This window comes from Mesocricetus auratus, unplaced genomic scaffold (assembly GCF_017639785.1).
Source record: "Mesocricetus auratus isolate SY011 unplaced genomic scaffold, BCM_Maur_2.0 Super-Scaffold_4256, whole genome shotgun sequence".
Lineage (NCBI taxonomy): Eukaryota > Metazoa > Chordata > Mammalia > Rodentia > Cricetidae > Mesocricetus > Mesocricetus auratus.
In genome coordinates this window covers 67,961,351-68,083,246 of record NW_024429182.1, presented here as the reverse complement: position 1 = coordinate 68,083,246, position 121,896 = coordinate 67,961,351, and the positions used below count along the sequence as shown (strand labels likewise).

Below are 121,896 nucleotides of genomic sequence, written 5' to 3'. Positions count from 1 at the left end.
TATCTCACAGAGTATTTCTTTGAACATCTCCTGTTCTACAAACTGGGCTCTGTAAGAAAAGATTTGGGTTCACAGGCCAGGGTATCAATTCAGGAAGGAAAGTCATGGCTGGAAAACACCAAGGTAAATGATATTCAGACTTCAAAGAGGCACAAGTAAGACACAGAGAAGAAGGGTCCTTAACACGAGCAGAGGACAGCTGGGGACAAGGAAAGCATCGTTGGTGTGAAGACATTTAAATGTCCCCCAAGGTCATCAGAGACAGGGAGACTATAGGCAGGTAAGAGTGCTGGTGGTCAAGTCCAGGAAGGTCTCAGAGAAGACCTGCTGGCTCCACTAAGTGTTAGTAGATTCTTATTACCGTCAGAGAAAGAATTCAGAGATGAGGAAAGAGAGGACGGTTTTATTACAGAGCAAAAGTACACACAGCAGGGAGTGAGGGCTTCTCAAGCCTTATGCATGGGACTTCTTATTTTAAACTAGGGCCACTTGACAAGGAGCATTTCATTTCTTTGTCATATCAGGGTGCAAAGACTAAGCATGATGCCCACAATTGAAGTTTTTTGTTTTGTTTTTTGTTTTTTGCTTTTTTTAACACAAGCCCAACTTGATGTTTATGTATCCCACATCAAGCTGTTACCTGAATCTGGAGGTTCTGCTACCAGCCACGTCTATCAAAAAAATCAAGAGACAGAAAAAAGAAATGGGTTTTGTTTAGTTTTCAACAGAACTGGGGAAGTGTGGGGTGGGGAGATGTTCCTGTCTCCCCACTTTTCCTATAGCAATGTTACAGTCTACAAAAAAGAAGAAACAAAAGCCAGGAAACAAGTATATATACACATGTGTAGACTTAGCTGTGAAATAACTTAACAGAACTGTGAGCCATCTTTTCCAACAGATGGCTGTTCTAGTAGGCTTCAGGCTACTCTAACCCCCAAAACAGGACTGCCTGGAGAGGCTGGAATTCTTTAGGGTCCATGTTACACTGTGACAGACACCATATGGCTAATGAGATGTGTTTCCATCTTTTACACTTCTTGCTTTTCTCTTGAGTTCTTCCCATTGGCCCCTTCCTGCTCCCTGGTCACAGGATCAGAGATGAGAACACAGGGATGGGCAGTGGAGATGAGGCTGGAAAGGAGTGTCAGGCTGAGATGAAGATAGCTTCACAGTCTTCAGTTAGAGGTGTGGTCCTGCCTTGCAGACCTGGGCAGCCTCAGTTAATGATTTATGGGCCTGAAGGCACTACTAAGTCATGAATGGTATTCTTAAGTCACAGAGGAACAACTACCAAAAGCTGCAAAACCATGGACTGGAGCCGTAAATGATTGGATTTCTCCTCACTGATCAGGAAGTGACATCTTACACCTGCACATGGTATGACTATCCTACCAACCATGGACCAAAGATCAGCAGAAGTGTGGTGTGTCCTATATGCTTTGCCACCTTTTCCGTATAATCAAAACCAACAGGCATTTTAAAGAACAGTTTGCCAAAACAATGAATAAGCATGAAATAACCCCTTTCTTTAAAGAAAAGGAAGAAAAATGAAAAAAAATAAAGAAAAGTAAAAAGAGGGAAACAACATAAGCAAATTAGCTAAAAAGAGTTCTAGTCACTTCTAGGTGATCTTAAGAGTAAATGCATTTAGGCACAGCCGTATTAGCAACACGGACGTAACAGTTAAGTTCTGAAAATTAAGTCTGCTGAAGATTGTAAAACCCTAGATTCATGTATCATAATCCTTGTTTTAGATTTTCCCAATGTCACACATCATACATGCTAGAAAAGGCCTCTGGGAGAAGAACCTGTCAGTTCCAGAACAGAATTTCCTTCCATTTTACCTGTAGCAGCAAATCTGAAATAGTGGGATTGAACACAAGCAATCTACAGCTGCACTGTAGTGGACAACAGGTCTACCCTCACTCCGTAAACTACCTCAGACAGCCCGAGTACTACACATATTCATCTCAGATGAACAACAACTAGTGTAAACTGGTACACTACATGAAAGAGTCCAGATATCCAACTTTCCAAAATAGTTAGGAAAAAAATCATAGCAATTCTTTTCATACTCCTGAAACTATATTTCAAACTATATCTGTATAAATAAAAAATTCACTTCAAACATATGTAATATACAATACAAACTAATGAACTGCATTAGAAGTCCTTATACATCCCAAACTCTTGAGCAATACAAGTATACATTTCTGTAAGAGTGAAAAATATAGCAAGCAAAATAACTTATGACTGTTTCAGGGTAGCTGTTGGTGCAGACCTGAATCTACAGTAACAAGTACAATGAAAATGAGCACTGAGGTCACCATGTAAGACAAAGATCCTTCAAAGGACATTAAAGACTTGATGTTCATAACCTTTTTGTATTTTGGCTCTGTAATAAATATGTAATAAATATCTGCAATAATTGTGTATGTCGATAGCTTATCTTTCTCCATTGGAAAGTCTTTCTCTGGAGTCATAGTGTCTTAGAGGTATCCCTGGAGGTGGGGAGTTAGGATTTTGCAGCAAGTCTACTAACAAAGCCATTTTAGCATCTAAGTGCTCCTGGAGTTGATAGATCCTCTCATCAATGTGGTCCATAAGCTTCTTTTCCATCAGTTCCATGTTTTTAGAAAGAATCTTTTCCAAGTAGGAGCAAATAGGTTGCTCTTCCATCCTAAAAATAAAAATTTTAAGTATATCAATTTTCTTGTTTATGATGACAAAAACAACAAACTGAGTCAGCCAAAGAGCAGCCAAGATACACCCACTGGCATTGGTCTCTACAATTCTACCCTCCCCATGGCACATTTTCCGCTCTACAACAGTGGCCACAGTCCTGGATGCACTCCACAACTCTCCTACTAATGCTCTGTCTAGTTAGGCAACTGAGAACAATATAAACAAAGACAATTAGGAACAATCTGAGACTGTGCTCTGTTGCTTGAGTATTTTTCTAGCATCAAGAAACCTTGGGTTTAGCCAGGTGGTGGTGGCACAGGTCTTTAATCCCAGCACTGGGGAGGTAGAGGCATGCGGATTTATGTGAGTTTGAGGCCAGCCTGGTCTACAGAGCAAGTGCCAGGACAGCCTCCAAAGCTATATAAAGAAACCCTGTCTCAAAAAACCAAAAAAAAAAAAAAAAAAGCCTTGGGTTAAATCCCTAGCACTGCATAAAACCAGATGAGGTAAGGGAGATAATTCAGTCACTAAAAAAACTGCCTTACAAGCATGAAGCTAGATTCTCAGAATGAAAATTAAAATTAAAATACTGAAAGCTGGGGCTGGGGAGATAGCTCAGTCTGGAAAGACTGCCATCAAGTATGAAGACCTGAGTTCACATCCCCAGCATACTTCATAAGAAACCTGGTGCTTGTACCTATAATCCTCCCATTGGGGAAGGAGAAAGATGATGCCTGATTGCCCAGCTAACCTTGCCAAATCAGGGAGCCCCAGACAGAGTAAGAAACCCTACCTCAAAAACAAAGTTAGGATATGACCCAAAACTGACCTCTCCCCCCTCCATACTTATACACATTTGGATGTATACGCTCACACAAGAACACATACTACATAAGCTCACAAACACATAGCAGGCATGGTAGTGTGAACTTAAAATCTCAGCACTGGGCATGCAATGACAAAAAATAAAAGGATCTTGGTAGCTCACTACCCAGCCAGCCTAGTTTGCAATAAGAGATCAGATGCTATCTCAAAAGACAATGTGGGTGGCTTCTGAGAACATGCAAGCACACTACAAGGTATGACGCACACCTGTAATTTCAGCACTTGGAAAATGGAGCCAAGAGGCTCAAAAGCTCATGGTCAATTGCAGAGCCAATCAAAGATTTACCTGGGTCTGATGGCTGGAATGAGAATGACCCCCACAGGCTCATATATTTGAATGTTTGGCCCCCAGATGATGGAACTTTCGGAGAAGGATTAGAAGGTGTGGCCTTATTGGAAGAGGTGTGCCACTGGGGGAGTGTGGGCTTTGAGGTTTCAAAAGTCCACGCCATTCCCAGTTAGTTTGCTCTCTGCCTATTGTTTGGATCAGATGTAAACTCTCAGCTACTGCTTCACTGATATGCCTGCCTGCCTGCTACGATATTCCCCACTGGGACAGTCATGGTCTCTAACCCTTGGAACCATGAGTTCCCAAATTAAATGCTTTCTTTTATAAGTTGACTTGGCCCTGGTGTTTTGACATGGCAAAAAAAGTAACTAAGGCACAGGGCTACATGAGACTCTGTCTCAAAAAACTAACAAGCCTTCAGGAAAGGACTGTTACATTCAGTGAATACCAGAAGAGGGAACCTCACAGTGGGGCCTACAAACAAAGTATTCTCTCCTTCAGGGACTCAATGAGGTCCAAAGTATTTCTGTACCAATAGAATGATGGTACCTGACTCTTTCATCCTTAAGCTCATGTGAAAACAATGGCATTTTCCAAATGTACATGAGCTGTTCTAATAACTCAGAGAATTGGTGGTAGTGAATTCTTCTCTTCCTAGAATGTTCTAAGGCAGTAGATTTAATGTATCAATATGTGCATTTCACACATTAACTCCTTTTGCTTTCAGTGTTCTTACTAGTTACATGCTATAAGGTAACACATAGAAGATTGTAGCCAAAAGCTAATATAGATCTTCACATATTAAAACATAATTTTCACTGAAGTTTTAAAAAAATTGCTTATTTTTCATACTTATGTTAACATATGATGGTTTTATTATTTCCTAACTATGAAATAACATCAAAACCAGCACAGTAAAATTTATGCAAAATATATGTAGAGCCCTGTGCCATTTTATCATGTGCACAATATTCAACCCAATACTACCAGTCAAGACAGAGAACGTTAAACTACTAAGACATCCATCCTGTCATCCCTTTATTACATTCCCTTTCCTAACTCCTACTAGTGTGATCTCTACGATCTGTTCTGTGGGCCCATGAGTCTGTTGCTCCTCACCATAATTCACCTATAATTGCAGTGTGGATATACCAGGTCTTAAATAACCTGTTACAAAATATTTTGGTGTTTACATTTTAGAACTATTACAAATAAAGCCTCACCTGGGCAGCAGTGTTGCACATCTTTAATCTCAGCACTCAGGAGGCAGAGGCAGGCTGATCTCTGTAAGTTCGAGGTCAGCCAGGTTTACAGAGCGAGTTCCAAGACAACAGCTAGGGCTGTTACAGAGAAACCCTGTCATGAAAAACCAAAGCATCTATGAACAATTATGTACCGGTATTTATAGGGCCATACAATTTCATTTTTCTAGGATAAAAGCCTAGGAATATGACAAAAGTCAGGTCATATGGTAATGTGCATCCAGTAGTTAAACTGGCAAAATATATTTGGGTGACGGCACCATTTTATGATCCCAGCAGTAACCCAAGATATCTAGTTCTGCATGTGTTTGTGAGCATTTTTAAGTTTTAGTCATTCCAAGAGACAGTTATTCTGTGGCTTTACTATGCATTCCCCTGGCAACATTGAGGCTGTGCCAGCCACCCTGCTTTGCTCATCTGCTTCCTATGTAGTCTCCCTAGTGTAAGATTTTCGTCTTCTGTGTTTCAAATGCTGAATTTTGTGATTTCTTTGTATGTTAGAGCAAGTCATTTGTTGAATTTTCTTCCAGTTTATATTTAAATCATCTTAACGGGGTCTTCCAAAGTTTGACATTTTGCAGGGGTCTACACATCATTTTTTGTTAGTTGGCTTCCTATCACTGTGACCATATCTGAGAATAAACTTCAGGTTTACTTGGCTCCTGGTTTCAGTTTTCAGTCTACAGCTTGCTTTCTCCATTGCTGTGGACCCAAGATGGAGTGGAATGTATGGGAGATAATTGTATGCCAGAGTAAAGCGGATCACATCATGGCAGCCAGACAACAGACAAGACAAACCAGGGAGATGCTTGGGATGAGACATTCTCAAAATCTGTCATGCCCCAGTGACCTATTTCCTCCAACTAAGACTCACTCTAACATCTCCAAACAATACTAATAAAATACAACTCCGCATGTGGAGTGCCTTCATGATCCAATCATCACTCAATGACCAGATCCAGGAAGTGGAAATCAAGCCTTCGATATGGGGGATGGAGGGATACACCGCATCCAAACCTTAACACCCTCCCATTACAAATTCAGTATTATTAGTGGCTATAGGGTCTTTCCATTATTAACTTTGTGTTGTGTTCTGTAGCTTACGGTCTTTGAAAAGCTAATCCATTTCCTCTAAGTTATTAAATTTGTGAGCATGGGGTTACTTCCACTTCCCCTTACTACCAAGGCTCTGTAGTGATATTCTCTATTGCATCTTACACTGGCACTTTGTATCTTTTTCTCCCTTACTTTCTAGTCTTGTTAGAAGCCCACCAACTTTCATGAAATTTTCAAAGAATCGCCTTTTTATTTCATTATTTTCTTATTGTTTTCCTGTTCTTATGAACCTCCTCCTTTGACTTTCTGAATGCTGGAACTACAGGTTTATGCCACCATATTGTTAAATTTTCCAATTTTCTGTTATTTTATGTATATGAGTGTTTTCCTTGTATGTATACATATGTGCCATGTGCATGCCTAGTGCCACAGAGGTTAGGGGAGGGCACTGGAACTACTGGGGCTAGAGTTACAGGTGGTTGTAAGGCATGTGCGTGCTGGGAATTAAACCAACAAATGTTCTTAACTGCTGAGCCATCTCTCCAGCTCTTATTTCACTTTTTAGGTAGTGGTTTTGAGTCACTCTCCTCACAGCCACCTTCACTTAGACAGCATATGAAGCTACGGACCCTTGGCATACTTCTTTAGATACAGCCCACAAACTTGCATCTCTGCATTTTTACTCTGCTTTATATATTTTAAAAAATATTTCTGTTGAGACTTCTTTGTGTGTGATGTATATGTTGTGGATGCATATGTATACGTATACATGAGCTTATAGAGCAGAAGGCTGACATCTGGTGTCTTCGTCTGTCATTCTATTTGTTGAGACAGAGTCTCTTACAGAACCCAGAGCTCACTAATTTAGACTAGCTGGCTAGCAAGACCCAGGAGTCCTCTTATCTGAGCCTCCCAGCACCCAGACTATAGGATTTCAGGTATACACCACCACACTCGGGTTTTTTTGTTTTGTTTTGGTTTTCAATACAGGGTTTCTCTGTATAACAGTCTTGGCTGTCCTGGAACTCTCTTTGTAGACCATGCTGGCCTCGAACTCACTGAGATCCACCTGCCTCTGCCTCCCAAGTTCTGGGATTAAAGGCTTGTTTTAGTTTATTAAACATGGGTACTGACATTTGAAACTCAGGTCCTCATGCTTGCACAGCAAGCACTTTACCTACTGAACCACTTCTCAAACTCCTAGACTTCTTCAGTCAGACACACTATGATGTTTAATCATCAAGTTTTTGGAAATTTTCCTCCTGTCTTTCCATTACTGTTAAATGATTTCTTATCTTTCTTTATGGTCAGAGAAAATACTTTCTATGATTTCAGTCCTCTAAAATTTGGTGAGGCTTCTTTATGACTTGAGATATAATCTATTTGGGTGACGATTCCACAGACATGAAAACAAACTGTATTCTGATATTGTCAGTAGAACTTAGTTTAAATGCTGATGCAATCATGTTGGTGGTTGGTGATGTTTTCTTTCAAATTATTTCAAGTACCACCTTCAGATGTAAACTTTAAACTAAGAAGACTGACCAAGAGAAGAAAATGGTTAATCTGAACTATGACTAGACTTCTGTATTTCAGACTAGAACACTATTTTGACAAACTATATCTGTGAAAAGAATTAGGAATATACTACTGGGCAACATCCTAATCAAACAGATGCTGCACAGATAACAGATTGAGACCAGAGGAGCTTCTATATTATAAATAATTCCCATCCCTCTATAGTTTTCGACTTTAAATGTAGCCTGGAACAAACACAAGCTACAAAGGGAAACTGTTACAATGACATGCATAACACACCTAATCAAAAATTGTAAATTTTCACAATTTCTCCAAATTCATGCACATAGATTTCTATTGCAACCCTTAGTTAATGGCTGTACTCTTCTACAAATGCCTGAAACTGTGCAACACCAAATCTAGACATTCCTTCTAATGTAATCCACTCTATTCTATTCCTAGTTAAGTGTGTCAGTGATGAATTATAAATACTGGAAAGAGCTTGCCAGGCAGTGCACCGAGGTAAATCAGTTTCCCTTCATTGAACTCTTCCTACCTATCAAATCTCAACTATATTTGCTTTAAAATAAAATACTTACGAAACACCGACAATGCTCTCTCTGGGCTTGGAGATGTTTTCTTGCCACCTGGCATTATGTCCCACTCGGAGATGGTTGACCTGACTACATAAATTCTGGAGAAAAGGCAGCAACTCAGAGTTGGGTGCATTTGAGTTGCCACTTGCTTTCTTTGGTAAGAAAGAAGACACTGCATTTTTAAGATCATTTTCAAGAAGGGAATGCTTTTGTGGCACAAGGTGACACTCATCGTGGTTTGTGGTATTTCCTTCTCCAGGTGGTTGTGTGCTTTTATCAATAAGAGCCTTTAAATTTTCAGTGATGGCTGAAGGTGTCAATCCAGTTCTAAAAGGAAAAGGTGTGGAGGACGCTTTGTCTATAACTCCTGAAGAAGGTGAAGACTGCAGTGCAACCAGATGCTTGTGTCCTGTGGTTCCCAACACTGACTGAAGCTGCTCTCCAATGGGAAGACAATTCTAAGCAAGGAAAAGAAGCAAATATTAAAGAGTGAAGGCTGAGCTCTTGAGTGGTTGATGGAGGCCAGGAACTATGCGCTCTTTCTTGATCCCCAATGCATCCCCATGAAGAAAGCTATTGCTGCTCAATGTTAAGGAGAGGAAAACAAGGTGAAAAGTTTCTGCCCATGGAAACCAGACAGTTTGTGGCAGGGGTGGGACATAGACTTCTTTTGATCATTTCACTGTAGCTTTTCCTAAAGAACACATCAAAATATACACTACCATGATAGTAAAATACACTAACATACTGTATTATTTTCACTACTAAAGGCTTCCTTATGGCAGTAACATATAAGATTAGTCACAATAGTTGATAATTTTCTTTTAGATTTGTTTTTTATTTTCATGTATATGTGTGTATGCCTGAGTGTATGTCTATGCACCAGCTACATGGAGGTACCCACAGGGGTAAGAAGAGGGTGTTGGCTTCTGGAACTGGAGTTACAAGCAGTTGTGAGTCACCTGATGTTGATGCTGGAGACAGGACCCAGGGCATCTACAAGAGCAGCAAGTACTCTTGACTATTGAACAATCTCTCTAGCCCCCATCAATTATCTTCTCAAAATTCAACCTAAAACGCCTGCCCAATTTTCAATATATAATAAGCTATTCATTTTACCCGGTCATATCTTTTGCAAGGAGTTTTCATGGTAGACAGTTATACTATAGAAGTAGATGTTCTATAGATACATTTGTGACATGTTTTATGCCTAAAATAACCTACCCTTAGCTGTGATTGCTTTAATAATTCTAAGATAATAGTTATATTCTAGGGTCACACCTGAGCTCATAAGAAGATCCTCGCTTATCTTAAAGAGACGGTTGACCACTTCCCTATTATGCCTTTCAGTTTTTCCAATAAAGATAAGTAAAATCATCTCTAGTCTAACAAATACTGTTAGGGCAAATGATTAGTTTGCTCCAAAATCTATATGCCAATCATGGTTTTTTGGTTAAATACTCTAATTATTACTAGGTCAAGCCAGAACTGCAAGGCATTTATCTAATAAACTTTTACCAGAAATCTCCTTTGTGTTAGTTTCATTTCAAGCATAGGAAATATATCAATGAACAAACCAAATTAAAATCCCTGACCTCACATGGAGCCTAAATGATATATATGTAGGGGGTGTCCTAAGGGAGGGAATGAGGGAATGCACTATAGGATGGAGATGATGATAAATACTTTAAGAGAAAAAAATCAGGGAGGAAAGGAGGATAATGACCAAGGAAGTAGAGGTACATGTGTGTGTGTGTGTGTGTGTGTGTGTGTGTGTGTGTGTGTGTGTGTGTGTGTGTGGTGGGGGTATCTATAATAGACAGTCTCCATCTAACTTCTTTCACTGAACTTCATTTTTAAAAAGGCTCTTTGTAGAGAAATGTTACCCTACTGTCAATTTATTCTGCTCTACTGAATGTCAGTTTTGAATAAACCTTAATATATTTCTGGAACAAGAAAAATCATATAATTTTCACAATTATCAAATTTGACATCTTTCCTTTAGCTTAAAGGAGTTTTATTCAGTCATAATGGAAATGCCATTTCTCTGTTCTAGCTCCAAAATGTATATTAGGGAATTGAAAAATATATACTAACAGTAATGGCATTTATACTATAGTCCATGTCAAAATTATGGGTTGCCATTAGTTTAATTAAAAAAAAGAAAGAATTAGTAGGTAACAAGCAAGGGCCTGGAGTCAATCTTCTGAAGACATTACAAAAAATTTTGCATTCCATCAAACATACTTTAAGAAAAATCAGACCAGCCAGACACAGTAGTGCACACCTTTAATCCCAGCAGTTGGGAGGCAGAGGCAGAAGGACCTCTGTGAGTTTGAGGTCAGTGTGGTCTACAGAGCAAGTTCCAGAACAGCCTGGACTACACAGAGAGACTCTGCCTAAAACAAATTAAAAAGAAAAAGAAAAATCAAACTGCCATAACTCCTAGAAAGGGACAAACCTCACAAGTTGAGAAATATTTCCATTATCCTCAATATTCCTTTATATATATATATATATATATATACCCACCTTCCAATTTCCTCTTTATATTTAAATTTCTTAGAAAAAACTGTTAGCATTCAATACCTCCCAAATCCAGCTACTACTAATCCTCCATAATGTGTTTTATATCCTATTGTTATTTAAACTCAACCATGAAGCACTCGAAGCATGATAAGCTACATACACATAGTACAGTAAACAAAACAGACAACTCTCTGATTGTACTTTTTTTTTTTTTTCCCGAGACAGGGTTTCTTCTCTGTGGCTTTGGAGGCTGTCCTGGAACTAGCTCTTGTAGACCAGGCTGGCCTCGAACTCACAGAGATCCACCTGCCTCTGCCTCCCAAGTGCTGGGATTAAAGGCGTGCGCCACCAACGCCCGGCTCTGATTGTACTTTTAAACCAGACACTCAGCATTCTCAACTTTCGTAAGAAAAATAGTAACTAAAAATATATATAACAAAGTGGTCAGAAGGATGCAAATGAAACCTTGATAATGATTAGGAGGGATGTGCTACTATGAATTGTGTGACAGAGAATATCTAATTAAGAATATAATGATTAAGATAAAATTAGAGTAAGAAATAAATACTATCACAGGAGGAGAATTCTAGCCAAAGAAACAACTGACTACATAGGCCCTGAGGTAGCAACATGTTTGTATATGTAAGGAATAGGAACATCAGAATGTCTGGAAAAGGGATCCAAGCATCTGTAGCCAAGATGAGGAGGGAAGGAAGGCTAAGATAATATAAACATCTAGAGGCAAACTAAATGCAAAGACATGAAACAGGAAGTGTAGCTTTCCTTTGAGTTCGTTCTGCTTGGATGTTAAGGGTGGGTTGTGGGTGAGCAGGAACCTAAGGCACCCAAGTGAGATCATGCTGGACAGGAAACAAACCAGAGACTGTCACTTCTTTTAAAATGCTTTCGTGGTTTTGAAACCCTCAATTTTCCTGGCTCTATTTCCTCTGCCCATACCCCAGGACTGCCCTGACTCCAGCAATGAAATCATGCAATATTTACAAAATTTTGCAGTATTACCTTAAATTTCCACATCAATACTGTGATCTCTACAATGGTATCACTTAAATTTTGTAGAAGAGAATTTCATTACTTAAAAAACTATGGCTGACCCTGCTGAAGGAAACAGAACTACTGAGAGACAGAATAACAGCTTAGCTTCGGCTAACCTGACATTAAAACCTCTCTGTGATCACACCAGTGCCTCCTTCCTCTCCCCATATTTTTCTAGATGTAGCTTCTCTCCAAGAGTCTTTCTTTCTAGTTTCAGCCTCTCTGTTCACAGGGTCCCTACTGTGGGTACATTACCCAAACCTCCCTTGTAGTCAGCCACCTCCTCCTCTCTTGATCCTGTCTGCAAATGCTAAAATATCCTTCCAGACAATCCCTGTTCACAGCTAAATTTGATATTCCCCAAATTAGACTCCTTCTACCAAGTGTCCTCATCCCATTAGCTCCATTTATATTTCTGGTAATGCCATCCTCAAAGCCTCAATTTCTCATGTGACTTTATTTTCTCCTTTAATAGTGGTATTAACTGTCTAATCCCAATGACTCTGTGCTTCATGGTTTATCAATCTCCCAACCCAGTATCGTGTTACGACACTTAACCTAGACTCCATCTCCTCTTATCTGGATGAGGAAAATCATATATTTCTGGTTTCTCTGTTGTAGTCTTACTTTCCTTTCACTTACCTTCCACATTAACAGTAGAATAAAATCTCTTTAAAAATACCAGAAACGCCGGGCGGTGGTGGTGCACGCCTTTAATCCCAGCACTCGGGAGGCAGAGGCAGGCAGATCTCTGTGAGTTCGAGGTCGGGCTGGACCAACAGACTCCAAAGCAATACAGAGAAACCCTGTCTCATAAAAACAAAAAAAAAACAAAAAAAACAAAAACAAAAAAAAAAAAAACAAAACCAGAAACATTTACAAACTTAAATGAACTCTCTATGTGCTAGATCTCCATAGTCGAGAACAAATCTTTAAATCTCTCCTGTCTACTCACTGCCTTCTCGGCTGGATCCTACTCTTCTAACACTGATGAGCTTATCCGTTACTAGCACCTCTCTAAAACAGCCAAGCTCTAGATGGAGCTGACTAACCCCACCTTCCTCAGCCCAGATGAAATGCCACTTATATCAGTATACCTCTCTTTTTTGTTGTTGTTTGGGGTTTTCGAGAGAGGGTTTCTCTGTGGCTTTGGAGGCTGTTGTGGAACTAGTTCTTGTAGACCAGGCTGCCTCTGCCTCCCGAGTGCTGGGATTAAAGGTGTGCACCACCACCGCCCAGCTCAGTATACCTCTCTTAATTTCATCACACCCCAGGTACAATGCTTAAAGATTGGCTACACACTATCTGATCACCTTTATACTCTGAAAAGGGAGCAAGCCAGAGTCTTGTTCTCTGTCTAATGAACACATAAAATGAATTCAGGGAAAACTGAAGCTATGCAATTAGAACATTTGTAGAATGGTAAGTCTACAAAATGTGACTTTTTTAAAACTTAAAAATAATAGAAACCAAGAGAAAAAAATCAATATACTATATTATCATATTAAAGGTCAGTATTAAAAATGTGGTGTTTTTTGGAGAGGAGCACAGTGCATGCGTGTGTGTGTGTGTGTGTGTGTGTGTGTGTGTGTATGTATTTGGGAGTAGGGGAGATCTGAAGTCAGAGGATTACCTCAAGTTCTCACCTTCCAACTCTCTGGAACAATGTCTAAACCCATTGGTATATACTAGACTAACTGGCCTGAGAACATCAAGGGATTCTCAGGCCTTCACCTCCCATCTTTCTGTAGGAATACAAGAATTACAGACATGTTTACTAATGCTTCCTGTTTTTACATGGACTCTAGGAATCCAAACTCAGGTTCTCAGGCTTGCACAGCAAGCCTTTTACCGACTGAACCATCTCCCCAAACCAGCATTTTAAAATTTAACAAAATACATCTCTACTTGCCTGCTGCTGAAACCTAATCATATTCATTAGCTGCTGAGCGCCAGGAGATAACTTTGACCCCATGGACTCCATTATGGTTTGGATACTGTCGAGGTCTATCCTTGATCCTAGAGCAGAAGAGCTTGGTGAAGGATTTGCTGACCTTGGTCTCACGTGCACCACAACTTTACTGATGAGCACACACTGCTTTTCACCGAAGGACAGCAACTATCATGAAACAAAAACATTCCAGGGAATGACAGTGGTATTAAAAACAACCATAAGGTAACTTCTTAACATGACCAAAGCAAGATAGGGCATTAAGACTCTAAAATCAACTTCAAGTGCATTTAAAGTTTTCTTTACAGTAGTCAAAATTAGAAAATAAATTCCAATGTATCATAAGGCAAACATCAACTATTTAAATAAAGAAATCCTTCCCAAGCCATAAACTATACATAAAGAACATGAAATCTTTGTTTACTTGGTCTAAGGAATTAAAAATAAGCCACAGCTGGCTGTGGGTCTAGCTCAGTGGTAGAGCACTTGACTAGCGTGCTCAAGGCCCCAGGTCTGAATCCTCTGTATCACGGAGGAAAAGAAACCTAGGAGCCCTCCATCCTAGGACCCCCAGTTGGCATTAATATTATTTAATATAAAATTGTTCAGATGCCCATACAGCATTTATCTAAACCCTAAGCATTATCTAGTCTTCTGTAGTTTAGAAATGAAGGGATGTGATGCCAGAACTGCTTAATAGGTAAGAGCTTAATAGGTAAGGCAGTTTACATAAAAATTCGAGTTCGGGGTGAGTTTCTAACAGGGTGAAGGACTTTCAGTGGTGTAAGTCAAGCTTTGGAACCCAGCTCTCCTGGCTTTTATCACCACAGATTTTCCGTTTTGTTTATGGTGTCTTCCCATTCACTTTGGGGTACTGAGAGAACAGTCACCAGGGTCTCATTCATGCTGGGTCAGTGCTCGCCACTAAGTTGTATTGCCATAACTCTGACAGTTCAGGCTGTGCATGTTCCTGAACCAACAGACATTTCATGTGTGGCATAAAGGGAAGGGCTTTAAATCAGACACACCTGAGTTTAAATTTTGAATTCTGCTATTTCATTATCTGTGCTATCATGGGCAAATGCTAAGACTGGTGAGACAACTTTTCATAGAGGTTTGTGTGCCAAAATAGCCACTATGTATCACTAAGTGCTCAGAATTCTGGATTAGGAACATTTACACAAGCTTTCACACATGACAGAGGGATTCCCTAACTGAAAACTCTGTTCAGACTAACACATGCTCCACAGAACAGCCACAAAATTATTCACTTTGAGAGATACACAGACTCCTGTCACAAAGACACGGGTCAATAAAAACAAAACAAAACCAAAATCAAACAAACAAAAAACACAGGCTCTATAAATTCTGTGCGTGGTACCAAATATATGTCAGTCCTCAACAGTTAAGTAAATGCTCATTAAATTTATATTCCACCTCATTATTACCTCCCTTCTTTTATCTATGTATTTTTATATTTTAGTTTCTTCAGACAGAATCTCAGTGGATAGTACTGGAAAGTCTGGAACTCACTGCAGACCATCCAGTACTAGCTGAGTGTGTGTCACCATACTGGGCCCTAGTGTCTGCTTTATGTTGTATAATCCCAAGAGCCTTTCTCATCATTGACTACAGCATATTTTTTTCTGTTTGTTTTTTCAGACAGGGTCTCTCTATGCAGCCATACCTGTCCTAGATCTTGCTGTGTAGATCAGGCTGGCCTTAAACTTATAGAGATCCAACTGCCTCTGCCTCTGTCTCCCAAATGCTGGGATTAAAGATCTGTACCACTGGTGACCAGAGACTACTATATAAAATTTATATAAACAGTAAACCTGATTATCATCTGTCTTGTCTCACTAAAATATAAACAACATGGAGGCTGGCACTTCAATTTTCAATTGATATTCCTAAATGTCTAGTTCAGTATCTTTTATCAACAAGTATAAACATCCACTAGATAATTAAATCACTTGATTTAAATGCCTGCACAAGCTATTAGTTTATTTCACTTAAACTGACACAGGAATAACCAGTTCTGAGCTCTTCAATGAAAATCATCTTTTGTTTTTTCTTATCTTAAAACTTAGTCTTGCAGGGCAGTGGTGGCGCACACCTTTAATCCCAGTACTCAGGAGGCAGAGGCAGTCGGATCTCTGTGAGTTTGAGGCCGGGCTGGACCGACAGCCTCCAAAACAATACAGAGAAACCCTGTCTTGTAAAACCAAAAAAACAAAAACAAAAACAAAACAAACAAAACTAAGTCTTACTGTCTTTTGTGATAGTAAGCATATAAATTCACAGATAAAAAGAATCCAAGAATTTGGTTTCTAGGGCCCATTAATTTTCCTCATGAAATAGGTAGGTCCAGATAATTAACAAAGTTAGCAATGGCCAAAGCACTCGATGTCAACAGAGCTGAATTAGTATTTATTTCTTGAGTTTTCCAACTCAGTATCTATCCCTAAACTCTGACAATATCATTAATGATTATCTCAAGAATATTTTTCTGGCTAAAGACTACAGTCCAAATTCCTTAAAATTTCTGGCTCTTGTTTGAACTTTTCCTTCATTCTTTTCATACAGGGCCAGTTTTGTTCCTGCCTTTTGTGGTATTACAGTTTTATACAAAGATTTTTAAAATGTTCTTAGCTGAGCTTCACAAAACTTCAAAATATAGTACTATATTAACAAAACATTTTCTGTAACTAATAAATTACTCCATTTAAATAATAACCCTTTACAAGCTAACTAAGCATTTCTGAACTAAACTTAGGGACCAAATTGGACTAATCATACTGCCAAACCAAGAGAAAATATGTATAGAGCAGAAACAATTTGATTAATTTTAAATCTTAAAACTTAGTGGTAGGGGGAGGGCACGGGAGGAGGGGAGGAGAAGGGAGAGGGACCTGGAACTGACTTGTCAACCAACCATGTTTCTAATCTAAATTTAAACTTAAAAATAAAAAAATTTAATAATAAAAAAACAAAACAAAACAAAAAAAAACTTAGTGGTGACTTACCTTTATTTTACAAGCATGTGCAGGAGATTCCAATTTTAGGAATTTTTTGTACAACAGAATCTTTTCATGTTCACTAAAATAAAAGAATTCATTTTTAACAGCCAATGACTGTAAGCATTAATACTTAAGAACAAATGTTTCCTGGGGTTCCCTTTTCCTGGCCAAGGCACAGGGAGTAAGAGGTTCCTGACTGTGCAGTACTGCTTGGGGGCATTGTATCTCCCAGCTATGTAAGAAAACTAAAAAAGTGGCACAAGACATATTTAAAAGTCTGTAAACACGACTATTATTTCCAACATGCATAGGATATAAAGAGTTTGGATTATAGTAAGGATAGATTTGGGCAGAACCTTGTAAAGAGTCTATGAAAAAAATCACAAACTGTCCATCTTAAAATAGGTTAATGAGCACACACTGATGTGACAGCCATATATCATTTATAAAGAGTTTCATCACTGATATATCCATGGAGCATATATCATTGATATGTCATTTATAAGGAGCTTCCTAGAAGGGAATATATTCACAGGTTCAGAATGCCTAATTGTTGTAAAACAGATCCCACTGAGTTAAATGAGAGACACGAGAATATTTTTTTGTTTATTTGTTTTTTCAGACAGGGTTTCTTCTGTGTAACAGCCCTGGCTCTCCTGGAACTTGCTTTGTAGACCAGGCTGGCCTCAAACTCTTAAAGACATGTACCACCACACCAAGCTGAGAAACAAGAATACTTACCAGGACTTTAGTCTAATAAAACTCTTCCAGTGACCTACCAATTCACTTCCAGTTAGTTAGCCCTAAATTTCCATATTTATAAGACCACTCATCTGCCCTGTCTTTTGAATTTTGAAGGCCTGGTGGTCTAACCTATACCTATTGGTATGTCTTTTAACTTCTCTCCCCTAAAAAGACAAATTCAGATGAATGATTTCACACGGACAAGTCACAAACCTGTCATCCAGGACAGTGCAGACATTCTTGCCCCGACTGGTTCCACAGTACTCCTCTCCCAAGTACACTTCCATGTTTCTTGCTGAACTCAGAATGCCAACTGAAAGGATCTCTTCGCCCCCATTAGGCCCACACTTCAGGTAAAGGAAGCAGGGGTTTTCATCGCGGGGACTCAGGTTGTTCTTCAGGCTCACTAGATCCGAGCTGAGAAGGAAATTGATAAAACATCATACAGAGAACTTTTCTGAATAGAGCCATAGCCCATCTCTTCAAACTCACTTCCACTTGTCCTGAGGGCGGAGAACCTTCCCCAACACCCACAGACGCGCCAAGCTGAATTCATAAGGCACGGAGGCTTTCCCAGACCGTGGCCATTCTACTCAAATCTCTAATTCATTCGCAGTCAATTAGAAGCGTTTACAGTGCGTAAAGAAAAAACAACGATGCGTCTTTTTTTAAATTGCCGTGGTTCTTTACAGTTGGACTTGTTCTGCTCCTGTACCCCTGGATAGAAGGTAGGCTGGTTTCGGTGGTGGGGGCGAGGATTCTAACAGAGCCTGTGGGGGTGTCCCTGCTGACCCTAGGATCCTGAACCCGAGTTTCCAGGCCTCTCCGGCCCAGCGCTCAGCACTTGCCCGCAGCCTCGCCCACCTCCCGGCACCGCTCCCTCAGCCCATCCCGGCTGGCCCCGCGGCCTCGCTCGCCTCCCGTGCTCCTCCCGGCTCCTCAGCAGCGTGGCTGTCACCCGGTCCCGGCCCGGCGCACCCCGGAGCTAGCGGCGCCAGCAGCTGCTCGAAGTTCAAGTCTTGGGCACCTGGCCCAATTCGGGTAAGGAGGCTTTGGGTCAACGACTCGCACGCCGCGTCCCAGGACGAGGTGAGCGTCGGGCTGTAGTCCAGTCCAGGATCTTCAATCGCGGTCTCCATTCTGCCTCCTCCGGCCCAAGCAGCGCCGGAACCTCTTTCGCGGAGCTTGCGTTTCCTTCAGTGCCTAGCGGAGGTGAAGGTTCAGTACAACTTCCGGTTTTTTTTTTCTTTCTTCAAATCCCGGGAAACCAATCATACGTGCGCGTGCGCATATCGTATGATTTCTGTAAATTTGTTCAAAATCTTCGCGGGAGGAGATTGAGGACGTCTTGTGACTTCTCTCCCGTCGCTGGGGCCGTGCGCATGCGCGATACTCTGCACGCGAAAACGAAGAGGTTTATTTGAACGTTGGCTATGGTGACCCAGCCAGCGGACCAGCGTTGGTTTGCGGGCGGACGGAGCGGTTGGAGACCCTGAGGGCAGTCCCAGAGCAGATAGGTGCAAGTCTCCTTGGTTTAAGCCACTTTAAGACCAGTTCCCAATCTGAGGACCTCGGGAGAGGATGCCGGGGCCCTTCCTACGGCAGCCTGTGGAGAATATGCCGTGCGACCCGCACTGGGGGCAATGCGACCAAGGTTGCTTGTGCTATTCCACTCCGCACGTCAGCCCAGTGGGCTGTGGAGTGGAGCGTGGAGCTCGGTGTTAAAGCACCTCAGAATTCTGTTGAGTGGCGGAAGGCATTAAACACCTGAACCAATGGTGGTACTACGATCAGGCTCCTGGGCCTCAGGAGTCAGCTAGGATCCTGTTTGCCCGTCCTAAGTGGCAGAATTCTGAAGGTTAAGAAACGTCCAGGGGACTCAAAGCCTAGGCTGTACCTTCACTCTTGGCCCCTGACAAGAAATGGCAATGGGCCTCGTTCTCTGCGGAAGTAGATTCTACCGCCAAGTTTTCTGTGGTGACAAGTGGGACTTGAAACTTGATAGATACCCACAGGAAAGAAAACTAGGTATTGTCTGCCCCCAGTTACCTTCCTGAAGTGGTTTGTGTAGATAATTCTAACATCTTTTGAGGTGAGGGAGGAAATTCATTTATAGCAATGTGGAATACCCGAATTTCAAAGTTGCGTTTGAGGCCATATAATCCCCGGACAATAGTTTTGCTCACTCATAACCTAGTTTTGTCTCAGAACTTAAGATTTCATCACTCAGGGAAAAAAGTTTTGCTTTAATTTTCACTTTAGTCTGTATGTGTACCCCTGCCCAAAAGTATTTTTGTTTTCTGGCAAGAAAAAGATGGTTGAATGTCATTTTCTATAGCTACTCACCAGAGTGTTTGTGTAAATTGCGTCCATCAAGTTTGAAAGAGAAACCAAAGACTCAATATAAACAAAATCCAGAAACAATAGCCTTTAAGGCCCGGTTTCTGAATATTTTTTAACTCTAAGTTGGCATCATTCCTGCTCTGTATGTTACAGGGTTGAAAGTCTTTATTCCAGCCGCCTGGTACCTAGGTGTGGCCCCGAGTGTCCAGAACACAGGTTTTTAAGGGCAGAGACCTGAAAGGTGCGGCATCTCACTCAGCAACTGCAGGGAACTTCGAAGAGTAAGCAGTTTTAGCAGAAGCTGAGATAAGCATTTAGCTAGCCAAGAGGGTTCCGTACAAACAGGTAGCTAAGGTGAATGGTTAGCTAGAGGAGGTTCTGCACAAACACTTTTAACAAAGGCTAAGATAAATTAGCTAGGACATCCTGATCTTTGGTCCCCAGAATAGAGTTGGGTAGTTTCCCATGGGATTCCCCATCAAGATCAGATTTATATCTGGAATACAAGATGGAGGAACCTCTGTATTGTCTTACCCCGTCACACTGTATTTCCCACTTCCTCTAGTCATGAATTAGGTTGCTATCTGTAGACATTCCAAAGGGAAGTACACTCTAGAAACCCTACCTTGCAGTTTTATGCACAAGATTAATAATACCATGTGGATTTTTACATCCTTAAACAAGGCTGATGAAACAGAAACTAAAGACAGGTGTCATAAAGACTGCCTGCCAATAAATCACCATTTCTTCATTTCCTCTAAAGCTCTTATCATTCTTCATCTCTGCTTGTCATGTGTTAAGGCACAAGCTTCATCTAAACCGTTCTGGGAGTTTCTTTACCAAGGTCATGAGCCTGTTCTCATCAACAACATATGCTATACTTTGCCTTCTCTCTTCTGCCCTCTGCCCCTTCTAAGGACTACTGGCTGAAACAGTATCACTTTTACTCCTTAGCATTACAAAGCAAGCCTGATGAACTCTGGTCCTGCCTGCCCCTCCCTAGAATACTATTTCTTTCCAAGACTTTTGAAAACAAAACAAAACCTTTATCATTCATAACCAAGCTTGAATCTCTGTTATAGAATGGAATTGATTCTTCTGCTACATTGCAATTTTTTGAAGTACTATGTAATTCCCTTGAAGTCCCAGGCTTAACAACCAGTTTCCATATCTGCTTCCCCTACCAGCTGCATGCTTGCTGGCATAAGGAGTTGTTTTGTGCTTGTAAGGTTAAGAACCTCTACTGTGTGGAACTGATAAGTTGGTGAGAGGTAGCAGCTTTATCACAGAAGCATAGCAAAGCAAAAAGTGCTGAACAGTTGGGGTTCTTTTTGACACCTGTGTGGTTATGGTTCAAAGCTGACCTCAGTCTTACTATGTAAGGAATTGCTACCAATTTTGTTTTTGTTTTTCCTTTTGAAATCAAGAATGTAGTGCTGGAGGTAGTGACACAGTTCTTTAGTCCCACCACTCAGGAGGCAGAGGCAGGCAGATATCTGAGTTCAAGGCCTGCCTGGTCTACATAGTGAGTTCCAGTATAGAGAACTACATAGTGAGACCCCGTTTAAAAAAAAAAAGTTAGAAACCTTCCACCAATAACAAATATTAAGTTAAACAAATCAGGGTTTTGATTACCTATTTTAAATAGCTATACTTTACTGATACATAAGAACTCATTATGCCTTGTATGAGGATATTTCAAATCTGTTCAGTGGGACATGGTGGTCCAGGCCTCTTGCCCCTAGCTAATTAGAGACTAAATTTGACAACGGCAAGACTTTGTCTCGGAAAAAAAAACTGCCTTCAGAATACAAATTGACACATATTTGAAAGGTACATTTTAGAAGAATTAGTTTTCTTGATCCCCTTCATTTGGTAATGCAACCATTTAGACTATCTTCATTTTTAAGTAGTGAGATCTTAGTGAATAAATATACCTTCTTTTACCCAGGAGTATATGTCTCAGCAAGGTGGTTATAGGAAATGAATTTCCCTCTTGCTTACTACCACATAGAACCCTTTCCTCCCCCCTTCCCTCTCTGGTCACAAATTCACTTGGTTACCTATAGGAATTGTGTATGATGGGATGTAAACGGAGCAAAAAGGAAAGATGGAGAAACAGCTCAAATAATTTCTGAATTCAATATTTCTTACACAGCACACAATATTTTTCTTGTTTGGTAGTTCTTGGCGGGTCTTTTTCCTTTTTTTTTTTTTTTTTTTTTTAGGAGGGATAGGGAGTTTGAGACAGGGTCTCATGTAGCACAGACTGTCCTCGAACTCTTGCTCCTCCTGCATCTTCCTTTCAAGTGCTGGGATTATAGGCTTGTGTCCCAACTCCCAGCTCGTTACCACTTTTTTTTTTAATCTATTGATTATCCCTATGTTCTCCGCCTGCATGTGTTGGCAATAAGGTGTAAGAATGTGCGGTTCCTGTCCTTATTTCTTCTCACTTGCTGCCTCCTGGCGGCACCAGGACTCAATAACGAATACTCAACCCCTGCACCCATCAAGTCCAGGAACAGCAGAAAATATGCTGTCCTCCCTTCGCTTCCTGCTGCTTGATTTCCCGCTCTTTACCTTCAAAACCTTCCTTAAGTTTCAAGTCTCTCTTCTTAGATTTTCTTGGACAGAGAAAATTCATCGTAACCAAACCAAAATGCAAAGCCCTGATGGCTTGAAAGTGGGGCAGGGAGGATGATTCTATCGGGAATAAACCCAATTCAGGGGCCCTTTAAGTGTCCAGAAAGTATGAAAAGGGGCGCCGATGTCTCCCCGGCCTAGGGTACTGGCATCACATACATGGTCCAGAAGCCACCCTGAGTAGCAGCCTGGACCAAGGTGTGGTCTCTGGACCGGTATCATACCTCCCTTGTTCCTCTTCATTGTCGCCAGGGGTCGCAGCGCGGTGTTGGTGCACTGCGCATGCGCAGCGGGTGCAATGGTGTCTTACTGCAGGCCACAGCAGAGGCATGAAGACCGCGGCGGGGTCTGGGGAGGTCGCCGTTGACGGGAGGCCGAAGCTGGGACTGTGCGTCCTCTGCGGCTTGCCGGCGGCAGGAAAGTCGACCTTCGCGCGTGCGTTGGCCCTCCGGCTGCGGCAGGAGCGGGGCTGGGCCGTGGGCGTCCTCTCCTACGACGATGTGCTGCCCTCTGCGCTCCCTGATGGCGCTGACACACAGCCTCGGGTCAGCACCGGGCGGGAGCGGGCGGGTGTGCAGACCGGGCACAGGCAGTGTAGCTGTGGGTTGTTGCAGCAAGTCGCCCTGGATCCTGTGTTAGAGGGAAGACTGACCGGAGCTGGTTAGCTCCGCTCTAGGAGACATAGACCTGTCTCCGAATAGTAAGATACAGGACTAAGTGCCGTGCTTTGTAGACGTTTTTAATGCAAGTTTGGTACGTACACATATTGCATTTTCTCTGCAATGGAGCTTTAAGAAAAAGCCTAGCTATGCTTCCTGGGTTGGTCCCAAACTCCAGGGCTCAAGGATCATTCTGACCCCGCCTCTTACTGTACTGGGACTTGTATTGCTACCTTCAAGTCCTATAGCAGAGTGAAATACTGAGTTTATTTTACAAGGTGAACGACCTAGTCAGATCCCTCCTTGGGTAGTTTCTCCCTAGACAAAGGAAGTAATCACCCCACCCCAAATTCTCTAGCCGGTTAAAATCAGATATTGTGGAACCATTTTGGAATTCCCCATGAGCATAAAAAATAAAAGTTATAAATAGCAAAATTGCTAGTTCCCTCCAGGGAAAATTTACCAAATGAAGGGTCTGGTCTGCCATTAATATTGGAAAAGGTGGTCTTTCTTGGTTGTCAGCTAGATGGAGTAATAAGCTTGGATTACGTGTGCTAAGTATATACGTCTTAATCCCTGCATTTACACTTGCATCCCAGTGAGGTGCACCCCTCCCTGATAGAAGCGCACAGAAGCAGACTACATGATGGAGTGGGTGGAGTCATGTCTCCAGTTGTATACTATCTTTTGAAAGCTTCTGAAAGCTTAAATTGTTACATTTAGCAGTCAGTCACGAATTAAAAGCAAATAGGATGATTCCATTCTGTAAGTATATACAAAGATAAATATATACAAAGGTACGTGTGTTTGGTATGTGAAAAAAAATCTGGATTTCTCCATCAGAATTTGTCTGCTGCTTCAGTTTTGGTTGTGAGAGGGGTGAAACAGTATTCTAACTGGGAGTTACTTGTATGGTAGTATTCTCACCACTTTGGATAAAGTTAAAAGTTACTGACACAGACTATTTTTCCTTCTCACTTGAGCACTGTGATTAGGAAGTGGCACAGGTTTTCTTCTCAGTGAGTTTATCTGGTTTGCTTTTATGTGGACAAGGCAGGGGGACTCATCTTCAGTCCTTTTGTATTTCCTCCAGCCTTGACTTCAGAATTACAGTGCTCCCCACCACCCCTCACAAAACAAGATTACTTGTATTCTCGAGCTCCTTAGTTTCTTCCTCCTGTTTCTGTCATCCTTCCCAGTCTCACAGTCCAGTTGTTCTTAGTCTGAGGTCTTTGCATCTTGACCAAAAGACCTTCAACTGACTTATCTTGCTGTCGGTATCCCTTTTCATTTCAAGGACAAACCAACATTGCTATATCTTAGATTATTTTACTTCAGCAGGATATTGATTTTGGCTCCTTTGTCCTCCTATATGGTAAAGGGTTTTCATTCTCCTGTATTAACTCATTCATTCGTTCACTTAAAATACGTTTCTGGAACACTCGCCAACCTCTCAGCTGGAGGCTGGGTGATCTAGCCGGGAGAGATATGCAGGTGCACATAGATATCTGATATAAGCCCTGCTAGAGCAGAGACAATGTAGAGAATGGGGCTAGATTGCCTTCTATACTGCTCTGGCAGCATTGGGGATATTCCAGGCAGAGGGTGCAGGAGCTATGAAGACAAGAAGGCATGAGAAATAAGGTGATTGTTGAGAACGTCAAATGTTTCAGTATTGTGAAATTTTTAATGGGGACGGGATGGCAATAAAACAAGATGAGCAGTCTGCTGGCCAAAGCCTGAAATAAAATTTCAATTCTTTGTTGTTTTTTGTAGCCATCCCAATGGAAAATGTTTCGACAAGAACTGTTGAAGTACCTGGAATGCTTTCTCGTGGCAGTCATTGGTGGAGGTCAGATGTCTGCCCCACCCAACAGCACTGAAGCCGTGTGGGAAAATTTCATAATTTGCTTAAAAAAACAGGATTTGATCTTTTCTGCAGCGCTTGAGGCCCAGCCTTGCCACCTCCTAGCAAAAACTGCTGTTTCTAGACCTTTGTTTTTGGTGTTAGATGACAACTTTTATTACCAAAGTATGAGATATGAAGTCTACCAACTGGCTCGGAAATGTAATTAAAACATTTTTTCTTACACACGGAAACATAGATTCACATGTATCAAACCACAGTACCTTTAGTGAGCATTTAATTGAGTTAGGTTTATATGGATTTAATTTGTAAAGTGGGTGTTCCATATTGCAAATGGAGCTTTTCCTGCTTCATCTGGGACTAGTATATATTTATTTCACATTTCTGGAGAGATAGACCGGTAATTTGGTAATGTTTAAACCTGTTTTCAGATTCCCTGGGCTTTTGCCAGCTCTTTTTAGATTGTCCCCTGGAAACATGTTTGCTGAGGAATGGCCAGAGACCCCAGCCACTGCCTAATAAGACCATCCACCTCATGGAGAAAAAGATAGAAAAGCCAAACCCTGAGAAAAACTCCTGGGAACACAACAGCCTCATGATTCAGAGTGCAGCATGTCCTGTGGAGGCCAGGTATCCTGCTCTGTGCCATCTTAGTGCTCTCCTGTGGGCACCCTGTAAAACATGCTCAACTGTATGGGACTGGTCATTCTCCCACAGGCCTTGGGGATTTGTGTGGAGGAACAAAACTTATAACAGCTGAGATATAAATCCAAGTTTCTTTACAAATGTCTGCTTTTAACCATTCAAATTGTATTGTCTGAAGCTAGGTAACTAAGCAGGTAAAGGGCTTGCTGCACTGAACCTGAGCTCAGATTCCCAGCACTCATGTAAAGTTGGGCATAGCTGCTCAGTCTGTGATCCCAGCACTGGGTAGGGGGTGATGCTTGCTGACCAGCAGTCTAGTAAGAGACCCTGTCTTTTGGTACTATTGATAAAGTTGCCTAAATAGGTTGTGAAGTGTCTTCGTATAGATCTATGAGCTAGAGGTGCAACTCAGTGATCAAGCACCTGTGTGGCTTGTGCAAAGCCATAGCTTGAAACCTAGCACTCCCCAAAGGTTTTAAGTTGTAATAAAACTAATGATGGATTTTAGTTTGTCCTAGAACTCTGTAGTTACCCTGCCCATGTGTATGTGGAGTTCGTGGACTCTGGTTGTCTTGTTTTCCACTGGCAGTATGTCTGGAGAATTCTGGAGCAGTAGATTTCTCTTAGAAATTTTATGAATGATGGAAATGTTCTCTGCTCTATCTAGTATGGAGTGGGGAGCCATGAGTGTTGTTGAATACTTAGATGTATCTGATGCAACCGAATACCTGAGTTGTTAGTTAATTTAATATAGTCTCATAGGCTACAAAGTGTGCTGTTGAACAGTGTGGATCTCAAGATACATTGTGCATGTTTCTTTTCTTTAAGTGAAGTTTTATTAGAAAGGGAAGGGAGGGGGAGGGAAAGAAGAGAAAGAGGGGGAGGGGGGGAGAAAGAGACAGGAAAAGTTCTGTCTGTCCCTTCAGAGGAGCAGCAGGGAAAGAAAGTTGTGCATGTTTCTTTGGTTTAATTTTTTGTTTGTTTTTCAAGACAGGGTTTCTTTGTGTAGACTTGGCTGTCCTGGAACTTATTCTCACTCTGTAGACCAGGCTGGCTTTGAACTCACAGAGATCTGCCTGCCCCCCACCCCTACCCCCCCACCCCATGCTGGGATTAAAGGCGTGCACCACAACTGCCCAGATGCTCTTACCATCTTCCTGTCTCCCCTTCTATGATGTTTCCTGAACCGTGAGTACAGGAATTGTGTTGTAGATGTATCCACTGAGGCCAGGCATCCTGTGATTTCTTGTTGTATGCATTTTGACCACTTGGAATGCTTTCAATTGGCTACAAAGAAATTTCTTCGGGGGGGGGGTGAAAGCTGCACCTACATGTGGGTATTTAGAATGCTACTAGGAAATTATGCTGATTTACTAAAATGGTGGTAGTAGGTTCTCTTTTAAGATCCTTGGTCTCACTAGCCCCAAGTTTCCAGGCATGACTTCCTGTTGAGTGGACCCTAAGTCCAATGGACACCTGTTGGTTAATGCCAAGAAATGATTGCCACTCTTGCACCTTTAAGGATGTTGTACCATGCTGGTTTTAAGCTAAATTCATTCCTTGAATATCTTTAAATAATTTCTCAGTACAGTTTCTATATAAATTTCACATTCCCAAAACAGTTGTTTATAAAATTCATGAAACAAGCCACTGGTGAGGTTTGTAGTTTTTCAAAAACAGGGTCTCAGTATGTAGCCTGGGCTGGGCCTGAACTTATGATCCTGCTTCAGACGCCCAAGTCCTGAGATTGTAGATAGGTGTGTGCATATCATCAATGAAGTGCTATCGTTTCCGGAGCTCTTACGTATCTTTGCATAAGTGACCCACTGAGGTACTGTTAGAATGGTATCAGTTATCTTCACTGCCTTGACCCCAGTGAGATATGGGCCAGCAGAGTGGGGTTTCTGCAGTCACTTTCAGCCCTTATTGTAATCTGCAGTTTTGCCCCAGGTCATATGAATGTGGTCAGGTTACTTATACATATGCAGTAGCCACAGGGCAACTACCTGGTTCACCCATCTAACTGGAGTGAAAAAATAGTTGTCTGGCTACCCAGTCTCTCAGCGCAATCACTTTATTGTCTTCACTTAGCCACTTACCACTGTCCAGTATTACGTTTGTTCTCAATGGTTTACCTGTCTCATTCCTTCCGTTTTCAAGATTAGAGTAGTTGGGCACTTTGTTATACCCCCAGATTAGCAGTTTCCCATGTGTAGCTTTACAATGTTTACATGTGAGATGCTCAATATATATTTACTGGATGAATGAATTCTACCTGAGTTCTCTAGGGACCCTTGGCTAGTGAGGAAATTTATTAATCCTTATCTAGTAAATAAGCAGAAGCCTGAAGTAAACATCATCTTTCTTTAGGAACTAAAATAGAGTTTTAAATACAGTCTAGGATATAACAAGGGAAGAGATTGCTTTTTGGTAAGAGAGTCTTAGAAAATCAGCCTTTTGTGAGGTAGGAATGGCTTGTAATTTGTTTTGAGCTTCACTTAACATTTTACAAGTGGAAGATGGTTTCCAAATAACTTAGTTTATATTTCCTTCCAATAAGGACCGTGGATGGCAGTTTTGCTCTGCATTCATTCTAGTATTATTAATGCAGGTTCTTAAGCAAATACTTTATAGAAAGATTGATTATACTTTATCTCACTTTCTTTGTAGCCTGGAGGTGACTAATTTATTGCTTACTGCTTTGGAAAATCCCATAAAATGTGTTGAGGACAATACAGAACAAAAGGTAAATACTCCACTTAGACTTGGTGCAAATGAGGAGTTACTTTTTTGCAGGGAGATGTATGTGAGCTGATAGCAAGAGAAAAGTGAAAGACGGTCTGTTAGAATGGCATTACAATAGCCTTTGGCTTCTGACATCCAGTAAGGTCTGTGCTGGTTGCTCAAAGCCATGGTAAATGTTCAGAAATGCTAGAACCTTATATTGGTGACTTACAGTGGACAGCGATGGAAGTGTTTACATCACCAAAGCACAGAAACACTACATACAGGTTGGAGGAAGTTTTTTTTTGTTCTAGAAAGCCAGTTATTGCACAGTTACCAGCATACCCACTTTACAACCAGACATGATTCATTTGGATCTTCTGTGAGAGAAAATGAACAGAAAAACCACTGCGGCTTTTATTTTGGTCCCTTCAAATGAGTCTATACCTTGGTCATTTATTTTATAAACTATTCCCAGTAATGATGTCTATATTTCCAGGAAACAGACAGAATTATTTGTTCTACTAACATCCTCCATAAAGCTGATGAGACACTGCGAAGAACCATCTCTCACACAATGAAGGAAGCCAAAGGTATGCCGACTGCTTCTCTATTGTTTAGCTACTGGAGTGCTCTCTCTTGCTGTCATTTTCCTTGATACCAGAGTTTATATCAGCATTTCAGTTTAACATCTGCTGTTTGGTTACATAGCTACTGTCCCCTGGAATTGGGTATTTATCCATTTCATTTTTTTTTGAGTGCCTCTTTTTTTATTCCACTAGACTTTTTCTTAAATACCAGGGAATCAATAGGAAGCAGCACAAATTTTAGTGGAGACAGATAAAAGGGTAATTAATTATATGAATATATGTTAGTCCCCTGAAGTAGAGTGGCACATTTATTTTTAAGAGTAATTAGGGTGACCTGGGTGATGGTGGTGCAAGCCTTTAATCCGAGCACTTGGGAGGCAGAGGTAGGCGGATCTCTGTGAGTTCGAGACCAGCCTGGTCTACAAGAGCTAGTTCCAGGACAGGCTCCAAAACCACAGAGAAACCCTGCCTCGAAAAATCAAGAAAAAAAAATAGTAGTTAGGGTAATGGAGAGGCTTAAAGGTTAAGGGTACTCTGGGGTCAGGGGTCAGACAGGTGTGGAGTTTGAACAAGGTCACTGTATTATAAATATGAATTTAAAAATAATAATGTTTCAGATATGTGGCAATTATAGCTTTTTCAATATGTCTTGAATAATTAACTCCTTGCTATGTTTAAAATTTGTTTTAAAAAGAAAACAGCAGCTGACATTTATTTAAAACTTTGATGACTCTTTACAATTATGTAAGGTTGGTATAATTTTATAAATGAGAATCAGTTAATTCTGATTTCAGTCTGTTGTTACACTCCCCTGCCTTTATTGTTACCTTCATAACAGCTGGGAACACTGAGAAGGACAGTGTGTAATCATACCATATTTTTCAAATTCTCTTTTTCCATGAGCATACACAGATTATATATCATAAACGGTGTGTGATAGAGCATATAAACTCAGGCACATGTGGAAATAAGTTTCACAAACACATCCTCATATTTAATGGAATGTTTTATTTTCTAACTTTAGAATATCTGTTGCCACTCACTAGTGAATTACAATCCAAAACTTCTAACAGAGGACCATGTTTTTTCTCAGCCATTTGTCCAAATTACTCAATATTCTCAGCCCTTGGGAAATGGAGACTTTTCTGGAGGGGAGAGGAGTCGGTACTGGTTTCTAAATGTGTGCTTGAAAAAAACTAAAAATTCCTTTTCTCTGCTATCAAGAAAATGAGATGATGACAGCCCACATATGGGTTAAAACACTTGCAAATATTTCATGAAAAACTTGAATATATGAATATAAATATATAGAGAACTCTTTACCACTCAGTAACACACAGGTAACCCAATTTTAAAATGAACAAATATCTAAATAGACATCTTTTTCCCCAAGGGAGATAAAGAGATGACCAATATTCAAATAAAGGTGTATTTAAAATTTAGTGAACAGCAAAATACAGATGAAAACCATGGGAGATACCATTTCACAGCCATTAGAATGGCCAGAATGAAAAGCTTCAAGACTTGTTGAGGATATGGACAAATCAAAACCCTCACATCCTACTGGTAGAAATATAAATGATGCAGCTGATTTGGAAACTGCCAGGCAGTTCTTCTCATGCCATTACCATGTGGCCAAGCTATTCTGTTCCATGGTATAGGTTTGAGAGAAATGAAAACATAATGTTGACACAAAGCCTGTTTATACCAGAACTATTCATAACAGCCAAAAGAGAGAAATGGCTCAACTGCCCATCATCTGATAAATGGATAAATACAATGAGGTCACCCATATAATGGAATGTTGTGTAGCTGTGAATAGGACTAGAATACTGACCAGGATAGAATATGGGGACCCTGAAAACATCCACACTGAAAGAGGTCATATGAACATCCAGAGCCACAAATCACAACAGAAGGATTAGAGCTGAATAGGAAGTAGGGTTGAGAAGGGCAACTATCCGAGGGTACAGTTTTTGCTTGTAAGTTGTGAATTTTTTTTAATTAACTGTGATGATGATTGCACATTTGTGAGTATTCTAAAAACCATTATTTTTTTTTTGTTTTGTTTTTGAGGCTGGGTAGCTCTGACTGTTTGGGAACTTTTTGTAGACCAGCCTGAACTCACAAATCTACCTGCATCTGCCTCCTCGGTGCTGGGATTAAGAGTGTGCCACTATGCAAGCTAAACCATTACATTTTAAATTTATACATTTATGGTGAGTTATATCTCAATAAAGCTAATTTCAGATGCTCAGTAACACTGCCCATATGGCAATGCCTGGTAGCATATTTCCATCATCATAGAAAAGCTACTTGGGACAACTGTTCAAATGTATTATTTATCAGCTTCAAAAAACCAAATTGTCATTTTATTTTTCAAAGCAAAAGATGGTGAAATAGGTATCTTGGCTCAAAAACAGTCCGGTGCAGCACTGCAAGCCTTTAATTCTGGCACTTGAGAGGCAGAAGCATGCCAGCTCTGTGAGTTTAGGGTCAGCTTGGTTTAAATAGTGAATTCTAGGCCAGTCAGTGCTACACAGTGAGAACCCATCTCAAAAGAATAGACAACCAACCAACCAAACAACAACAACAACAAAAAATCCCCCAAACATCCTTTTAGAGGGCTGGAGAGATGGGTTAGTAGTGAGCACTTGCTCTTCTTTAAGAAGACCTGAGTTCAGTTTCCAGCTCTGACATGATTGCTCACAACCATCTACAACTCCAGTAATGAGAAATCTTATGCTCTCTTCTGGCCCCTGTGAGCAATAGGCATTGTAGTGGCGCACATATATATACATGCAGGAAAAACTCAAATTATATAAAAATAGAATCTTAAAAATATATATCCTTTCAGGTTTGTCTTTATCTGCTCATACACCAGAGTAATTACTTAAACTGCCTGTGGCTCTTGTTTTAGATGCCTTTTCTAGATCACATTAATGTTATATCTCGTCCATAAATTATTACAATGCATCCTAATTGTTTATTGGTGAATCTTGCCTGTTTGATGTAATCAAATGGCAGTAGGCAGCCCAGACTGACTTACAGGAATAATCCGAGAATATCTTTTATTTTAGATGAGCAAATACCTCTTAATAACTTGAAGCGTCTAGCAGAAGAACTTAACAAGCTCAAAGCAGATTTTTTGGAAGATCTAAGACAAGGAAACAGAAAATATCTGTGCTTTCAACAAACCACTGACTTATCAGATGTTATTTCTTCTTTTTGTGATGAGAGAGATACTGTTGTGCAGAAGTATTTTTCAAAGCAACATTAAACTTTCTGAATTTCTAATCAAATGTATGACTTGGGTAAACTTTTCCAAACAATTTTTTATGACTAGGTGTTTTCTAGACCAATACTGTGAACTGCCAAAGAACATTCTGAACATAAAGAACAATCCAAATTGTCTATTTTCAAAGTTCTATTTACATGCTAGAAATTACTTCAGAGAGCTACTTGTCAAATGTGACATAGATAACTGAGGTAGAGGCACCTTTCCTCACTGATGTGCCACATGTCGTAGGGTACAGCAGGTCAAACGGACTAAGAGGAATGTATTAGTTACTGGCACACAACTATGACAAAATAGCTGACAGAAAACCACTTGAAGGAGGAGTGATTTTTTTGGGCTCACAGCTTCAGGAGGTGTACATCGGGTGCAGAGGGCGTGGCTGCTCGACTGGCTTTGTGCAGTGGCTGAAGTTTGTGGCTGTTGTTTCTCACACTGTGGACATGGAAGCAGATTCTAGACTATAATCAGAGGCAGATAAAACCTTCAAGGCCTGCTCTAGTGACCACTTCCACCAAGTAGGTACCATATCCTCAAGGTTCTACAAAACCTCCTGAAACAATGGCACCAAATGGGGACCAAGTATTCAAACAGAAGAGCCTACAGGGCACATTCCTCATTCAAACCATAACACTTAGCAATGAGTTTACATGTATAGTGCTCTTTTGTTGTAAACTCTTTCGATAATGGATTCTAGAAATTCAAACTAGCCAGCCATAAAATCCTTTATATTTTATGTCACAAATTACTAAAAAAAAAAAATCACTTTGATCCTAATTAAAAAAACCAAAGTCATAAAAAGTGTTATGTTTTTATTCATATATTACAAAAGCAAAGCATTATTCACAATAGGAACTACATACTAGATATAGTTACTTCAGCATTAAACTGCTTTCTTGATCCCTAAACAATATAATGTACCTTACAACTGTAATGCAAGATTTATACCTTGTGTAGACAACATGTCTCATACATCCAGGCATCAACAAAAACAAGTTCTAGAAAGCATACACCTACCCTCTAAGGCTAACGAAAACATCTTTAGCAGGGAATTTAAATTTTTCTAATAATTCTTCATTTGATAAGTATTTTTGCAGAACTTAAAAGAGTTACCTCTGTTTTTTGTTTTTCTTTTTAAGTAATATTCCCTTTGTCAAACAATTCTGCAGATGAACAGCAAACTCATTTCTAAAATGAAACAGCACGGGAACTACCCAAGGGAAAAATTTCAAAATAAAAGTCTAGTCTTCACTTGAATGTCAAGAAGTTGTAGCTACACACTACATTAGTAAAATCTGAAAATTATTCCGTTAATCTCTTCACAGTTTCTTAAAAAAATATTAGTGGAGATAAATTACCAACTTTAAAAATCTAAACTTATGTTCACTGAACAAAAATAAATTTAGTTTTAGAACATTGCCTGTTAATGGCAAAGTATTATAAATAGTGCATGTTAAACTTTTCTCAACTCATTTCTATAAAACATCTGGTTAAAAATAAAATGAGGAACATATTTAGTATTTAAGGAAAGCATCTAACATCTTTCCTAATACAGAATTTAACTCAGAATATTTAAGCAAAATCCTAAATATTTAAAAGTACAATTTCAAAAAAGTTTCTAAGGTAGATTTGCTTCAAATTTTAGTGCATTTATTTGTAACTTTACGCATCAACACCTTTGGAAGACCAACTGTGCTCTTTATGGTATTAGAAAATTAGGATTTTTTCCTTCTGGTTTGTAATTATGAAAAGTCTCTTCCATATTTAAAGTGAAATGTACTTTCAAAACATTCATCTTTAGTTGTTAGGAAAAACAAAATGCACATGTCACTGTTTGGCCCAGAGTGTAAAGATGATAAAGCTGGCTTTATGGTGAGCTCTTACAGGTTGTTTGGCTTTTGAGACTCGAGTCTTGCAGTGATGCCCAACCTGGCAGGGAACTCCTGGGCTCTAGCAATCTTCCTGCCTGGGCTTCCCAAGCACCTGGGATTACAGGTGTGCAGCACCACACTGTGCTTCTTCCTCTTTCGGGGAAGTTCTCATTGTCTATTTGGGGGTATTGCTTTTAGTTGAATCAAACTTTAAAAATAGCAGTTTCCAAACAACAGCCTGTTGATATGTATTTGGAAAGTGTTGCACTAAAACTAATTTAACCAGTGAGTGATGTAAGCAACAGACCAACATCTCTAGAAAATTAGGGCCACAAGAGAAATGTTTTTGGTGCTGTGCTTTAACAGTGCAGTTAGGATGAGCCAAGACTGGTTATGCAAGCACAGGCACCCTCTGAATGGCTTTCGAGCACTGGGAGGGAGGGCACAGATCCATTAACAGGGCACTTGGGGCTTAATGGGTAGACACCATTAATATTTCCCTCTTATTCACTGTAAGAGGCCATTTTTGGTTAATAGATGCTTGATAGGATATTTCTTTAAGAAGCCAATTAGGAATATTTTCAAGATATTAACAAAATTAAAAATGAAAATTTTGCAAAATACACAGAAACCAAGAGTAAGTGACAATGTTTTATTGTTTTGCCAGGCTCTCTTCAGAGTAAGCTACCTATTACACAATACAAAAATAACAGCTTCCTATGTAAAATGAACCGCTCTAATTATAAACAAATTAAATGTCACATTTAAATGTGCTTTGTATTAACTTTCACTCTTCATCCTCTCCCACTGTGGTGACTATCCCACTGTCACTGTCTCTGAAGACACACAGGAAGTACCTTACATGGCCTACTCTTCAGAGCAAAGTAGGGTCTGTGTGGGCATGTTCTCATTTTCATAGCTATCTCCTAATTATCACAAATTTTATGTGTTTCTCTAGCTACCTTTCTTGGAAATTATGGGCAGAAGGCAGAAAAGGAAACTCTGGAGCTTGTTTTGAAGCATCTTAATAAAACAGATTAACCCCACTTCCCCTTTGGTCATCTGAGATTAGGAAGAATAAGATTATCAGTGTGGTTGTCAGTCTTACCTGACACCACTAATAGCTGAATGCAGAATTTAAATGAAAGATTTAGATTGAAAAAGGCATCTAGAACTCTGGTATATTTACCTATGACTTGAAAATAATACTTAGAAATACATATGAAAAACTAAGATGTTTAAACTAGACATTAAATGAAGAGATATCTCTAATATCAAACACAATATTCAATTTAGCTCCAAATTTCAACTTCCAGGACTTTTAATTTTTATAATCTAAATTTGAAAAGAATTATTTTATATTTCCCTTCAAAGAAAAAGGTTTATCACACTGAAATAACTGTACTGTTTTGGTTGAAATTAAACTAATTCAACTTAAGTGAATTAATTGAGAGCAAATCTAAAGGCGGTTTCTCTACAAACACTGAAATGTTGTAAAAGGTTTTATGAGAAGTTTATTGTGCCACTTTGAAATATGGCAGGAAGAATATTTAGCTGTAATGTATATACTGAAGCATCAAGGATACAGATAACCCTGGGAGTCCTTATGGACAAGTGTAGGAAACAGAACACCTGGTAAGATTCTTGCTGTACTTCAACTCTTACATGTCTAAATGAAAAAGATATCAATGCATCTAACTATCTAATGCATAAATAACCCTGACCAGACTTTTATGAAAAGTTAACAAACCCCTTTTCACTATCAAATTACTATTTTATGAATAGAATGTATAAATTTTAAATTAGCAGATACCTTATTAGGGATGATCAAAACTAAAGACCAAACTACAAAACCCCCAAAAGGCCAAACCAAGTGAGGATAATGTTGATTGTGTTCAGTGCTGGTTATGTTGCCCTCTTGCAAAATGACAGGCAAAATCATACTTGTTTTTACATTTGCATCCACATATATTACACTGAAAAGGATTTTCATACCCATGGCATCCCATGTGAATAGTGTAAAGGATATTGTCTGCAAAGTACATATCACAGTGCTGGCAGTGGTGTAGAAGCTGAGGATCCTGGACTGGCAGGGTTGGAGCTGGAGTGCTTGGCTGGCTGTTTCCTATGCTGGGGGTACTGGTGTGGGCACTTGGTTCGCTGCTCGGTCCTGCCACTGGACTGTAGTTCCTCTGACTATGCGATGGCCGAGGCTCTGGGCTTGTGGGGGAGGAGCTCTGAGGAATACTTGCTGACACAGCAGAGACTACTGCTTGGGCAGAGGGCTGCTGAATCATGAAAGGCTTTTCATCAGGGCAGGGAACTACATCAGGGGAGGCAGGGTTTTGGTTTTCTGGTGGCAAGCTGGACAGCTGTCCTGCTAAAGTAGAGAGCTGATTCAAAGGGTTGTCAACCATGAGTTCTTGTGGGTCCCTTGGCAGGCCACCGGTTGGTGTAGTTTTTGCCATGGTTTCATAGGAGTCAGTCTGAATATTTGGGATTTCGTGGGTAAAATCATTAAGGTAGTCTGGTTTCTGGACCACCATGGAAGGTGGACTTAAGTTGATTAGTGCTCTTCTGCTATACCCCAGATTGCTTGTTTTCTTTTGTAAAACCCCCCACATTTTCTTACTGCTTAAGGAAGACCTGGTACCTTTAATTGGTACCATTTTATGTTTGCGCCTTCGATGGTGGGACAGGTTACTTCGGTCACTGCAGCGGAAGGAACACAATTCACATTTGTATGGTTTTTCCCCAGTATGAGAACGCATGTGGGCTTCCAAATGGCGCTCATAAGCAGATGCAAATGGGCATAAATGACACCTGTGAGGTTTCTCACCTGTTTAAGAGAGAAATGGGAGAGATTGCAAGAGAAGCTCATTAATAGGACTTTTTATGTTTGTCCACTGGATGTGGAATAGATACAAAAAATAAAATGCTTTTCAGAAATTCATAATTGTATAATAGGTTAGTAAAACCTGTAAAGAAACCTAAGAACTGGAATAAAGCTTAAAAATTCATTAGCAACAACTTGTGGCATATAGATTCTACTTAGTATGAAAACCATTACAGTTTAGCTGGCCCTGGAAAAAATAAATATTCCTCACATAACAAAGATTTTATCAAAAGTAGTCCCAAAGTATATGTTCACAGATCTATGCATAAATACTTTTTTTCCCTCAAGGACAAAAAACAAAACCAAACCAAAAGCAAAATAAATAAACAAGACAAAACAAAAAAGACAAACCAGCAACTCCTCTCCTTAAAAGAAGCCTTTATATTAACTTACATGAGTTATGGGACATACCCTTTAAAACTGCCAAGGCTCCTCCTCACTTTCTTACTCGTCTAGTTCAGGACTGTGGGAGTTTGAATGTAATTGGCCTCCATACTCTTATAGGGAGTGCCACCATTAGGAGGTATGGCTTTGTTGGAGTAGATGTGTAGGTGTGGCCTTGCTGGAGGAATGTGTCACTGTGGGGATGGGCTCTGAGGTCTCCGTGGGCTAAGATACCACCCAGTGTCACAGCCCACTTCTTGTTGCCTTCTGATCAAGATGTAGCCAGCACCATGTCTATCTGCATGCCACCATGCTCCTTGCCATGATGACAATAGACTGAACCTTTGAAACTGTAAGCGAGCCACCTCAATTAAATGTTTTCCTTGTAAGAGTTGCTGTGGTTATGGTATCTTTTCACAGTAATTGAAACCCTGAGACAGAAGTGCTGTACTGGCTGGTTTTGTGTATCAACTTTACACAAACTAGAGTCATCAGAGAGGAAGGAGCTTTAGTAGAGGAAATGCCTCCATAAGATCCAGCTAAGTAAGGCATTTTCTCAATTAGTGATCAATGGGGAGGACCTAGCCCATGGTGGTTAGTGCCATTGCTGTGCTGGTGGTGGTCCTGGGTTTCTATAAGAAAGCAGGCTGAGCAAGCCAGGGGAAGCAAGCATGCTCCATGGCCTCTGCATCAGCTCCTGCCTCTGGGATCCTGCTCTGAGCTCCTGTCCTGACTTCCTTCAGTGCTGAACAGCAATGCTGATGTGAAATGTGATAGGTGCTTTGTCCTTGACAGGTGACTCAGTCTCACATTCTAAATGATAGTTTTCATATTTGGAGAGTTTGAGCTTTAAATAAAATTGGTCCCTGCTAGCTCTGGGGGTACAAAGATGGCCTTTGGATGTCCTCAGGGAGCTTTACACGCTACCAAGATGTGATAAAGGAGCATGGACTGCTAGGAAACACCTGGGCTTGGGTGAGGGCAATACAGGAAGATTCTCAAAGGGGTAGCTGGAGAGACAGGGATTTAGCAGGCACACTCTGCAACTGTACAGAAGTCTTTCTTTTTTCTAGAAGTTAAACATTATTGTGAAAAAAAAGACCGAAATTGACCCTAGTAATAACCTCTCCAATCTGAGAGCAGGAAGACAATAAAAGATTATGTAGATCAAGCAGGACAATGGGTAGGAGGATCAAGTCTCCAAGGAGCCTGTTTGCTGTATTTGTAACCTTTAGGTCACTGTTTTGTAAAAAATGGAGTTAGTACCCAACAAACCTTCATCAGCCTTGTTTTGAACAATCAGAACTATGTGGACTTGTACTCTATTGTCCGTCTCCAGCCGTATCTCCATTACCTGTGTGGATCCTGATATGCTCAATGAGCCGGGCTGTTCCTTTGCTGGCATAGTTGCAGTACCGACACTTGAGCTTCCCATCAAAGGTCCTTTCAAACCCGTCTACTAACATTCCTGAGTTTTCATCCAGGGAAACTTCAACAGATGGGTGATCAAGTCCATTTTGATCACCATCTGTTCCAGCTATAAACAAAAGTAAAAGCAATCATGCACCTCAGAATCAACTCAGTTCACCCTTTTAGACTCGGGTGGTTGCCGATCTTCCACAGATTGATGGCTTCCTTCCCCAGAGTTTAACTCATAAAAACAATTCAGACTGTTTGAACTAGGACAAATTTTATATAAAAGTAAAATTATATTCTAAGAACCTTTAAAGAGGACCTCCAATTATTTACAAATAATTTTATCAATTCTCAACATGCTTTTGAAGAAAGCAGGTAAGACAGAGAGGAATGAAGAGATTCCTTAAAGTTACAGTCACACTCAGGTGTCTATGAACCATTTTGATTAGCAGTTGTGACAGTTCTAAAACACTAACTCAATTTCTTTTGGTCTAAAAAATGACAATCAAATACCATGATAGAGTCATTGGTGTTCTAGATTCTGGGTTCCATTTAGGATCTTAAAATTCTAATTAAGTGAATCGAGGAAAACAAGGTATGTGACAGCTCTGAATATAAGAACCATAATAAGAATTTCAGAACTGAAATGTTTGAGTGTTTGCTTTTCATCTGTATAGAATTAGGAACAACACATGTTGGGGCTATACCCTGGCTTCTTGAATTCCCATCCTGGAATCTGCTTACATTAGTATCAGGAGGCAAAATCTGTAGTCCTTCTTCTTCATATGAAAAGGGTTTTGGCTCTATGTCAGAAGACATAGTCCTCACATGCTCAGTTCAAAACCTATTCCTTTTCTTCTGCCTTTCACCAGAAATAATTTTTCTGGGCTGGGCAAGTCCAGCAAATTGGTCCAAAAGTAACCAACTGAAGAGTTCAGGCTTGTGGTCTCCCATTCTCCCCACTGTTTTCCTAGACCCTCATGCTCACCTTTTGATGTGTGCATCAATTACTTGGGTGATCTTACAAAAATAAACTGAGTCACTAGACCCAGGGTAGGACCTGGTAATTACATTTCTAACAAAACTTCTGCAAGGGGAGGGGGGAGAAAGGGGTGATACCTGATCACTGCTGCCAGTCCCTGCATCTTCATGGCTTATAAGATCTAGGTCAGAGGACAGCAAATGTTTTCTACAGGACTGAGATAGTAAATACTTAAAGCCAGATGGGCTTTATCTCTATCACAACACCCAACTCTGCTGCTGTACCATAAAAGCAGCTACAGAAAATAAGCAAGCTGGGGATGAAAACAGCTCACTGTATAGCACTTGCCCAATGTATGCAATAGATGTTGATCCCCAGCAGTACAAACAAGTTAGAAATATGTAAAGAATTGAGCATGTATGTGTTCCAATAAAACTTTATGAACAGTGAAATTTGAATTTCATAATTCTGTGTTATTCTTTTTAGTATTTTTTCAATCATTGCTGATCATTCAAAGCAATTTTCAGACTGCAAACTTAGGAAAGCAGTTATATGAGGCCCATGGGTGGTACTATGCTGACCCTGAACTAGGTTAAGAACAGTTCATGTGATCCACAAACTAGAGAGACTTTACCTCTAGCAGGCTCACCAAATCTTTGCTTCCTCTAGTTTAGTTTCTCTTCTTGAATGGGTAAATGTGGACAGCCTTCTTTCACTTAAAGAGAAAAAAAAATCCCTAACTGGGGCTCACTCAGGTCTCACCCACATTGCTTGATGGGCAAATTCTCTGTAAGTAAATTCTCTGGGTTCTTCAAATTGACTGTCAGCTAATAGAACATGAAGGACAGACAAGGAAGGGATTTAGAAGCCCTAACCTTCAACAAGATTATAACAGTTCTCTAGACTACATTAAATCATTGTCCCACAGCAAAAATCTGCATGTTAAAAGAAGGGAAAAGCCTCCTTGTATCTTTCTGGGAAAAGAAAAAAATTTCCACATTAGTGGATAGTGATGCCCATGAATGGAGAGCTATGCACGAACACTGACACATTAATAAATGTGAACTTTGATAGTATTAAAATAAGTCTACCTCCCTGAAGAGTCTCTGCTTCTTTGTCCCCACTAACTGATCCCGAGATCATGTTCACATGGTGTGTCTGCTGTGTCAGGTATTCCTGGAAATCTTTCACAAAGTCCAAAGGCTCTGGTTTCTTTTCACCCATCTTGGCGCTTTTTCTTTCTTTCTTTTAAGGTAGAAATTTGTTATATCTAGGAACAAGGAAACAGAGAACCCAGAAATAAATTTACACTATTTATGAAGAATACAGCACAAAATAAAACAATGTAGGCAAAAACAATTTTGTATAAGACATTGTTGTGGGCTGGAGAGATGACTCAGCTGTTAAAGGCTAGGCTCACAACCAAAAATATAAGACACTGTTGTACAAAGCAACAGAAAAATAAAAGCTGTCTTTAAATACTCTATAACCTATCTGGATAATTGAAGACATATAAAACAGTGAGAAACAAATTACCAAGACAGGAAAAAAAATCACTTTACTTGTAACATTCAAATACTGACAATTACCCAAATGCCCACCCCCCAATAATATACCACATGTAAATTGTAGCATGTTCACACAGTAAGTTATAGCTGTGAAAATAAGCAAACTTCAGCTGCATGCAGCATCACAGATGCAACTCACCATATAATGTTGAGCACCAGAAGCCAGACAAAGGTTATTAGTATATGACCTATGGAAAAAAAACTAATGTCCAGTGACAGAAATAAGGAGACTGTAGCCTTTGCTTGCTGGGGCAGACAGAGCCTAGTACTGGAAAGGACAAAAAAGGGGTTTTTGGGTTGCTGTCTGCCTTCCGTTTCTTCATATGGATGTTGAATTCATGACCTATGCACACTTATAATCCAATAGGCCAAGCTTTAAGATTTATAAGCTTTTCTATATACATGTTAGCTTTCAAGAAAAAGCTAAGCAATAGAGAACTGAGTAATCTTTGCATACCTACTGCTAGCCATTAGAGATGAAAAATTACTCATTAAATCATTTGAGCTTAGAAAAAAAAATTCCTCAGAAACCTGTCTACAAATTTGGGTTGGCTATAGAGGAACTGAAATGAAAGTAGGTTCAGCTTTAACAATGTCAAATAATTTTTCAGTCATTATAGTGATTTATTCTTCTACTAGCAATGAGTAAGATTCACACTCTCACCAGCACTTGACGTTTTCATCGTGGCCATTCTGGAAGGTATGTGGCACTATCACACCAGTTTTGTTTTAATGATTAATGAAGTTGTACGTGTGGCTACTCATATTCTTTTGAGTAATGTCTGTTAGCTTTCCCATAGATTGTCATTTCTAAATAAGAATTCACACACACACACACATTTTTCAAGACAGGGTTTCTCGGTGTAGGCTGGCCTCGAACTCAGAGATCTGCCTGCCTCTGCCTCCCCAAATGCTAGGATTAAAGGCATGCGCCATCAAGGCTTTCAAGATTTTTTTTTCTCAAAGCAAGTGGCAGTATAACTTATATAAATCACAGCAGTACCAACAATAAATAATAATCAAAAGAAAACGAGACTGGACCATTTGGATAACATTTTCACCCACATTCTAAATTAAAGATTAACTTGCAAAATGTAGTCATTGGGATATCTTAATACAAGAAATGTATGTATTAGTCTTTGTCTCCAAGTCTTGTGTGCTGAACATTTTAAGGTATTTTTTAATTGAAAATAGTTTTTTATACAATATATTCTGTTCAAGTTTCCCCTCTCTCAACTCATCTCTCCTCTCTCTCTCTCTCCTCTCTCTCTCTCTCTCTCTCTCTCTCTCTCTCTCTCTCTCTCTCTCTCTCTCTCTCTCTCTCTCTCTCATACCAACAGGTATTTAAAAATTACTAAAGTAAGATAAAATAAAAACAGAAGAACCAAAGAAAAAGCACAAGAAACACATATAGATGTAGAGACATACATGTTCACACATACAGAAATCCCATAAAGATACAACACCAGAAACCATAATATATACTCAAAAGACCTGTAAGGAATGAATGAAGAGAGAGAGAGAGAGAGAGAGAGAGAGAGAGAGAGAGAGAGAGAGAGAGAGAGAGAGAGAGAAAGAAAGCCCAGACAAAACATTATGAGACGAGGGCAAAAATGCCTTTGAGTTCATTTTGTATTGGCCATCTACTGGGCACAGGGTCTGTCCTTGAGAGTGGCTTGTATACCCAGTGAGACTTGGCTGGAGAAAGATTTTCTTTTATGTTATCAACTGGAGACAGCTTCTGGTTAGGGATGGGATCTTGTGTCCATTTCCTCTCTCAGTGCTGGGACCCCATCTGATTTTGATCCATGCATGCCTTGTGCATGCTGCCACAGTCTTTATGAACAAGTCTATTTTTATTTTACTTTTTTTCTAATTACATCATTTCCCCCCATTCCCTCTTCTCTCTCCAACTCTCATTTCCCCAACTCCATTTAGTGTTGCTAGTATGTATATAATTTCAGGACTCACAACTTGGTATTGGGTAACCAATTAGGGGGCTCATCCCTAAGGAAAACTAATTCTCCCTTTCTCTGTAGTCATTAGTTATCTGCAGTTCTTTGTCTAGGGATGGGTCCCATGAGCATTTCCCCTTCCACATTAACATGTGTATTGGTGCTGTCATTGTTTTGGTCTTGTTTAGACAGCCATGTTGTTGAGATATCATGGGTGTAGCCTCCCTTTCATTTCTAGGAGATACAATCTCACAGTACATTTCCTGATCCACTGGCTCTTAAGATCTTTCTGGCACTTCTATAATGTTTCCTAAGTTTTGGGTACAGGAATTGTGTTGCAGATGTATCTTCTAGGGCTAGGCACCCCATGATCGATAGTTTTCTGCATTCTGAGCACTTGATCAAGTAATGGTCTTGATCAGTTGCAAAGAGAAACTTCTTTGATGAAGAGTGAGAGGCACACTTACCTCTGGATATAAGAATAAGTATTTAGAATGCTGTTAGGGAATTATGCTGGTTTATTAAAGTAGGGATGGTAGGTTCTCTCCTAAGTCCTTTGATACCACTACCCCCATGTAGTTGTCTAGATTCCCAGTACCAGGCATGATTCTCTTCCTGTTGAGTGGGCCTTAGGTCCAATTAGATGGCTACTGGTTACTGCCAAGAAATGACTGCCACTATTGCATCTATAGGGAAATCACACCATATTGGCCATTGTTGTGATTTATGAATAAGATCCAGGCTTTGCTTACCTGTAATTCAGCACTTAGGAGGTGGAGGCAGGAGAATCATTACAAGGCCAGCCTCCACTACATAATGAATTTGAGAATCCTGTCTCAAAAACTTTAAAAAAAAACAACAACAAAAACAAAACAAAAAATGAATTTTTTATTAAAAAAGCAAAATAAGACATGAAAGGGGGACCATTAGGAATACAGAACTAGAAAAGAAAGGCAAAGCAGACAAAAAGGGGGGAGGTAACAAATGTCATAATTAAGACCCCCCATTTTTTAAGCAATAACTTTTTAAAAAGATTTATTTATTATGTATACAGTGCCTGCATGTATACCTGCAGATCAGAAGAGGGCACCAGATCTCACTTCAGTTGGTTGTGAGCCACCATGTGGTTTCTGGGAATTGAACTCAGAACCTCTGGAAGAGCAGCCAGTGCTCTTAACCTCTGAACCATCTCTCCAGCCTCAATTAAGACACCTTTTACAATTAAGATATACTGATTTTAAATGAATCATGTCCAGGATAGATTATTAAATTATAAAGTCTATAGGCCTCTTCTAATTGTCTGTGTTCTGACTATAATAGCTATAAATAGGGCTAAAGAGATGGCCCAGTCAGTAATGTGGCATGCAAGTATTAGGATCTGTTCAAATCCCTAGCATCCACAGAAAAGGGTCGGCATGTCAAAAGGCACCTGTAATACTCAGCAATGGGGAGGTGGAGAGAGATAGAGGAAGATACCTGATGTCAACTTGTAGTCTCCACATACATACACATGTGCATCTGCACATAATACATGCATATATATGTATATACACATACATACATAAAGACACAAAAAAGCTATAAGAAAAAATTCCAGTTTTTATATCTCAATTCAGAATTTCTTCTCGCCAATCAATTTATATGCAAAGTGATATATTCCCCCCCCCAAAAAAATGAATGTACTTTAATGGGTTTCAATAAGCAAGACAAATTTTACAAAATCTTGATTAGAAAGCTTAGTAATGCTGCGGGATAACACTTAACAATGCAACAAAAACACAAGACTTGCCATAGCAAGCAGAAGAAATGGTATTTTTATACACCCAACTTTAGTTTAAGGACAAAAATGAGCCCAATTATAGAGCATGGCTGACATATTTTGACAATCTTAGTTATTCAGTTATTCACATTGTCACATTACAGATTTCACTGTGTTCTCTGTCACAAATTGTATGCCTCTATCAATTATGCATGATGGGTTAAAGAAAAAAAGCAATGAAATAACTGAAAATGTTCCAAACATGAAGACCAGCTTCTGAATTAGAGATTCAAACATTCTTATATGGTTTAATCTACACAACTGTCCAAGACTTAAAAACTGTCAGGAGGCAGAGGCAGGCAGATCTCTGAGATTGAGGCCAGCCTGGTCTACAGAGCGAGTTTCAGGACAGTCAGGGCTATACAGAGAAACCCTGTTTCCAAAAACCAAAACCAAACCAAACCAAATAACTAAGTGTCCTTTCATTCTGGGCATCTCTGTGTCCATCAGACCTGTATCATCTACATCACATATATCTGTGAGCAGTAGGAATGACAAGCAAGCTACTTACAGAGCAGCAGGCAATCAGACAAACTCCTGTAAATGATAGGTGCCTAAATCTAAGTGGAGCCTTTGGCTCAAACTCCAGCTTCTTCCATCTCAGGTCAATACCTCTGAGCATAATATATAGGAAAACAATAATTCCAAAGCTAAAAAAACACTCCCTGCTATAAAAAGAAAATATGGGTTTGCTATTCAAACCATTCAGACAAAAACAAGGACTAACTCCTGAGGATGTTGTTTGGTACTGACAAATCTTAAAACCTCTATAAACATAATATAAATGATATATACATGGAGTCAACCAACTGTGGATGGAAACCATTTAAAATTTTTAAAAGTGCATCCTGAACAGTTTAGACTCATTTTCCTTGGTGTCCCCTAAATAATACAGAATCAGAACGACTTAGGCTGTGTACAGTATAGACAACCTGGGGACAACATAAAGAGAATGCTAGTGTGTGCCTATAATTCTAGCACTCGGTGGCCAAGGCAAGAGAATTCAAATTCAAGACCAGTCTGAGCAACACATAAAAATCCCATGTAAAAAAGAAAAAACAGTGTATATGGACAGAACGTCCTCAGATTTAATATCTACAAGGGGTTCTACAATCAATCCCTCAGGAATATAGAGGAACAACTACCTGTATACAGGTTAGGAAATCAGAAAAATATAATCTCTCAAACTGGCTGTGAACTCGACACCTTCGACTTTTTAAATCAAGAAATTGCTCAGATTTTCAATGTAAAATGTCATCAGAAAAACATATTTAAGCATTTCTTAATATTATTATGGATTCTGATGCTGTATTCCAAGCCAAATCGACTCTTTGCTAACTGATACTACTCCAAATGAAAATTTCTATGCTGAAATCCTAACCTCAGATATGACATTTTTTGTGAAGGCAGAGTAGTCAGAATAGGCTTATAAGAATAATAGTTAATTTCTTCTCTGTCTTCTGCATTATGAGTATATAACCAGATCCTGTAGAAACCAGATTCTGTATCTGCTAGCACCTCCAACTCAAACTTACCAGTCCCCAACCTTAATGAAAGCTTGTTTAAATCACCTAACCTGACACAAATCCAGGCATATCCAGGAAGAGACTTTTTTTTCTTCCGAACAGGGTCTCATTAGGGTAGCTTTGGCTGACCTGGAACTTACTATGTAGACCAGGCTGGCCTTCAACTTACAGAGATTCCCTTGTTCCTGCCTCTCCTGCGTGCTGAAATTAAAGGCTTGTGCCACCACAATGCCTGGAAGAGGAATCTAAATTTCCATAAATTGCCGGTAGGCAAACCTGTGGGCAGGTTATTGACTTGATTAATGATTGATGTGCCAGGGCCCAGTTCCCTGTGGGCAGTCCATGCCTGGGCAGGTGGTCCTGGGTTATACAAAAAGCAGGCTGAACAAGCCAAGAGAAGCCAGTTAGTAAGCATGAAGGAAAAGCCATGAGTTCTGCGCCACAATTCCTGCCCTGCTTGAGTTCCTGCCCTGACATGCTTCAGTAATGGACTGTTACATGGAAGGGCAGGATAAAATAAACCCTATCCTCCCTGAATAACTGTAGTCATGAAGGTTTGTTGGTCTGTTTGCTTGAGGCAGGGTCTTTCTACACAGTCCTGGCTGTCCTAGAACTTACTATGTACACCACACTGGCCTCAAATTCAGAGCCTCTGCCTCCCTAGTGCTGGGATTAAAAACATGTACCACCATACCTAGCTAGTCATCATGTTTTAAGACATAGTCCATGCAATTTTTTTAACAGCGTGAACTAAGATAAACATCTACTTCAAGTAAAGAGAATACTTTCCAACTTGTAAGACAGAGATTGCAAATATCTAAGAATTAATATTTTTATATCCCATATATGTGTATGTAAACATATATACAATCAAACACCTTTTAATCAGGAGCTAATTATTTAAAAGAGGTGTTCACATACGAAGAGGAAAATACCCACAGCTGTGAAACAGGTACTATAAAAATCAAAGTGTGTTCTTTCCTACGCCATCGTGAGACATAGGCCCGATGTGGTTTCTTACCCTGTTTTCTCATAGCACTCAAGCAATTCCTGGCCAAGAAACAAAAATAAAATTGTTCTATTCCCCAGTGGATTCGGATGAAAACTGATAACAAACCCTGTACAACACCAAGACACTTGAGAAGAACCAGGCAGGATCTGCAAGCGTTTACACACAATGTCATGACCTAGGGTTTATGCTCAATCATGGTCATTCATCAATCCTACCAGATGGAACTGAACTTAACCTCTGGAGATTTGGTCATGTTTAAACTGGGGTTTGATTTGCTTTCATCTGTTCCACATGAGCCAACTGGTTTGTTCAGCAACAAAATATATAGAAACTTTCAAAAAGAAAATCAAAGAGACACGAGAGATGACTCACAGATGTTCCTGCAAAGGACCTGAGTTCAGTTCCCAACACTCACTTGGAGGCTTATTATACACATCTCTAACTTGAGTTCCAGGGGATCTGATGCCCCCTTCAGGCCTTTGTGGGCACCATGCATATACATGATGCACAGATATATGTAGACAAAAGACCCACATGCGTGAAACAAAATAAAAATAAATAAATTTAAACCACACCCTCTCCACTGACTAGGGGAGAACTGAAAGAGCTTGATTACGGAATGGCATCGTATATCTCATTTATCATCTCATTTATCTGCCATTTTTAAAAAGAAAATGTTTAAACTGAAAGGTTGCTAACCATAAGGAAGGATACTTAGCCCTGACTTATTTGCTATTTTAAAAACAGATGTTAAGCAGGCCTATACAGCTGTTTATAGTTCAACAGCTATGTCTACTTCTGTAACCTATTGATAGGGTCACAGAAGGACTTCCTCTCCAAGAGAATATACATTAGTGAAAAAGGCTGACAAATGACACTTGGTCCATACAGAGTAACGCGGGCCTTCAAAAACTATTAGACCACAATTCCTGAGTTCCTAACTGCTTAAGACTGAATGCACGATCACTGCGATGAGTCTCTTCTGAGAAATCAGAAAATATAATATAAAAAGTAAAATAGAAACGAAACCACATCAGAAGAAATCCAAAAGAAGAATTATACAATCTAACCTTTTCACCCCAAATTACTTGCACCTTTTCTTCCCATTGCAACACTGATAAACTTTCGAATAATTGAAATTTACTCTGGAGACACCAAAGGATTCCAAAAGATCATGGAGGGAATTTCAACTAAAATTCAAAAGCCACAAAAAGTCTGCAAAGAAAGGCACACAAGTCAAAACTTTATTAGCTTTAACAAACTAATAAGACAACAACTTGTGTGCCATTATCACTAACAAAAAAATTAGGCCAAAAAAAGAAAAAAGAAAAAAAAAAGCAATAGCAAAGCATGGTGGCTCACAATTAAAATGTAAGTCACTTGGGATACTAACATTTTGCCACTGGTGACTTTACTTTTAGCAAAAATTTAAATATAATCCCACATTTAATATATCAGTTTCCATTATTCACAGCATACATCCAGAGATGTTAGGCTTAGTGTTTCTGAATACGTATAGTTGCATTAAAAAGTACATTAGCCCTATACTAGGGAAATACTTGTAACAACCACCAGAGCTCAACGGGGGCATATCTGATCCCCATTTTCATTATCTCTTTTAAAGTACAACAGTTATGGTTTCCTGGGAAACACCAGACCATTACAGAAAAGAACATCAAATATGTCAGTTCACTACAAGGAACGTCCAAGAAAACATTCATCCTCAGCTGTGCTGAAGACAACATAAACTCAAGACAAATTTTTAAAGTAGTCCAGATATTTTAAACAATTGTTTTCATTTTGTGTCTTCTAAATGTAATTTCCCTGGATCGCACAATATAAAAAGTCTCCATGCCTTTTCTCACTTGTCACTCCTCTGTTCCGTTCTGACCAGCACATAAAGGGGTCATTAAATGGGCCACGTGGTTACTGGCAGACACAACCGACTACACTTTGGATCCAGTTAGACATAGAGCAACGTTGATGCTCGGCTGAGGAGCTACGCTGAGCGTCCACGATCATTCGGGACAGTCTGTTAGGGACGTAAACCCTGAATGAATTCGAAGAGCTCTTTGCTGTAACATCCTTCCCACCCTCATCTGTTGACAACATTAGAAGGTACAGCAGTAAACAGTCCTGGAAGAGAAAACCCAAGGGTTTAGAAACTCCTTCCCAACAGTCAGGGACCGGCGTCGGACAAACACCCTCTCCAGGGTTCCCAGTACCTGGGACTGCTAGGGTCGACTCCAGACCTTAGCACCCCGAGAACACGACACACAGGGGGCAACCCCCTTCCCCGATCGCCACCTGTCAGAGCAGAAGGCAGCTCCCCACCCTGAGCCTCCGAGCTCCCGCCCGACGGCGCCGACTCGCGAGCCGATCCCTCCGGGCGGCGGACCCAGTCACCTAGATGCTCGACCCAAGAATGTCCTGGGGCACCACGCTGCTAGCCCCCGGGGCGCGCACGACCCCTCTGCTGTGACCAAGGCTACGGTGGTGGTAGCCGGCCCGCGATGAACCCGGCACTTTACCTTCCGCTACTCAGTCAACGTGCCCTGCTCAGCCGTGGCGCCGCCGTTCAAGCTGACATCCCGTTACTCACCTCCTGACAACTGCACCGAAGAATCCGCACAACCTTGTTGGCCGCCGCCACCGCCTCAGCGTTCGCCAGCGTCGCAGCTGCGACCGCCATGTTTGTTGTGTCTCCTCTCCCTCCCCGCTCCCCGCCTTGCCCAAGTCTCGCGTGAGCGAGCTGTAGGGAGCAATTGGAGAGAGCTTATGTCTCTACTGGGGTTCCGTAGGCGGGAGTGGGCGGGGACTCTAGGGGGTGTGTGAGGAGCGGAGGAGCAGGAGTGGGCGGGGCCCGAGATTGCCCCATCTAGGGTGTCTAGCCCTGAGGTGTAGCGGGTGCCTCTGCCTGAGACAAGGATGGCTGCCTCTGCGCTCCAGCTGTGGCGTGCCGGCGGCCTGGTAAGTGGGCTCGAAACGATGATCGTCTCGGGAGATCCGGGGCGACACAGATCTCGGGCGACGTCCCCTTCTCCTAATGGTCTAGGGGATCTCTGGGCCTGGGCACGGTCTCCTCAGACCTTAAACTGGGGGGACACCGCCATCTAGATTGCCTTCAGGATCGGTTCCAGGTTTGCTTCAGCTTCTTTGGGTAGGGCTGGTGCGGCAGCTAGTGGGAAGAAGGAAGGGGCTGGTCTAGAAGCTTCGGTGAACAAACACAACTGGAATCGGAGGGCCGCCTCTGCAAGATGCCCTTTGCTAAAATCACTGAGTCTCGACAACCTTGAATCAAGGGTCCTTGGAAGCATTTTGCAGAAATATTATCTCCTCATGTCACATCTCCCCGATAATTATCACTTTTTTTAACGGTTAAAATCTAGCCTTAATGTGGAGTCACCTTCTTCCTTTCAGCAGTCCAGCTGGAAAAACTGGAAGGGAACTCATATACCTGGAACTTGTTGTTCAGGCAAAGAATTTCTTAGACTTTACCTCGCCGCTGGAACCTCGGCGGCTTCCTTGGAGGGACCTACTTTAGACTGTGGGGAACCCAAGAACCCTTTCTAATCCCCCCTTCCTCAAACTTGAACTGAGGCCAGGCTGTTTTCTCACCTGGATCTCTGGCCTCCCATAGCCCCCTTTGACTTTCTGATCTTGGAATTGGACAGACACACCGCAGAAGTCAGACTGAACTACGGAATAGCAGAAAACACTCTTATCAGAGTGGACAATGGCCAAAGGAACTACTGTGCCAGCCTACATTTTTAGCTGGATTTTGTTATTTCTTCAGGTGCCTGAAATAGACAGCTTTCCTAAGGGTGTTTTCTTGCTCAGATGATTGGCAGATTCCTTTGGATTATCTTTTAAGGGAAAGAATAATCAGATGCCTTTGCTGTGGTGGTGTTGGTTAACTGGAAAACCTCCAGCTAGATAATAATCTATTTCCTTGGGCAAATGTCAAGTCTCAAGCCTATTAAGAAAGACTCAGATCCCATTATCTGAGGACTAGAAATCAAAATCCTGCAGTATTCGCTCCTGGTTTTACAAGCTATTATTGAGGGGAAGGGCCCATCTTCAATGACATTAAAACTTGCCAAAAATCTGATTATCTAACATTTGTGTTTATTTATGGTCTCCGAATCCAAACAAACTGTTGACTCATTCAAAGTTCTTGTGTCAAAATCAGCATTGCCACACTTAACTTTTCTGCCCTGTTCAGGCCTTTGACCTCCTACAGCATGCTTTCCAGACCTTTCATGCATCTGGATACACTTGCCGTTGTCAATATAGGTAGTTCATTGAACTTTATTATTTGCTTTTTATATTTGCATTTACTGCAATGGATCAAAGGCTCTTCTGTTTCTTTAGACCTGTGCCTGGAGGCAGCAGCACTCTGTGCCTCTTTGTCTCACATTGTAGATAATTAATGTTATTTGAATGTTTTACAAGTTTTAGGTGTTCAGAAAATTAGTAGAATTAGTGTATTGTCCCAAAGGGTTTCATGCTTATTATGTTTTATAATTGTTGCTTAATTGTAATGTAGCAAAGAAAATTGTCTAGTTTTTCAGTTTGATCCATGATTTATGTAACCTGCATGTTCTTGGTGCTCTTCCATCTTCTGATCTCACTTAATTTTTACAAACATCTGAACAAGTAGCAGTTTAATCTTGAGATGTAAAGATTTCATACAAATGATTAGGTGACTGGCAAAAGCTACTGCTACTTCTCCTTTGTTGGAGATATCACAGAGGTATTTTGTTTGGATTTGTGCATTTATAGTCCTGAATAGGTTTTGGATCTCTTTTATACAAATTAGCATATTTTACTAAATTTTGCCTAGTGTGGTGGTTACTAAAGTAGATTCTGATGCCAACATACTTGAATATAGAACCCAGGCTCCATGGTGTAACCTTAGCCAGATACTTAAGCTCTTTGAGTCTTAGTTTCCTGATATGTAAAATGGAAAAAAATACTGATAGTACCAATTATGGGGTTGTTGTGAAGACTAAATGAATTTGTATGTTCATGTAAGGCCCTTAGAAGAGCCCAACATCTACTCAGCTTTCCCTAAATGTTCTTACTGTCAAGCATGAGGCACTGTGTGCTATGGCAAATGCAATATGGACTAAAACACTATGGTCAAGAAGTTTAGCCTCAAGGTTTTCAGAACTACATCTGCCTAATCACATGTCATTTAGCTGTGGAACAAATCCTAAGAGGTTCACAGTGTACCCCTGAGTTCAGAGGAGAGAGCAATTGTGTGGATCATTACAGGGCAGAGAGACGATTTAGAATCTAGGAGTTCTAACCCATTCTTTCTATGAACCCTCTGAAGTCGGTATTACTGGCTTCAGTTGCAAATGAAGAATTCAGAAGTAACATCCAGTGCTTCCAGCTCTCACAACATTCAGGTTCCAGGAGAATGCTCTGTCTGCCTCTGCCATTGGTCTTTTGCATTCTCACAGATGGGTTAGAACTGCTTTGCATATTGTAAGTTCTGGAGTCAAGATGGTTGAGTTTGAATTCTATCACCTCTTAGCCTAATTACTTTAGAAAGTGACTTCCCCACTCTCCTTCCATTTCCTTTTCTGCAAAGGGCAAGAACAGTGATTTAAATTAGATATTATATACTTAGAACAGATTCTTACATCTGGTAAAGACTTACCGAACACTAGCTACTGATACAGGCAAAATCCATTACCAGTGACACCGAGAGAAAGGGGATAAAGGTGTCATCATATAAAGTGTGTAGGGCAAGTCTTGAAGATAGTAGGGTCCCTGACACCAGTGAAATTCTGTTTTTAATTAGGGAGATGGGGCATGTGTGTTTTTAAAAAGTGAATATTAGGAAACAGAGTATTGCTACTGTTGAGGAAGTAGTATGGGCAGATAGGCTTATAGGAGATGGATCTTGAACTGACTAGCCAAAGAAGGATTGGCTTAGATTTAGGTAAAGAAATAGAAAGGCAGAGAGTAAGGCCAAGGAGATGTGTAAATAAAAGTATAGAGACAGAGAAATACTCTGCTTGATTAAAAATAATATAATATAAGAATGACTGGTATGATAATTTTACAGAGAGACTGTTTTCCAATGGCGTATCTGTATCATGTTATGGATTTTTGGCTTCCCAAATCTAAGAAACTTATCCACTGTAGAAATTAGTCACAGATTTATTCTGCCCTTTTCCATGTGTCTGTTGCCCAAAGGATCATAGTCCCAACTAACATTCTCTTTTGTTTACCAAAACATAGACTTGTAAAAAAAATGACAGATTTTTTTTTGAAGATACAATTATATCTTTTTTTCTACTCTTTTTCTCTCTCTGATGCCAAGACCACTAATCATAAAAATCCTCTCTGGAAACTATAACCTTCTCTCAGGATCCTTGCACACGAGCTGTCTTGGGCCTACACTTTCTGGATTTCTTTCATAAGGGTTAGACCAGGGTTTCTCAACTTTGGCAATGATGCCATTTACAGCCAGCTCATTGTTTATGGTAGAGAACTGTCCCCTGTGTTGTAAAATATTTAATGTCACCTCTGGCATCATGAGATACAAAGGCTATGGGTTTTGACTACTAAAAATACCTCCAGAGATTGCCAGTGTCCCCCTGGATGCAAATCCATCCTTTGGAGAACCACTGGTATAGAACTGTATAATGCTCTAAGGGTAGGGAAAGATGTTTCTTCCATATAACATTGTAGGTATTAAGACCAGGCTCTTACTCCAAAGAAAATAAGACAATAGTTTATTCTGACCCAAATAAGTAATTATAGCCTTCAAAGATGGATTCAAATTGTGTAAATGGCATGTTCCACTGTGGAAGAGGTTATATGAACTTTTATAGTCACAAAAGATAGTCTTAAATAAGTGCAACTGGCAGATTGATGGAGGCAACCAGGCAAGTGGGTTGCAGCAGACTTGGGAAATCTTTGTTTCAGGTTTCAAATACTGCCTTACAACATTCTTTCCTTTAGGGTTGGTGGAAGCTAGTGGTCTAGTAAGTTTAACAGTTCACTCTATAAGTTTAGTTTGTTTGGACCAGTCACTGTTCTTTTTCTAGAAAATTAAGGCCTTGATAGGAACTCCTAGAGGCTAGAACAAAGAGCCAGAGATCCATGGAAGAGAGAAGTTCAGTCTCAGTTTCTTTTTTTTTTGTTTGTTTGTTTATTTGTTTTGTTTTTCCAGACAGGGTTTCTCTGTATTGTTTTGGAGGCTGTCCTGGAACTCGCTTTGTAGACAAGGCTGGCCTCGAACTCACAGAGATCCGCCTGCCTCTGCCAAGTGCTCGGATTAAAGGCGTGTGCCACCAATGCCTGGCGAGAAGTTTAGTTTCAATAGCTTTGAAGAACAGCAAGAACAGAAGCCAGGGTCTGTGGGTAAAGCAAGTGGAATGGAGATACTGGATTCTAATTTGGGGCATGGCGATATGTAAACAGGGAAAGAAAGAGGTAAATTTGAAATGAGACCCGTGGCTCTCTTTCCGGATGGCTGCATATTCTGATATAGAATTTTCAGCTCCTTCTCCAGCAGTTTCTACCTTCCTGTTGCCATGCTTCCCACCATGATAAAAATAGACTTAACTTCTGAAACTGTAAGTCAGCCCCAGTTAAATGCTTTCTTTTATGCATTGCTGTGATCATGGTGTCCCCTCACAGCACTAGAACACTGACTAAGGCATTTTATAACTTCTCGTTAGCATACACAAATTGCTAACTTTTGCATTTTTCTCCTGCACTTTACAGCATTGTTGAATAAAACAAGAGATGTCCTGAACAGCACTAAACCCTCTTTGCTCCCTCTCACCCTAGTGCTTGTGTTTCAGCTTAAGGGAAACTATCACTGCCCCTGCCAACCACCAGAAGTCCAAGTAAGGTTATCCATCCCTGGGTTGTTTTGTTTTGTTTTGGTTTTTTGAAACAGAGTTTCTCTGTGTATCTCTGGCTACTGGGAGCCAGCGCCAGCAGTTGACAGGTCCCGAGAGGATCTAAGGAATCAAGGAAAGAGAAGTGAACAAGGCATGATGATCTGGAGAATCTTGCAGCCCGACTGACTAGCAGCCAGAATACTTCTTTATTTATACAGAAGGCAGTAAGCAGGGATAGGTTCGTGTTGTTCCAAAACATAGATCTTATCATTTTTGCTTTGGGACATGTGTTTCGCTTCCTTTTGCACATCCTTTAGTCATTATTGATGAACTGTGATAGAACAGAGTTTTCTTTTACAACCATTATCCCTCGTTTAATCATCATTGGTAAACAGTTATCTTTTATAACCATTTTTACTCATTAATCCGATTTTTAAGACTCTAGAGGCACATGACAGCCTGTTCTCAGGCTGGGTAGCTCTTGTTGCTTCAAGGATGCCAGACAAAAACAAAATTTCCAAACCAGCTGGGGTAGATTGCCATGTCCTATGCATGTAGTATTAACTCTTAATGATCAGAGTGCCCAAGAAACATCCTCAGGCCAAAGCTGCTGCAGTTATGAAAATTCTGGTATAATAAAATTTGTTTGTATGTCTATCCTGGCATTCTGGTATTCTTTGGTCATAAGACATCACAGTGGCTCTGCATATGTTAACTTTTCTAAGAATTCCAAAACAGTCAACATAGAGACACTGAGGAAGAAGAGATAGAAGAAGGGAAAGGAGAAGGAAAAATAGGGATAGGTCTAGAGAGATGGCTCAGTGATTAAGAGCATGCCCTGCTCTTCAGAGCTTGATTCCCAGCAGTCAACACTGGGCAACTGGGCAGTTTACAATCATCTGTGAGTGACTCCAACTCCAGCCAATCCTTGGCCTTCTTCTGGCCTCAGCAGGCACCTGAACACAGGTGGCATGTGCGTACGTGCACGCACACACACACACACACACACACACACACACACAGACACACACACTTAATTTTAAAAAGAAACAGAGAGTTTCACATAGTCTTTATCCAGTTTGCCCCCACATTACTTTACTAACTATAGTACAATATCACATTCAGGAAATTGACAATGTAATCCACCAATATGTTTCAGATAACCAGTTTGCTTGTGTGTATTATGGGTAGCTCTGTAGAGTTTCATCATATCCTTATTTGTGTTTGCAAACCGTCATGCTAAAGATAATTCCAAGCAACACCAAGGTCTTTCTTGCCCTATTATAATCTTGCAATACAATTTCTCCCCACCCCCAGTCCTAAATTCCTAGCAACAACTAATCCCTTTTTCTAGCTATATAATTTTATTTCAACAGTATTGGAGAAATGGAATCATTTAGTAACAGGGTCAATTTGGTGCTGAATAGTATTCTGTTGTAAGAGATAGGTTAAGTAATTTTTTTCTACCCTTTAGATTCAGTGGTTAACCCTGAGGATGAAAATAAAAGGACATATTAATAATAGTGAGATTTTGTATTAATATTTTGTATTAATAGCAAATAAGTGGCTAAATAAGTAAGCAAATTTAAAGGCTTAAATAATAGCTTTCCCAACCAGGATTTCATGGTTTTAATTTCCATAATTTTAGTTTCCTACAGTTAACTATATTCTGAAAATATTAAATGGAAAATTCCAGAAGTAAACAACTCAGTTTTAATTGTATATTATTCTGAGTAACATAATAATCTGTCCATTCCAGAACATAAGTTACTCCTTTGTTCAGCTACTGTATACATGAAGTATATACTACCCATTCATTAGATCTGACTTTTGCATTGTAGTTCCTGTGTTTGGATCAACCCATATTTTACTTAATAATGGCTCTAAAGCATGAGTATTCATATGAAGGAGGCACTAGGCCATAAAACATGGAATGACAGATTAATCTTGGTGCTGTATGACAATGTTGCTGAACACACACATAAAGTAAAATCAAAAGGCTTAAGACTGAAATTCCTTATATCTTCCCTATCAAAACTAAATCAATGAGGCAGAAGTTGAATTCTTATACACACTAATCTAATATCACAAAAGACTGCTGGAGTGACATGCCTACTTGGAGGCCACCGAAAACTCATGCAACAAGTTCCTGTACCAAGACATCGGCTGGTCACTTTCTGCTTATCCTCAAACTAGTGAACTCCTTGGTATTTATCATTGTGACTGTTTCAGAATTCCTGATGCAAACCTTTTGAGTTTTGATTCTATGAACTTGCTTCAGTCTTTTTGAAGACACCTGTGTTTTACTATGGCCTACGGGCTCCCTCAGCCATGTTCTGCTGTTTCCAAGTAAATCCTATGATTCTTTGGAGACTCTCATACTGACATTTGGTTGTTTTGGATATCATCTAAGTTGGATGTCTCTGACTGTTGCATTTGGTAGGCAAATGCTCTGATTGGCTCTTTAAAGGTCAGTTCTCATCGTTAACCTTTGGCAGTTGTCAGCCCCATTCCGTATTAATGATTTCATGATAGGAAGCTTGTCCAAGGGTACACAAGGAGGGCTGAGCCTGAACAGACCCAAATGTTTCACTTATAAGAGTGACGAGTTTGCCTGACATCAAGGGGAGGCTGACAGCTGTAGCACAAATAATAAAAACACTGAGACAGATATTGGGGTTCAAGCTGAAGACCAGAGAAGCAAAGTGGCCAGTCACTAGAGAGTTCTCACCTCTACCAATGCTTAGACTGAAGGTAAGTCATTGCTTTGACCTTCAGAAGAAAGGAGCCAGATAGAGCAGGGAAGTCAGTTCTTGGGATATGTTTCCAGAATAAGCCAGTATGTTTAGTTTAATTATATGTAACTTTATAAAATCCAAGAAATTGTCTTTAAATGTTATGTTGAACATGTTACCTAAAACTTATACCTAGCATTTTATATGCACATTAAGAACTTTCAACAGGCTCTGGAGAGATGACTCAGCAGTAAGAGCAATTATTGCCCTTGCAGAGGACCAGGGTTCAGTTCCCATGGCCCAGCCACCTGTAACTTCAAGGGCTCTGATTCCCTCTTCTAGCTGATATCAGATCCTGCAAGCAAATGGGGTATGCTAATATAGGCTTGCACATCTACACATAAATAAAAATAAATACAATTCTAAATAAATTTTAACATTAAATATTCTTAATAAAAGAACAGAAACTAATGTAACTGTCACAAACCCACTTTTGCTAAGATTTATTTTCAAAGAAACAGTTAAAAACAACAACAAAAAAACCACTGTTGTGTAATATTAATTTAAGATGCGTTACATTCGTTCATGCTGTGGAGTATTTATTTAAGATGCAAAGATGTGTTACATGTGTTTGATTAAATAAAATTAGCCTGAGGTCAGAAGACTGAGTCAGCAACTGGCTAGCAGAAAGTGGTAGGGAGGAACCATGTGTAGCTAGGGTTCTTACGTGGGGGTGGAACAGAAGGATGCCCTGTTTTTGAAGAAACTCCAACTAGGAGAGTAGGTTAGCTCTCTGAGCAAGCAGAATTTCACCTTAACCTTTGAATCCTGAGTTCTATAAAGGGATAAAGATCTAGATGGATCCTGAGGGAACAGAATTCCTGCCTGGCTATGGCCATTGGAGCAGAACCGCTGTTGGTAGCTGCAGAGTTGCAACTGCTGGCTTTTTGGAGCCCATTCCCTATGGAGGGATACCTTGCTCGGCCTAGATACAAGAGGGAGGGCCTTGGTCCTGCCTCAATGGGATGTGATAGGTTTTGTTAACTCTCCATGGGAGGCCTCACCCTCTCTGAGGAGTGGATAGGGGGTGTAGTGGGGGAAGAGGGAGTGGAGTGGGAGGAGGGGAGGGAGAGGGACCTGTGATTGGTATGTAAAATGAAAAGATTGTTTAAAAAAAAAAAAGGACAGCAGTTGCTGAAGGGGCAGCTACTGCATTTAATGAAAAACAACAACCCATACTTCCATCCTAACCTCATAGGTGGTAACTCAGCTGATATGTATGCTTCCAGTCCATGTCTGTAAGCATGTTGCACATCTGTGCTTTAAGGTGTACATAAATACTGTCATGATGAACTCATAGTTTTACAAATTGTATTTTCAGTATTTTTAAGTTTGATCCGTGTTGATATATACAGGTCCCTGGTTTGCCTTGATGGCTATGAAATATTGTATTGAATCAATATACCACAAAAATTTAACCATTACTTAAAATTTAATTGGATTTTAATTTTTTACGTTTGTTGACTTCACTGTATCCCTTGTATGTGTGTATTTATGCCTGTGACTAAAGTAGAATTTTTATGTCTTACTATAAATATGGCATCTTAGTCTGTTTACAATGGTATAACAGAGGATCAGAGAGTTGAGCAATTTATAGAGATCAGTTAGTCCAAAGCAACACACCAACAGATTGGATTGCCTTGTGTGGGCTTCCTTGCTGAGAACTACTGTGACCTCACATGACTGGCTGATGCAGAAGGGAAGGGAGTGGGATACTGTTTAAAGCCTCTTATAAGGGTAGTATGGCTTGGATATAAAATGCCCCCACAGGCTTATGTGTTTGAACACTTAGTCTCCACCTGCTGATGTTGTTTTGAGAAGTTGTAGATCCTTTAGAAGCTGGAGACTAGTTGGAAGAAATAGAAATCTGGGAGTGGCCTTGAAACATGTAGCCTTGCCTGCTTGCTGTCTCATCTCTGCTTTGATCCATCAAAATGTAAGCAAAGTTTTGTGTTTCTGTCACCATAGCCACAAACCACTCCCACTAGCAGGTCTTTGCCATTGTCTTGGAAGGTATCTTCAAACTGTGGGCCAACACAAATCTTTTCTATTGCTTCTTGACAGGTATTTGGTAACAATGATGAGAAAGGTAACTAATGCAAATAGATTTGATTCCGTTCACAAGAGGGGAGCCTTTTGGCCTCATCACCTCAAAGGGGGCCCCACATCTTAATACCACCATATGGCCATTAGTTTTCAATATGTGTTCATTTTAATAAGTTTTAATACTTGAATTTGAAATGTGCTCATCTAAGGAAACTGGGTGAGGAGTAATGAAAAGGAGCTTCAACTAGCTCATGTGTAAGGCATTCCAGACATGTATAAGACATGTATAAGGCATTGTAGAGAAAGGAAAGCAGCCCTTGAGCTAGGAAACGGACAGACACACTTTCAGCAGCATAAAAAGATTGTTCCAAAAGCAGAAGAATAAACTATGGGTAAGAATGGTCCCAGTGTTGTGAAATAAATGTTTACAAAGGGTCATGTGGCATCTCATGAAATCAGGAGAGACTGGAGGAAAGAATTAGATTTGCCAATAGGCTTGAACATCTGGTTTAGCACCATATTCTATGAAAAGCTGGGGACAGAATCTGAGGCTTGGGACAGAGAGACCTTGAGAGATGGCAGCACCAAGTGGCATCTCAGAGCAGATGCATAGTAGCATTGTGTGGAAGTGGGAGGACTCACTGGATATGAGAAGAGGTCATGACCAGAGTGTCACTTGAGTTGACCTCTGGGCGGAAATCTCCTAAGGTCTTGGTAGACTTTGGGTAGGACAGTTGTCCAGTGGGGCAGAGCAAGGATCAAGAGTGAAAAGGGAGATAGCTTTCTGGGGTCTGAGGAGAAAGGGCCCCCCCTTCTTCGTCCTTCCCCCAGGAAGATGGTGCTGGAACAGTGTCAAGTGTTAGTGTGAAGTTCAAGAACCCTTCCTCCTTATCTATAAAGGGAGCCAGAAGAATAGTTTCATGAGGAAAGCAAGGTTACCCTACATCTAGGAAAGGCAGAAAGTTCTCAGCAAGTGCTTCTCAGAAGCCCTTCTGGATCTGTCTCAGAGAGTAGGAGCCAGGACGGCATGCAGGGCAGAAAACAAAACAAACAAACAAGCAAACAAACATGGCTGTAGGGATTTAGAGCAAGATGCAACTGTGTATATTGAAATTTCTTCTTTTGCAAGTCTGACTGAGTCTTTGCAGGTCAACATGACTTCTGCAATGTGTTCTTTGCCTTTCCTGAGTTGTAAATGCAGTTGGCTAGGAAGCACTAGGAATGTTTCAAACAACAATTTATTATGCTAAAGCATAGTGGAAAGGGTGTCCTAGCTAACACAATTGATAAATGTAACAAGAATAGTAACAGATTTGTCAGAACATTCTACAGTCAAGCATTTTTAGCTTTTCAGCACCTTGAGTGCAGCATATGTGGCAGTGTAGTTAAAGTTTATAGACCTTTCCTCAAAATGTTTAAAATGCATTAAATAAAAAATACAGCATTATAAAGGAAATCAATTATAATGATATAGTTATAAAATGTCTTAATGTGATTGAGCAGTGTGTGCTTTTTAAATACAGTCTAGCGATCATTCTAATAGCCACTGTAATTTTACCATAGTGATGAACAAAAGTATATTTCAAGATATTGCCACTAAATCAGTATGATATGAAAATGACTGTGATTTCTTTTGGCAGAGTCACATTTATTACTATTACTACCAAAATGTGTTGCCCACACTCATAATTCTTAAATGCTGTATTTTTGTTAGATGTTAATGAAATAAAGATGTTATTCTCCAATCCTACTGAAGTTCATGAACTTGATCATTCTAGCCATCATACATCAGAACTCTGATCAGCTGAGTAGAAACAGATTAGACTGGAGCTAAGGAAAGGATTTGGCAAGGCATAAATAACCATTATTCTATTCAAGGAACAATTGCTGCTCTTTACCAAAAAACAAACAAACAAAAAAAAACTGTGATGATGTGGTACAATGGGTTATAACTGTGGAAAATCATTTTGATGGAGTGGATACCACAATTGCAATGATTGTGGTCAATGCCAAAGCATAGGGGCCTTAGAAAAATCAACAGTGAAATCCTGGTTGAGCAATTAAAGGCAAGAAAAGTTTATTATCAACTACCAAGACGCTTACACAATCTCTCTTGATTTGTCTCTGTTATCTCCTCTGAATCTGAAGTAATTGTTACGGGTCGAACTGGCATGTGCTTGGTCAGCGGCAGTATTGAGACTAAGAGGCTCACAATTGTGTCAGCAGGAAAAATAGGTATTATCGTAAGACCCACTGGCTTCTTAAGTTTCTCAGCAGTGGGCTTTCTTTTAAAGATCAACTTAGGTACAAAGGTGATATATTGACTAAGAGACAGAAAGAATTCTGTAGTGGGCTTAGTGAAGTAAATAACCTCTCCTAGAAATGAGAAATGTAGGCCAGTGTATTGCAGGTTTTGAAATGGATAGGCAAGTTTCACCGGCAGTTTATGGAGGTAGTTGGCTCATTCTTTCATTCTTTGGACTATATATCGAGGGCACAATCTGAGACTCCATCACCAGCACTGAGCAAAATTGCCCCTGTATTTATTCCTCTTCCACTTCCATATTTCCACTTCTCCCCATCCTTTCTTGATTCCTTGAGCCAGCTGCTAACAGTTGCCTCCCTTCAGCTATTAGCAGCATTCCATGCCATCTGGAATCCATTTGCACTTCTGATTTCCTGTGTTTTTACTTCTTCTTGTCTATCTCATCAAGAGGAAAACACTGTGCCCCCCTCTTCTTCCTAGTCTAAAGCTCTTGTCTTGATCATGATTTTAATGACAAAGGGGGTTATTTGGGCAACTTCCCCCTTAACTCTATCTCTATCTTCTGATTCTGAAAACAAAACAGAACAAAAAAAATGAACTAGAAAAAAGTGGCAACATATTATTTTTCTTCCCCAGCCAATGGTTCTGTTGCTCAGGAGAATCCAAAGTAGAATATGCTTATACTTCAGCATACAATTGCAAAGATTTAGTGACATGTAATAAAAACAGATGGTAGTTTCAAACAGTGGTTTTGTGTCTCTTTTTCCTGAGACAGTCAATGTATGAACAAAACACTGAGAGAACATGTGCCACTACATTTGTTAAGGGGTTGGACCACTCCAACAGAGAAGCCCAAAGATGGCAAGTGGCTTAGTTAGGGTTTTTATTGCTGTGAAGAGATACCATGACCATGGCAACTCTTAAAAAACATTTAATTGAGGTGGCTCGCTTACAGTTTCAGAGATTCAGTCCATTATCGCCATGGCAGGGGGCATGGTGACATGCAGGCAGACACGGTGCTGGAGGAATAGCTGAGGATCCTATATTTTGCTAGAAACAGGAAGTTGACTGAGACCTTGGGCAGTATCTGAGCATAGGAATCCTCAAAGCCTGTCCCCACAGTGACATACTTCCTCCAACAAGGCCATACCACCCTAGCAAAGTCATACCTCCTAATAATGCCACTCCTTATGAGATTATGGGGGTCAGTTACATTCAAACTACCACAGCAAGCATGGCAGCTTAACGGTTTGCATTCTTATTACCATCTCTAATAGCACTGCCACCACACTACTGTGTTCTAAGTAGTTGTGGTAGAAATAGTCACGAATATCTATTGGACTCTTACTAAATGGTGATAGTGTGACAAACCTTTTACATAGATTGTTTTATTAATACCTCACAAGACTCCAAGAAATTATCTGCATTTTACAGGTATAGAAACTAAGATTGTCAGAGATTTTAACTATGACATTAAAAAAAATCGCTTGGACTTCTGTCTTAGTCACTGTTCCATTGTTGTGAAGACAAAGACAAGTTTTATAAAAAGAAAACATTTAATGCGGGGAAGGGTTGCTTATAGTTTCAGAGGCTTAGTCCATTGTTACCATGGCAGGGAACATGGTGGCAGGCAGGCAGGCAGGCAGGCAGGCAGGCAGGCAGGCAGGCAGGCAGGCAGGCAGGCAGGCAGGCGTGATGCTGGAAAAGTACCTGAGAGCTACATCCTGATTCACAAGCAGAGAGAGCGAGCCTGGGCCTCACATGGGTTTTTGAAACCTTGGTGTTCACTCCCAGTGGCACATTTCCTCTCATAAGACCACATTTACTCCAACAAGACCATACCTCCTCATCCTTCCAATCAGCTCCAATCTCTGGTGTAAGCACTCAAATCTATGAGTCTATGGAAGACATTCTGATTCAAACCACCACACCCTCCAAAAGCAATGAATATACCAAAACTGCAGTATCTGTTACGTGTCTGGTGGTAGGATTTAACCTAGTTCCTTTGAACCCCAAAGCCTGTTTCCTTATTCATTTGTACTGCATCGTCTCCTCATCTTGACTGTGCTTAGTCACAGACAACAGGAGTATTGTACACCTATCTAAGAAGTTAGTGAAATGAGAAATGTGCTTAGAGAATGAGTTCAGGCTGGAAATTTGTTTCCTTGATGATTAAAAGTTTATCTAGGTCTGGAGAGATGTCTCAGTGTTAAAAACCGAAACTGGAAGCCAGGTGTAGTGGCACACACCTAATCACAGGAGGCAGAGGCAGGGGGATCTCTGTGAGTTTTGACACAAGTCTGATCTGCATAGAGTGTTCCAGGACAGCTGGAGCTATCTATACATAGGAACCTTGAGGAGATGGAGAGAAAGAGGGAGGGAGGGAGGGAGGGAGAGAGAGAGAGAGAGAGAGAGAGAGAGAGAGAGAGAGAGAGAGAGAGAGAGAGAGAGAGAGCTATTTTGCATTTTCAGCAGACCCAAATTCAATTCCTAGCACCCACATCAGCTGGCTTACAACTGCCTGTAACTCCAGCTCCAGGGGATTAGACACCTCCCGCCTTTGTAGGAACTGGCCCTCATGTACGCATACCTACACACAGATCACATGCATACACAGGATTTTAAAAAGAATTTATTTAAAGTATCTTATTGCTGAATAAAGGAGATACCATACAATATTCACATAATTTGTGTTTAAAAGAGTGAATTTTAAAATATGCTAAATTAGGCTCTCTTATTTTGAACTGTGGATATGGGATATAAGATTGATGGGACTGGAATGGTGGCTCAATAGTTCAGTGCTTACTGTCCTTGCAAAGATCCAGGTTTGGTTCCCAGAACCTATATCATATGGCTCACAACCATCTAAATCTCCAGATCCAGGGGACCCAATGCCCTCTTCCACTGGCACTGGCACAGATGTGGTATAAATAAGCTCCTACAGACATAAACACACATACATATAAGTAAATCTTAAGAATGCATGATAAAGTTATTCCCAAAGTAACTGATGTTCACATTGCTTTCTTCTATGTGTGTATCCGTTCTTCAATCTGCGCTGTTCCTAAAGCTTCGAAGAAACATCCCAATGTGCTTGTCTTCTTGGAAGGATCCTCCTCGTGTCCTAAAATCCTCGAAGCCGGCTCCAGTCAGTATGACAAATAATTCAGTGGCCTTTGCACCTCTCCAGACATTAACTGATGAGGAAATGATGATGAAGGAAGCAGGTCAGTACGTTTCTCAACTCCACCCTGTAACCCCTCTGGTTATGAGTTGAGCCAACAATGTGAAACCATACGAGGCAACCTAGGAGGTATGTTGATCTAGGTTGTTGTCGCTTTGTTTGGGGGGCCTGAAGGGAGTTCGTTTATTTTTGAGACAGGATCTTCCTGTATTGCCCACATGGGTCTCAAACCCCTGGACTCAAATAACCCTCTTGTCTCAGCCTCCAAAGTAGCTGGGATTTAGAGTTATGAGAATCGAATTTTCATATAATATTTTGAAAAAAAAGGTAATACCAATATAAAAACAACAGCAGAGTAAAAGGCTAGGTTACAAGTTAAGGCTTCTCTCTCTGTTCCCTAATTCTCCAGTTCTTCCCAGAAGCTGTTTCATTGCCAGTCTCTTATAAAGCCCTGGAGGGAGGGCATGATGCTAATCACCCTACAATGTACAGGGCAAGCAAACCCACAACAAGGGCTTGCCTGTCCTGCCCCAGAACATTCTTACTTCTGAGGGAGAGAAACCTTCCTGTGTGTGGCCATGCAACTGTTCAAAGATCTGTGTTAGATGGGATGTGCTGGTGGAGAAAGATAACCAAGGTGCAAGTAGAGGGTCAATAGGTATCTGGGCACGATGGTGCATGCCTTTAATCCCAGTGTTCCAAAGGCAGAAACAAGAAGATCTTTGTAAGTTCAAGACCAGCCTGGTCTCATAGTGAGTTCCAGGCCTACCAGAGCAACACCATGAAATTCTGTCTCAAAAAAGAATAAGAGGAGGAGAAGGAAAGTAGGAAGAAGGTTGAATGTATGTCTTATGGTTGCTTTGGGGAACAGAAGTAAACTGATAGGTAGAGCGTCTAGGTAGAGACTTGCAGAAGACTAAAGGGAAGCTTTCAGAAGGAGTATATAAGTTTAAAATTATTTACCTTTGGGGAGATGAATTAAAAATCCAAGATAGGAGAATACAGCTTTCACTTTTCATTTTATGCCTTCCATATTATTTATATTTTTTTGCTCTGAATGGGATTGAGGGATTGCTTTTTTTCTGTAAAGAAGGAAGTTGTAATTTCTATTTTGAAAGTCTAAATATAGTCATGTGTATTTTAATTTATTGGTTAAAAAGTAGTCATTTATCAACAAACTGTTAATGAACTATTTCTTTCTTAAAGATATCCATTTTATCTACTTAAATATAGACTTATCAGAAATTCTTTTTCCTCCCACAGTTAAAAAATTTGCACAGGAACAAATTGCTCCTTTGGTTTCAACTATGGATGAAAATTCAAAAATGGAGAAATCAGTGATACAAGGATTATTTCAACAAGGGGTATATGTTTCATAATTGTTGTTTCAAACTTTTATTATTTAAAAATTTCAGACACTATATTTTTGGTTTTTCGAGACAGGGTTTCTCTGTGGCTTTGGAGGCTGTCCTGGAACTTGCTTGGTAGTCCAGGCTGGTCTCGAACTCACAGAGATCCGTCTGCCTCTGCCTCCCGAGTGCTGGGATTAAAGGCGTGCGCCACCACCGCCCGGCGCAGACACTATATTTTTATCATATTCTTTTTCCCTCCCTCTGTTTCAACAAGGTCTTTCCCCACTTCCCTACCCACCAAACTTCATGTTCTTTCCCTCTCAAAAAAAGAAAAAGACAAAAGATAACTATTAAGACAAAACGCACACAAATAACATGGAGTCCATTTTGTGTTGACCAACTACTTTTAAATGCATTTTGTATATTAAAATATATGCAGACTTTTCAGATGAGAGATTATAATGAACAAAGTGAGCCTCACCCCTAGTCAAAAGTATGTTTCTTTTCACTTAAGATCTTAGTTGATTTTATACAGTTAAAGATTTTTAACTGAACTGATATTTTAAATTATAAATGTTTTTTAAAAGGTCCACTAGCATCTGGTGGAGTCGAGGCATGGACCACTCCTAATTCAACATCCTGTAGTGCACAGGGCAACTGCAACAAAAAACTGGCTAGCTCCATCAAATAATATACATTAGAGACACTGTGTGGTTTTTTGTGTGTATGGCAGTCTTAAGGCAGAGCTGACAGCTGAGTCCCACACTAACTAGGTTTCCAGCTTTGTAATTCACATAGCCCTTCAGTGAGAGTATGACATACAAAATAGATTAAAGTAGAATTAATCTGGCTATGAATAGGGTATTAGTAGTGTGGGACTTCATGGAAGAATGTCTTAAATGTCACCATACTGAGCCGGGCAGTGGTGGCACAAGCTTTGAATCCCAGCACTCAGAAGACAGAGGCAGGTGGATCTCTATGAGTTCAAGGTCAACCTGGTCTACATAGCGAGTTCCAGTATAGCCAGGGCTACACAGACAGACCCTGTCTTGAAAAAAACACAACAAATCAATCACCTTACTCATTCCTGGTGTCTCCCTTCTATAGGTGCAAAATTTTTCTTTTTTAATACTGAAGATGTGCCAGAGCTAGTCACTGCTATTCAACTTCATGTTCCTTGTCTTGTCTGTCACCTTATTGAAAAACAACTTTTGGCACTTAACCATATAATTTCATTTCTTCTTGTTTTAATGGGATTGGCTTTTGATGATTTTTCTAACTTGTTTGTTTGTTTGTTGGAGACAGGGTTTCTCTGTGTAGCCCTGGCTGTCCTGAAATTTGCTCTGTAGACCAGGTTGGCTTTGAGCTCACAGAGACATGCTTCTGCCTCCCAAGTGCTGGGATTGAAGGCGTGTACCACCACCACCTGACCTAACTTTCTGTTGCCAATGAAACACTTAGGAAAATGGAATCCTATGTGGAGACATACTGAACCACACGGAAGTCTGGTGTGTAAGAAAGACAAAGACCCCATGGTTTGTCTTGCAGCTCAGTTCTGCTGTCATCATTGACAGACTCCATCCCCACCCCCAGGCTCCTGTGGGGAGTCCTTTGGTGGTCTCACAGCCTGAAAACCGCTCTCCTGAAGTAGTAATTTTTTAATTCGGGGCCATGTGCACTCACTGTCCACCTCCATAAACTACTCTTTCAGTAGCTCGCCTGCCTCCTAACTCCTCAGTCCAGTGCTGGTCACGTGCACTTTCAGTTCTCTCACAGAGCAGTTTTCATCTTTTGTGGCTCCGCCTTCATGTCAGCTACATCACCAACCTGAAGCATATAGCCAAAGCCTAACTCACCGAAGCTGTTCCAGGAGAGCCAGATGTAGGTCTGGAGCCTCTTGCATATATCATGTTCCTTTCCAAAAATAAGGACAGTTAAACACAGAGCAGTGCTAGGGACATCTCATGTCCCAGACTTAGGCATTGAGATCAAAGGCCCATCTTTGGGAAGCTTTGATCAACATTTAGTCTTGTGTATCAGCACCTGTGACTTGTTGGGTGTGTCACTCAAACACTACCAAATGTCTGCTAAACATCTTAGACTTGCTAAAGTGACCCAAAATGGATGGTCATGTAGAAGTTGTCTCTGCTGAACAAATCAAGTAGAAAAGCCTTCTTAAAAGACACTATGCTGACTAGAACTGTAGATGTGTCCACTGAGAGCTGGTTACTCTCATTCATTCACTTATTACATCAAATCGGTATACAGGGGCCTGAATTGAAATACTGAAGCAACTCATGCAGTTCTTAATAAGAAAGGTCATCAGATCATGCTTACACTTATTCCATTCATTTATGCTTCAAGGCATTTTGTGTCTTTCTTGGTTATCTCAGGCCCAAAGTTGCGCCCCCCCACATCTAACATAAATTTCATCCTTCTCAAAAAAAACCAAACCAACAAAAAAAAACCCTAGTGTTTGTTAATAGACTATTGTTTATAGCAAAATAACTATATCAAATTTAAAAAATATATTTTAAAGTTCAGAATATATATATGATGGGCTGTGGCTGTAGCTTGGGTAGTGGTAAAGTGCTTGCCTAGCATAAGGGGTCCCAGGTCATTTTTGTGTTTACACTTTATTTTTGAATTTTTACTGCAAGAAGTTTCCCAGTATAAACAGCTTTCCTCACCTGTCTCATGTTTCCTCCTCTGTCATTCTTTTAGCTGATGAGCATTGGAATTGATGAAAAATATGGAGGAACTGGAGCTTCCTTCTTCTGCTCTGTCATAGTGATAGAGGAGCTAGCCAAAGTGGATGCATCTGTGGCTCTCGTGTGTGACATCCAGAACACAATAATTAACAACCTGTTTGAAAAACTCGGTACAGAAGAACAGAAGGCTACCTATTTGCCTAAGCTGGCTACAGAAAAAGTGAGTTGGAATGACTTGTTGAAATGGATTGGATCTAAGTTTACAGTATTTTGGGGAGAAAAGTTACTGCGGTATTGACTTTAATTATCCAAGACCACAATGCAGCACCATCAATCAACCAAGCAACACTCAATAAATTGCTGTTACCAGAGAAATACATTCTACCTCTCATTTGTCATGTGGAAATCCAGGAAATAATCATCAGACAATTCCTTTTAGTTAGGCATGGCAGCACATGCTTGTAATCCTAGGACTCAGAGACTGAATCAAGAAGACTGCACGTTTGAGGCCAGATTAGGCTACATAGCAATTTCTAGGCCAGCCTGGGATGTATAGTGAGAGCCTGTCTCTAAAAAGTATCAACACATCTATCTAAGGTCATTTTCCCAGTCCCTTTGTTGAGATCACTTTTGTCTTAGCTAGGGTCTCTATTGCTGTGATGAAACACCATGCCCAAAAAGCAAGTTGGGGAGGAAAGGGTTTATTTGGCTTACACTTTAGCATTGCTGTTCATCACTGAGGGAAGTCATGACAGGGAACTCAGACAAAGTAGGATCCCAGAGGCAGGGCCTGATGCAGAGTCCATGGAGGGATGCTGCTCACTGGCTTGCTTTCCATGACTTGCTCAGCCTGCTTTCTTATAGAATCCAGAACCACCAGCCCAGGGATGGCACCACCCACCATGGGCAGGGCCCTCTCCCATTAATCACTAATTGAGAAAATGCCTTACAGCTGGATTTCATGAAGGCATTTCCTCAACTGAGACTCCTTCCTCTCTGATGACTCTAGCTTGTGTTAAACTGGCACATAAAACCAGCCAGTGCAACATTCTACTAGAATTAAATAAGGCTAAGCATATGTTATTTTGTTTTTCTCTGGACTCAAACTTACGGTCATCTTCCTGCATTATCTACCTGAGTTCTAAGGTGGCTAGTGACTCTAAGTGTGCCATGGAAAGGGTTAATGAAGGAAGACTAGGAAATGCTACACAGCAAGCATGTATTCCTAAGTCCTTATTTTACCTTATAAATAGTAAGGGTGCTCTCAAAAAAATAAAGCAATTCTATTTTGATAAATATAGACTTTTTTTTTCAAGACAGGGTTTCTCTGTAGCTTTGGAGCCTGTCCTGAAACTCACTCCATAGACCAGGCTGGCCTTGAACTCACAGATCTTCCTGTCTCTACCTCCTGAGTACTGGGGTCAAAGTTATGTGCCACCACTGTCCAGAAACTTTCATTTTAATGTAGGGTTTTACTATGTTCCTTTGGCTGGTCTGGAACTTACTATATAGACCTGACTGGCCTTAAACTCACAGAGACCTGCTTGCCTTAGCATCCTGATTTCTGGGATTAAAGGCCTACTCCATCATGCCCAACACAAATACAGATTTTTTTTTGAAAAGTTAACTAAAGGTTGACTTCTAAATGTCCATTTTTAATGCTGGGCATTGATAATACACACCTTTAATTCCATTACTCAGGAGGCAGAGTTAGGTAGATCTCTTCATTCGAGACCAGCCTGGTCTACAGAGTAAGTTCCTAAAACAGCTGGGGCTACACAGAGACATCCCACCTCAACAAAACAAAACAAAACAAAACAAAACAAAACAAAAAAGTCACAAATGTCCACTTTGTCCTATGACTTGTTATGCAAAGAATAATTAAAATTATTTTGTTTTTCCCCCTCGAATATATAGTTAGGGAGCTTCTGCCTTTCTGAAGCTGGAGCTGGTAGCGACTGTTTTGCTTTGAAAACAAGAGCTGATAAAACTGGAAGTGACTACATCATCAATGGGTCCAAGACGTGGATTAGTAATGCTGAACATGCAGATATCTTCCTGGTTTTCGCAAATGCAGACCCCGCCTCTGTAAGTTTAAAGAGAAATTCCTTTCCTCCCTCTTCTCACCTTTTCATTTTTTCTTTTCCCTCTTCCAGTCCCTTTTTAAGATAAGACCTAAGTTCCTAGTTCTGTGAGAGTTGAATTGACCATTTTTTTTTCACTCATCGATTTTAAATGGTTGTTGTTAGCAAAATTGTTAATTACATACAAGGCCACTTATTACTTTTCTCCTAATATCTTAATCTTTAATTGGGTAGAACTTCAATTTTTCTGTGCAATAATGAAGGATTTAAGTACTTGTAAAATACATTTACTTTGAAGACTATTGGAGAATATTACTTTAAGAGTATTTTATTCGGATGCTAAGTATGTTTTATTTTTGTCTTCTGATCTGTTTAATCATATTGAATTTAATATATGGTAGACTCATGATCACATGTTCATTATAAAAATAATTTTAACACCCATTGTGGTTTCTGGAAAAATACAAGAAGTAGTAAGGTTCCTTCCTCTCTGGATAACCCTGGCTTTCCTAGAACTTGTAATATAGACCAGACTAGCCTTGAACTCACACAGATCTGTCTGCCTCTCAGCTTTCCAAGTGCTGTGGTACACTCAAACTGTGCACTACCATGCATGGCATAAGGTTCTTGATTTAGAAACTAATGGTCTCCAATTATTCTGGTTTTGTAGTGCACATATTACAATTCAGAGTCTCCACTATTTATTACTAAAGTCCATGTTAGTTTTCCTTTCTTTTTGAACACATGTCTGTATGTGTAGATGTGGGTGCATCTGTAAGGGAACCAGAGTCAACCTCAAACACTGTTCCTCAGGACATCGCTACCTCTGTTTTTATTATTATTATTTTTATTTGGAAACACTTTTTATTATACATTTAAATTAGAAACAAGCTTGCTTCCCATGTCAGTCCCAGCTCCCTCCCCTCCATGCCCGCTCTCCCCAACCAGCACCCCCAGCCCCCCACCCGGCCACCTTTGTTTTAAAGACTGATTTTTTAAAATTAATTTTAGCTATGTGTGTATATATTTGTCTGTGTACGGGTGTGTACCCATGGAGTCCAGAAGATGTGAGATCCACTGCAGCTGGAGTTACAGGTGCTTGTGAGCCACCCCCTGTAATGCATGGAGCCAAACTTGAGTCCTCTGCAGGAGCAATATGTGCTCTTAACTTCTGGGTCCTCTCTCCAGACCCCCAACTCTTTTTGAGGCAAGGTCACTTACTGGGACCTGGGCCTCACCGATAAAGCTTGGCTGCCTGACCAGCAAGTCCCAGGGGTTCACCTGTCTCTGCCTCACAAGCACATGCTCAGCTCTATACATGGGTACTTAGGACCCAACATACATCCGCATGTTTGCCCAGCAGCACTTTACCAGCTGAGCCATCTCTCCAGTCCTGTAGCTTTTATTTTACTTTGAACTCCTTGTGTTTATTAATTTTTATTTTTTATGTGTGTGATTGTTTTGCCTGTGTGTATGTTTGTGAGCCACAGGCATGTCTGTGCCCATGAAAGCCAGAAGAGGGAGCTGGGTCCCATGAAACTAGAGTTGCAGACAGTTGTGAGCCACAGTGTGGGTGCTGGGAAGCAAACTCTGGTCGTGTGGAGAGGCAACAAGTACTCTTAACTGCTGAGCCGTCTCTGCAACCCCTTGGTTTTCTTACTCTGAGTTCTATGAACAGGAATTGTAAAAGCCCAGGTGATAATCACATTTGAAATCTTTGCAGGGTTACCGAGGCATCACCTGCTTCTTAGTAGACCGAGATACAGAAGGTTTTCATATAGCGAAAAAGGAAAACAAGATGGGGATCAGAGCTTCTTCCACCTGCCAATTAACATTTGAGAATGTCAAGGTAGGTATTCTAGAATATTCTAGAATATTCAATAAAGACTGATGAGGTATAAGCCTTACATAGGGTCATAGGAAATATACAAGAGAAACGTCAAAACAGCAGGTGATGTAAGTGCACACAGAAGAATCTTTGGCAGAACTGGTCAGCAATTAAGCCCTGACCAAAGGCATTTTTCACAAGAGTTGAGGCCCAGAGTGGAAACTTTTCTGTCTAGCCTCTGACCTAGAGAGCAAATACCAGAAGTTAACTTAAATTATTATTGTCTTTGCAACTTGCCACTTCTGAAACATTTATACTTTATAAGCTTGGCATTTGTGAACCAAACTCTGCTGGGAGAAGGAATTCTGAGGTTGGTACACCAGTGGCCACAAGATGGGGATGTTGCTCAGTGAGAGTGGAAAGCAGCCAGGCAGCACTCCACTAAACAGTCTCCAGGATGCTGAAACTGAGCTAGAGCCTGCTTGTGGGTCGTCACAGATGGTCCACTGCTTGGGATTTTTGTGGGTCCGTGTGTATGGAGGTACTGAGACATCTTTACAGGTGTCTTTAGGCCTCACTCCTTCCTTCTTTCTATGTTTCCTTTATCATCCTCCATTCCTCCCTGCTCTCTCTCCTAACTAAAGTATTTTCTACTGTTCCTAGTATTAACTATTAAGGATATTTGCTTTATGTATATAAATGTTATTTTGCGTGTTCACACTCATGAGAGAGAGAGAGAGAGAGAGAGAGAGAGAGAGAGAGAGAGAGAGAGAATGAGTGCTTGGCCCTGGGAGACCAGAAAAGAGTAGAGGGACTAGAATTAAAGACAAATTCTCTGAACCTCTGACCCATATCTCTCCTTCAAATATTATTTTTTATATATTATAAGAAATGTTATAGTTTGTTGTATTCCTTTCTCCTCTTCTATTAAGCAGGAGAGTATGCACACTCACACATGTGCACTCACAGAAACACACACACACGCACATGCATGCATGCATGTATGTATGTATGTATGTATGTATACATAACCCTAATCACAACCCTTAATATATATTATATATTATGTTATATTATATCATACCTCTTGGTGTGTGTGTGTGTATTATTCTGGTTACTCTCTTCCCATGCTCTTTCTTATCTCCTTCCTACACACACACCTAAGTAGGCTTTTCTAAAAGTGAATTGTCTCAACCAAAGAACAGTTTATTACTCTTGCCTTTGAAAATACTTCATGATTTGTTTGTTATTTGTTTTTTTAAGTTTCTAATAAATTATCTCAACACTATTTAACATACAAGAACTGCAGGTAAATTGTTACTCTTTTATGTTATTGACAAATTATATGAGATTTCCCTTTTCTAAATTAATTCACTCATTCACTGAATAGATTGTGCCTAGGCTCAGGAGAATGTAAGAAAGAGAAACACACACTTGGGGACATAGCGAGGAGACACAGATGTCAGCAGACAAACTAGAGTTTGGTTTTTTTTTCTTAACTGTGTTAGATAAAATATTCTATTTTCTATGTATAAATGTTTTGCCTGTATGTATGTGTACCTACCACATGGTTGCCTGGTGCCTTCAAAAGTCATGGGAGTATGTCAGATCCCCTGAAACTGGAGATATGGATGGCTGTGAGCCATCATGTTGAGTGCTAGGAGTTGAATTCAGGTCCTTTGGAAAAATAAGCACTCCAAACCACTGAGCCATCTGTGCAGCTTCTATTATTGAAGTTAACTCGATACTGTGATGGGGTAATATCACAAAAGTTGGGGATATGCATACATTCATGAATGTTTGTGTATTTACATGTTACGTATATTTAGAATCAAAATAATACTATGTAAATCTAAATATAGAAGTAAATATACATTTGTATTTTCAGGTTCCAGAAACCAGTGTTTTGGGAAAAGTTGGACATGGTTATAAGTATGCCATAGGAAGTCTTAATGAAGGTAGAATAGGAATTGCTGCACAGGTAAGTCACATCTTAGCTCTTTCACATTTTGACCCAATTAAAATAATAAAAAAAAGACTTGCAATAAAAGCAATATCTAGAAGCTTGTGAACACAAGGTGGCACCCTGCCTTTGCATGAGGAAAAGGAATGAGTTCAGATTATCTCTCTCAAATTCTACTTTGGTCAATTATCTAAGTGTCCAGAAGATCAGACAATGGCTTGGTGATAGCTGCTTTATGCTTTAAGAACATTACAATATTATCTATTATCTAGACCACTGACTTCCAAGTATATTACATATTAAATATGGCATTTTTTTCAGTTAACTTTTCAAACCCTAAAGTTCATTCTTTTAGAAATTTTTAAAACTAAGAACAATCGTTCAATTGTATAAGGATATTATGTGAGGATCCATATATATGTTTATATATATGTATATATATTATATTATGTAAGGTTCCATACACATATACATATGCATGTATATATAACACTAATCACAACCCTTAATATATATTATATCATATCATACCTCTTAATATATGTATACATTATTCTGGTTACTCTCTCCCCACACTCTCTCTTATCTCCTTTAAAACCCTGGCAACACCACAACCCCTTCATCCTACCAGATTCAGGGTTCATGACTACTGGCTTTGTTTAGTGATCCATTTCCAGGGTCCTCTATGTGAGCCTTGGGTTGGGGCTATGCATTGGAGCCCAGTGAAGTCACAAGTGTGTACACAACTGAAGGCAATGACTAACCCCCACCAAAACTCTGTCAGTAGCAGGTAGTTCAACAGTGAGAGTTGGAGCCCCCTAAGCCCCTCCTGGACTCATCAATAGTCAGATTTGTATTTGGTTTTAATCAGTCACTAAGATTACCAATTTACAACTTTTAGCTTTTGCTATAAATTACATCTGCTAGCCATTTAAATAGTTGAATGTTGAATTATTATTACTCTGCATTTTTATGCTGTTCTTAACTTCATTAACAAACTAGTTCGTTTAGGGGGGAATTTTGCTGAGGATTGAATCCAGGACCCCAAACATGCTAACCATCTGCTCTACCTCACCCTAACAAACTATTCTTAGACCAAGATTCAACTTCAGTTTCTAACAAAGCTGGAAAGAGCACTGGCATACCCGTGATTTTAAAGGTTTCTTGTTATGTAACTTCATCAGGAACAGCATAAAAGCTCCAGTATGACAGCCGGGTGGTGGTGACACACGCCTTTAATCCCAACACTCGAGAGGCAGAGGCAGGGAGACCAGCCTGGTCTAAAAGAACTAGTTTCAGGACAGCCTCCAAAGTCAGAGAAACACTTTTTCGAAATCCCCCCCCCAAAAAAGGTCCAGTATGAGACATAATGGTTCCTAGACATATATATATATATATATTATAGATGTGCTTGTCATGAAGTCCATGGCATGGACTTTACTCCAGTTACTTACTCTGCATTATCCTATAACCCAGTGAAATGTTAAGAGCAGGTATGTAATGTGTCAGTGGGTACTTCTGAAGGAAAAGGTATGTGTAACAGTGAACCGGGCTCACTATTCCTCAAAACCCTGTAGTAGCAGAGAATTCATGTCTTTACTATTTAAAAAGGAAACATTTTGCCCAGATAGAAGTGCTTGTTTTCATTCACAGTTGATAATTTTGGTGTTTAAGTCAATGGTATTGGCCAATATCTGTGATCCTAGTTCTCACAAGGCTTGAGGATAGACATGGCATTTTTCAAGGCCAGCCTGGGTACATAGCAAAACCTATCTAAAAAAGAAAATCAGGGCTGGAGGGATAACTCAGCAGTCAAGAGCACTGGCTGTTCTTCTCGAGAACGCAGGTTTGATTCCCAGCATGCGTGCAGTGGCTCACAGCTAGCTATTACCCCAGTCCCAGGAGATCCAGTGCTCTCTTCTGGCCTCTGAAGGTTCTGCATGCACATGTTGCACAGGCAAACATGCATGCAAAACATAGTAAAAATGATGATGAAAACATACTTAAAAACTGAAATCAGTCTTCACTTCAATAGAGACATGCTGGGCGGTGACATCATCTATAACCACAAAAAGCTTGCTGCCTCATATTATTTGGGTTTTGTAAGGGCATTGTCCCCTTAATTTTAGATATGATCTCTCTTCTCCAGAGAATACTAAATAAAGACTAAAAGAAAATGTGAATGAACACTAATGAAATATTGATGTTTGTGAGCATTTCCCCCCACAAAGCTTTAATTATTGATTTTTTCTTTTTTTTTTAAACCTACATAGTTTGACATAATTAGATAGTGATTTACTAGCTACCTAATGTTGAAGTTTAGAAACCATTTTTAAGCTTGGATCATTCAATAGATACGGAAATTGGTTAGCAATGAGACAGTTCAGCTAAAATTGTTATGCCATTCTGACTTGTTCTTCAAGGGCATAAATTAACGTTTTTTACCAGATTGTTTTATCAGTTGTCTGAACCCCAGTTAAGTCACCTGAGGAGCTTTTAAAAATGCTAATATTTTGGCACACTCCCTCATCCCCCTTCCTCCCACTCAGTGGCAGAGTGCTTGTCCACACCCTAGGTTTTCACTCTCTGAACATAAAGCAAAACAAAAACAAAGAAAAGAAGTCACTTATCACATTTGGCTTTGAAGACAGGAGAAACGGTCTGCAGTCTAGAATCTTGAGTCAGTTCTGGTCTTAGCTCTTAGAGCTCACTTTATGCCTGGAGAGCCAGAGCCTGGTGAAGAGAACTTTGGAGCGGTATTCTGGTTATATCAACATAGCTGTAGCCATCCTGTGTCCAGATGGTCAGATACAATGGGTAACTATATGTAGTGAATACCCAACACACCCCCACTCTTCTTACCCCTTCCCACCTTCCCCAGTACTTCAGTCCTCGCTTGAAAGGAATTGCAACTTGGGTAACTAAAGGCATGAACTTGTAACAGTATACATTTTGACCTATGGGTTTCTCTCTCCCTCTCTTTTTTAACAGATGCTAGGACTGGCCCAAGGATGTTTTGACTACACCATTCCATACATTAAAGAAAGGATACAGTTTGGCAAGCGAATATTCGATTTTCAGGTGTATAGAATTAAACTCTTTCTGTTGTCTTGGACTTTCCCTCTTCCTTTTGAAAGCCATGGAGGGAGTCCCCCAAGGATGCTTAATTGGGAGGAGGGATAGGTCTCATAGCTTGGGCTTGTGGCCTCCTTAGTCTTTTCCAAGAGCAGAACCATGGTCCTGGAGGCAGCTGTTGTATGTTTGGGATGCTGGGGTGGGCACTGGAGAGCTGTCCCCTTGCCACCTCAGAGGTCCACCGTCCCCTGAGTTCACAGCCTGGGTCTCCCATGTGCAGGCTCATATGACTTTATTGAAATGCGGGCCCTAGAAATGTTTCAGGCTTCAGAAATCTTTGGGACATTTTTGTGGACATGGTAAAATATCCTGGGGATACAAGGCAAATCTAAACAAAATTCATTTATATTCCATAAATGTTCCATATGTAGCTTCGAGGTCATTTTATGCAGTGCTTTTAATAATTTTATATATGAAACGAAATACCGTGGGTTGAGCTTTCTACTTGTGGCACATTCTGATATTAAAAGGTTTTGAGATTTTGGAGCACTTTGGATTTCAGGTTTCAGATTAGGACTGCTGACGCCATGCTGGCCACAGCTCCTACTATCATCCCCCATCCTTCACAAGGGAAACCGGGACACAGGAAGATGGGTTCCCAAAGCTGTGTAGCTGATGTGATGTTTTGTCATGGCTTCTAGTCTAATTTCCTTTTCAGTATTCTAGCACACCGTCTCAAGATAGCGATAGATGATAGATTCCAGATGGCAGCAAGAAGGGCCGACAGTGAGGCCGGCTAAAGATGGCTTTTGATTTCCCCTGTTAGCCAGGAATCAGTGTTTCTTTATGTGACAGAGGGCAGGTAAACTACTCAATATAACAGTAGTGGCATTCTTAGAAACCATTGGGGTGTATTATTTTTTTAAGGCAGAGATTTAATTTAAAAATTTTGATCACTGGGGCAGTGGTTAAAACATGCCTCTAATCCCAGCACTTGGAAAGCAGAGGCAAACAGATTTCTGTGAGTTCGGGGCCAGCCTGGTCTGCAGAGCTAGTTCCAGGACAACCAGGGCCACACAGAAAACTCTGTCTCTAAAAACTAAAAGAAGAAAAGAAAAGAAATTTGATTGTGCCAGGCATGGTGGTACATGCCTTTAATCCCAGCACTCAAGGGCAGATTCAGGTGGATTTCTATGAGTTTGAGGCCAGCCTGGTCTACATAGTGAAGTCCAGGACAGCCAGGTTTGTGTAGAGAGACCCTGTCTCAAAAAAGGGGAGGAGGATTTGATCATTAACTCTATAAAGCTTTGGTGATATTCAATAGGGTAATATCTGACTATCCTCTCACCAAAATGACTTGTTTTTCACCTGGGTGTGTCCCTAGCATCCTTGTCATCTCTAGGCTTCAGAACTTTTGGGATAGGCCTAGGTAGATCATCCTTACATTTGTCAGTTGATTATTCAGCACAGATTTGAGCATGTCTTCCATGCAATGCCTTGTGTCATATAGTGCACTCAGGGGATCTACATCTAGCTATCATGAGGGTTTTGGAGAGGGGGCGGGGTCAAGACAGGAGGCATAACTCTGTTACCTTTCTGCCTCCCATGCTACCTTATGTGGTCATTGAATAAACAGCACCATGGTGACTAGTTTAATTGACCCAAAGGAACTTTGCAAAAATGGTTGTAATCTCTGAGTTCTACATAAAAAGCCACCAGAACTATAGAACAGTGATATCAACATAAAACAGGAAAATTCACTAATAGGCAAAGACAGAAAGACCAGCAACAAACATGCATATGTCAGGCTGATACATGGTAGATGTAGCCTCATGGACCACAAAGTGATGTGGAGAAAATGAAATTATCTTTGCTTCAGATACATCAGAGAAATCATGTGAAAAACAAGTTTAAATTTATAGAAGGACGTAGGGGACTGTTTATGACATTAAGGTAAGAAGAGATTTCATAAGTGAGACATAAAAAAGACTAGTCATAAAGGAAAAGACTTAGTAAATTTTCCAAGCACAGTGGCACATGCCTAAAATACTAGTACAGAGAAGGCTAAGGCAGGAAGATTGCCATGAGTTCACGACCAGCCTCAAGTATATAGCAAGTAGGAAGCCAGGCCAGCTGTCAGGACTATATACCAAAAATATTAACTCCAAAAAAAATTTGATTACCAAAGTAATTTTCCTCAAAAAAAAAAAAGATGTCATAGTGAGCTGGAGGTGTGCCTTGATGGTAGAGTGCCTTCCTAGCATGTAGCATAAGACCTGAAGTTCAATGCCTATAACCCAGAAAGAAATGGCACAAGTGAAAAGACATGTCATAGCCTGTGTCTCCCAAGTGCATACAACCACCTGTCTATTCTTGAACATTGGAATAGACCCACATCAATAAGATTAGTTGAAGGAAAAAGATTGGTGCTTCAAATATTCTTTCATTGCTTTATAGCTAACAACTAAATTAGCCATGTTCAGAAATCAAAATTTTTCTTAATGCAATCAAGCAAAGAATATTTGAGAGTTTTTGCTCTGTTGGGACTTAGTATAAGCTCAATTTGTACCATAAACAGTTAAAAGTAATTATTAAATATGAGTCAAGGTTTTAAAACCTAACAATATGATGGCATTATTTTAAATCTTAGCAAATTGTGAGGGATTACATGAGCTTTGAAATTTTTCAAAAAAAGATTCAACAGTAATACAGTGTATTATTTATCTTTAGATTGCAGGTTTAAGGCATTTAAAAGGAATGGATTTGGATTTCTTTGGGGTGTGTTTTGAGTCTGTGAGCATCATGTATCCTACTTGCAGTTAGAAGCAAAATGACTTTTGCAAACTGTCATTTTCTAACATGTGTCTGAATGTTACAGGGGCTCCAACACCAAGTGGCTCAGGTGGCCACCCAACTGGAAGCCGCGCGGTTACTAACATACAACGCTGCTAGGCTCGTAGAAGCCGGAAGGCCATTTATTAAAGAAGCATCTATGGCCAAATATTATGCATCAGAGGTAAAAATGGAAGGAGATATTCAGTCTCCTTTTTTTCATACATGAGTTTATCAGTCTTTCACTTGGGAATATTGATTGAGCTTAGGTTATCCTCCAAGAAAGAAAGCGTTCACTCTCCACTTCCTGCAGTCTTAGAAGTGAGAAAGGATAAAGCTGCTGGCTGGGTGTTTTCAGGTTGAAACACACCACCCCAAACACAGAGGCCTCCTCTGAGTGATGACCTCAGGCCCATGCTCTCAAGTTGGAGTAAAGTGAGTGCCATGGAGATTTAAAGCATCAAGAAAAGATGATCGACATATGTAATACCTTCTACTCAGACATACCCATTCTCTGTGTGCACATGAAACTATGGCAGGAGAGTTGATCCACATTATGGACTAGGGCTCTTCCAGTCTTGACACTGAGTCAAGATTTAGGAGTATCCAACCTTTGGACATTCTCATCTCTAGAAGTATTGGGTTGCTTTCATAGCTTTCCTGTGTTACATACAGCCCATGGGCTACAGGTTAGATATACAGACAAATGCTCATTTAACCCTGACAACTCCTAAAATGAGAGACTGCCATGAACTAGAGTCAGGATGGGAGAGGAGAAGAAACTGGAAGGGTAGGCTGGCCTTGGAGGGGGATGAACAGTTGGACTACTTTAATGTCATCTCAAGGATGTCCAGAGAGAGCTTAACTGACAGACAGACAGACTCTCTCTCTCTCCCCTCTCAATGTCTCTCCCCCTCCCTTTCTCCTCCCCTTCTTCCTTCCCCCACCCCTCTTTCTGGATCTCTCTGTCTCTGTCTGTCTCTCTCTGTCTCTGTCTGTCTGTCTGTCTGTCTGTCTCTCTCTCCCTCTCTCTCTCTCCCTTCCCTCCTGCCACCTATCCAGACCAGGTCATTCCTTAACCTAACTCCTGGGTCACCCAACTGCTCGTCCCAGTCTTACTGTGGTTTTGGTGTCCATGATGTCACTTTTAACTTTTCAGTGACTTCTCACAATAAATGGAACAATATTCATACTAATTTCTCACAATGCTGTAGCAAGAAAAATTCCCAAAATGCAGTGTCTTGAAATAGACAGTTTTATCTACTGCCATTTTGGGAAGTCAGAAGTGTCAAATGGGCCTTTGAGATATCAAATGAAGCTGTTAGCAGAAAGACCTTCTGGAGGCTCCAGAGGAAAACGTTCTAGCTCCCAAGGGCTGCTCACATCCTTGATTCACAGCCCTTTTGTCCGCCTTCATGGCCAACAAGGTAGCTCTCTCTTTCTCTCTAACTCACTCTCATTGCTGTGGTCAGATTGCCTTCAGTGGTGGGCTCTCCAGCATCTTTCCTCCTTTATAAGCCCTGTTGGGATTACATGTTCTGTCTCAATAATCCAGGATAATTTTCTTATCTTGAGTCCTTAACTTAGTCCCAACTGCAAATTCCCTCTGTTGTCATGTAAGATAGCACATTTGGTTTCTAGGGTTTAGACTCTCTGGACATCTTGAGGAGCCATTACAGTAATCAAACTGCTTGCCCTCCTCCCAGGCCTGCCTGCCCTTCTAGTCTTTTCTCCCCTCTCCCCCTGACCCCAGTCTCACTGGTCCCTGAGACCAGTGGGCCTCTGCTCTCCCTGGAGCCCTTGTACATGTTGTTCCTTAACTTGTAATGCCCCTAAGTGGTGTTGTAGGTCTCAGTCAAGCTGTTTCCTCAGATCACCATCTAAATCACAACAGTTCTCCTCTCTACAGCTTGTAAATCTCTATGCCAGTTGGTTTAATGTCTATTTAAATGAGCACAAGGACCAAAGTGTCTGTCTTTTCCTTCCTCGATACATATTTGCAAGCAAATGATGCCCTGTTGGTAAGCATGTGCATATGAACAAGTCTGATTTCCTTTTCAAGAAAAGTGTTTTGTGCATTAGTAGCATATTTTAGAAAAATGGTGTGGAGACTTACAAAATAACTGTAGCCCTTGCAGTTGCTCACAGTGAATCTGAGCTCCTGAAACTGTCACTCATGGGCTCATCATGCACAAGCTTGCAGACTGCCAGTCTGTAATTCGCTACTTACCTTTGGTAGGTTGCTCAATTGACAACGAGTAAGTGCATTGAGTGGATGGGAGGAGCTGGCTACATCAAAGATTACCCTGTGGAGAAATTCTTCCGAGATGCAAAGATTGGTAAGTAGACTTTTGATGACTTATTTTCTTTTGTTTTATTTGCCACTTCAGGTGTTTGGGCTATAGTATTTGTCAAATTTGTATTACTAGTACTTAAGTAAACGCATTTTTAATCTCCCAGTATGTTTATTGACTTTCTCTGTGGCTAGATTTCCTCCTTCTTGGTCATATCAGAAAAAAAGGAAATTGTATTTCTAAAAGCACCAAATTGACTTTTAAAATGTCCTAGTAGACCTTTTAAGAAATCTTCGACAAAATCCACTGTCTGCATTTTTCTGCTACAAAAATTGTTAGTGTTTGCCATTCCTGTAATCTAATAGTGCTCTCTTTGAAGTATGCTTCTAATTTCGGAAGGTAGCTGCCTCATCATGCCTGAGTGCTCCAGTGCTCCAGTACTCCACCAGCAGTGAGGAGTGTAACTAGGAGTTCTGAAGGCTGCCAGGTCCTTAGACGCAGCTGGGCTTATACACTGATGTACCAAGAGCTAAATCCTCGGTCGGTCAAAGCTGATTCTAGTTCTCTATAGATCGAATGGAAAATTGTTATGTTAGTCAGAATGACTTTAGACGCTGAGTCCTGTTACTTAGATCAAATGCAGGGCTGGTGTCCTTAGCACTCATCTCTTGCACTGCACTTTTTAGCTGTGGGTGAACTCATAATTGTCCTTTTTTCTCCCTTTTGTTTAAGGTACAATATACGAAGGAACATCCAACATCCAGCTGAACACCATTGCAAAGCACATCGACGCAGAATTCTGATACCTCTAGTGTCACTGGCGTGCCACTTCCAACTGTTGTGCCTTGTTAAGTGGAGCCTGCAGAGCATTGCAGTGTTCTGTTTGAAGCCGCTTGTCCTGGTTCTCAGGCCTGGTTTTTGTCCTTTCTCTACCCAATCTACTCTAAAACTATTTTGAAGCTTCTCTACACATTTATTTTTCTCATCCTAGTTTCTGAGTATACAGAAGTTTCACTATGCCAGCATCTGGGAAGATGAAAACATTTGAAGTATTGGTACTGCTGACAGAAATAGTCACTTTATATTCCTACTAAATCTTTGTACTGTGGTATAATTTAGAGGATCATTTGTTATAGTCGGCAACTTTTATTCAATACTTTATAGATTCAATGGTAAGTTGCTAAACAAGGTAGAAACTGATAAAATTTATTTGGAAAATTGAGAACTCCTAGTTTTAATGTCAAAGAAAAAGTAGACAATAAAGATGTAACTTGTAGGCCATATAATTGACAAAAACAAACGCCCAAAATATTATTTTCACCACCAAAAGCTGTATGTTTGGCTGCTATAATTGACCTGTATGAAAGATGTGTTACATGACGGCTCTATCAAGACATTTAAAAGCATGTCCCTGTATTAATTTTCAACTATAAAGTTTAAATAATTTGGCTTAATTATCTGAAAATATTCAGTTATAATATTCATTAGATCATGCACTATTTTTAGTAGTATGATTTATTATTGCACTTTAATTATTTTTCTCCTCAAATTTGGTTATTGAACTTTATCCTAAATAGTAATTAATCGAGAAATTTGATTTTGGTTTTAGTAATTCTCAGGAGAAATATTTTACCCCTATAAGGAAATAATATCACAATCTCACAAGGAATGGAGAACAGGAGACTAGATAGTCTGAAAAGGTACATCCGGTATAAATATATGTAGTTATTTATATAGTGTATTAAATAATTTTTATTGTGAAGACAAAGATCTATGTTTTACAATGCAAATGACAAACAGGCAAACCTAATCAAATGCCCAGCTGGCGAAGCTATTGATCAGTGTTAGGATTTTTTAGTCAATTGCAGACCCTGAGTCCTCTGGAGAGAGAAGTGGACAGTGGACAAGAGAGTTTCACATTTCCTGAGGAAACACCACATTATGCATGAAAAATGCCCCAAGGCTCATACGGTTGCTGACAATCAATCATTGCTGCTAAATAGAAAGTATTTCAGTGCTTTTGTACAAGGATAATGTTTATTAAGAAAACCTGACATTTCCTAAGTAATTTTGCTTTGCACAGTCATGTTTATTGAGCTGAATTAATTTCCACAATGCAAATCATAGTTAAATATTCGAGGTTGTGTAAATACAGTTGAGATAGGAATTACATTAAAACAGTAGGAAGAAACAGGACAATTTTAGACCTTGAATCCAAAGTGATAAAGTCTACTTGACTTTCAAATGGGAAAATGATGAAAGCCCCTCAACCAGTCCTTCAGAACATAAAGGCTGATGGGTCTGATAAGAAAAGCAAGGAATGGATCCAATGCCCTAACGGGGCTCAGACAACTTTAATTTCTAGGTTTACGTGAAAGCGGTGAACTTACAGATAATGCAGTGGGAGTCAATATGAGTAAACAGAGGATTACCTTCTCTAGAATGAGAGACACGTGGAAGTGTGATAAATACCATGTTCTAACTCACAGCACCAGAGTCACTCACTCTATTACATATCTGGACTTTAAATGTGTCCATAGAGTTATAATTTTGTATATGTATTTTGTGTATTTCACAAAGGATAGTTAATATGAATTAATTATTAACATAATTAACATACAAGCTTTTCTTCTTTTGTTAGTGAACCCTTGTATTGTTTCACCAAAGAGAGTGTTTGGGAGTCTACTTGTATTTCTTACTTTATGGTTTTTCTTCTGATTTCTGTGACTTTGTAATCTGTCATGAAACTATGGACTTTGAGTTTGTATCTGGTAGGAACCTAAAGCTGTTTGTTAATTTGAGGACTGAGATGACATGGGGCACAGGAGATAAAGAACTGACCTGGTGTGTATACAGGCGGAACTAGTTGCCGAGTTTGCATTGTTAGAGAGCTCACTTTATCACATCAGAATCAATTAAAGAATCAATGCCAAGGACTTGATCATGGAACTTTAAGCCTAAAAAGACCGTAGACAACCATAAAGGTAGCTCTGTCAATTCAAAAGTGAAGGACTCTTTTTTTGTTGGTGTTTTTGTGACAGGGTTTCTCTGTGGCTTTTGAGCCTGTCCTGGAACTAGCTCTTGTAGACCAGACTGGTCTGGAACTCACAGAGATCCACCTACCTCTGCCTCCCGAGTGCTGGGATTAAAGGTGTGTGCCTGGCAAAAATGAAGGTTGCTTTCTCAGATCATCTATCCAAGGACAAAGACAAGAATTCAGTGTTCCTCCCATTACCAAACACAGTCATTGTTCAGCAGATCATGGGTTTTGTCCTTGTTGTAGATTTATTTCAAGTTAACTGATAAAGAATGAGCATTTCAGTAGTATTGTGATTGATCAGTCACTTGCCAAAAGCTGTTGGCCTGAGCGATGATGTCAGATGTGAGATGGCTAGGCATCACTGTGATACTGTTTTTTTTTTAAAGAAATACCCTGTAGGGTATTTATGCTGATCTACCATAAAGTGAAAGCCCCATTCTAATGGTATGTATCAGATTATGTTCCTTTGGAGATTCTTGCTGCTAGAATAAAGTGCAGTTGTCACACACACAGATGAAAATGCGTGTAGTCTTCCAGAAAGGTAGGCACAATGCTGGTGTCCACCATGCCAATAGCTCTCTTCTCAGGCAAGCCAGTTTTGTTCATTTTCAGAGAAGAGGTTTTGTAATGTAGAACAAATTTAAATTCACAAGGCTAAAAATAAGTTTCCTCCAGAGAACTCTTTTTGTTTCCATGGCTGTGTAAGCAGCTCTCGAGTAGAGAGGCCACTGCTTTTGGGCACACCCTCCCAACACAGATACCAGTGGATATGTGTTAAAGAAGTACATCTGTAAATTTATATTATTGTACTTTTTACTCAGGGATACACCACACTACAGAACCATAGGAGATTTCAGCTTGTGTGTTCCTTATTCCTACATCAGTTTAAAAATCTAGACATTGGTAACATTTTTTTTCCACTCAGAAATGTGTTTTTGTGGTTACTACATCCAAGGATGGGGCACCCTTACAAGCAACCATTACAAAGACAAATAGTCCCAAGGTGTGCCCATCTCAGTGCCCCTTTTCTGTTTTCATTAATGTGCATTCACAAAAGTATTGAGCAGAAAAGTGCCAGTTTCAGCCCTATGACGAAGGACTTCTTTGAAATGATAGCAAGCGTGCATCCCAACCATCATTCTGTCACACCATGTGGCCCTGGCTGTCCTTAACTCACTGTGTAGTCCAGGCTGGCCTCAAGAACTCCTAGAGATTCCACTATTCCTCCGTCTCCCAAGTGTTGGGATTAAAAGAGTGCGTCACCATGCCCAGCCCCCTTCTACAGTCTTGACACCTGCAGACAGCAATCCACGCAGTGGCCGCTCTTCTCTCTTAAACTGATAGGGAGGCTGTAACATAGAGAGTTTAAGTAGGGTGTGCATTGGTCCATGACCATAGCACGATGGGGGAGCCTGGCTGCTGAAGGCTCTCCCACTTGCATTCCTTGTGTCACTAAGGCTGTTGGTTTTTAGGGGCTTCCCAGTAAAATGCCACTACTAACTGGCCCTTTCTTGCCTAATTATTCTTCAGAGAAGAGGTTCAAATCTTCTCAAGCTAAGAACAAAGCCTGCAAAGTTAGGTTAAGTAAGTGTGGTTGAGAGTGTGGGTGTGGGAGACAATGGGAAAGACCTGGGGCATGTGGCTGAGTGGTAGCACTTGCTTAGCATGTGTGAGACACTGGGTAAACAGGGTGACAGGAAGAGACATTGGATAAACAGGGTGACAGGAAGACTGGCAGTTAGAAAAGCAAAGGTTCAGAAAAGGACACGAGGAAATGCCAGGGTCACCTCTTGGGTTTGGCACAAATAGACTATGTGCCATATTTGAAGATCTTTTTAAGGAGGCAGTCACCAAGAGCTAGCCTAGGCCGTGCTAAGAGGACATGGTGGAAAGTCACGTGCTAATTACAGGGTGTGTACAGATAGCTCACAATAAAAATCCTACTATTACAACTTCCTACTATTACAAATCAGTTGGGCAGTGGCAGTGCACCCCTTTAATCCCAGCACTCAGGGAGGCAGAGGCAGGTGGATGTTTGTGAGTTTGAGGCTAGCCTTGTCTACAGAGTGAGTCCCAGGACAGGCTCCATAGCTACACAAAGAAACCCTGTCTTGGGAAAAATTTTAAAAAGGTGTTCAGATGAGGAGGCCAAAGAGATAGGTTAGCAGCTAAGAGCATTTGTCACTCTTGCAGAGGACCTAGGTTTGGTTCCCAACATTCACGTGGCAGCTGACAATGATTTGTAACACCAGCTTCAGGGGATCCAACACTCTCGCATTTAGGCATCAGTCACTTAAATATCTGCAATCAAAACTCTTACATATAATAATAATAAATATTTTTTTTCTCCCCAGTTCTGTGATTAAAGGTGTGTGACACCATGCCCAACAGCAAACATGTTTTGAATTTCTGTTGTGTAACAGGAATTGTGTCAGGTTTTAGGAAGTCAAACAGCAACAGCAACAGGGAAGGGAATCAACTTTAACAGACGAGCAGAAACATAGTGACTTGAACAAAACAAATTCAACTGATGTGTTGATGCACGCCTGCAATTCCAGCACTTGGGGTTCAGAGGCAGGAGGATCAGAAGTTTACTATAATTCTTGGCTACACTGAGGATGAGACTGGCCTAGGCTATTTGAGACCTTATGTCAAAACAAACAATCAAAAACTTATAATAATAACAGTAATAATAATAATAGTAGTAGTAATAATAATGGTGCTGATGGTGGTGATGGCTGAGGAAAGATAGCTTAGCAGATGAAGGTTCTTGCTGCCAAGCCAGATGACCTGAGTTTGGTCCCCGGGACCCATATAGTGGAAGGAGAGGGCCAGCTCCTCAAAATTGTCCTCTCCACACCTGGTCCATGACACATGCACGCACACGTGCACTTGTGAGCACACACACACACACACACACACACACAAAGAAACAACTGTAAAAAAGAAAGAAAATTGTTTATTTTTAGGTCCATGCAAAAGAGTAGATGGAGAAAGAAGAAATGAAATAGTGGACTATCAAGGAGACTATTAGTTGAGAGTGAGTTTAGGGGTGGGAAGATTGGACAGTAAGAGGCTTGGCTACAATTTCAGGAGACTTAACTTGTCATCTGCAATCTGAGACATAGTTATTGAGAGGTCATTTAAGGACTCCCAGGGAAAGGTGGAGGTTGGCTTTAGATTTTTTTTTGTTGATACAGTGAGAACGAGGAAGAGCTCTGCTTCACAGTTGTGTGAATGGATCAAAATGTCATGGAATGCTACGAAACAGGAATCAGTTGTGAAATACTTAAGTGAAGAGTAACACTTCAGTTTTAGGATGATTTATTTGTTTTTTTTTTTTTTTTTTAAATGTGAATTTTTTTTATTAATATTTTTTTATTTTCCATTTTAAATTTAGATAAGAAACAAGGTTGCTTCACAAGTCAGTACAAGGTCCCTCTCCCTTTCCCTCCCCTCCTCCCGTGCCCTCCCCCCATCCCCCCCCCCCCCCCGTTATCCCCTCATTCCCCCAGGGAGGGTGAGGCCCTCCATGGGGGTGTCCATAGTCTGTCATTTCATATAGGGCAGGGCCTAGACCCTTCCCCAAGAGTTCAGGGTGAGAGTGCACCTCACATTGTTCTATGGGAGTCCAGAGACCGTGTGTATACTTGGGATGGGTACTGATCTGCTGTCCAAGGCTCAATAGATTACCTAGGCCTCCTCACTGACACCCAGATTCAGGGGGTCTTGATCAGTCCCATGCTGGATTCCCAGGCTGATGCCTGGGATTCAAGAGTTAACCTTTGTCTGGTCAGCTGTTTCTGGGGGTTCAACCAGCCCAGTCTTAATCCCTTTGATCATCAGTCCTCCCTCTCTGATACTGGCTTTCTTGAGTTCAGCTCAGTACTTAACCAGCCAGTAAATGAAGTTTCTGTTTCCCAGACTCTCTGGCAATAGGATTGTAGGCTGGCACTCCCCAGATCTATGTCTAAAATCCATATATGAGAGAGTACATGCCATGTTTCTCTTTTTGTGACTGGGTTACCTCACTCAGGATGGTTTCTTCTAGTGTCATCCATTTGCCTGCGAATCTCATGATTCCATTATTTTTTCTGCTGAATAGTACTCCATTGTGTAGATGTACCACATTTTCTCTATCCATTCTTCGGGTGAGGGACATCTAGGTTGCTTCCAAGTTCTGGCTATTACAAATAAAGCTGCTATGAACATAGTGGAACAGACATCTTTGTTATATGAATGGGCATCTTTTGGATATATGCCTAAGAGTGCAGTTGCTGGGTCTTGTGGTAGGTTTATTCCCATTTTTCTGAGGAATCTCCATACTGCTTTCCAAAGTGGCTGAACCAGTTGGCACTCCCACCAGCAATGGAGGAGTGTCCCCCTTTCACCACATCCTCTCCAGCATAAATTGTCATTGGTGTTTTTGATTTTAGCCATTCTGACAGGAGTGAGATGGTATCTCAGAGTTGCTTTGATTTGCATTTCCCGGATGGCTAAGGATGTTGAGCACTTTCTCAAGTGCCTCTCAGCCATTTTAGACTCCTCTATTGAAAACTCTCTATTTAGTTCTGCAGCCCACTTCTTAATTGGGTCCTTTGCTGTTTTGGAGACTTGCTTCTTGAGTTCTTTGTAAATTTTGGAGATCAACCCTCTGTCAGATGTGGGATTAGTGAATATTTTTCCCATTCTGTGGGCTGCCTTTTTGTCTTGCTGACTGTGTCCTTTGCCTTACAGAAGCTTCTCAGTTTCAGTAGGTCCCATTTATTAATTGTTGAGCTCACTGTCTGTGCTACTGGTGTTATGTTCAGGAAGCTGTCTCCTGTACCAATTCTTTCAAGGGTACCACCCACTTTCTCTTCTAAGAGGTTCAGTGTGGCTGGATTTATGTTGAGGTCTTTGATCCATTTGGACTTAAGTTTTGTGCATGGCGATAAACATGGATCGATCCGCATTTTTCTACATGCCAGTCTCCAATTATGCCAGCACCATTTGTTGAAGATGCTTTCTTTATTCCATTGTATATTTTTAGCTTCTTTGTCGAAGATCAGATGTTCGTACGTGTGTGGGTTAATACCCGGATTTTCAATTCGATTCCATTGGTCTGCCTGTCTATTTTTGTGCCAATACCAAGCTGTTTTCAGGACTATAGCTCTATAATAGAGCTTGAGGTCAGGGATATTGATGCCTCCGGACGTTGCCTTGTTGAACAGGGTTGTTTTGGCTATCCTGGGTCTTTTGTTTTTCCATACAAAATTGATTATTGTTCTTTCAAGGTCTGTGAAGAATTGTGCTGGGATTTTAATGGGGATAGCATTGAATCTGTAGATTGCTTTTGGCAGGATTGCCATTTTTACTACATTGATCCTACCTATCCATGAGCATGGGAGATCTTTCCATTTTCTGAGGGCTTCTTTAATTTCTTTCTTTAAAGATTCAAAGTTCTTACGATACAGGTCTTTCACTTGTTTGGTTAGCGTTACCCCAAGGTATTTTATGTTGTTTGTGGCAATTGTAAAGGGTGATGTTTCTCTGATTTCTCTTTCAGCCCTTTTATCATCTGTATATAGTAGGGCTACTGACTTTCTTGAGTTGATCTTGTAACCTGCCACTTTGCTGAAGGTGTTAATCAGCTGTAAGAGTTCCCTGGTAGAGTTCTTTGGGTCACTGATATAAACTATCATATCGTCTGCAAACAGTGAAAGTTTGACTTCTTCCTTCCCAATTTGTATCCCCTTGATCCCCCTTTGTTGTCGTATGGCTATAGCTAGAACTTCAAGTACCATGTTGAAAAGGTATGGAGAGAGTGGACAGCCTTGTTTTGTTCCTGATTTTAGAGGAATTGCGTTGAGTTTCTGTCCATTTAGTTTGATGTTGGCTGTTGGTTTACTGTATATGGCTTTTATTATGTTTAAGTATGTCCCTGTTATCCCAGATCTCTCCAAGACCTTTATCATGAAGGGATGTTGGATTTTGTCAAAGGCTTTTTCAGCATCTAGTGAGATGATCATGTGATTTTTGTTTTTCAGCTTGTTTATATGGTGGATTACGTTGATGGATTTTCGTATGTTGAACCATCCCTGCATCCCTGGGATGAAACCTACTTGATCGTGGTGAATGATTGTTTTGATGTGTTCTTGGATCCGATTTGCCAGTATTTTATTGAGTATTTTTGCATCAATGTTCATGAGGGATATTGGTCTGAAGTTCTCTTTCTTGGTTGTATCTTTGTGTGGCTTGGGGATCAAGGTTATTGAAGCCTCATAGAAAGAGTTTGGCAAAGACCCTTCTGCTTCTATTGTGTGGAACACTTTGAGAAGAATTGGTATAAGCTGTTCTTTGAATTTGTGGTAGAATTCTGCACTGAGGCCATCTGGACCTGGACTTTTTTTGGTTGGGAGACTTTTGATGACAGCTTCTATTTCCATAGGGGTTATAGGTCTATTTAAATTGCTTATCTGTTCTTGATTTAGTTTTGGCAAATGATAGCTGTCCAGGAAGTCATCCATTTCCTTTAAATTTTCGAATTTTGTGGAGTACAGGTTTTCAAAGTATGACCTAATGATTCTCTGGATTTCCTCAGAGTCTGTTGTTATGTCCCCCTTTTCATTTCTGATTTTGTTAATTTGCGTGTTCACTCTCTGCTGTTTGGTAAGTTTGGACAAAGGTTTGTCTATCTTGTTGATTTTCTCAAAGAACCAACTCTTCGTTGCATTGATTCTTTGTATTGTTTTCCTGGTTTCTACTTTGTTGATTTCAGCCCTCAATTTGATTATTTCCTGGCGTCTACTCCTCCTGGGGGAGTTTGCTTCTTTGTGTTCTAGAGCTTTTAGCTGTGATGTTAATTCTCTGGTATAACTGTTTTCCTGTTTCTTCATGTGAGCACTTAGTGCTATGAACTTCCCCGTAGCACTGCTTTCAAAGTGTCCCATAGGTTTGGGTATGTTGTGTCTTCATTCTCATTGAGTTCGAGGAAGTCTTTAATTTCTTTTTTTATTTCCTCTTTGACCCAGGGATGGTGCAGTTGAGCATTATTCAATTTCCATGAGTTTGTAGGTTTTCTGCACTTTGTGTTGTTGTTGAATTCTAATTTTAAGGCATGGTGGTCTGATAAGATGCATGGAGTTATTCCAATTTTTTTGTAGCTGCTGAGGTTTGATATGTTGCCAAGTATGTGGTCGATTTTTGAGAAGGTTCCATGTGGTGGTGAGAAGAAGGTATATTCTTTTTTATGTGGATGAAATGTTCTATAGATATCTGTTAATCCCAGTTGGGTCATTACTTCTATTAGACCCTTTGCTTCTTTGTTGAGTTCCTGTCTGGTATTCTTGTCTAGTGGTGAGAGTGGTGTGTTGAAATCTCCCACTATAACTGTGTGGGGCTTTAGATGAGATTTAAGTTCTAATAATGTTTCTTTAACGAATGTGGATGCCTTTGTATTGGGGGCATAGATGTTCAGGATAGACACTTCGTCTTGGTGGGTTTCACCTGTGATGAGTATGTAATGACCTCCTTCATCTCTTTTGATTGATTTTATTTTAAAGTCTAGTTTGTTAGATATTAGGATTGCTACCCCTGCTTGTTTCTTGGGTCCATTTGATTGAAAAATTTTTTCCCAACCTTTAACTCTCAAGTAATGTCTGTCTTTGAGGGTGAGGTGTGTTTCTTGTATGCAGCAGAAGGAAGGGTTCTGTCTTCGAATCCATTCTGCTAGTCTGTGTCTTTTTATGGGTGAGTTAAGGCCATTAATATTGAGGGATATTAATGACCATTGATTGCTCATCCTTCTTCGATTTGCGATGGTTGTTGTTGGTGGAATTATGGGTGGAATTTCGCCCCTTTGTTCTTTTGGCTGTTGGTAGAGAGGGATTCTCTAATGCTTATGTTTTTCTGGTTGTAGTTAGCTTCCTTGGGTTGGAGTTTTCCTTCCAAAATTTTCTGTAGGGCTGGGTTAGTGGACACATATTGGTTGAATCTAGTTTTGTCATGGAATATCTTGTTTTCTCCGTCTATAGTGATTGAGAGCTTTGCCGGGTATAGTAGTCTGGGCTGGCATCCATGGTCTCTTAGTGTAGGTAGAATATCTATCCAGGACCTTCTGGCTTTCAGAGTTTCCATGGAGAAATCAGGTGTAATTCTGATAGGTCTGCCTTTATATGTTACTTGACCTTTTTCCTTAGCTGCTCTTAATATTCTTTCTTTATTCTGTATGTTTGGGGTCTTGATTATTATGTGGCGAGGGGAATTTTTTTTGTGGTCCACTCTATTTGGTGTTCTGTAGGCTTCTTGTACCTTCATTGGCATGTCTTTCTTAAGGTTGGGAAAGTTTTCTTCTATGATTTTGTTGAATATGCCTTCTGCCCCTTTGAGGTGGATTTCTTCTCCTTCTTCTATACCTATTATTCTTAGGTTTGGTCTTTTCAATAATAAATATTTTAAACACTTTTTAATTACATATTTAAATTAGAAACAAGCTTGCTTCCCATGTCAGTCCCAGCTCCCCCTCTCTCCCCTCCACACCCACTCCCCACCACCAGCCCCCACCCAATCCCCACTCCATTTCCCCAATTGAGAGAGCATCCCTCATTGTGGGATGGGCACCCAAAGTCCATTTGTGTGCCAGGGATAAATACTGATCTACTACCCAAAGCCCCATAGATTGCCTAGGCCTCCTCACTAACACCCATATTCAGGGGGTCTGGGTCAGTCCCATGCTGGCCTCTCAGCCATCAGTCTGGGGTCCAAAATCTCCCCCTTGTTCAGGTCAGCTGTTTCTCTGGGTTTCACCAGCCCAGTCTTGACCCTTTTGCTCATCACTCCTTCCCTCTCCCCAGAGAAGGTGGAATGAGGCAAGATCTCCTGAGCAGATTGAGAGCAGGGGTGGGGGTGCAGGATGAGAGATACCATAGTAGAGGGAGTAATTGTAGGTTTGAGGGGAGATCTGACACTAGTGTGATCTCCAGAGATCTCCAAGGATGACACCAACTGGCAAACTAAGCAGTAGTGGAGAGACTACTTTAAATGCCCCTCCCTGATAATGATTTTGACAACTATCTTACATACCATCCTAGAATCTCCATCCAGTGACAGACGGAAGCAGAGGCATACACCCACAGCTAAACACTGAACTGAACTCCTGGAACCCAGTGACAGAGGGGGAGGAGTGATGAGTAAATAAATATTTTTAACAGTATTCAAATGAAGTAAAATAAAAAATTTTAAATCTAGCTACATGAAGTTAGAAATACCTAAAACAAGAAAAGAAAGTTGGAATATATGGAAAAAGACTACAAATGCTATAAAAACAAAAATAAGCATAACTGTTAATATCTAACAAAACTGAATTAATAACAAAACTAATTTTAAAGAAAACTTTAAAGAAGAATTTGCCGATAAGATCCAGCAGCCACGAACTTTATTATCCCTAAGAATATAACTGGGAACTATACAGAGCAGAGCAAACAGAAATAAATGAGAATGACTGACAAAGCTGTAATCATGAGCAGGACTTAAAAATCAACAAGTTAGCCAGGCGGTGGTGGCGCACGCCTTTAATCCCAGCACTCGGGAGGCAGAGGCAGGCGGATCTCTGTGAGTTCGAGGCCGGGCTGGACCGACAGCCTCCAAAACAATACAGAGAAACCCTGTCTCGTAAAAACCAAAAAAAAAAAAAAATCAACAAGTTAGAGCTGAGGACAAAGCTGTAATCATAAGCAGGACTTAGAAATCAACAAGTCAGAGCTGAGAACTGGAATTCAGGCCTCTAATCCCAGGGCTAGAAAGGCTGAGGCAGGAGGATTGCCATGAGTCTGAGGTCAGCCAAAGATACATACAAGAGCAAAGGGGAGGGACAGAGAAAAAGAAAATCCCCAGTCTCTAGTCATAGAAGCCAGGTACCTGGGTTTACACTGAGTGAGTGAGATATGGCTTGGGCCAAACCCAATGCACCTCCTATTCACACTGCCTATTTTAGTTACAACCTCTCAGCAGGTTTCTGTGTTGTGAATGGATATTAAAATGCACAACATGCCCTCAAATAAAAATGGGTTTCTGTGTTTTAAAGAGTGTGTCAATATACACAATATCCTCAATGTTGACTCTTGCTGCAAAGCTTACTTTTTGGCCCTTTAGGGGAAAGTTGTCCTATGTCAGATTTCTCTGAAGATGTTAGTCAATTAGACTGTGTAGGTAGAATACCAAAACAAAAAGCCCCTCCCCTTATAGGCTGGGCTGTGTTCACTCTTGGTTTTATGTGTAATCCTACTGGTTTCCTCCTTTAATATACAAATATGTTATTATCTCCCCATCTTTAAAACCTGAATTTCCCAGTGTAGTGTGCTGGCACATGACCATAGTCCCAGCACTCAGGAGTCTGAGACAGGAGTATTGTGAATTTGAATGCAATCTGACCTCAGCCCTGTTTCACTAACTCACTAAACAATGAGACACTATTCTTCAGGCCTGGAAGTGGACCACAGTTGCCTTATCCCTCATCCTTCTAGCCTGTTCCTTAATCCCTGTCTGTCTGCTTTCATCTTTATAGGTGGATTTAACTCAAACGTCCTCCCTTTGCCCTCAATTGTAGTCTGTTCTATCTATCCCAACTACTGTGGTTTCAGGTCGCTTTCCCTGAAATGAAAGCCTCACTCTGTGCCTGAGACCTTCTTCTCCTGGCTGGCTTCTCCTCCTTTAAATGACCACTTTTGTCCTGACGCTGTGCTTGTGCCCCATTCTTCTCTACAACAGCCTGCCCTGTGCTTTAGAACACCGACAGGTGTCTTAGAAGTGCACACAGGCTTGAGTGACACTTGCAGTCTCTCCTGATCACCCCGCAGGAGGTCCAGCAGGCTTTGGTAATTTAAGTGCAGGAGAAGGATTGAGGTGGGAGACCTGGTAGTCTATCATCTGTACAGTGCAGAGTCCCATGAAGCCCTTAGTAAGAGGGGAAGGACCAAGAATGCCTCTAAAAAGGCTCATCTCTAGAGCCGCGAGTCCTCTGGTTGGCCCAGAGCCTGGGAGTCTGTTTAGAAGCCTCTCTGGGAAGGCTCTCATCCCAAAGACCCCTTTTCCATTTCTCTCCCAATCCAGCAAGACTGGCTCAGTCTCAGTAAACTCTGGGGCTCTCTGAAACCCTGCCTGCCTAAGGAAGAAAAAGGGGAACAGGCAGCACCTTCTTTAGATCTTCTCAAGTTTCATCACAGATGCCTAACTTCTGCCCCAAGTGCCTCCTGGGAAGCCAATACCTACTGCTTTCCTAGGTCTGTGCAACAAGTCAGGGGCCATCCACTCACCACACTCCCACCCCAAATGGGCAACTTCATAGGGCTCACTTCACCGGACGTTCCCCTCTTATCAAGAGAGCCTGTGAGGGAGCTGCTGCTAGGAGGTGTTTTAAAATCCAGCCATTTCACTTAGAGACTTTTTCCCCTTTGGAGATGTAAACTAACAATAAAGTGACAGCAGACAGTAAGGCTTTGCACTCTTGCTAAGAGTCAGAGGGTTCATCCAGCCTAGTGGTCAGCCCTGGTGCAATATATGTACAGCTCCTTCATGGAGCAATACTCCATCTTTCCCAGCCAATGGTTTTTTTCCCTAGGTGCACAAAAGCTAAAAATATGGTTATTGATGGATAATGCTCATTTTTAAATGTGCTTTATGATACCTTCACTTGCCCAGTGGACAGGAAGTCCTGGGAATTACTCGGGTTGAAATGGATTAATATGAAAAGTTGCCAGATACATCCAGGCGTACAGGAGCATGCCTGAAATCCTGCTGGAAAAGCAGAGGTGTGAGGAGTATAGGTTTCTGACCAGCCTGAATTCAAGTTCCAGGGCAGTCTGGGTTCATAGAGACCCCCGAAGAAAAAGAAAAAAGTGGGGGAGTGTTTAAAAGAGGACTCAGGCTTTATGTTTTGTTTTGAGCATTGTGTCAAAATGACTTAAATTGTCAGCTTCTAGGTTCCCAGAAGTCACGTTAGTGTGGGCATGGTGCTGTCTTGGCTATCACTCTTCCTAACTCAGTTGACCTGAGTTCACAAATGTTTATCTTGTTCCAGCTGATTTTCCTTTTCCTTCCTTTTCTTTTTGCAGCAGTCAGGACAATCTCCAGAAGAGCACACATTTCAGAGCAAGCTGGCACCAGCATCTCCAGCTAGTAGAACAGGGATGAAGATGCTGAGTGTGAATGAAACCCACAGCATCCTGCTGCTCCCTTCCAGGAAAGCAGGGCACATTCTAGGCAAAGGGCAGAACAGCCTGCTGGCATTCCGAATAGCTCTCGAAAGGCAGGCCGTGTGCTTTCTTGTTCATGTTCAAAGGGTTTCGGCAGAAGCAGGCAGCACACTTGTGTGTGGGGTTAATTGCTTCCTTGGTTTGATGCTTTTATGTCATTCCTCTCCAGATCCACCTCTCGCTCCTCAGACATTGTCCTATTCACTTGACTTCTCAAAAATTTTGGTGTCCAATTCCTGTGCCACCTTAGGATCTCAGTTAGGGTCACCTGGCCATTTCAGCAGAGGACACCAGAGGCCTCTGCTCTCTCTGCAGGTGCCCTCTGAGGGTTTGTACTCTGGCCTGGAGTTAGCAAATGATTGTAAGTCCCATCAATGGGCTTGTTCTTCCTAACTTATCTATCTATCTATCTATCTATCTATCTATCTATTTATTTGGTTTTTCGAGACAGGGTTTCTCTGTATTGTTTTGGAGGCTGTCCTGTAACTTGCTCTGTAGACCAGGCTGGCCTCGAACTCACAGAGATCCGCCTGCCTCTGCCTCCCGAGTGCTGGGATTAAAGGTGTGCACCACCAATGCCCGGCTCTTCCTAACTTTTGTATTTAGAGTTCTACAGTTACATTCTTTATTTGTAATATAATCATTCCAGGTACTCATGGTCCTACTCAATAAGAGGCATACCATTCCTGGTACTGGAAACCTAGCTAACTACTCAGTGCTAGTGAAGTCGTGGTTATTGGAGGATAATCTATGACCACTAATTTATTAAACCACCATTATCCCTGGGGGCTGGAGAGTTGGCCTAGTGGTTAAGAGCATTGACTGTTCTTCCAAAGGACCCAGGTTCAATTCCCAGCACCCACATGGTGGCTTACAATGGTCTGTAAATCCAGCTCTAGGGAGTCCAATATCCTCACACAGATATTCATGTAAGCAAAATACCAATGCACATAAAAAAATAAATTATTAAAAAAAGAAAGAGAAAAAACCGGGCCTACAGAGATGACTTAAGAGCACTACCTGTTTTTTCTAGGGATCTCAGTTCCCAGGATCCACATGGTGGCTCTCATCCAACTGTAACTCTAGTTACAGATGATCTGACACCCTCTATCCTCCTCATCTGGCACCAAGCATGCACATGATACACAAACGTACACGCAGGCAAAGCATCCATCGCATACCTTGTACTAGAAATCCTAGGTAATGCAGTAAGATAAGAAAAAGCAAAAGTACATGAACTAGAAAGGAAGAAACAAATCTCTTTGTTAGCAGATGATAGCTATTTCTTCGTAGTTGAAACATTTCCTCCTCGGAAGGTAGGAGGCTAGGATTCAGGAGGAACAGAAAGTCTTAAGATTCACAAGGATCCCCTCTAAAGCTTATATAACCAGTAAATGACAAAGGAGAGGTAAGATCTCTTTGTTGAAGCTATTGTCCAGGGAACTCTAGAGATGCAGCTTCTGAGAGTCATCATCCGTGTTGCGGGTGGATGACCCTAAGAGTCATTCATGTTCCTCTACGTAGCCCCAGTAAACTCACTGATTCATCAAGCTAAATTTTAGTAGACTTTTTTACCTTGTTGCTGGTGTTCTGGGGTATATAGACATCTGTTCATATCTCCCCCAGAAAACCATACAATACAGTCTATGTTAATTAAAGGAATAAATGATACAAAATCTCAGGAAGATATGTGAAGCTAGTGAAGTGTCAGGAAAAACAGCTAATATCTGGAGGCCAGTCTTTTATATACCACCAAGGAGCAAGTGGGATTTGAAGTAAAAAAAATGCTTACTAACACCTCTCAAAATAAAATATGCATAAATCTAACAAGTGAATTCTACAGTTTGTGTGAGAGAGGTAGAATAACTAAACAAAGAAAAACAATGTTGAAGGGACAGAACAACGCTGGAGAATTCACATTGCCCAACTGTAAGGTTCAACTATAAAGTTACAGTGGTCAGGATAGTACAGCATTAGTCAAAGAACAGGCATATAGAATCAAATTCAGAGTACAGAAATAGACCCAAATAAGTGTGTTGAAACAATCAGTCACAAAAGAGAAAAGTCAATAAAATAGGTCAAAAATAGCACTACCAACTGGACTAGAACAACCAAACATTCACATGAAAAAAAAGAAGATATGCCAGGTGATGGTGGCGCATGTCTTTAATTCCAGCACTTGGGAGGCAGAGGCAGGTTGATCCCTGTGAGTTTGAGGCCAGCCTGGTCTATAGCCAAGACTGTTACACAAAGAAACCCTGTCTAAAAATAGATAGATAGATAGATAGATAGATAGATAGATAGATGAAATAAAAATAAAAAGCCACAGGCTATCCATACAGAAAACTTAAATAATACAACTAAAAATAGAACACAAAATGGAAATATCTAGGAGAAAATCTAGATGATCTTGAGCTTGCCAATGACTTTCTTCGTTTATTTATTATTTATTTAAGTATGTCACACACACATACACACACACACACATATCATGGAATGCATGTGAACGTCAAAGGACAACTTTCAAGAGTCAGTTCTCTCCCACTATTGTGTGGGCCCTAGAGCTTGAACCCAGGCTGTTGGGCTTGAAGTCAAGCATCTTTACCCAGTCAGCCATTTCACTGGCCTGCTGAATGTGATATATGTAAGACATGACCTGTTATGCTTTAGATCTTAAATGTCCCCTGAAGTCCATGTGTTAAATTCTTATTCCCACATAGCACTCTCAGGAGTTTGTAGAAACATGAAGGTAGTTCCTGATAGAAAGTCTTCGGGTCATTAGATGTATCCCCTTAAAGGGGAACACCAGTTCCTTTCTCTTTCTTTCTGTCCTCTGACTCACCATAAGGAACCAGAGGAACAGCTGTGTTGTTTCTCCCCAAATTCAAAAGCCAGGGTAAACAAAAAGCCGGCTGAAACCTCTGAACAGGACAGCCAAAATGAACTGTCTCTAAACAAGTGTTGTCATAGTGACAGAAAGCTGAGTAGCACGGGGCCCGTGAAAGACTTGGGAAGCTGGACATCACTGAAACGAACTCTGCTCTGCAGAAGACATAGTTGAGAGAATAAATAGGCAAACCACAAACTAAGAGGTGTTTTTCAGAATCTTTATCCATAATATACATAGTAATATACAACAATAGGAAAAAAACCACCTTAGGGAGAATAGCAAGGAAATACTGGGCCAAAGCAAGGCTGAAAGCCAGCTGGGCAAATTCCTAACACTACATCTCCCTGTCTGATGTCAAAATGCTCTTCAGATCTCTATCCCAATTCAGCTTTGTTGACTGCAACTTCTTTTTCTTGGGCTGGTTCCATACCCTGTTAGCAATTCTCCTTGGTGTTAACATCCAGGCACCTGGGCCCACCCCTTGGGGACCTGGCAGAGTGCATCACACCTGCAGAATGTCAGGCAGTACCTTGGCCTGCTGTATGATCCCTTTAAAAGGATTATTTGTAATAGCCAGAACCTGGAAAGCAACCTAGATGCCCCTCAATTGAAGAGTGCATAGAGAAAATGTGGTACATTTACACAATGGAGTACTACTCAGCGGAAAAAAAAATGGAATCTTGAAATTTGCAGGCAAATGGATGGCACCAGAAGAAACCATCCTGAACAAGGTAACCCAGTCACAAAAAGACAAACATGGTATGTACTCACTCATATATAGATTTTAGACATGGAGCAGGGGAGTGCCAGTCTACAATCCCACTGCCAGAGAGTCTGGGAATCAGGGAGGACCCTAAGAGAGATATGTATGGTACCCCAGAGAAGGGAAATGGGACAGAATCTCTATGCGGATTGGGAGCATGGGGTGAGGGGAGAGGGAGCTGGGAAAAATAGAGCGGGAGAAGAGGAGGGGAGAGGAGGACATGGAGGAGCAGGAAGGTTGAGTCGGGGGAAGAACAGAGAACAGGATGAGAGATACCATAATAGAGGGAGCCATTATAGGTTTGAGGAAAGATCTGGTACTAGTGTGATTTCCAGAGATCTATAAGGATGACACCAACTGGCAAACTAAGCAATAGTTTAAATGCCATTCTTGGATAATGAGATTGATGAGTGCCTTATATGCCATACTAGAGCTTTCATCCAGTGGCTGATGGAAGCAGAGGCAGACACCCACAGTTAAACATTGAACTGAACTCCTGGAACCCAGTTGCAGAGAGAGAGGAGTGATGAGCAGAGGGGTCAAGACCAGGCTGGTGAAACCCACAGAATGAGCTGACCTGAACAAGGTTGAACTTGTTGACTCCAGACTGATGGCTGAGAGGTCAGCATGGGACTTATCCAGACCCCTTAATTTGGGTGTCAGTGAGGAGGCCTTGGCAATCTGTGGGGCCTTGGCATACAAATGGACTTTGGGAGCTCATTCCACATGGAGGGATGCTCTCTCATCCTGGACACATGGGGGAGGGCCTAGGCCCTGTCCTGGATGATGACAGACTTTGGAGATCCCCCATGGAGAGCCTCACCCTCCCTGGAGAGTGAAGTGGAGATTGGGTAGGGGCTTGGGAGGTTACTGGGAAGCAAAGGAGGAGGGAAGGGTGAGGGAGATGGGATTGACATGGGAAGCAAGCTTGTTTCTAATTTAAATTTTAAAAAGATTACAAAAAAAAGAGTGATTGTTCTTATAGAGGACCTGAATTCATTTCCCAGGACTATCATTGGGCAGCTCATAACCCCCAGTTATAGAGGCTCTAATGCTCTTTCTGGCCTCTAGACACCTTCATACACATTGCACATCACACACACACACACACACACACACACACACACACACACACACGCATGCAAGCATGCACCTACACACGCAGGCACGCAGGCATGCACACATACTCTTAAAAAAATAAAATATGGGCCCAAACTTTAATAGACCCCTCATCAAAGGAGAATTACAGATGGCAAGTAAGCATCTGAAGTTTGCTTTATATTGAATGCAGTCAGGGAAATGCAAATCATCACCACATACTTGCCACAGTGGCAAAAATCCAATGCTATACATGCCTGGAACTGCCACGAGTGGGAAGCAACCAGAGACCTTGTTCTTCATAGCACAGATGTAAAGCAGCTCAACCACACTGGAATACAGATTGGCTGTTTCTTAGAAAATAAAACATGCCATTACCAAGGACATTACAATATGCTTCCTAATATTTACCAAAATGGACCTCCAAAGCCCATGAGTTTGGCCACACAAACACCTGCAGGTGGATGTTTGCAATGGCTCTATTTATAGTTGCCAAAATATGGAGGAAGCAACCAAGATACCCACCAGCAAGCCAACTGGTAAATAAGTAACAACCTAGCCAGGGTGGAGAATCATACCTCACTTAAAAGACTTTGTCTCAGGATGATGATGCTGACTCTTGGCCTGGCTACAAGTTGGCTGGAGGAAACTGATGAGCCCTAGATACCAAGACTCTCTTGTCCTCCTGAGCTCTGCCTGCTGATGTCCTAGAATCCAAAGACTGGGCTTCAAGGTACCCTTCCTCCCTCGGGACCTGTTGTCCTGGTGCTGAACTTTCCCCAGATCTAGTACTCAGGATGTACCAAGAGAGTGGTCCCTAGTAGCTGCTGACCGTCTACAGCCCCACAAGAACAGTGCTTTGCTTCCGGGTTCTGTGTACAGCACCAGCCAAATATATGGTATTTGATGCAGAAAGATATGTGATGCTTCAGTCTTGTGATTTGACATGTGGTCCCCAACCCCAGCCACTATGATGTCCAGGACCAGCTCCACACTGAGCTGTCTGAGAGATGAGTGGTCAGACAAAAAGACATCACCTCTGTTCTTTGAGACCAAGAGTACCCCATTGGGCTTCAGGGACATTCTGAGACTAACTCAGAGCCTTAGGTGAGAACAGGACCAATCCCAGCCAGACAATGACTCAGCCATCCACCAGCTCCTTCCTTCTTTTCTAGCTAACTGTCATGGTTTCTGAGGCTGTCCTACTGCTGGTACTACAAGACAAACTTGGTAGCTAGCTGCCTCAAGTCTTGCATGTGTCCTTGAGACAGAAATCGGTGCAGCTTGTATCTTAGGCCTCCTCACCATGGTGTTCCTCTAGATGTGAGTCTTCATTTGAGTCCACCCCACTCTCTACTTCCCATGTAGGGACCTGATATCGTCACTTTGATGTTTACACTTGCCCCATCTCCCTTCTCTTTCAAACCCATCCTTCAGTTGTCATCCCCCGTCCCAAATGCCTAGGGATTTTGTATTCATTTGACAAGCGGAATAAAATTAATTCTTAAAAATTTTTAAAAAGAGATGAACTACCAAGCCATGAAAAGATATAATAAAGCAAAATGAATTCAGGGTGCCATCTGGAAGGAGCTATTGAAAGGCAGCCCAGGGTTGAATTAATCTCAATGACATTCTAGAAAAGGCAGAATTATGACGATGGAGAAGACACTAGTGGCTTCCAGGAGTTAAGGGAGAGAAAGATGAACTGGTAGGACACAGGGTAAATTGTTTTATGAAAAGTTGTAATGATGCATAACTCATTTGCCCAAGCCCACAGAACATTCCAGCAAGTGTTGACACCAATGTCACCTCTGGACTTCAGAGGTAAAAGAGGTAGCCATGGAGGTTTGTCAGTCTGATGGATTTGGAGCTGGTAATGGAGAACACTCTGCGTATGTGGTGTGTGTGTGGCATCTACAACTTGTCTTTTTTTTTTAAGTCATGAATGGTAGCTCTTCCATTACCAATGCACCTCCTGCTGTTCTGGAGACAAATAAATAGGCTTTCTCCTTTCCTAAAAAGTTAATTAACTTACTTAGTTATTAATTAGAGAGTGGAGAGATGGCTCAATGGCTAAAAGCACTTACTGCTTTTGCAGAGTTCAGTTCCTAGCACCACATGGCTGCTTAAAACTGTTTGTAACTCCAGTTCCAGTGGATCTAATGCCATCTTCTGACCACCTCAGGCAACAGGGACATAGTGTATAGTCATGCATGCAAGCAAAACACTCATAAAATAAAATAAGTAAATCTACCAAAAATTAAATAGTTCATTTAAAGGTTATATTTCTTAAATACCTTTGTTACTGCATCTTTTTAAAAAGTTTTGCTTAAAAGTTTTTTTTCTAATCTGTTTAGGCACAAATAGGAGTCTGGTATGGTCACATGCTATTTCTCCTTTGTAAGCACTCAGTAGTGGAATGATTAGATCATACCATTTTGAGAGATTTTATGTATTTTTATTTTATGTGTATGAGTGCATGCCTAAGTGTCTGTACAAAATGTGTATGAAGTTCCTATAAAGGCCAAAAGAGAGCATCAGGTTACCCCCGGGACTGGAGTTATAGAAGGTTGTGAGCCATCATGTGGTTGCTGGGAATCAAACCTGTGTCCTCTGGAAGAGCAGCAAGAGCTCTTAACTGCTGAGCCATCTCTCTAGTCCCTAAAAAGATTTTTTCATGCAATATATTTTGATCATATTTCTTCCTCTCACCCAGTCGCTCCCAAGTCCTCCCCACCTCCCTATTCACCCAACTTCATGTTCTTTCTCTATCAAAAAGAAAGAAAACACCAATAAAAATCAGTATGCAAACTAAAAAGAAAATTAGTAAGACAAAAAATATAAAAACAAAGCAAAAACTTCACACACACACACACACACACACACACAAACATGGAGTCTGTTTTGCATTTGCCAGCTACCCCCCACCCCACGTGGGCATGGGGCCTGCCCTGAGGTGTGGTTGATATACCCAGTGACACTCCACTGAGAGACTGATTTTCTCTTTCTCGTCAGGTATCAGTTGCAAACAGCTTCTTGGTTAGGAGTGGGACCACTTTGCCTCATCAGTGCTGGGATTTTGTCTGGTTTGAACCCATGTATGTCTTGTTCATGTTGCCACAGTCTCTGTAAGTTCATATGTTTATCAGTCCTGCTGTGTCTGACAGATGTTGTTTACTTGGCATCATTCACCATCTCTAGCTCTTACAGTCTTTCTGAATCCTTCTCCCCATAGATCCCTGAGCCTTGAGGGAAGGGGTTTAATAAAGGCCTCCCATTTAGGGATGAATGCTTCGAAGCCTTTCACTCTCTCTGCACTGTCCAGTTGTGTGTTTCTGTGTTAGTTCCAATGTACTGCAAGAGGACGTTTTTCTGATGATGGCTGAGCCCTGCAGGCACTGATCTATATGGGTATATCAGAATGTCATAAGGAATAATTTTATTGCTATGTTTCTTTAGCAGAACAAAGGTAGTAGGTTTTTCCCTTGACCTATTTTGGTAAGGTATGGGTTCTGTCTCATAGAGTGGGTCTTAAATCCAACCAAAAAGTGGTTGGTTACTTCCATAACATTCGTGCCACTATTACACCATTATATCCAGGTAGGTCTCTGTTGTAGCTGGGTAAAATTGACGATTACTTTCTCTCTGGTAGCATATGATGCCATGAATGTTCTAGTACTATAAGTGTTAGTTGGCATGTGTGAAGCTTCTAGTTAATTAATTATAAAAGCTATATTTCTTAAATGCCTTTGTTGCCTAGTCTTCATATAGGTTGCTACTTCCTGACTTAAGAATTGGCTTTGGCAGATGCAAAGATCCACAGCCAAGCACTGGGCCAAGCTCTGGCAGTCAAGTTGACAAAAGGGAGGAGGGATTGTATGAGCAAGGGGCAGTCAAGATCATGATGGGAAAACCCATACAGACAGCTAACCTGAGCTAATGGGAGTTAATGGACTCTGGACCAACAGCTAGGGACCCTGCATGGGACCAACCTAGACCCTCTGCATGTGGATGACAGTTGTGTAGCTTGGTTTGTTTGGGGGCCCCTAGCAGTGGGACCATGATCTATCCCTGGTACATGAGCTGGCTTTATGGAACCTATTCCCCATGCAGGGTTGCCTCGCCCAGCCTTGATGCAGGGGGAGGAGTTTGGTCCTGGTATGACTTTCTTTGTTGATTCCCATGGGAAGCCTGCCCTTTTCTGAACAGAGGAGGAGTAGATTGGTGGAGGGGGTGGGGGGAGGGAACAGAAAGAGAGGAAGGAGGGGAAACTGTGGTTGGTCTATAAAATAAATGAAAAAAAATAATAATAAAAAAGAATTAGCCTAAAGCAATACAGAAAAACCCTGTGTAATGTGTAGTCTTTCCGCCAGCTGCCTGGGCCCTGCCAAGCTGTCTGAACCCCCAATAACACACAGGATGCTATATTAATTATGAAGCTGTTGGCCATTTGTTGTGATTTCTTATCGACTAACTCTGACTTAGTTTTTAACCCATAATTGCTCATCTGAATATTTCCATGTGGTCTTCGATTACCGGATAACAGGGTCCGGACCTCTTACTCCTCTGGCTTCCTACATCATGAATGACTACCTGTGCCTCTCTTTCCCAGAATCCTTCTCAACTCCTAGTCCCACCTATCTTGCTTCCGTATTGGCCAACAGTGCTTTAGTCAACAACCAATAAGATAAGCACATACACCAAACTTCCCCCCATCAACCCCATCTCCAAAAAAAAAAAAAAAAGACTTCTGCCTTGGGAGGCAGAGGCAGGCATATCTCCATGAGTTTGAGGCCAGTTTGGTCTGTTTAATGAGTGAGCTCTGGGCCAGCCAGAGATATATGGTGAGACCCTGTCTCAGGGGAAAGGGGGGTAAAGGGAGGCTCCTGACTTAAGGAAAAGTGCTAAATTGGGTACCACCCACCCTGGTGAGTTCTGGTTTAAGGAAAGGCATGTATCTGTATGGCAGAAGTACACTCCTGTACTAGCGTTTAGGTTCAAGACCAGAAAGGATGTGGAGGCACTACTCCTTCCCTACCAGCTTTCCCCTAAAAACATCAGATGTCCCCTGGAGTGGGATGAAGATGAACCTAGGAAAATAGTCCAACTTCCTTTTTTTCCTTAACAGGAAAGATGAAGTAAGGCCAGGAGCTTCAAGTGTGGGTAAAAAAAAGGCAAAGGAACAACCATAGAAAACAAGCTGGAGCTTGGAAACATCCAGCAACACTGCCTTCAGAAAGCAAAACAGACGTTCAAAGGGAAGATCCCCAGTTGCCCTCACTGGAGAGGCAGCTACAGAATGCAGGACACACCAGACAGTGGTGGAGAACTTTGCCTCTGCTGAGTATGGTTCACTGGGTGCTGGGAGGGCAGAGTTACTCAGCAGGAGAAAGATGCTACATAATGTATTTGGGAGAAAAAAAAACAGGTGGGCTGTGAGACTTTGAAATTAGGATTGCACAATGTTTTTTCATGGATGAAAAAAAAATAGAATTTGGAACAAGTGGAGGAAAAAAATGCAGAATCCTGAACTTGAGGTGTAAGAGAAAGAATTCTTCTTTTCTCCAATCCCTGCCCATCTCAGCATCCCAAATAGCTAAGAACAGAAAACCTGTGTGGTTGAGGGTTCATTACATCAGAGCTCCCTCGGCCTCCTTTTCTAAGGAGGATAACCCCGTTCTTGAGGTTAGAACCCTCATGATTTAATCACTTCCCAACCTCATCTCTTCATACCTTGGATCAAGGCTCTAGCCTATGAATTTGGAAGGATGAAAATATTCTAACCACAGCAGTGGCTACCTGTGTGACCTCTGTAAAGCTTGACTTCCTGAAATGCAAAGTTGGGGTGATGGCAGTGTGGATACTCACCTCAGAGGACCACTGTGAGAAGTTACCACGCCCATACATAGCCATCAGTAAGGAGCATCTGGGACCGGACCACTAGGTGGGTCTCCTGACACTCACTCAGTGCTCTTGTCCCCTAAAGTCAAATCAACTGCCAGTAAGTGGGTTAGAGAGTAAATCTGAGTAACTTCAGAAATCCCACCCTCCCTCAAATTCCAGAACTCCCTCCCACTTGGGTGGAGGTGGGCCACGAAGGCCTCTGTGTGGCCCACAGAAAGTGTTGACGTTGTCTAAGTACTTTGTTTCCAGTGATGGGCATGACAGGTGGGTTGGTCTACCCATCGAGGACAATCCTTGCCCCAGAGCCGTGCTCACCGGGTGGAAAGAAGAGGAGTCCCGGTTGATTTCTGTGGACTGCTTTCATTTACTCTCCCAAAAGGGTCTCACCATCTTCCTGTCCTGTTGCATAAAATCTGGTCCCCATTTCCCCTGAGACCTTGCAAGGTCAATTTCTAAGCAGGACTTTTAATCAAGTTGTTAGGGGTGTGAAGACACCGAACATCTACATGGAGGAGACAGACAGTCACACATGTGTGTGTGTACACACACACACACACACACACACACACACACACACACACACTTTGTCTTTTCTCACAGCAATACATATTCAAAGACCTTCAGTTTTTTTTCTCCCATTACTGTTTCTCCATCTCAGATTCATTCACCTCATTTACAACACCTTCAAAATGAATGTACAAGGAAGTCTAATGAATAGTTAAAGGTGTAATTAGAAATAGGTGCCCGGCCTTGGTTTTCTCCTAAACTGGTTGATTTATGCCTTGTTGTGATTTTTTTTAAGGACACAAAACTACTAATTTATGTGTGAAAAGGACATTGAATTAATCCTGAGGATCCAAGCAGCCTTTAAAGATCTGAATCATATGTTGGGCTCGTTTAAAACTTGCATTGGAAATTAAGGCAGAATAAAGCCCTTTAATTTGAAAAGTGCATCCATAGTGGCTGTCCCTAGGATATCTGCAGGGTCATTATTCAGAAAGGTTAAGGAGGGACTTTATTTTTTATATTCACTATGTATTTCCCAGTTACAGCTCACCATGGTGCATTTCAACTTATAAAGGGAAGGAGATAAAAAAAAGGGGGGGAGGGGAGTTCTTTCTTCACTTCCCACTTAATTTCCTCGCCTCCACGCCAGTCCCAGCTTAATGAATGTAATTGCTACCTTTGATGAAAATACTATTATCAAGATCACACATTACATTGGAAAACAGTTCTTCTTTAAACACAGCTACCTCGGTCTCTAATTATGCATGTAACAAGTGTCTCCCGAACAAAAGAGCATGTTGTGTACAATTGCTAGGAATCGGAGCAAGGCGAATTTGAACAAAGGACAGATTAGATTTGCTCCCTGCTCCACAAAGCCCATCCCTCTGATTAATTTCCTGCAAAAACTAAAACAATTCTCTTAAAAGGCACTCACCCCCCTCTCTCCAGGATGATCCATATGCCATTTGGGTCTTTCTATAGGATGATAATGGCCCCAGATTTGAACCCACATTAGAAAATAAGAAAGGGCTTTTATGAACTTCCTTTTTCATATGTAAATGAGCAGCACAAGCTCTTGAGGGATAATGAGCCCCCCCCCAAAAAGTGACTTTTTCAGTGGCCATGAAAGAGCTCACTGGTAGGAAAAGGTCTGTATTGAACATATTCAACCTAATTATTTTATTAGTTTTAAGAAATGAAACATCTTTACAAAAATACTCTGTGCTTGGTGAGACTGAGTGAGGGCAGCTTTTGCCAGTCGGCCTTTGATGGAAGACAGCTTCCTGAGTTTGAAGAAAAAACATTGATCGATGATTAAATCAAAAGTATGCTTAAGGTTTTGGATGACTTTGGGTTTTAACTCGCACTTAGTGATATCATTTGGTGCACAGTGAGGCAGACTGTCTCTTTTCTGTCCCTATCAGTTGTGAAATGGGGCAATGACTCAAGACTGCTTCCTGGTGTTACCCAAAACCAGAAGAAAAACCAGAGTTATCGTCTGTTTAGGCTTCCTCAGAAGGCTAATGTCAAAGGCTTGGCCCCCCAGGCGATGGATCCAGTCACTGAGTAGTAATGGATGCTGAGGGCTCTGACTTAAGTGATGGATGTTATTTGGGGATGTGGGATCTGGTTGGAGGTAGTGGGTCACTGAGAATGTTATCTGAGAATGTGGGATCCGTTGGATGACTGAGGATGAGCCTTTGAAGGGTGTCTTATCACTGGCCTCTTCTTTGTCTGTATCAGGCTCAGGACCTGATCAGCTTTTGTGAGCAGCTCACCCTCACTAAGCCTTCTCACTATGGTGTCTTGCCTGACCTCAGGTCCAGAAACATGGAGCCAGGTGACTACAGACCAAATTCCCTCAAACAATGAGTTAAAATGAAACCCACCTACTTTTGTTTCTCTCGAGTATTCATCATGGTGACAAAAAGTTTAAGCATTGACTAACAATATCTGTCATAAGTATGAGGTCTAGAGTCAGACAGCCTGGGACCACATCTCTACTCACAATTGTGTGCCCTGGAATAAATAATCCTCCTACATCTTTATTTCGTTAACTTTAAAATGAGAATAGCATTAACAGGGTGATGGGGGAAAGGGAGGGAGGGGGAGGAACTTTCTAAATAAAATGTGCACAGTACCTGAACATAGGGTGAATACTTATCCTAAGCTGTACTTAATACCCTGGAAGATGGGGGATGTTGAATGAGTCTCTCTCTCTCTCTCTCTCTCTCTCTCTCTCTCTCTCTCTCTCTCTCTCTCTCTCTCTGTGTGTGTGTGTGTGTGTGTGTGTGTGTTCCAAAGTCCCACCTTTCATCACCCTGATTCCTGGGGAGAGTGCCTATCCAGGAAGAAGTTTGCTAGAACTCAGTTTAAGGAGGTTCTGGGAGGGTCTAGAGTTTTCCTCTGCAGTGCGCTACTGTGCGCATGAGGCTGCTTCTCTTTCAGGACTCATCATGTCCTCTGTCAGGTTGTCTGTAGGACCTGGACTAGGAGACCCAGCAGGAACTGTGGAGAAGAATGTAGCTTTCCCTTGGGGCTTCCTATTAGAGGGAGGAGGAGCAGATACTTAAAGAGAAGCACCACTGGGCTGCTTGTTATCACAGGACCCATAACCTGTGTCATTTCCTTAGGGCAATGAAGGTCATCACAATGCTATGCCAGCTAAATAGCTACCTGTGGAAGTCCCATCCACACGGACTTTCCCTCCTGCCAGACTCTACCAGCCACCTTTACCCAGTCCATCTCATATCGCGCCATTATTTTCTGTCTCGCTAATTGTCAAGTGCGATTGCAAAGCCAGTGTAAGCTGAGTGTAAAATGAATCTTCATACTGTGCTCTTCCTGCAGGCTTTCATACGATGTGGGAGGATGATAAGAATTTTGTGCAAGCTCTTAGCAGATGAGAAAATGGCCATTCTTCAGTTTAAAGAAAAAAGAAATGGAAGGCTACAACACATTAGATGCTCAAAGTAGGGATGATCTGAGTGCTGTGGCCTAAGTTCAGCCTTTGTGACAATGCATGAGGTGCCAGAATAATCTACTAAAATGACAACTCCTAAGGTCATGCTGTGACAATCAGTTGTGCAGATCGACCTACAGAGTAAGCCGTCATGCAGTTTGGTGCTGAAAATCCTGTACATCCAAGCCATACCCGCTTTATTCTTAGCTTAGTTTCTGATAATAGATGCAACAGTAACCTTACATGGACAATGAAATTAATTAATTTTCCTACTTAAGACAAATTTAAGTTCTGAGGCAAATTCTTTATCAGTCCTCTGCTGTTCTCATACTTGCTAGGAAAGAGGGTCCCTGATTAAGCATATCTGCTTAAAGTGAGATATTCCCAGCAATAACTTTATAAGATGATAAGATACATTAAGATCCTGGGGAGACAATGCATATGTTCTCATGTAAGAGGCTACAGAGCCTCACTAGTGTGGAGGGTGTGAACAGAACACACACACACACACACACACACACACACACACACACACACACACACACAGAATCCATTCCCAGGTTGCAGGTGGGACAGACAGTCTCTGTTATCCTGCTAGGGAGGGCTTACCCATCTTGGAGACCTCTTCACAGTGTTGGACACCTGGATCTCCAGGACCCATGGACAGAAGAGAAGGGGCTATAACACTGAGGTTACACCCATAGCACTGGGCTGAAGGTGTGGAATAAGATTAACTGTGACAAAGTTGAGGAGATGGCTCTGAAACAGCCTCCTTTACATCACAGAATCAGAAGATCAAACGGTATGGACTCAAGCACTGTTCTTGGCCCCTGTCATCATCAGCCCCACAAGTAATAGACAGAAGCCATGTGGAGCTGAGACTCAGCAGGGACCCCAGAAGTGGTCAGTTTGCACTCTAACAATTTTGTTCCCATTTCCTTCAGCTCACTGGCCAGCAGCACTTTCTGAGTAACAGAGTTTGGAAATGTGAGGACAGGCCTAAGGGCATGGAAACTGTGTCGGCAGCTAGGGCAGGATGAGTACGCAGGAGGGCTCCTTACAGCTCTCCCTGAAAAGCCCCACACATCCATCTCTTGTCCCATTCCTCATGCTGCCTGCAACCCTGGAAATTGCCTGGACCAATTGCTCTAAGGAGTCCTAACTATGGGAAGGCATTAAAGACATGTGAACTTGGAGGCAGCATCTCTGAGTGTTGATGGCAGCACAAATGGCCAGCCATTTCCTGGTCCACTGGGTGCACAGGGGATTAGCATACTGCTGGTGGGAGCTGCTCCATCTGTTTTCTATACTCCTCATTGCCATCAGCAAGGTGGAATCTACAGCTAACCTCTGAGTCCATGAAGGACAATGCCCTAAATGCCCCTGAGATGATGCATTCATGTGAGTGGCCACAGAACTATACTCTGGGGCTCCCTGAGAAGACCCAGCAGGCTCCATCTGTGGTTAAGGGGAGTTGGAGTTTCCTGAGGTTGGGGAACCAGGAGAGTCCGGGTTCTTGACCCTCTGTGGGTTCTGAGTGATGTTCATGATCATCCAGGCCTGGTGCTGCCTTCTCTGGCCTTGTTATCAAACCAGGTATCATCCCAACAGCCTCTTAAGATGTCCTTTTGGCCCCAATTCCAGGTCTGCCTTCCTAGGAAACCAGCCTCATCTGCCTCCTTAGCCCAGAAGACCAGCCACTATCCCTCCTTACCCTCCTTGCTCAGCCCCGATCCCCACTCTGCAGGAGCAATGGGCTCTGGCTTCCTTCTTGCTCTATTGCTTCCCCTAGTCTCAGGCTGGTATGAATGGCATAACTCCCGAGACAAAGAAATAAGACACAGGCGGAATAGAAGCAGGGCCCCTCAGGATGTCCCTACTATCTATCTATCAAAGGATGCCTTCTAAAATCAGTGGACTTCAGGAGCCCAGTGTTATATCCTGTCTTTGTGGGGCTTCTGTTGGATCCAGCCAACTTGCCAGGTTTGTACCTGAGATGGGGAGTGTGGACTGAGAAACGGCAGGTAACGATGTTAAGAAAAAGACAGAACACAGGATAGAGTCGGGATGGCAATCCAGTAAATACTGGACACCCCAAGTTTATACCCCAACCAAAAGGGGAACATGGCAAAAGACTTCTTTATCAAGACACAAGGAAGAAACAGACCTTCTTCCTTCATACTCCAAACACTTGGTAACCACGCCTTGGACTAAATCTCTCATCTGGCTTTGAGGGTTAAGAGTAAGCACACATTAGAGTAAGTCTCCCGTTATTTAGATAAGACATCCACGCCTAAGACCAAACATCCTACAGAGCCACGCGTTAGACCTTTAGGTCTTATGACTTTAACCTTGCAAGAGTAAGGATAATTTTGAACTCTCTGACCTTAAACCAAGATGAAGCAGATCCATTTTTATGGACCCCGACAGCCCAAGCCTCTGTTTGGGGCAGGCTCACACTAAGATGTTTGGAGCTTACATCTGGGGCAGGATTGTGGTCAGAACCACTTTATCCACTGCCAGGGTGCCTTAAGTAGTTGACTGTGAGAAATTATATGTAACACTTGCCATAACAACTCCCATTGCTGATATATATGGTGAACCAGGAGGGGCAGAAATCTACGGTAGCTACTGTCTGAATGTGAAATGTCCTTCATGGGCTCATGTCTGAACAATTGGTCCCCAGATGGTGGAGCTGTTCTGGGAGGTTGTGGAGCCTCTGGGAGTAAGACCTAGCTTAATGAAGTAGATCATGGGCACTGTTTTGCTTCTAATTTCCTGTCTGCATGGGTGTAAGGAGATGAGGTATCCACTAGGGATAGCTGCTGACCCTCATGTCTTCCCACCACTGACAGATGGTATCACCTTGAGACAAAATTAGCTATTTTTTTCTTATTTTCTGTCAGGCATTTGGTCACAGCAACAAGCAACTGATGCAACCACTTTGCTGGATACATGCGCACTGGAAAGCAGATTGTGTTAGTTACCTGCACGCCTGGACCAGACTGCAGTTACCCTGAAACTGCAAAACTGCAGGATAAGATGGAAGAATGTGCCAAATCAAGGGCTTTCCTGCCTCATTGTGTAGAGTGACAAGTTTGAGGCCAGGAAATCTGGGTGGTGAGTGTGATTTAAATGCCCAAGAGCTCAAGACAGACAGACATAACAGAGACTTTCCCAGACCCCAGCTGAAGCAAGAAAAAAGCCTTCTGCCACTCACAGAGTGTCGTCCCATCCACTCTAAAGAGATGCTGCAAGCTCCCTGCTTCTGATCTCCAATGGGAAGGAGAGGAGAGGACAAAACTGGGCCTGGCCAAGAAGGAAATGGTCTCATTGGCTTGGCTGACCTGTATGTATGGCTGAATGTATGGCTACATTCACACCAGTGTTTACTGGGCACCTGCTCTCTCCCTCAAGACCCAGTTCCATCGCTGCCCTACCCTTTTTCTTTACCTTAGGAAGCATGAAGTCACCCCCGCTCTGCCTGCATCACCATTCTTACACAGGTCTCACCTCTATGGTAGCCCCTGGAAGGCTTCATTGAAGGGCAGTGAGCTTGTAATCCCCAAAGAGTCTGGTTGTTCCCCAGAACACAGCACACCATGCACTCAAGACCTGCTGACTCAGTGAAGGGATGAGAGCAAGCAGTGGGATGGGCAGGTGTTTGGGCCAGAGAAGGATAACATCCATTGTTCAAGGATCTGGGAATTTATCAGCACTGGGGGGGGGTGTCCCCTTTTATTGCTTAATGCACAGGTACTTGAGTACTTGCCTTAGTACCTGCTGTAGTCACCAAACTATGAATCTAATAAGCCCATCTGTGTCCACAGGGCTTTGCCTAAAACCAGCACACAGTAGGTGCTTAATGAGCAACCCTAAACTGAATATTCAGATAATTATTCTGATAATTCAGAATCTGAGAAGGGTTTTAAGACAAACCCACAAACCAAGGAAACCCAGACCCCTGAGAGAATGCAGGGTACTTAGCAGAAGTTTGACACTATAGAAACAAGTGAGAATTTTTTTTAGACATTTGCTTGTTTTGGTTTTCAAAACAAGCATTTCTCAAATATTGTGCAGAAAATATCTATGACAAAACAATTATTCATTATTTATCTTAAATTCTAATTAAACTTCTATTTGGGATGTTTTGTCTACTTACTTTCTGGATCTTTAAAAATCTTATTTTGTTTACTTGGATTTTTTTCCCTCATCTGTCACCCTGCCATATCTATTCCTGACTTTTATCAGAAACACGAAATAGTTGCTGGAGCACCAACGCTTATGTTGTGATTTAGAAAAGCACAGTCCTAAAGGGAAGGGGGATGAAAGGACAGCTGTCTCAGTTGGGCCTGATGGCATTTTGCCTGTAATTTCCACACTCAGGTAGCTGAGGCAAGAGGATCAAGAGTTCAAGGTTAAGTAATACCTATTTATTGCTGGTGGGAGTGCAAACTCATACAGCCCCTACAAAGAGCAGTGTGGCAGTCCTCAGGAAGCTGGGAAGGAAACTCATACAGCCCCTACAGAAAGCAGGTGGCAGTCCTCAGGAAGCTGGGAGTGCAAACTCATACAGCCCCTACAGAGAGCAGTGTGGCAGTCCTCAGGAAGCTGGGAAGGAAACTCATACAGCCCCTACAGAAAGCAGGTGGCAGTCCTCAGGAAGCTGGGAAGAGATCTGTCTCAAGATCCAGCTATACCACTCTTGGTCATATTCAAAGGATTATATATCCTCCTACAGAAATACATGCTCATCCATGTTCATTGCTATTCATGATAGCCAGACATTAGAAACAGCCTAGATGCCCACTGACAGAAGAATGTATAATGAAAATGTGATACAGTTACACAATGGGATATTATTCAGCTGTTAAAAAATGAGATTTTGAAATTTGCAGGTAAATGGATAGAACTAGAATAAAATCATCTGAGTGAGATAACCCAAACCCCAAAAGATAAATATCGTATGTTTTCTCTTATATGGGGTTGTTATCTTTTAACTCTTTGATATCCATGCTGCAATCCATGTAACAGAGTTTAGATTTTGAATAAGGGACTATTCAAAGGAAAAAGGAGAATCTCCCAAGAAGAGAAATAGAATATAGAGTTGTGGAAAGACATGGGGTAGAGTGGACTGGGAAGATTATATGGAGGAGGGGGATGGGAAAGAGGGATAAGGGAAGGAATATGAGGGGAACCACTAATGCTAAGTGACTTTAGAGGGACCCTACAGAAACCTGCTACTGTAGAAGCTTCCTAAAATATAAACATATGTGGAAAAAAATCTAAATGGAGTCACTAAGTAACAGGGGTGACAAAACCCCAACTAGATCTCTCTCACCATCATATGAAACCTCCAGTGTCAGTGATGGGTTATATTTAGTTGAGACATTGGCCAAAGGGGCCCCATGGAGATCCTCAAACACCTCAGGCTCCACAAACTGAGAGATGGTAAGGTCCAACTGCTGAAGACAACACATATATCTTACTGAACACAGAGAAGTCAAACTGGTGCCTAACTAGAGGTTTAATCCCTAATAACTAATGTTTATGGCACTGGAAGATACTCTGTATACTACCAGAGAATAATGTCGCCATCAACCCAGCTAAAAACTCCTCCATCTACAGCAGTGATCTACCTACAAGATATGCTGGTGCAATAGTGGCACACATGTTGTGACAATAACCAATCACCCTGTGATTGAATTTAAGGCCCATTCCATGAGATGGAACCCATGCCTGACACTGCTCGGGTGGCCAAGAACCTGAGACTGGGTAGGCAGGCCATGGGCCTAGGGAAAACCCAAATACTATTATTCTGCTAAAAGAGCATAGCAATAAGATGACTCCTAACAGCATTCTGCTATACCCATATTCCAGTTTCTGTCCCAGTCATCATCAGAGAAGGTTTTTGTAGTAGATAGGAACTATCACAGAGACCCTCAGCTGGACAACATATAGAAAGTGAGAGATTTTGGAACACTCAGTCCTAAATGAGACGCCTTCACCAAACCCCTCAGGACTCAATGGGGAATAAGATAGGCTTGGGATGGAGATACTCTGGCTCATCAGCTGGCTGAGGGGTAAATGAACTGTGGTATGCCCATGCAGTCAGTGATACATTAATTTGCATGTATATGTGATGTGATGTGTGTGTGTGTGTGTGTGTGATAGGTGATTGAGATTTATATGACAGATTTGTGCTACAACCAGACATGATGCTAACTCTGCCAAAGAAGCGAACTCCAAAGATTCACACAGTATTTTCCCATTTCAAATCTACAAGCACAGAAAGTGTGTTGGTCATTGTCTAGGGCTGGGTGAGAGACAAAGAGCAGAGAGGAGTAGGTGTTATCTTGTTTGTACTCTAACAAATAAAGCTTGTCTGAAGATCAGAGGGCAGAGCTAGCTAACCATAGAAGTCTGGAGGTCTGTACAGAGAGACAGAAAGTGATGTGGTTGGGTGGAGAGAAGAATATAAGGCAGGAGGAGATAGGAACTCTCTCTTTTCTGCTGAGAAGTTATTGCGGTAAGGTGTGGCTGTAGCTTGCTCTTTTCTCTCTGATCTTTCAGCATTTACCCCTATCTGACTCCAGGCTTTTATTATAAAGACCAATTAGAACTCATGCAACAGTGAGAGAAGTGATTTCTAAGAATATGGGCTTCTTTTTGGAGTGTAAAAAATAATTCTGAAATTGACTGTGGGGTTGGATGGTTGTATATACTCTAAAATCCAAAGAGAAGGATGTGGTGGCACACATCTTTAGATCCAAACGGGAGGCAGATCTCTGTGAGTTCAAGGCCAACCAAGGCTACATAGTGAGATCCTGCCTCAAAAAATGTGGAGTTGGGAAGAGGCTGTAAAATGGCTCAGAGGTTAAGAGCATTTCCTACTTTTGCATAGGACCTGAGTCCACAATCATTCTTAACTGCAGTTCCAAGGGAATCTGACCACCTCTTCTGAACTCTGGGCACAAAGTCTGCACAGCATGCATATACATACATGCAGGCAAAACACACCCATAAATAAAATAAATCCAAAAAGGAGGCAGCAAAAGACCAAACTCAGAACCTTGTGCATGAGAGGCAAGTACTCCACTACTGAGCTATGTCCCCAGGAACTGTTTTGTTTGTTTGTTTTGTTTTGTTTTATCTAGAACAGACAAATCAACAGTGCAATGACATAGGCCACCACTCAGTGTGTCTCTCCCCGGAAGCCCTCAGCTACCGACATCTTTGTAGAGTCCCAACGTGGGTAGAGAGTTTAGAAGCGGGGGTCCACCTGGACCCAGTAGGGTGAGGAGGCGGGGAAAAACCCAGCCTGCTTCTGGCCATGCCACAAAAGGCTGTCAATGCTCCTGCACTTACATACATCGATCGTTTACCTCCCTCTGCCCCCAGCACCAGATCTATGAGCAAGAAAAGAGGAAAAAAGGTTTCAGCTTTAAACTCTTATCACTGAAGTGAGTCTCCCTCCACATTAAAAAACTACCCAGCCCCTGTGGCAGCAACGGGCCCTGCTCTTGGGGGCATAAATTTGTGTGTGTAGAAAAAAGACTTATTGGTGAATTTAGCAGTATTTTTCGTTGAACTGGCAGTTGCAAACATTACACCAGTATTTATTTGATTCTTAAAGAGTACAAAACCATGGACCACAAATAAAGGAGATGGAGTAATAGTTTGTGGCTGGGCCACTAGCTTTAAACTTGAAATGAAGTGTCCAGTTTTGAGTTACTGTGTCCAACCACCATTTGTACAGTTTGAAAAGTGAAGGCACTTTTCCAGGCTGTCAGTGCGACCGTAGCTCATTCCTGTGAATGATATCACAAAGGAGCAGTTGCTCTGCCCGGAGCACCTCACTCATGACCAGAATATATTAAATGTATTAATCTGGGCCTCACCGCGTAATTTAGGAAGGCCCTTTATTTGACACATTCTTGTACATCCTTGCTTTATTGCTTGCTCCAGTAGGTAACAATGTCTCAAAAGTCTGGCTCCTGAATGAAGTTAAAATCACATGTCATCCCATAGCATATGCAGCTGGCTGGCTTATTTTGCCATCTAAATTACCACCCTGCGACAACATGAGGCGTTAACCGGGACGTAGTGTGATTTACCTCACAGGCTTTAGATGGGGTGGTGAAGGGCTTTGGTGTCGAAGTGACCGCATGCTCCGGGGAAGCTGAGGTCCCCCCGACCACTCTTAACCTCCACACTGTGTAATCAGACGTGGTGATGAAAATGAGTGCTATTTGGGATAGCCCGTCAAATAACTGCAAAGTTTGTTTGGGTCCCTATGTGGGTGGGGGGAGTGTTACCAAAGGGTTGGCTCTCCACCAGCACACGAGGATTTATAATGGTTTCCCAGGCAGGCTGGTGACCACCGTCTGTTAAGAAAGTACCCAAGACTTAATG

At 41.2% G+C, this 121,896-nt stretch overlaps 4 protein-coding genes, 1 long non-coding RNA gene and 1 pseudogene across 9 annotated transcripts; 3 read left to right on the top strand and 3 right to left on the bottom strand.

Moving 5' to 3' along the window:
* Positions 1-383: 383 nt before the first annotated feature.
* On the bottom strand, positions 384-18,976 carry CUNH10orf88 (chromosome unknown C10orf88 homolog). Of its 2 annotated transcripts, XM_005064297.4 has the most exons (6): positions 18,567-18,969; positions 17,802-18,005; positions 16,851-16,923; positions 13,786-13,992; positions 8,295-8,749; positions 384-2,680 (listed from the first exon to the last, which is right to left on the bottom strand). In XM_005064297.4, exons 1-6 carry the CDS (start codon positions 18,725-18,727, stop codon positions 2,446-2,448), a joined length of 1,335 nt encoding a protein of 444 aa, XP_005064354.1. In that variant the 5' UTR covers positions 18,728-18,969; the 3' UTR covers positions 384-2,445. The 2 variants fall into 2 exon arrangements, with proteins under 2 accessions (XP_005064354.1, XP_012968074.1); XM_013112620.3 differs by lacking the exon at positions 13,786-13,992 and having other exon boundaries at positions 18,567-18,976.
* A 3,870-nt stretch (positions 18,977-22,846) lies between these two features.
* Pstk (phosphoseryl-tRNA kinase) lies at positions 22,847-32,361 on the top strand. Of its 2 annotated transcripts, XM_013113679.3 has the most exons (7): positions 22,847-23,119; positions 25,010-25,085; positions 25,176-25,301; positions 25,532-25,730; positions 28,416-28,491; positions 28,969-29,062; positions 32,140-32,361. In XM_013113679.3, the coding sequence occupies exons 1-7, from the start codon at positions 22,904-22,906 to the stop codon at positions 32,337-32,339; spliced, it is 987 nt and encodes a 328-aa protein (XP_012969133.1). In that variant the 5' UTR covers positions 22,847-22,903; the 3' UTR covers positions 32,340-32,361. The 2 variants fall into 2 exon arrangements, with proteins under 2 accessions (XP_012969133.1, XP_005064353.1); XM_005064296.4 differs by having other exon boundaries at positions 25,010-25,301.
* A 790-nt stretch (positions 32,362-33,151) lies between these two features.
* Ikzf5 (IKAROS family zinc finger 5) lies at positions 33,152-50,526 on the bottom strand. 3 transcript variants are annotated; one of them, XM_013113668.3, is made up of 5 exons: positions 50,386-50,521; positions 41,611-41,659; positions 40,995-41,173; positions 38,860-39,042; positions 33,152-37,064 (listed from the first exon to the last, which is right to left on the bottom strand). In XM_013113668.3, exons 3-5 carry the CDS (start codon positions 41,125-41,127, stop codon positions 36,121-36,123), a joined length of 1,260 nt encoding a protein of 419 aa, XP_012969122.1. In that variant the 5' UTR covers positions 41,128-41,173; positions 41,611-41,659; positions 50,386-50,521; the 3' UTR covers positions 33,152-36,120. The 3 variants fall into 3 exon arrangements, with proteins under 3 accessions (XP_012969122.1, XP_005064352.1, XP_040608746.1); XM_005064295.4 differs by lacking the exon at positions 41,611-41,659 and having other exon boundaries at positions 50,386-50,526; XM_040752812.1 differs by lacking the exons at positions 41,611-41,659; positions 50,386-50,521 and having other exon boundaries at positions 40,999-41,133.
* A 74-nt stretch (positions 50,527-50,600) lies between these two features.
* Acadsb (acyl-CoA dehydrogenase short/branched chain) lies at positions 50,601-87,091 on the top strand. Its single transcript, XM_005063366.4, has 11 exons — positions 50,601-50,753; positions 65,835-65,991; positions 67,212-67,312; positions 70,025-70,231; positions 71,929-72,099; positions 73,819-73,944; positions 75,812-75,904; positions 78,878-78,967; positions 81,840-81,977; positions 84,033-84,132; positions 84,820-87,091. The coding sequence occupies exons 1-11, from the start codon at positions 50,712-50,714 to the stop codon at positions 84,888-84,890; spliced, it is 1,296 nt and encodes a 431-aa protein (XP_005063423.1). The 5' UTR covers positions 50,601-50,711; the 3' UTR covers positions 84,891-87,091.
* Positions 65,850-70,847, bottom strand: LOC110341242. The gene is made up of 5 exons (XR_002383128.2): positions 70,726-70,847; positions 69,991-70,165; positions 69,157-69,214; positions 66,912-67,030; positions 65,850-65,961 (listed from the first exon to the last, which is right to left on the bottom strand). It is a non-coding gene; the product is annotated as an uncharacterized LOC110341242 (long non-coding RNA).
* A 15,009-nt stretch (positions 87,092-102,100) lies between the features above and the next one.
* On the top strand, positions 102,101-106,089 carry LOC110340411 (annotated as a pseudogene).
* Positions 106,090-121,896: the final 15,807 nt, after the last annotated feature.

Bases quoted from the DNA above. Each gene is read 5' to 3' on its own strand.
- Ikzf5 (XM_005064295.4), bottom strand. From the start codon at position 41,127: ATGGGTGAAAAGAAACCAGAGCCTTTGGACTTTGTGAAAGATTTCCAG. The intron at 39,043-40,994 runs GTAGACTTATTT...TTTTGTTTATAG, and splicing joins AGCAGAGACTCTTCAGGGAG to CTGGAACAGATGGTGATCAA. The intron at 37,065-38,859 runs GTAATGGAGATA...TCTCTTAAACAG, and splicing joins GCATATCAGGATCCACACAG to GTGAGAAACCTCACAGGTGT.
- CUNH10orf88 (XM_005064297.4), bottom strand. From the start codon at position 18,727: ATGGAGACCGCGATTGAAGATCCTGGACTGGACTACAGCCCGACGCTC. The intron at 18,006-18,566 runs GTGCGCCGGGCC...TTTCCTTCTCAG, and splicing joins CTGGCGCCGCTAGCTCCGGG to CTCGGATCTAGTGAGCCTGA. The intron at 8,750-13,785 runs GCAAGTAGAGAT...TTCCTTGCTTAG, and splicing joins TGATTAGGTTTCAGCAGCAG to AATTGTCTTCCCATTGGAGA.
- Acadsb (XM_005063366.4), top strand. From the start codon at position 50,712: ATGGCTGCCTCTGCGCTCCAGCTGTGGCGTGCCGGCGGCCTG. The intron at 65,992-67,211 runs GTCAGTACGTTT...TTCCTCCCACAG, and splicing joins AATGATGATGAAGGAAGCAG to TTAAAAAATTTGCACAGGAA. The intron at 70,232-71,928 runs GTGAGTTGGAAT...TCGAATATATAG, and splicing joins CTAAGCTGGCTACAGAAAAA to TTAGGGAGCTTCTGCCTTTC.
- Pstk (XM_005064296.4), top strand. From the start codon at position 22,904: ATGAAGACCGCGGCGGGGTCTGGGGAGGTCGCCGTTGACGGGAGGCCG. The intron at 28,492-28,968 runs GTAAATACTCCA...CTATATTTCCAG, and splicing joins AGGACAATACAGAACAAAAG to GAAACAGACAGAATTATTTG. The intron at 29,063-32,139 runs GTATGCCGACTG...CTTTTATTTTAG, and splicing joins CACAATGAAGGAAGCCAAAG to ATGAGCAAATACCTCTTAAT.